This window comes from Myotis nattereri (assembly GCF_964212035.1).
Source record: "Myotis nattereri genome assembly, chromosome: 6".
Taxonomy (NCBI): Eukaryota; Metazoa; Chordata; class Mammalia; order Chiroptera; family Vespertilionidae; genus Myotis; species Myotis nattereri.
In genome coordinates this window covers 96722736-96865163 of record NC_138081.1, presented here as the reverse complement: position 1 = coordinate 96865163, position 142428 = coordinate 96722736, and the positions used below count along the sequence as shown (strand labels likewise).

The 142428-nt window shown below is 53.5% G+C and overlaps 2 protein-coding genes across 2 annotated transcripts; one reads left to right on the top strand and one right to left on the bottom strand.

Moving 5' to 3' along the window:
• Positions 1 to 31166: 31166 nt before the first annotated feature.
• On the top strand, positions 31167 to 74439 carry PLG (plasminogen; the record flags this gene model as incomplete). Its single annotated transcript, XM_081094584.1, has 19 exons — positions 31167 to 31215; positions 35696 to 35831; positions 40132 to 40238; positions 43120 to 43234; positions 45525 to 45664; positions 47157 to 47277; positions 48698 to 48816; positions 49906 to 50068; positions 50953 to 51098; positions 53015 to 53174; positions 55625 to 55812; positions 58241 to 58389; positions 59937 to 60030; positions 63784 to 63904; positions 65252 to 65326; positions 66390 to 66530; positions 68540 to 68646; positions 73214 to 73359; positions 74278 to 74439. 19 exons carry the CDS (start codon positions 31167 to 31169, stop codon positions 74437 to 74439), a joined length of 2439 nt encoding a protein of 812 aa, XP_080950710.1.
• Positions 74440 to 75765: 1326 nt separating this feature from the next.
• On the bottom strand, positions 75766 to 140342 carry SLC22A3 (solute carrier family 22 member 3). The gene is made up of 11 exons (XM_081093899.1): positions 139841 to 140342; positions 116379 to 116482; positions 114344 to 114498; positions 112361 to 112529; positions 110753 to 110870; positions 90193 to 90290; positions 89860 to 90074; positions 84782 to 84890; positions 83942 to 84054; positions 81992 to 82091; positions 75766 to 77107 (listed from the first exon to the last, which is right to left on the bottom strand). Exons 1-11 carry the CDS (start codon positions 140276 to 140278, stop codon positions 77047 to 77049), a joined length of 1680 nt encoding a protein of 559 aa, XP_080950025.1. The 5' UTR covers positions 140279 to 140342; the 3' UTR covers positions 75766 to 77046.
• Between the last annotated feature and the right edge of the window lie 2086 nt (positions 140343 to 142428).

Below are 142428 nucleotides of genomic sequence, written 5' to 3'. Positions count from 1 at the left end.
ATAAAAGGCTCGCGCATTATTCTTTAAAGTAAGAGAATGGTGGTGGATGAATATTGAAACGGAGGTTAAAACACTGATTTTTACTGAGAGATGACTCTGATAGACATCAGAAATAGTTGGAGCCAAAGGATTCGTAACCGAGGGCCAGAAATAAGCCCTGAAGGGCTGAAAGGCCAGCCGCTGAGGCATGCATTTTCGGTTTTGCTGCCTGGCCTCCTTGAGTTGGGAGCATCCTGTGACGCTGCCTAATCTGCCCATCTCCTCAGAGCTGGTTTTTCATCTGCACCCACCGCAAAAGTGCCCGAGGCTTGAATTCCTCAGTTCCATGGAGCACTATTCCATGCTTTGACAACCCTTATTCTTAGGAAGTTAATATTTATCATTCCAAACCCACCTCCCTAAGACATCTACCCAATGTTCTATCTATGGCTCCATAGAATAAGTCTATTTATCATTTGAAAACAACTATTTTGTGGCTCTCCCTCAAAATGGCAACAAAAAACCTTTGAAAATTCTTCCCAGATTAGTCATCCTCTTCCCCCCACTTCTTCCAGACGCGGTGGGATAGGCTGGAGAGAACGCCAATGCAGAGATTTCTTACAAGGGCTTACTTGATCATTCCAATTTGACAAGTAGTTTTGGTTAAACAGAAGATTTGAAATCCTTACTTCGGAACATTTTTAGTTCAAATACATTTCAAACTATAATTAGAGGATATTTAAGGAAGAATGTTGAATGGTGCCCTAGCTGGTTTGGCTCAGTGGGTAGAGCATTGGCCTGGGGACTGAAGGGTTCCGGGTCCGATTCTGGTCAAGGGCATGTACCTCAGTTGCAGGCTCCTCCCCCCATCGGGCCCTGGTCAGACTCGTCCAGGAGGCAACCAATCAATGTGTTTCTCTCCCATCGATATTTCTCTCTGTCTTTCCCTCTCTCTTCCACTCTCTCTAAAAATCAATGGAAAAAATATCTTCAGGTGGGGATTAAAAAAAAAAAAAGAATGTTGAATTTTTCTATTTAAACAAAGGACATTATGTGTTCACAGCAACCAGGATCACTCACCAGTATCCAAGGTAAATCTTTGCTATTAAGACCACTGCTTTTCAGAATCTGAAGTGTATATCCATTCCCCGGAGACCTCGTAAAACTGCACACACCCCAGTCAGGAGGCTGAGGGTGAAACCGGAGAGTCTGCATTGCTGACCAGCTCCCAAGTACTGTGGGTGCTGCCCGAGGGTGGGCCACACGGACTAGAGAGGGTGTCCTAGATCTATATCCTGCGTCGCTGCTGGGGTAGATAACAGAAAATGATCTGCTACAGACGATGATCAAGAGAAAAGGCGAGGTGTTCACTCCAAGCAAAGAGAGCGGAGCCCCTGGCCCAGTGCAGCCAGCATGTGTGTGGGGACCCTGCTGTGTGCCCCTCAGAAAGAACCGCTGCGGTCCTCACCCAGGTGCCCGGGAATGTGGCCTTCTTTGGCAATGGGATCTTCGAAGCTGTGGCTCAGATATAAATTAAGATGAGGTCATGCCAGAGTAAGGTTGACTCTTCATTCGATGCAAGTGGCATCCTCCTGAGAAGAGTAGAAAAGACGCAAAGACAGACATGCCCAGGGGGCGGGGGGGCGGGGGGGCGAAGTGAAGAGACTCAGGGAGAAGCCATGTGACAACGGAGGCAGCGGTGAGGGGTGCATCCACCAGCCGAGGATACCACCACCAGCAGAAGCTGCGAGGAGGCAGGGAGGGTCCTCCCGGAGCCTTCCGAGAGAGCAGGGCCTGCCAACAGCTGGATTCGGGCCTCTGGCCTCCAGCACTGGGAGAGCATGAGAGGCTGTTGTTTGAAGCCACTGGGTTAGTGGGACTGGGTTATGCAGCCCTGGGCAGCGAGCACACCTGACTTCACACGGTGGCAGGAGGGCCACAGCCACTCCAGGAAATCACTGGGGGAGCGGCAGGAAGCGTGGTGGCCGTCTCGGGAGAAGTGCCCAGTGGGTGTGGGAGGACCAGCGTGGCAGTAGCCATGAAACAAAACGCCCCCAGCTCGGCAGGTGCACGGGACCCACACTGTGGCGGAGGAGTGCTGGGAGAGGCCTGCTGAGGTAAGAAGTCTGCTCCCGTGGTTTTGCTAGGAGCAGGGCTGCTCACAGGCTCAGAGGCTGGTTTGAAAAGCCAGACAGAGATCAACGGGCCTCCCCCTTGGCTGCAGGACAGAGTGGCCGGGAGGCTGTAAGAATCATCAGTGCCTGGGTCTTGCCTCTCTCCTACGTTTGACTGATGGGTCTGGGATGGGGCCCCAGCGCCCACAGGCTGAGAAAATCCCTCGGGCTCGGGCGATCCCAATGACCGCTGTTACAGACCCAACCTCCCCCTGCAGGTGGGCCTAGGGAACAGGGCCCATGCACACCCCTCAGCGCCTCACTTAGGGCCTCACCCGAACAGCGCTGGGGAGGCCAGAGCTGGAAATGCAGGGGCTGAGCTGACCAGCCGCCGGCCGCCACGGAGAGTACCGTCCAGGGACCCAGACACTGTGCACGGCACGTCCCAGCTCAGCCCTGACTCGCTGCTACCCATTTGTTTGTCTGCCCCCCGCCCCATCGTAGCCTGTGCTACCACTTGCCCACCATCTGCAGCGGTCGTTGGGTATATCTTGTCCAATTTCCTAGTTGCTTGTCATGAGCAGGAGTACCAGCATCCCAGGGCCACCACAGCAAACTGCCACCAACCGGCGGCTTACTGCACCAGCCGTGCGGGAATCCATTCTCCCCCGGTTCTGGGTTCTGATGACAAGGGGGACGGTTCTGAGTTCTGATGTCCAGGGGGATGCGTCAGGTTCCAGCAGGGCTGGCTCCGCCCCTCCCTCCCAGGCTCCCGTGGCCAGCGCTCCTCGCCTTCCTTGGCCTGCAGCAGCAGCACTCCAGTCCCCGTGTCCGTCCTCACGTGGGCCTCTTCTCTCTGTCTGTGCACTTTTCTTACAGATGCCAGTATACATGTGAGGACACCAGGATTAAGAGGCCAGTCTCCTCCTGTGGGACCTCCTCTTAAGTAACTACATTTGCAGTAGCCCCATGTTCAGATACGGCCCCACCCCGAGTGCCAGGAAGGGCATGCACTGTCGGGTGACACTACTCAGCCCAGTGCAGTGGCGGCTCAGTGTGGTCCCAGTTCCTCCAAAACACCCCCAAATGGCAGTTCCCACTTGAACAGACTCCTTGCCAGAGGCGTGGTTCTCGGGTCCTTCTCTGCCTTTCGCATGCTCCACGCTAGTGAAACTCGCCTTCTGAAATGAATGAAAGTCGCAGACCAAGAAATAGCCCGGGATTCTGGCAGTGCAGGTTCCAGGGCCCAGCCAGGCCCTGCTAGTCGGAGTCTCTGGGGACGCAGACTGGGCACCTGCAGTTCCAAGGGCCCTGGTGTCCCCGTGGTGCGGGTCCCATCTCATCCTGTGCGCTGAAGACTCTGCCGTGGGCTGACGGCACCCACTCTGCAGTGAGGAGCCCAGTTCACGTTCTCATGGGGGTGTGTGCATCAGGGCTCTCAGGGAAACAGCCCATGTGTGATCTCCTCAATAGGAGACAGAGAGGTAGGAAGATAGATGATAGACAGGTGATAGGTAGGTAGATGATAGGTGACAGGTAGGTAGATAGATGATAGGTAGATAGATGATAGATGATAGAATGATGATAGATAAATGATAGATGATAGATAGATAGATGATAGATAGATAGACAGATAGATAGATGATAGGTAGATAGATGATTGATAGATAGATAGATAGATAGATAGATAGATAGATGATAGGTAGATAGATGATAGATGATAGATAGATGATAGATAGATAGATGATAGATAGATAGATAGATTTTTTGAGACAGATTTTAAAAAGAATTGGCTCATAAGCTAACATAGGCTGATAAGTCCGAAGTCTACAAAGCAGGCGGCAGGCTGGAGACCCAGGAGAGCCCAGTGTTGAGGTGAAGCCCCAGGGCTGTCTGCTGGTAGAACTCTCTCTTGCTCAGGGGCGGCCAGGCTCTCATTCCACGCAGGCCTTCACCTGATTGGACAAGGCTCACCCACAGATGGAGGGCAACCTGCCTTAACTCAAAGGCCACCGAGTTTAGTGTTAATCTCAGCGCCAAATGCCCTCACAGAAATAGCCAGAATAACGTTTGACTACGTATCTGAGCACCATGGCCCAGCCACGTTGACACATAAAAGTAACCATCACACGGGGTCTCCCTGAGTCCAGCACTGAGAGGGGAATGACAAGAGGGGAGGGAGGGCTGGGGAGCAGGCTGGCCATCCCAGGTTTGTGGTTCTCCAAGCAGGAGCCTCACGCCACCAGCATCGGGGGTCTATGTGGAAATGCAAACCACCAATCCCACCCAGGAATCAGTGGATCAGAGCCCTGGGGCAGGACCCAGGCACCTGTGTTTTAAACAAAGTCCCCAGATTACGTTGATAAACATTATATAAAATAGACTCTATATAGGATGTCCCAACAAATGTCTACACACTTTAACAGCTGGTAACTCACTTAATTTTGAAAATGAAATGTATTTTAAATAAATACTGACTTTACAATCATTCACAGTGTGTCTACATTTTGGGGGACACCCTGTACCTATTATATATATAGACTATATCTCTATTATAAAATTAATGCCCACATGTAAATATAACATGAGCTTATTGTATAAATATTATGTACTAATATTTCTATACTAGAGACCCAGTGCACAAATTTGTGCACCAGTGGGGTCCCTCAGCCTGACCTGCGGGATCAGGCCAAAACCAGCTCTCCGATGTCCCCCGAGGGGTCCTGGATTGCAAGAGGGTACAGGCCAGATCAAGGGACCCACCAGTGCACCATCAGGTCGGGTAGGGATGTGGGAGTTTGGCAAGCCAGGGAGGGACCATGGGAGGGCTCCAGGGCGTGTCCGGCCCATCTCGCTCAGTCCCTATCAGCCAGACCCCAGCAGCAAGCTAACCTACTGGTCGGAGTGTCTGCTCCCTGGTGTTTAGTGCACGTCATAGCAAGTGGTTGAGCGGCCTTAGCATATCATTAGCATATTACGCTTTGATTGGTTGAACGCCGGCCGGACAACTGAGCACTTAGCATATTAGGCTTTTATTATATAGGATCAGAAATCCTAAAATCAGCGTGGGAGCCAGAGACAGCTGTCACGTTACGTCTTTGGATTTTTCGTATCTTTGCTCTGACCGGGCACCTGGTGCAGCAAAGCGGGTTAGAGACCCCGATGGACGAGCGGTCGGCAGAGCTGGAGTTGTCAGTGTCGTCTCCCACGCGAGGCATACAGCACACCCGTGGGCCTTTCTGGAGGGAGGCGGAGGGCAGCACTGGATGGGGCCTGAGACCCCCATGGCTGTCCCAGGTGGGGGGTGGGGGCATCCGAGGGGAGGGAAGGACAGAGAGCCAGGTTTCTACGGGGCTTGGGGACAGACCAGTGCAGATGCCAGAGGTCAGGGTGGGCCTTGGGTGGGGGGAATGGCCGGCTGGGGCCGTGACCTCTCTCACCGGCCGTCTTTGGGGCGATGCACTCCCAGCAGGTCCCGGGCGATCGTGGAGCGGTGTGCGGCGGGGCCCAAGTGCGAGTGTGGGCACATCAGTTAACTCAGGCCACACCGGTCCTGGCCGCGCGCTGCCCGGTGAGACGCTGCTGTCATCGCTGGTCCCTGCCCCTGCCGCGGCCACAGAGGCGGCCGTTTTGGAGAGAGTGCTGGTGACCTGCTCTGGGTTCTGGCTCCCCTTCCGCTTTGGAAACCACTAAGATGACGGAGCTGACCATTAGGAGACCCGAGCAACTGGTTAAGATGAAAACGCAGGGCTAAGCTGGCCCTGCCCCCCAGGCAGGGGCGCCCAGCAGCCGGTCCCTCCCGCACCTCTCCACTCCCGGTCTCAGAGGAGGAGGAGGAGGAGGAGGAGGAGGAGGAGGAGGAGGAGGAGGAGGAGGAGGAGGAAGAGGGAGCACCGGGAGTCCCGTCCCCGCCTACGCGCGGCTCCAATTAACACACGCACACGCCTGACAGCTGCGGTCCAGCCCACTGCCCACAGCCAGCGGCTCCGATCACTGACCGCATCTCCTCATCATTAAAAACACACCGAGGCCCCAGCCAGCTCCGCCAGGCCGCCTTGCAAACCCCTCTCCCCGCAGGAGTGGCCCCTGGGCACTTAGATGGGGTTGGTGTCTAAGAAAAACACTCTTAAGAGAACCGTCAGCCTGGAGCATAAAGCAGACAGCCGCTTAAGGAGGAGAACTCTCTGGTTCTAGGGTGACTCTGCTTGTTCAAATGTTCAGAGGAAAATGACAGAGATTTCAAAAAGGTTTTCCAAAAGCGGTCTCCTTGCCGACTTCAGCAATTCCAACGCCTGCAGACTACCCTCCGCCTCTATTTCCCAGCGCCTTGCCTTCGCGACAATTGCATTCCGGGGAGCTGAGTGCTCCGGGCCTGCTGGGCATGGGGCACCGCCACCCTCCCGGGCGTGTGCACCTGGGTGCGACATGTTTAGGTAACCACCTCTGCCAGGGTGTGTCTGCTGCGCTCTCGCCCACCCTGCTGGGTCCAGCCCAAGCCCCACCTCCTCCAGGCCGGTCCTCAGCGTCCAGGTGGCCTGGTGCTCCCGCCCTGGGCTCCAGTAGCCACTGCCCACTCAGCCACTTCCTGGAGCAAACAGAGCCCTGGCTTTTGACTTGGTTACCTCGTGTGTGCTCCTTTGTGCCGAGCTGGATGGAGGGCTGGGGAGGGGGTGCAAAGTTGCAGGAGCACAAGGAAAGGACTCAATCACCAGTCGAGTGGTCAAGCCAGGGCTGGGCTTCCGGGGGCACCAGGCCGGAACTGCCAGCTCGCTGGCATCTCAGGGAGGATGACCCAGAAGCGACTGCCACCACAGCTGCGGTCCCGGGGTCCCTTATGGGCAGAGGTTATCCGTTTTCACGTGGAGGCCGACTCTCGCCTGTGCCCGGAGCCCGTCTCTGACCAGCAATCAAGGCACCTCGGTCCTGTCAGGCTCTGAGTCCTGCAAACGCAGGTCCACGTCTCCAGGCTCCTGGGTCAGGAGAAAACCTTTGGAAATGAAAACAACTGTTTTTATTTAGTTCAAATGAGCAAAGTTGCATGATTTCAACATGCAATCGACAGGTAGTAGAGGCTAATGAGACAGTTTCCTCTTTCTCAGAGAGCCCTGCCCTCCAGCACACCTCCCTCTGCACGAGCCACCTCCGACGCAGCCACGGCCACGCGTGACTCCCGGTGACCATGCTGGACAGCACAGCTCTCGCCGGCTAATTAGAACTGGGAGCAACAATGGCATAAACTGTTGTTTCTTTTTATTGCCCCGGTTGCCAGGAAACCCCAAGCTAAATTTGGTGAGCCATAACAGAAATGGTCTCACCGCGACTCCTCCGGCGTTCCTCTGCAATGTATTTCTCTTCCTTCTCAATGGGTTCGAGTATCTTTGTTGTGTATGTCTTTCTAGAGAAGTAAGTTAATACTAACAACACCCATCACGGCAACTGCCTCTTGTTGTGAAGAATAGTAATGACAATAATAACGGTGCTAACGTAGCCGTTACCCACTGAGTACCAGACCGAGTGCCCCAGGATTCACGAGCATCACACAGCAAGACGACGGCAGGACTGAGGCCAGAGCCGAGGTCTGATTCCACAGCCTTCGCGCCCAACCCGTTAGCTCCTAGAGTGCCAGCAATGAGGACTCGGGCCACTGCCCGGAGGCTGACACACACGCGCCCCTGGGAGCCTTAGAAGAGGCCTGCGGGGCAGCGCCCTCGCTCCCACTGCACAGGCTGGGGCTGGGGCTGGGCTGGGGCTGGGGCTGGGGCTGGGGCTGGGCTGGGGCTGGGGCTGGGGCTGGGGCTGAGCTGGGGCTGGGGCTGGGGCTGGGGCTGGGGCTGGGGCTGGGGCTGGGGCTGAGCTGGGGCTGGGGCTGGGGCTGGGGCTGGGGCTGGGGCTGGGGCTGGGGCTGCACTGGGGCTGGGGCTGAGCTGGGGCTGGGGCTGGGCTGGGGCTGGGGCTGGGGCTGGGGCTGAGCTGGGGCTGAGCTGGGGCTGCACTGGGGCTGGGGCTGGGGCTGGGGCTGGGGCTGGGCTGGGGCTGGGCTGGGGCTGGGGCTGGGGCTGAGCTGGGGCTGGGCTGGGGCTGGGGCTGGGGCTGGGCTGGGGCGCGGAGGCCAGGCCCCTCGGGGAGGTGCAGCTAATAAGCATCGGGTCCAGCAGGTGAGCTCGGGGTGAGTGCACGCACCTCCTCCGTGCTCCCTGCGTCAGGTGCGTAAAGCCCATTACAAGGGTCACATCTCTGCTGGACAGCACTCATCAGGAAGTCACTGAGTCAGTAGCAGCTGTACTTCCGGCTCCTTCTATGAGCCAGTGACAGTCCCCGCCCCTCCCCGCCCACCGTGCTGGGAATTCACAAGCGGAAAAGACAGAAATCTCTGCCCGTCGCAACGGAAGGAACGCAAAGTCAAGAAAAATATCACAAACAGTCATCGAACATTCTCCACGGGGTCTTGTACAGCAGGTGCCGAAGAAACACATCCCGCTGAGACTCGTTGGATCTAAGAAGTTAGAGAAAGTGGGTCGAAGCACTTAGAACTCTGAGTGGGCCCACGAATGTGTCCATGCTGACCGCCCCGGCCCATGTCCACGCGCCCTTTGCAGGCATCACGCGTGTCCCTGGAGCTGTGCAGAAGGCATGGTGCCCACGAGAAGGCCCGGGCCAGTCTCTCTGCCTCAGCATGCACCGACACTCAGCCATCAGCTGAGAGGCGCTGGCGGCTTCCAGAGTCGCAGGAAGCGAGTGCGCAGCGGCTGTCCCCTGCTCGGCAGGGGCTGTCGCCGCGTCTTATCGAGCTGGACACACGGCTGTGAGCCCGCATGCGGGGCGAGGCCACTGCTGTGTTTGGTGCTGTTCTTTCACTTTCCCCCCAACACCTGGAATGACACAGACTTTGATGGTGAAGTAATGAGACTCGTCGCCATGGAGGCCACCATGCCTCACTCAGGCAGCGTCCTCAGCCCACCAGGTTTTTGTGGTTTTTTTTTTTCACAGTCGCCACCTTTATTATTTGTTTGTTAGTTTATTTGTGAATCCTCACCAGAGGATATTTTTTCCATTGATTTTTAGCATGAGTGGAAGGGAGGGGGAGAGACAGAGAGAGAAACATTGATGTGGGAGAAACACATCAACTGGTTGTGCCCCGACCCGGGGTTAGGGATTGAAGCTGCAACTGAGGTACGTGCCCTTGACTGGAATCGAACCCATGACCCTTCAGTCCAGGGGCCGGCGCGCTAACCATTGAGATAAACCAGCTAGGGCTCGCCCAGGTTCTTGATACCCCTCCTGTGACCACAGGCAGGCAAGTGGAGACATGACTGGAGGTCACTGATCAGGAGCCAGTGTGGGAGGAGGCTTGGCACTCTAACGCCCTAGTCATTATGTGAGATTATATCTAATTCTATAAATATCCCAGCGTTAAGCCTAACCTTTAAATGACACCTCACTTTCCATGCTACCGTGTCCTTCACGATCCCCCCAAAGCCAATGATTTGAAGGGGTTCCTTCCCAGGAGACGGGCATGAGCCAGTCCAGTTTGCATGGAGGATCCCAGGTTTCTGTGAGCCTGGGGCAGGCCGTTTTCTCCCCATCTCTCCGGCTGCGGAACAGGAGCAGCCCTCTCTCAGCAGCTCCGGGAGGGGCTTCGCACAGTCAGAGAGCAAGGATCCGGGCCCTGCCGTACAGGAGGCACAGGGACCGGTGCCCGGCTCCTCGCAGCTGTGCCCCTCCTTGCTGCCCTGCACCGTCCCCCTGGCCGGCTTCCTCCAGGCAGCATCACCTTGTCTCTCCTATGGCCTCAGGTTTCTCGGCTCTGACTCTCATTCAGGGCATCCTTGGGGCTGCTGCCCCAGCGCTCCCCAATTCCCACTGTTCCGGTCCAGCGCTTCACGGGCTACGCCACTGGCCACCTATGGGTTTGCTTTTTTGGGTCACAAGCCCAGCCCCGGTGCCATCGGTTCTGGCTTTGGAAGGTGGGGTGGGATGAGGCTGCACCAAACTTGTCTGGCAGGTCGGCAGTTTTCCCGAGAGGCGCCGGGATGACACACAGGTCTGCCCCGCCCAGCAGAGACAAATTACATAACCTGCCAATCAACTGAGAAACATCTAGGAATCATGTCTGAAGTGGAGAAAGAAGGCGAATAAAGAAAACAAACAAACCCAGCTGGATTAAGAGCTGAAAGTAACAGGTATTAGATACTTCACACTACGCACTGTACAGGGTGGGGCAAAAGTAGGCTTACAGCTGTTCTTATAGACAATAGGCAATAATTAATGGATAATAAGAATAAACTCTGTTTCGTGTCCTCATCACGGCAAACCTATTTTTGCCCCGCTCTCTGTGGGTATTTTATTTTATTTTTATTTATCTATTTTTTAAATGTATTTTATTGATTTTTTACAGAGAGGAAAGGAAAGGGTTAGAGCGTTAGAAACGTTGATAAGAGAGTAACATTGATCAGCTGCCTCCTGCACATGCCCCACTGGGGATGTGCCCGCAACCAAGGTGCATGCCCTTGACCAGAATTGAACCTGGGACCTTTGCATCTGCAGGCTGATGCTCTATCCACTGAGCCAAACCGGTTAGGGCTGTGTAGGCATTGTACATGCATTACTTCATCCAGGCCTTCCAAATACAGTGTCCTGAGCATAAGTGTCACCAACCATTTTCATTTGTAGGAACTGAGACTCGGGGACATGTCTCTATATGACTCAAGGTCACCACGCCAGGAAGAGGTGGAGCCAGGGTTTGAACCCGGATACATCCTGGACTCCCAAATTCCTTCCCCTATAAAACACACCGGAACAGAGGTAAGTGCTAACAGCATCCTCACCTACCGGCTGGAAAGTGACCAAGCCCAGCTGTCCCTTGCAGACCTCTCCTTAGGGCCGGACCTTACCCACATTGATATGGGTGAGCAAAGCTCAGACATGACTGGCAGCATGATAGAATCATTAAAATAAGTCACTGGGATTGTAACAATGTGAGCACGTATTACTTGGTAAAGGACCAACCCTGAACATAATTTGTTTTCATACACCATTTAAATGACTCCTGCCAATGCCAACAACATTCAGCCTGCTAACTGGCCAACCCAGTCAGCGACTGGAATTCCTCTTCCAATTGTCTGACCAGCTGAGCTCAAGGAAATAAAAGTATGGGCCCAACTGCAACTTGTTCCAAAAGTGTTCTCACAAGCTTATGTCTTTATTTCCTTACTAGAGGCTCAGTGCACAAAATTCTTGCATTTGGGGGAGGGCTCCCTCAGCCCCGCCTGCACCCTCTCGCAGTCTGGGAGCCCTTGGGGGATGTCTGACTAATGGTTTAGAGCCGTGGTCGGCAAACTGCAGCTCGAGAGCCACATGCGGTTCTTTGGCCCCTTGAGTGTGGCTCTTCCACAAAATACCACATGCGGGCACATGTACAGTGTGATTGAAACTTCGTGGCCCATGCGCAGAAGTTGGTTTTCAGCCTGGGCGAGTCTATTTTGAAGAAGTACTGTTGATATTTGGCTCTGTTGACTAATGAGTTTGCCGACCACTGGCTTAGACCCACTCCCCACAGGGAGCAGGCCTAGGCTGTAGTTGGACATCCTTAGCACTGCCGTGGAGGCAGAAGAGGCTCCTGCCACCGCCTCTGCATCCGCAGCTATCAGCCCGGCTTGTGGTTGAGCAGAGCTCCCCCTGTGGGAGTGCACTGACCACCAGGGGGCAGCTCTAGTGTTGAGCATCTGCCCCTGGTGGTCAATGTGCATCATAGCAACCGGTCGTTCTGCTGTTAGGGTCAATTTGCATATTACCCTTTTATTATATAGGATGATGCACATATCAGTTTAAATAATCATGTCAATAAGACACCTTGTTAAGCTCTGAAAGAAAGAAAATATTTTTAAGACTCAGACCCCATCCTTAAGGATTTAGGACAAAGTGGGTATGGGCGAAGCACGATTCCCAGTGTGGACCTGAGGTGCAGTCCACCAGGAGCACAAACGTTTTCTTGGGTAGAGATGGGTGGGAAAACACGGCTGCTGATTACTATTTTTATCCTGCTAAAAATGGGCCCTGTTGGATCAAGGTAGAAATGCATTGCTTTTGGCCCAATACCTTCTCAAGGTTAAAAAAGCGAGAGCAGATACAAAATGACCTTTAAAGTAAACATCAAACATTAAGCAGAAGAACAGATAGCACGTTAGAAATGTCATCATCTTAAGAATCATCACCTCTAACATCATCATGTTATTTTACCTTCACTGTTCTAAGAGTTTCAGGTTTCAGCTTGGAAATGGCTGGAGATGGAACAACAATGAAAGCTAATTCTGATTTAAGTAGAAAAGGATTTTTTTCCCTTTGATTTTTAGAGAGTGTGGAAGGGCTGGGGAGAGACAGAGAGAGAAACATTGATGGACTGGGGCCAGAGCCAGAGCCTGCAACCGAGGTGTGTGTCCTTGACTGGAATCGAACCCGGGACCTCTCAGTCTGAGGGCTGACACTCTGTCCACGGAACCAACCGGTCAGGGCTTGACCTTTACTCTTTCAAACCCCTACCCATTGCATCAACCCAACCGAGGAGAGTAGGCCTGCCCTGTGCACATCACAATAGGCACGAATTCCTGGAGTCTAGTTGGCATCCCAGAAATGAGAGAATTCGTAGGACAGACTGAACAGAGGTTAGTGCAGTCGGCTGGCCGCTCTCCAGCCCTGAAATTGTAAAAACAACACAGCTGGGTCGGAAGACAAGCACTCCCTTTCTCCTCTGCTCGGCCATCTCCGAGGACTAAGCTTTGCTTTGTCAGACGCGGGTGGGAATTAGTAATTGCGAGGCCTACTCACATGACTCGGAGCAAAAGCATGTGCTAGAGTCATGCCTGACCATCTGCTCGGGCAGCACCTCGCTGGAGGGTTCTCGGCTGGGCTGCCCATGCATGCAGTGCGTGGCAGCGTGACCTGAGTCTGAGGCTGGTTTTAGGACGGGCTTGGTGGCACCCTCGCTGGAAGGATGGCCTCCTGCCGTCACGGCAGCGCGGAGGCCAGGGAGGCCAGCAGCTCAGGGTGTTTTTGGAAACAAGCAGGTAGATTAAATGCTGCATTTAAGCTGGAGCTTTAATATTCTTAAGTGTCCCCGTGAAAGTTTGAATCTGGACTAACTGTCACAACAAGCCATGTCCATGGGTACAGACGAGGATTTAATTTATCTGTATGACCAGCTATGACAGGCATGTGTGGCTGTCACATGTAATTGGTAGTGATCACCTTCATGACCAGCTATCACATGTAAGGCCTAGTTATCACACAGGTCTGTGACACAGCACCTAGGGGCTGTAAGATGCCGGTATTCCTGCTTAGCATGTTAAATAGGTTCTGAACACGAACAAAGCATAGGTAATGGGTGATACAAAAACCAACTGTAGCCTGGCTGGCGTAGCTCAGTGGTTGAGCATCGACCTATGAACCAGAAGGTCAGGGTTCAATTCCTGGTCAAGGCATATGTCCCGGTGGCGGGCTCCATCCCTAGTGTGGGGTGTGCAGGAGGCAGCTGATTGATCAATGATCCTCTCTCATCATTGAAGTTTCTAACTCTCTCTTCCTCTCCCTTCCTCACTAAAATCAATAAAAATATATTTAAGAAAATAAATAAAGTCTTTAAAAAAATAAAATATAAGCCAACTTTCTATTGCCCTGGACACCTTCTCACATGTCACCGCAGCTACATTTCTCGGCAGAAGCACAGGCCCCTCAGGCCCACGTCCCTCTCTGCTTCCGTGGGACAATGAAGTGCCCTGGGGTTGGGGGAGGAGAGGGCGGCAAAGAAGGAAATCTTTGACGATTATAAGACTGATCAAGGCACGCTTTCCTACCTAGAAAACAGAACTTGGAGAACAGAGCTATCAAAAGTCCCCTCCTCTTCCCCCTTTAAGGAGCAGAGGCCCGAAGACTTGCACACCTGTTACTGGGTCAGCGACGCTGCTTCCTTGTGGGGGTCTCCTTGGTCACACCCCATGAGTCACCAAGCCTTGTAGATTTCTGGAGCGTGTTGAGGACCTGGACAACCTCAAACCCACTTCCAATCTTTCAGCAAAATCTTCCAGGCAAACACACAGCAGCAGGCCTAGTGCTGAAGCACAGACATTGGAGGTGACGGTGCAGCTCAAGCCAATCCTATATAATAAAAGGCTAATACGCAAATTATTAGCGAACGACCAGTCGCTATGACATGCACTGACTCCAGGGGGCAGACACTCAACGCAGGAGCTGCCCCCTGGTGGTCAGTGTGCTCCCACAGGGGGAGCGCCGCTCAGCCAGAAGCCGGGCTCAAGGCTGGCGAGCACAGCGGTGGTGGCGGGAGCGGGCCTAAGCCGTCAGTTGGACATCCCCCGAGGGCTCCTGGACTGCGAAAGGGCGCAGGCCGGGCTGGGCAAAGGGGCGTCACACACAGCAGGATGAGACCAGCAGTGAATAGAATGGAAAACAAACATTATAAACAGCTCTGCTTAAATCAAAGACGTTTGGGAATGAAAAAGTGACCTTAGTGAGTGACAGCGAATCCAGAAAAGGGTTGCCAGACGGCAAGGTGAGAAACGGAGTCCTAGGAAGAATGCTCAAAAGAGGAGGGTTTTGTTTTCCTGAGAACCGGAAGGGCCGCAGATGGGGTGGTCGATGTGGGTGAGTGTGATGTGACTGCCATTGTCAAATGTTTGACAGCATGTGTGGAAAAGCCTGTCTCTGTGTTCTTATTTTAAGTACATTTTTATTGATTTCAGAGAGGAAGGAAAGGGAGGAGAGATAGAAACATCGTTGATGAGATAGAATTATTGATCGGCTGCCTCCTGCACACCTCACACTGGGGATGAAGCCCGCAACTCGGATATGTGCCCTGACCGGGACTCGAATCGTGACCTCCTGGTTCACAGGTCGATGCTCAATCGCTGAACCATGAAGGCCAGGCCTGTCTCTGTGTTCTTGAGGCCAACCCTCGAGCCAGTGGCAGGAATCTGCCCGTAGGAGGCACTCCCCACGCATTCCATCTGCTTCTCCGCCTCCCCAGGCCCTACAACCTCAAACCCACTTCCAATCTTTCAGCACAATCTTCAGTTTGACCTGCAAGATGTACCCAGAATGGAACTCACGGCCCAGCAGGGTCTGTGGCAAGATCTCTCCGACTCCCCCGTCTCCCTGCAGTCAGCTCAACACAGCGTAGATGTTCACTCCTCTCCTCAACACACCCCCAGCTCAGGAGTCATGGCAAAGTCCTAAGACAGCCTCGAAAGTTAGCCGAGGCCCGCCTCCACAGCTCTCTCTGTTCCCCTCCTCCCCCTCTCCCCCACCTCCTCTCTGAGCTCCAGCCACTCTGGCCTCCTTGTCAGGCTCCCAATAGCCCCGCAGGGTCCTGCCTCAGGGCCTTTGCATCGCTGCTACCTCTCTTGCAACACCCTGCAGAAATCTACAAGGCTTGCTTCAGTCTCTGCCCAAACATGACCTTCTTAGGGAGGCCTCACCTGATTCCTGATGTCAAAGAGCCGTCCCAGCTCCAAACACCTCGGGCTGCTTCACTTTTCTGGACAGTAGGGTCCCTGCTGGGCACACTGCATGTCCACTTGCCCTTTGTTAACCCCTTCCCTCCTCCCCCTCCACCTGAATGCACGTTCCGTGAGGACGGAGACCTTGCTGTGTTCCCAGGCCTGGCACAGTGCCTGGCCGATAACAAGCAGCTGCACATCCATTGCATAAACACATGAGGCCATACGTGGTCAACAGCCCTTCCCTGCAGGGCTTACCTGGTCGCCACCGGCAAGTTATGTGGCAGCTGGGAGGGCTGACCTGCTTATCTCACAGGGCGACGGGGAGGCGATGCTCTGCGCGAGCTGCTGTGCAGATGCCAGTGGTGCAGCGGGGGCGGAGGGAGGTGCTGCTCTCCAGGCAGCGGAGGGGACCTGCCCTTCCTGAGGTCTGGTCTTAAGAGCCGTGGGCTGCGGGGCTCTGGTGCCGGGCGGTCTGCAGGGGGCCCCGGAAGCTGGAGCGTGGGGGCCCAGGGCCTCCAGCCAGGAGTCAGTGGGCTCGCTTGCTTGCTCGGTCATGGGGACAAGTCCTACTTCCCTGGGACAGCCGAGGCAGCCTCCAGGACGGCTCCATAGAATAACAAAGCTCATGGGCATTCCGTCGATGGAGCAGTCACCCCTGTGGCTGGTGCCCTGTATGCGTCACCCCCAAGCCTTCCGGCAACCACAGGTGCCCATGAGCACCTTTTCCTGAGGCAGACACGGAGGGCCCTGGTCCCAGCTCACTTTCTACACCCTCCTCTGCCTCCCTCAGGTGAGGTCTTGTCCTCACAACTCTTCTTATTTTTTTAAACTTTTTTTTTTATTGATTTCAGAGAGGAAGGGAGAGGGAGAGAGAGATAGAAACATCAGTGATGAGAGAGAATCATTGATCAGCTGCCTCCGGCACGCTCCACACTGGGGATGGAGCCCACAACCTGGGCATGTGCCCTGATCGGGAATTGAACCGTGACCTCCTTGTTTGTAGGTCGATGCTCCACCATTGAGCCACGCTGGCTGGGCTCATCCTCGCAACTCTTCACGCTATAAAGAATGTCCTTTTTGGCCGGATACAGACAATTGTCTAAAATGTGTACATTGATAGACCCTGCCCTTGCCATAGACGTATAACCGACATAGAAAAGAAACACTTAACTCCATTTAGATTATGTACTAGTAGGAAAGCACCCAATTAAGTCACTCATTCATTCCTTCAACAAATATTCCATTCATTCCTTCATTAATTCAACAATTATTTAGAGCTTTTACTGTGTGCTAGGCACTGGAAATAGAGCAACTAACAGCACAGAAAAGAAAAAGATCCTGACTTCATTTAGCTTCCATTCTAGTGATGAGGACCTTAAACATAATCAATAATCAATCAATCAATCTGGTACGTGGGAAGGTGGTACAGGCCAGAAATAAGCAGGGGGGGAGGAGGTGTGCAGGGGGGGCTGCACAGTGTGATTTTAGGTTGAGAGGCCAAGGTCAGTCTCACTGAGCTGGTGAGAGTCGAGAAAAATCTTGAAGGAGAGAAGGTCGCGGCCTCGAGGTGTTTGCCAGTTACACACAGGCACCCGCGAAGAAGGGGCTGCGTCTGGTGAACATCCCCCAAGTTCAAAGAATGTGCCTTCAGACTTCATCCGGACAAAGATGGCCTGAGCTCGCATTCTTTTCCATGGAGCATGATGATGCTTTGCAAGGAGAGGGAACTGGTTAGAAGCCGAACCAATGCAGGCTCCTTAGGGACGGAGGGACCTGGCCATGGCCGGACGGAGGGCAGCTCCCGGAGCCCCCTGGGGAGTCGGCCCAGGCTCAGCACGAGGGGCACTGACGTCCCTTGAGCCATCTCCCCTTCCTGGCAAGTGCTCCAGCCTGAGACGGAGGACCCCCGCCACGGCTCAGGGACGCCCAGCGCCCTCTCAGGTGGGTTCACTCTTCCTCAGAGCGCAGCGCCTTCTCCACCGAGCACACCACCTCCCACACGCGCCCTTCCCTCCACTGTGGTTGGCAGGTGCTCACCCTCTTTGACTCAGTTCAGGCCCCTCCCTTAGGAAACCTGGCTGCCCTCCCTCACGGCGCTGAGTTAGGAGGCTCCTGAGACCTCATGCCACCGGGGTGCACTGAGCTACAGGTCCACCTTGAATCACGATCCTGGTCTGAGGCTCCAGGGCTCTCTGGCCTGTGCCCTCAGGGAGGCCTGGGATGCCTCACTCACTGTGCACGCCCGCTCCCAGCACAGCTCTGACACGCGACGGGCACCACTGCGTGTGCTCAGTGAGAGGACGGTCATCACAGACAGTCCGCGTGGGTAACGCTCAGCCCATCGATGGAGAATGACGTTATCCCACGTGGAAGGAAAACAACGGAACAATAGATTGCAGCTTCCTGAGGGGACGGTGTGGGCTCGACAGATAACAGCACCTAACATTGCCTCTGAGCTCAGATCCCCTGGTTCCCACTGTGCCATTCATTACTGAAGAGACGCAAGACCCATCCCCGCTCTGCGAACTATGTTAAGTGCCGCACAATCGACGGCCCAGCCCGAGTCGGAGCCCAGCTTGTCGGCAGAAGAGCCGGAGATGAGACGCGGGTGGGAGACTGGGCCCTGGCCAGGTCCCAGGAAGGACACCCCGCTGGTGAGTCACCCTTCAGAAGAGTCGATGACCAAAATGACATGCGTTCACCTGCACATGTCGTAACAGGAGCTCCTCTCTCCCAGTAGGTCTGCCTCCCTTCAGAATTAGCTACCATTTTATAAACACTCCCGGGAAAGCCAAGGAGGGTTTGCAAGGAGAGAAACCTCAAGAAGTGTTTGGCTAGAAAGCAGGGGCGAGCCAGGTTTTAAAATGTGACCTGAGAGCGCCAACTACCTGTGGATCACCTACAACATTTACAAATGCAAATCAACTCCCCCAGCCCATGCAAGTTACAAGCTGTGTGCTCACGGTGTAGAAGTTTGTGAGGTTACTGGGGGGGTGGGGGTAGGAAAGCAAGCCTTTCGTCATGAAAACTACTAGCTATCCTTGTAACGCAAACACATACACCCCTTCTCTTGTTGTTGTTGTTGTTAATCCTTACCCGAGGATATTTTTCCATTGATTTTTAGGGCGAGTGGAAGAGAGAAGGAAAGATAGAGAGAAACACTGATATGAGAGAAACACATCGACTGGTTGCCTCCTGCACGAGCCCTGACCAGAGCCTGGGCCGGGGAGGAGCCTGCAACCGAGGTACGTGCCCTTGACCGGAATCAAACCCCGGACCCTTTGGTCCTCAGGCCGATGCTCTATCCACTGAGCCACACTGGCCGGGCTACACCACTTCTCTTAACGGGACACACAGGCTTCAGCCTCGGCACAGGTTGTTCATGTTTATTTATAACTAGAGGCCTGTTGTGCGAAGAGATTCGTGCAATAGGCCTTCCTTTCTCCTGGCTGCTGGCACTGGTTTGCCTCTGGCATCCGGGGCCCAGGCCTTCGCTCTGGCCGAGTTCTGGCCAGAGCCAGGCCCGGAAACATCAGGCCTCGCTGCTCCGCTGGCCCCGGGGCCGTGAGGCTTCACTCCACCGCTTGGAGCCTATGTATGCAAATTAACCACCAACAAAGATGGGGGTTAATGTGCATATCACGCCGATTAGCCAATAGGAGGCGTAGCGAAGGTACGGTCAATTACCATGTTTGTCTATTATTAGATAGGATATGGGTGTAGGATGAAATATCACATCGCAACACATTCTATACTTCCAGCCCTCCTTTCTGCCCAGAGCTAGTTCTACTTCCTTCTTAAACCCCGATTTTAAAAGTGTGTCTTGTCAGATTGTGATGAATTGTTGCCTGAAGGGCAAAGCAGCAAAGCACTTGCTAATTAGAAGTACTTCAGCGTCTCTAAGGACATCCTTTATGTAACAGATTGGATCTGCTCTTTGTCCTTGCTGTAACCTTGAGGGGGAAAAAAGCAGGGAAGGGGCTCGGCCACACTGGCTTGGGCCCAGGAAGGCTCAGATATATGATAAAAAACATTTGTAAATGAGATACCGCTCTTCAGCTTAAAAAGCAAAACAGTAGAGTCTAGTGCGGAGTTCATCTGTAACTAGGTCTTCGGTGGGAAAGCTCTCTGCCCACGACACTAAGGCGTGTGCTTGTGTGTGTGTTCGTGTGTTTGTGCCCTTGCCCACCCGTGCCTGTGTGTTGCACCACATGGTTGGAAAATGGTAACTTTGACTAAAAAATTAAAAAAAAAACTTGACAAGAAGCCTTTGATGAACTTCAACAAAAACTAGAAAAGCTAAATGTTTGTTGAAATGCTTTCAAAAATGGTGCTCATAATAGATATTGGTTTTGTGTCATGGATGCAAAACCTCCAAAAGTATATGTAATTAAGCAATGTGAGTCTGACCTTATGTGTCTAGAATAAAAGCATTTTAAAATGTCCTGTGACACCTCAGTATGCTTCTGAGTTTCTGATCATCTTGTGCTCTGTTGAGTCTCACTCTATGCTTCTAGATCTTTCCTTGCTGTTGTGTTTCTGCCTGGCTGGGGCTTCACTCTGTGGTGGGCGGGCCTTTTGCTTTAGGGGAAAGGAGGGAAAACCCAGGTACGTGTATGTGTTTTAGTAGTGGGATGAGATGAATGGGAGAAGAGGTATTTTCAGTATCATTTGAGCTTTAATGAGCTTATTTGTTGGTTAATTTGCCTAAGATCATTAAATGGCAAAAAAAATGTTTTATATTTATGTGATTTTTGTTAGTATTTTTCTTCCAAAAAAACAACAACAACAAAACAACAACCCAAAAAACAATAAACCCAAAAATAGCTAAAGGGCATAAAATTATCCCACACGTTTAATGTAATGAGAACAAAGGAAAATGTAAACCGACACACCCGATTGCCAGTTTTCCCATGTATTCCTCAAAAGAACGTCCACGGAAAACCTCTCCCTACTGGCGTCTCCTAGTCAGAGTCAGACAAAACCTCTCCCTACTGGCGTCTCCTAGTCAGAGTCAGACAATTTGCTGTCCTCAATTTTCTTCCCGAAATAGGGAAGGCCAACTTATTGTCGATTGCATTCTGAAGTCTTTATTTAGTAGCAAAACCTCCTTTTAATGAGACAGGGGAAGAGGAAATGTGCCCAAATAGAGGCAGTCCAAAAATATCGACAAAGAACAGGAGCCAGTTCTGAGCGCACCCTGAAAGAACATCCTGACGGAATGGCTGCGGAAAGCCGCCTGGAGAAGCAGCCGGCGAGGATAGAGGCATCGTAAATCGTATCTAAATAGTGACTCACCCTGGAACAGCTCAAGGTGTTTTGATAAAAGAAAAATAAAGCCAAAAAGCTAGGGTGTTCTGGGCGTGGGGGTGGGTAGGGACAAAGCAATCACTCAGATAAGTTTAAAGAAAACAAGTGGGGAGATTTCCTAAAGAAGGAACAGGAAATGGAGAGATGCACTGCTGTAATTGTTACATCTTCTCGTTCTAAGGGGCATTTTCTGAAGCTCTGCTGCAGAGAGGAGGTCACCAGAGATGAAGAGGAGGCTGAGGGGAGTGAGGATGACCGGGAAAAGGGGGTTTAGCAAGATCTGGGTCAGCCCCTCAAAACTCCTCTCTGACATGGTTAAGGGCAGAGTGCCGGTTACTACACACAATAAGACAAATAATTTTAGAAATACGTTAGATCCCAAATCAAAGAGAAACAAGCAAAAAAAGGTAGATGAAAATGAGGGTGCGCACCCACCCAGTGCGCTGACCAAGTTTAGGTCCTTTTTCCGTTTTAAGAGATGGCTATAAAACAGTTAACTGGTGCAGGGTTGGTCCAATTCAGATGATATCATTTCATGGTTTTTCTAACAGAATTGCTACCAGAAATCCTTGGTGACAGGCTTGAGACATTCACCCCAAAGTGCCCGATGCTTTCAGTCCTGTGACCCATGGCGACCGAGTCCCATCGACCATCACACAGGACGCCCCGCCCCCCCCCCCCCCAAGCTGGCTCATGCCCACAAAAGCCACCCAACAAAACTTGTCCCTAAAGAAAGAAAATGTAAACACATGGAACTTCTAGTTCATCAAACTAAAAAGTTTTTGCACAGCAAAAGAACCCCAAACCCAACATTAACAAAACAAAAAGACAACTGTGAAAGGAAGAAGATATTCACCAATGACATACCTGATAAGGGGTTACAATCCAAAACATGTACGAAACTCATACAATTTTTAAAAAATATTTTCTTTATTGATTTCAGAGAGGAAGGGAGAAGGAGAGAGAAACAGAAACATCAATGATGAGAGAGAATCATTGATCGGCTGCCTCCTGCACACCCCCTCCTGGGGATGGAGCCTGCAACCCAGGCCGTTGACCAGAATCGATCCCAGGACCCTTCAGTCTGCAGACTGACACTCTAATCACTGAGCTAAACCAGCTAGGGCAAGAAACTCATACAATTTAACACCAAAAAAAAAAAATAAATAATCTGATTAAATAATGGACAGAAGACCCAAATAGACATGTCTCCAAAAAAGGTATACAGGTGGCCAATAGACATATGAAAAGATGCTCAAGGTCACCAATCATCAGGGAGATGCAAATGAAAACCACAATGAGCTATCACCTCACCCCTGTCAGAATGGCTATCATTAACAAATCAACAAACAACAAGTGCTGGCGAGGACGTGGAAAAAAGGGAACCCTCACGCACTGTCGGTAGGAATGCAGACTGGTGCAGCCACTGTGGCACACAAAATTAAAAATAGAACTACCATATGATTCCACTTTGGGGTATTTATCTGAAGAAACCCAAAAGAGTACTTCAAAAAAATATATGCACCCTTATGTTCATTGCAGCATTACTTGCAATAGCCAAGATATGAAGCAACTTAAGTGTCCATTGCTAGATGAACGAATAAGGAAGCAGCACATATAGTCAATGGAATATTACTTGGCCATAAAAAAGAATGGAATCTTGCCATTTGAGACACCATGGATGGACGTGGAGAATATTAGGCTAAGTGACATAAGTCAGACAGAGAAAAACAAATACCATATGATTTCACTTATATGTGGAATCTAAACATCAAAATAAATGAACAAACAAAACAGAAACAAACTCATGGATACAGAAAACAAATTGATGGTTGCCAAATGGGAGGGGGAGGGGTGAAAAGGTGAAGGATTGAGAAGTACTCATTGGTAGTCACAAAATAGTCCTGGGTGTGCAGTACAGCCTAGGGATATAGTCAACAATATTGTATACCTATATACGTTGCCAGGCGGGTACTAACTAGCCAGGATGATCCCCTCATAAGTTATATAGATGCTGAATCACTGTGCTGTACACCTGAAACTAATACAATAATATTGTATGTCAACTATAATTGAAAAATAAAAAATTTTTTCCTAGCTGGTTTGGCTCATTGGATAGAGCATCGGCCTGCAGACTGAAGGGTCCCAGGTTCGATTCCGGTCAAGGGCATGTACCTTGGTTGCGGGCACATCCCCACTAGGAGGTGTGCAGGAGGCAGCTGGTCAATGTTTCTCTCACATCGACGTTTCTAACTCCCTGTCCCTCTCCCTTCCTCTCTGCAAAAAAATCCATAAAATTTATTTAAAAAAAAGAAAAAGAAAAAATTAAAAAAAAATAATTCAAAAAATGTGTTCCTTAAGGAGCTGTGCTGGGGAGTCCCCCCACCCTTGTTGAGGTAAGCCAGATGTCAGCATGGATGGCAGCTTCCAGGTTTTCTGTGTGTGCTTACGTAACCACAAAAACACGCACTATTTTTGTTCTTGTTTATTTCACACATGACATCATCCATCTTTTAATTAAAAAGGGTCCTAGTGATGCCGGGTAAAAGTATCAGCTCGGTACGATGTGTCCCACAGCCTTTCCTTCTGGAGAGACCTCTCTCCGTGGATGCAGACGCTCAGACAGCTATGGCCCGCGTACCAGGCGGATACCACTCGGAACTGGGGTGCTTCCCAGTGAGTAAGCATCTCGGCTTGCTGGAGAGTATTAATTTCATTCTACTCACTGCATTAATTCACTGAAGCTGAACTCCAGAAGAGCGGAGGATAAATATTAATCTCATCTAAGTGAAACATTTCCTCTGTAAATGAGGGGAGAGGGATTTAAAAGGAAATGAGGAACTCCTCCCCCATGTAACTATGCAGTAACCAGCTCACAGTTCTCAAAACCAGTGGAAAGACCATCTCCTCTGTGTTTCTATGTCACGTGAAGCAGACGGAGCATATGAATATCCATATTTGAGAACAGATAAAGCCCTTTACGGGGATCGATGATTCCTATGCTAAGCTACTTTTTGGTTTTAAATCAGATCCAGTAAACAAATACTGTTTTGCTCAGCTTTCTAGGGACACGGCTGCCACATAAAATGAGGCAACCCAGAGGAAGGGAGGCGACAGTGTCAGATGGGCATGTGACAGAGGCAGAGCCTGTTACATTGGCTTTCCCGTGTCTGATTTCTCCGGTAAAAACACCAGCACTAGCAGCCTGCCATCTCTTCCTGACTGACCCTGTCCCAGTCTCCACAGCCTCCATCCCAAAGGTGTGAAGACAGGAAAAGGACCCGACCAGCGCGGCTCAGTGGTTGAGCGTCAACCTATGAACCAGGAGGTCACGGTTAGATTCCTGGTCAGGGCACAAGCCGGGGTTGCGGGCTTGATCCCCAGCAGGGGGGCCTGCAGGAGGCACCAATCAATGATTCTCTCTCATCATTGATGCTCCTGTCTCTCTCTCTCCCTCTCCCTTCCTCTCTCAAATCAATAAAAATATATATTTAAAACAAAAACAAAAAACAAAACAGAAAAAGGCAGAGCGCCGCCTTCATACAAACATCTGCTACCCTGCCAGGTCCGGGGCGTACACGTGCAAAGTAAAAATCCTACTTCTCCCTTTTTAGGGATTGTCAACCCCACCACGGATTGGGGTCACACACACTGAGCCCGCTGCTGGATCAAGGTGGGGGTAGGGGGTTGCACGAGAAACCCCAGCCCAGCAGCCAGGTGGGAGGTCTCCTACCTTCCCCGCGGGCCAGCACATCCTTCCCCCAGGACCAGGGCCCCCAGGACCAGGTTGCCTCCGCTGCCTGCGACTGGGCCGGAACGCGGGGGGCCTTGGCCTGCACCTCCATCCTTCTAGAGACCCCCCCCCGCCTCCCCATCAGAAGCTTGAATTGTCTACAGGCTTTGGCCACGTGCGCGCCCAGCTCTCCTGCTGCCTTGGAACCCTTCCCTTCTCAGCCCTCCTCCCCTCGCCCCTGTACCCACAGTCCGCAGCCTCAGAGCGGGGTGAACGCATCTGCTGGGAAGTCACTGGGGAGGAACCTGGACGGTTTGGGGGACCTGAAACTCACACCAGGAGAGGGCGGCGGACGGCGGAGGAGGCGGAGGCGCAGGCGCGGGCCCTGCTCAGTCCCGCTGCGCGAAGGGCGGGCGTGCTGCCCCCTGCCGGCTCCGGTCGGTACCGCTCTCGTTGGACCGGTGTCAGAACCTTCCAGAGAGAAGCGCGCTCCAAAGTCACGGAGAAAGAGGTTGTCCAGCCGCCCCCGTGGCCCCAGGGAAGCCTTCAATGCGCCAGAGCTTTCTCCAGGCGCGGGGGTCCCCCGGGAGGCGGCTCCCGCAGCCTCCGCAGCCTCCGGGCTCCGGGGTGAAGCCGGCCTTCGCACGGGGCGTGGGGCACCAGCAGCCTCTGCAAAGCCGGGCTCGCAAGGGCAGCGCTTAGGATGCCGCCGCTGGCTGCTGGCTGCAGAGCGCAGGGATGTCCTGAAAGGCGAGTACAGGGGGCGACCGAGGCCGGGCCCAGGGGCGGCTGCGTTCCATGGCACCGGGAGCGCCGACCTCCCTGCAGGTGGGGACGGAAGCTGCAGAGTCAGTGTGTCCGGGAGCTAACTTCTGCGAGGCCACGTTCATCCTGAAGACAAGAAGCCCCCAGAACTCCGCCCAATCCAGGGGCGCGTCCCGGACGAGGCCGGGAAATGGGCAAAGCCCGGCCGGGCCCAGGCTGCCGTGGAGGCCCTGGGTTCCTGTTCGCAGCCTGCGCTGGGTGCCGCCCCAGGGCTAGGGCGTCCGGGATGATCCCAGAGCTCGCTGATGCCGTGGGTGCTCAGTGAGTGCTGTTCTGGGTGCTGCCGTTGCTGACTGCCGGTGCCGGGGAGCCGGGCGAGGCCAGGACCGGGCTCTGTGTCCAGTGCCCCCGCTCACCGGCCTCCCGAGCTGTGCGACACTGGGCAGGGACCGAGCCTCTCCTGGTTCTTCATCAGTAAATTACGAGGGTGATACTAGCACCTTCTTCTCCGGCCTAGCCTGCGGGAGACCCAAATATCCAATCACCTTCTAGAAATTTCCACTTGGGCGTTCACAGGTTCCCACGCTTAACATGTCCCCCAACAAACCCGTTCCCTCCTCTGTGCTCCACTGTCCACTGGGTGTCCACCAGCAAATGCGGCACCTTCCCGGACTCCATCCCCAAATTCAGGGCTTGCCTCCGGGACTGGGGGCATTCAGTCCTGCTGGGATGTGCTTCTGCTTCTCATCCTTCCTGCTGGTCTCGTCTCCGCCCATGTCAGCGTGGAGTCCCTCTGCGCACCCCGCCACCACCTGGCCTGCGAGTTCCCAGCCCACCCGAGCCCGCACTGCCCACGCCCGCGGGTAGAAAGCTCCCTGAGGATGGACGCGGTCGTGCCCCCTCTGCGGGCCCAGCACTCAGCAGGTGGGAAGGCCCGAGCGCTCAGCCATGCTCGCTTCCTGTCCTCCACCCCACACTTCACTTGGGCCCTCCACAACTGAGCCAGGACTTGGGGTCCAGGGGCGATGCGGGGCCTCTGTTGGTTGGTGCTGTATCCGTGTGCAGAGAGGGGGGTCTCCCCTGAGCGTCCAGGAGGCCGCAAGGGCCTGGCCCCTCCAGCCTCTGACCAGGTCACGCACAGGAGCCCCTATCAGGGCTGAAGACCGTAGGCTGAGAGGAGGCGGCCGGCCTCCCCACGCTCTCCCCTGGCTGTCCCCGCTGGCTGAACCCGCCAAGGCCGTACCGCTCCCGACCTGGACATGCTGCAGGGTCAGACTCTCCCCGGCAGGTTGCTGTCCTGGGGGTTCTCTTTATGTCATGGAAGCACTTACAGCATCCTGGCTCCCCCTGAGGATGTGCGCACAGATCCAAATATATGGCGCACAGATCCAAGTCCATAAACATACCAAATGTACGCATATGCACCCAGACATATACACATCTATCCCAATATATACACACCTGTCCAAATATACACATGCATCCAAGTATATACGTGTAGAGCCAAATATATATCCAAATATATATATCCAAATATATACACATATATCAAAATATATCCACACATATCCAAATATATACATTTATAGCCAAATATATACATATGTAGCCCAATAGACACAGGGTGGGGCAAAAATACATTTACAGTTGTTTGTATGAAAAATAATGCAATAATTAATGGATACTAATACCAGAATAAACTCTGCTCTGCATACTCACAACTGTGAACCTTCCTTCGCCCCGCCCTGTCCACATTGCCATGTATACAAGCACACATCCAAATACAAACACACATATCCAAATATATACGTATATCCAAATGTACGCAGACATGGACACATACGGTTTTACTTTTCAACTTGGGATGATTATAAGCTCACAGGAAGTGACAACATAGCACTGAGAAGTCCCCATCCCTGGTGAGTGAGGCCAGGAGCCAGCCCCCCAGCCCAAAGGAGCATCGCAGTGAGCTTAACGTTCTCTGTCAGCACCAGAGAGCGGCCATTGGGACGACGCGACCACCTGGTCCGCAGGCCTTGCTGAGGACACCCCCTCCCACCCCCCTGCCCCCCGTTTTCCGTGCACTCACTCTTCCTTCTTAGAAGACTGCAGTGCTCTCTGCCCATCTTGCCTCTCCCAGGGCCGGCAGGGAAGGCATTTGTCCTAATCAGGTGGAGAAGGACAATGCCGGGGTGGGGGACGGTGTGGCTCCTCCGTGGGGTTTATGCACAGAGGGTCGGACCTCAGCCCGGATCTCTGGCGAGTCCCAGTGCCGACTCAGGAGTTCAGCTTCTCTCCTAATATTTTCCTGAAGCTTAGGACACGCCTGATGAGGAGACGTCCAATGAAGACTGCCTGTTTTTCAAAAACGAATGTCCCTATTTTCGCAAGCAACACTCGGTTAAGAAAATGACCCCCCCTGCTGAGCAGCGACCTCATCACCCGTCACCCCGTCTGACTGAGCGGCCGGGCTATGGGCGAGGGCTTTAGGGAGCTGAGGGCTGATAAGCATGTCATCCCAGGGCCCAGAGCCTGTGAAACAAAGGCCAGCAAACCGAGGGGAAGGTGGAGGGAAGGGAAAGCCGCCTTCAGGGTAACGAGACCGTATTTCCCTGGTGATGCTCTAATAGCGAACACAGTGAAGGCCGCCTGCAGAGGGCCCCACGGGCAAAGGGAGCCCTGCCAGGACCCTGAGCAGCGAAGCAGACTCTGTTTGCGCCCCGGACAGGTAACTCTTCGCTGCTTTCGTTTCCCAATGACGTGGTCTCGTTGGACAGATCCAGAAACGTTCACGCTCAAGAATGAGCCAGAGAATGGTGGTTCCCAGGCGGCAGACCCTGGGGTGGGAGGAAGGTGCCAGGGCGGTGGGGCGGGGATGGTGGCAGGTCCAGGTGCCAGGCGGGCAGCACAGTCCACGCCCTGTGAGAGCAGCTTCCACGTCAGGGCGCAGGAGCCTGAAGGGGGCACTGCACCTCACGCTCCGGAGACCTGGATCTCTCCTTGGGTGCATGACTTTCCCATGTTATAGGGACTTGCAAGGAGCTCCCCACGTAATGCTGGAGGGGAGGGAAAGAAAACCTGAGTGGATCTTGGGTGCAGGCCCCTTGCTGGGCAGAGTGAAGGAAATTAGATTCGTCTTCCATCTCATTGCGCTGTCCCCGGCCACAGTCTCCGCAATCCTCCGTACAACCCCCCCGGAGGCCGGGGAGGGCAGAGACTGGGAGGTGCACCTGTTATATAATCCCACTGGGTGGCCAATTCACGCTTAATGAATTGAACTCAGAAAGAATACCCATCTCAGCATTTATTCAGCCTGTTGTCTATACAGAGGTGATCTCTTTCTTCAGTTTCCGCCATTCTTCCCAGTAGAAAATAACGTATTTTGAGTTAATCGTCTTTACAGCCTTGGACAAAACCACTACCCATCACCCCCAAGAGTGCCCACGTAGGGCCCGGGCGGCGTGGCTGAGTGATTGAGTGTCGACAGTCAGGGCACAGGCCCAGGTTGTAGGCCCGATCCCCAGCATGGGGCGTGCAAGAGGCAGCCGATCCATGATTCTCTCTCATCATTGATGTTTCCATCTCTCTCCCTCTCCCTTTCTCTCTGAAATCAATAAAAATAAAAAAATAAAAAAGAGTGCCCACATAGGGTCCCTATGCACCATCCAGAATGGTTCATTGCTCTGTGCGTACCCTGCACCCACCTGGTCTCTGCCGGAGGGACCCCCCTCTTCGCCCGCCTCCCCGCACCCTGCAGACCTGGCTGGCACCGTGCAAACTCTGCTCCGTGTGCCTGAGCTCTCATGACCGATCTCTGAGGAAGATGACGAAGTCGCCACAGGAGGGCAGCCTCATTTACACAAACGACGTCTGTAGAATCAAGTGTATTCTAGAAGCTTCCGGGAGGCAAGGGGGCAAAAGGCACACCACCACCACCCACATGAAAAGACAAGGGCATTTGTGTGGGTGTCGAATTCCGATGACATTGTTCCGACCTGCCTTCTCCACGAGGCGGTACTGAAACAGTTCAAATGGAAATAAATGTTTCCCCCCCAAGTACTTTCTCAAACACACCAACGGAGCCCCCGAAGGACACTGCGGATGTTCTAAGGATGAAGTTGGTCCCGCCCTGACTTTGCAGCTCGCTTCGCCTGCGGCCCTTTAATAAATGGGGCCCCAGGGGAAGGAGGGGGAGTTGGAGGAGAGAAGAAAGGCTGGGGTGGAGCAGAAAATCAGGAAGCTCCCTCAGGTCACCCAGCCCCTCACAGCCGTCACCTCCTGGCTCCCAGCATGTTTTATTCCTGCAACGAGTACCCCATGAGGTGCAGATGTGGGGCCTTGGTACAGCCCTCTCAATCCAGGATCCCATGTCTGCACATCCTGGGGTAATTTACAGAGAGGAATTGTGTCGCCCGGAGAAAGCAGTTCTTGTTCTTACTCCACATTTAAAATGGGGTCAATTGAGCTGATTTTGGGGGCACTGACATAGGAATTTTAAAGCATGTTCTTCCTTACTCATGCTAGCCCTAAGCTGGGGAACTCACAATTAAAATGAATACAGGCTTTTCTTAAAACAAGAAATTGTTATTGATTTCAGGGAGGAAGGGAGAGGGAGAGAGAGATAGAAACATCCATGATGAGAGAGAATCATTGATCGGCTGCCTCCTGCATGCCCCCGACTGGGGATCGAGCCTGCAACCCAGGCATGTGCCCTGACCAGGAATTGAACCGTGACCTCCTGGCTCCTAGGGCGGTGCTCAACCACTGAACCAGCCGGCTGGGCAAGACAGACTCTTAAACATAACTTTGGTTTATTTCTTGAGGATAGAATCTAATGCAGAGGTTCTCAGCCTGTGGGTCGCAACCCCTTTGGCAGTCAAACGACCCTTTCACAGAGGTCGCCTAAGACCATCCTGCATGTCAGATATTTACATGACGATTCATAACAGTAGCAACATTACAGTTATGAAGTAGCAACGAAAATAATTTTACTGTTGGGTCACAACATGAGGAGCTGTATTTAAAGGGCCAGAAGGTTGAGAACCACTGATCTAATGCATTGCGACTTCATTTGGAGAAAAGATCGCTATTTTCCTAACATCATTTCTAATGCTGGAGGACACGTGAGTCTACTGGGCCCACAGGAATATTAATAATAAAACACCTTACCTGGCAGTCTCTCCACCAGGAGGATGCTGAGGAGCACGCCGAGGCACGGCCACAATCTGAGGCCTAAGAAGCCGTGTCTGAGAGCCTCACCCCTGTGAGCCGGTCCCCCTGGGGAAGTGCAAGCCCCTGAGCCTGACCGAGTGGGGAGGGGACGATGCCGCCAGCTTGGAGGTGAGTGGAACTGCGCCCGCACCACTCCCCAGAGGGCCTGGCGGGACGCTCTCACACGTCCACTGTGACAGTGATTTACCGTTTTACACCAAAGAAAGAGAATGGAAGGAGAGGGAAGGAAACAGGCCGAGGGAGAGAGGATGGACGGGGCGGGCGGGGCCCGGGGAGCAGAGGCGCTGTGGGGCGGGGCCGCTTGCGCCATTTCCCAGCACCTATTGCAGGTTCACACATGTTGTAAGACCCTCCGTCCAGGTCATGTTTGAACCCTCAGAGCGCAGGGGCCACGGGCCTGGGAGGTAATGAGTAACTACCTGCGGTTGCCTTGTTGGTGGGGGCACTTCCGGTCCTGGAAGTCAATAACCCCTTGGGCTGGGGCCGCCCGGCTGTGCTGTCCGGACTCCGCTGGCCAGTCCCAACATGGGCCGCCAGGAGCTGCTGCTTCTGCTTCTCTTGTTCCTGAGACCAGGTAAGACGGAAAGACTTTTCTCAGTAAATCACTGTTTGTTTCTTCCTGGCAACGTCCTAAAAGCAGAGAGAGGATGGCTTCGTGAGCCCCTAGCTTAATTCCGCTTTTGATTTCTGAGATTCCCAGTTTAAAATCTAAACGGCTTAAGGCATGCTCTAAGATTGAGGCATTTGTCTAAGACTGAGGCATTTGTCAAGAAAAAGTGTAATTTCCCAATAAATCCTGGGACAAAGGGGCAGAGAATAAATGAGTGATTTCTCTTATACAGTGGGGCCTGACTTACGAGTTTAATTCGTTCCGTGACGGACCTCATAACTCAAATTACTCGTATGTCAAGTCACTGTGACGTTCGCTGCGCCAACTAGCAGTGGGGTATCTGAAGCTGGCTCATAACCCGAATTTTTTGAGCTTGCAACTCAAAGCAAAAAATCGGTCGAGAGATGGCTCGTAGCTCAAAAAACTCGTTAGTCGGGACACTCGTAAGTCAAGGCCCCACTGTATATAAAAGGTTGAGCTCAAATAATAGTTATTTTAGTTGAAAAAAAAATAGCCCATATACATAGAGCTAACAGCCCCCCAAATTGTTAGTCTTTTGCCTGGCTCTCAGTGTGGTTAATTTAGCTCATGTGCATGAGAGGTCAGACTCTCCTCACTCTCCAATGTAAACAGTGAACTGCCCCCCCCCCCCCCACTGCATTCGTTGACCAGCCCGTAGTTGTATTTACTAGTTGCCTGTTTGCTGTGGTTTGAGTAAGGATTTTCCTACACAGACATTTGCTTTTATGTCTGGAGGAATCACAGGCACTGATTTACCAAATGGTGTGTGCAGATAGCAACACACACTCAGGGCTGGAGGGAGGCCAGGCCCCCCATTTTTACACATACATACATACATGTGCGTGTGTGCATCTCTGTGTGCGTATGTGTGCGTATGTGTGCGTGCGCGCGCACGTGTGTGCATTTGTGTGAGTGCACGTGTGTGCATGAGTGCGCGCACACGTGTGTGTGTGGGTGTGTGGGTGTGTGTGTGAGCGTGAGTGTGTGTGTGTGTGCCCGTTAGCTGGTGCAGTAGGTAGGGTAGTAGATCCTTCCCTGCCCCCCCCCACCCCCCCGCCCGTTGCATAGACGGCTTAATCCATCCTTGCCTATTGACCGAACCCCCACACCCAGGAAGTACAGAAAGCGGGATTTGGACCAGGGCGCTCCAAGAAGGAACCTTGGTGCCCTACGCACGCCTTCAACCTGGTTTAAACTTCCTGTAAAATACCCTGAGCGTGTCCTTAGAGCGCTTTATTCCTCCACCGCTTTATTGCGATACGATTCACACACAACGCAATCCGTGCTTTAAAGCATCCAGTCCAATGGTTCCCTCTCCTGGAGCGGTGCACCCATCGCCACAGTGTTAGAGCATTTTCATTATCCCCCCAAAACAACCTTCCTTAGCTGTCACCCCAACATTTCCCTCCCCCCTCCCCCCTCCTCCCTCCTCCCTCCCCCTCCCCCTCCCCCTCCGCCTCCCCCCTCCCCCCTCCCCCTCCTCCTCCCCCCTCCCCCCTCCCCCCTCCTCCCACTTCCATCCCCACCAACCCCTGGCAATCACTCATCTGCTTTCTGCCTCTGATTTGCCTATTTTGGACAGTCCATACAAATGGAATGATACATCATGCAAGTACTTCTTCATGTAAACAGTGTGTAAATTTATAAATTGCCAGATGAAATGCTACAGGTTGCGCTTTAGAGTCAAGTGCGTTTGAACTGGGTGGAGCCATTCAGAGAAATCCCGAGGCCACAGAGCAGAGAGGGGACCGAGGTGTCGGGGAGACGCTGTGCGGGGCGTGCAGTCTCCATCCCCTCTCCCGGCAAGGCAGGCAGGGCGGGGGACACCCAAGCGTTAGAGCCGACTTCTCTGTGACAGGATTGGCATCTGTCCTCACCCCCTGGGAAAGGCTTCCGCAGGCCCCTTTTCAAGGAAGGCATGGCGCCCTCTTTCTGAGAAGGGCCTTGTTTCCAGTGCACTGGGTAAGGAGTTTGCATGTCACAGCCACTCGGCCGTGTCTCCCAAACACACAGCCACGGGTACACATGCACGTCACAGTGAGGGACAAGCAGACAGGCCCACGGTATCAGTAAAATACACTGCTTGACAGCAACATACAGCCACACTGGCCCTAGAATATAGAACTGTTTTTAAAGTGCATCAGACCCCATTGCCACATGAGCCCTCGAGTTAAAATAAAAAATTGGGGAGAAATTTTTTGAACAAAACAGAAAACAAATGTATTTTGGGATAGCTCTTCGGGACATTTGTTCCTTAGGCGAATCTGAGCAGCTCTGTGCTATGAAACATAATAGCATAACACAATTCAAGGCACCTTAATCAAAGGGTGATATAAACAGAAAGTTTCTTGTTTGGATATCACTTTCTGTTTTTTAATTTTTTTTTTTTTTATTGATTTTCAAAGAGAGGAAAGGAGAGGGAGAGATAGAAGCATCAATGATGAGAGAGAATCATGGATCGGCTGCCTCCTGCACGCCCCACCCTGGCGATCAAGCCTACAACCCGGGCCTGTGCCCTGACGGGGAATCGAACTGTGACCCCCTGGTTCATAGGTCCACGCTCAACCCCTGAGCCACGCTGGCCGGGCTGGACAGCACTTTCTAAGAACTCTTACAACAGTTTAACCCTTTCTAGGATATGCTTTATAGAGTTAACTTTAAAAAGAATCACACGCCAATCTACAGAGTTCACCAAAGACCAACTCTCAGAAAAGAGAGCTCAGAGTGGGGGGAAATGCCCGACGATGACATGGACCCCGGCCTACAATCCTGCTTCTCCATGACCTTCTCGTCGTTCTCACGTGCTTTGCGTGTCACACTGAAATCACGCCAGCCCCTTCCTGTCCAGGGTCCTCCTTGCAGCCTGGAGTGCCCTGAGCTGGGGAAGGGTGGGGGGTGGGGGTTGGAGGACGGGGCGGGGGCTCTGACTCCTGCATTGAGTGCCTCACTGTGCTGTGCGTGCGTTCAGGGTCTGGGGTGCTGGGGGGGGGGGGCGGGGTGGTGGGGTGCGTGGAGCGGGGCTTGCTGAGGGGTCTGCCTCCTGCTGACCTTCCGGTGGAGTTTCCATCAGCACCGCGCCTGCTCCGAACGGCTCCTCTTTGGAAAGTTTCGTGACTGCTCCGCCCTCCACAAACCCTCCTTCTAACCGAGCTCCTGAAAAGACTCGCAGGTCCCTCCGCAGTCCCTCCGCCTGGCTTAGGTCCCCGCCCCCCTCTTCCCCAAAGCGGCCAAGGTCCCACGTTGCCCAATCCCATTTAGACAAACTTTAGGAAACTCTGCTCTCTGTATTTTATTAACCTCTTTGGCCTCTCGCCCTGTGAACATCGCTAGTGCTCCATCCCCAAAGGACGGAGGCCATCTCCCGCTGGAACAGAGCTGCTAAGGCAGGCCAGGCGGGAGCAGGGACCCTCTGCAGCCGGGCTCAGGCACCCTCGGCCGCAGTCACAAAGGGCAGAGCAACCTCCAGACAGCTTCTTCGCCTTAGATTTCATCTCACAGAAAATTCAGGACCAGTATTTGTCTGCTTTTTTACAATTCCCTGCAGAAGGCCAGGTACCTGTCATCATCATGGAAGAACTTATTCCTCTTTCATTGAAAGTGGGTGTCCCTGGACTGAGCCCAGCGTGAAAATGACCTCGATTGCAGGGCAGGTCCTATTCCTGCTCAACATCAGCAAGTCACCAGGAATGCACCTCGCGGCGGAGCCACTCAGGGAGTGCCTGCCGCGTCCGTGTAAGGGACGGTGTGACCACCAGGGCTCAGACGGTCGGAGACCAAGTCACCGCTCCGCGCTCTTCCCGGACCCGGAGTGAACGGGCCACCGGTGGTCGCTAGTGTTCTGTCGCGTCACGGCCATCCACAGCAAGCAGACCAAGTTCATTCCTATTTAAGGCTTCACACCCACTAACGTAGCAACTCAGGAGTTGTTAACTAGTTCTAATACATGAACCTACCCATCCAACTGATCTCTGAACAGAGTGCGGTCTGTGAATGGCACTGTTTTCCTGACTAAACATTGTTCTTCGTGGCCGTCTGTTCTGCTTCCGATAAAACAGCACGTTTTATTTGGTGGAGGCAGAGCAGATAGATTATACAAAGTCACCATCATCAAACAGTGGTGTCGATTCATTTTTGTTGTTGTTAATCCTCACCCGAGGATATTTTCCCCCATTGATTTATAGAGAGAGTGGAAGGGAGCGGGAGAGACAGGAAGAGAAACATCGATGTGAGAGAGACATATTGACTGGTTGCCTCCCGCGTGAGCCCTGACTGGGGCTGGGGATTGAGCCTGCAACTGAGGTACATGCCCTTGACCAGAATCAAACCCGTGACCCTTCAGTCCAAGGGCCGATCCTCTAACCACTGAGCGACCGGCTAGGCTGGTGTTCATTAACTCGATCCTGCTTTTCCCTCCCACGTGTAGGTCACGGAGACCCCCTGGACAGCTACGTAAACACGCAGGGGGCCTCGCTGATTACTTTCACCAGGAAGCAGCTGGCCGCAGGGAGCATCGCCGAATGTGCCGTGAAATGCGAGGAAGAAACCACATTCATTTGCAGGTATTTTTGGTGTCCTGGCACCTGGGCAGACATCTTGCCATTTGAGAGACTCTTATTTTGACATCAGGAACTCTGCTCATGGACGCGACAAGGACAGGATGTAAGAGGGGTTTCATGGGATCGGAGTTTGGAACCTGTATTTGCTCCCTGTACCGGAATCCACACAATAGTGTCTTGATACACTTATTAGCGTCCCTTTTAGAAAAATGTCCCCAGAGGACCTTATTTATTTGTACATGTGACACGAGCAGCTACCATTAAAGCTCTGTGTTTAACACCGTTATCACTAAGCATTTACTGAGGATCACGTGTGGAGGAGGTGGTGTTCGGGACCCCAAGGAGCAGAGAAGCATTGAGGGCGTGACCAGCGTCTGAGCGATACAGCACTGTGTGTGCTAGGTCTTTGTGTGGGTACACGCTCCAGCCCTGCCTTTTGTGGCTCTGGTGTGGTGCAGTCACAGAAACTGGATATAATGCAAATTTAAATTAAAAAAAATACAGCCTAGGTGAGGAATTGGTAAGTGACGCAATCAATATGTGCTCTATATTCAGAGGAGAGATCAGTTCCTAAGGGCTGATCAGCTGGGCAGGCCTCAGGGAGGAGGTGTGAGCTGAGCTGGGCTTTGAGGGGTAAGTGGGAGCTGGGGAAATACTGATGAGGCCTGAGGCCTTCTAGGCAGAGGGCGTGGCCTGGCCTGGCCCCTGGGAGACGGACCAAAGGCTCGTGCAGGAGATGGGGCTGGACAGGTAGCTGGGGAGGCTTTGAACGCCAGGTCAAGGGGGAGAGAATACAGAGGTGTAGGTCAAGGGGAATCACAGTGCTGGGGTCCAACCCCAGCGGGTCCAGGGGTCCCCAAAGGTGTGGACGGAGTCGGCAAAGAAGGAAGGACACGGAGGCAGCGTTCAGTTGATCAGCATGGTTGGGTTCTCTTGCCTGGTTCTATTGCCAGGTTCTGTAGGTTCTCCAGCCAGGTTCTGTAGGTTCTCCAGCCAGGTTCTGTAGGTTCTCCAGCCAGGTTCTGTCCAGGTTCTATTGCCAGGTTCTGTAGGTTCTCCAGCCAGGTTCTGTAGCCAGGTTCTGTCCAAGATCTTTTGCCATGTTCTCTCGCTAGGTTCTGTCTCTAGGTTCTGTGGCCAGTTTCTGTCCAGGATCTTTTGCCATGTTCTCTCCAGTGAAGTTCTTCTATCTCTAGGTTCTGTGTCTAGGTTCTGTGTCTAGGTTCTGTGTCCTGTTGTCTTGTTACATCTGTATTTATACCAGGTGATTCCAATCCTATCAATCTCTATTCCAAAGGTTAGGGCGTTTCTTATCTCCATTCCAGGGAGTAAAGATTATGTAGTTTAAGCATGATTGTTAATAGTTAAAGTGATTAATTACCCGCCTGGCACTTAGTTAAGGGGTTTTATTCCCTCCCTAACTTCAGGGGAAAATCCCTACCTGGGGAAACAACCTTTCTCAGAGAGGTGACCTTGGTTAAAACACATAGTGCCAAGAAGGTGAGCAAACATATTAAGAACAGTATGCCATATATGCCAGGTCCCTTGAAACAGCAAGGATGGACCGGCTCCCGGCATCACAGGAGTCATGTAGACCATTTTGGAAATAAATTCAAGGCCACCAGAATCACTTCTTTCCAACACAAAAGCAAATATTCTGGGACTTCATTAAGAACATGAGTGAGGAAAAGTAGAGCGGTCACCACAGAAAGAGACGATGTGGAGGACCAGGAGGGAGGAGGGAGGGAGAGAGGATGTGGAGGACCAGGAGGGAGGAGGGAGGGAGAGAGGATGTGGAGGACCAGGAGGGAGGAGGGAGGAGGGAGGGAGAGAGGATGTGGAGGGCCAGGAGGGAGGAGGGAGGGAGAGAGGATGTGGAGGGCCAGGAGGGAGGAGGGAGGGAGAGAGGATGTGGAGGACCAGGAGGGAGGAGGGAGGGAGAGGCGATGTGGAGGACCAGGAGGGAGGAGGGAGGGAGAGAGGATGTGGAGGGCCAGGAGGGAGGAGGGAGGGAGAAAGGATGTGGAGGGCCAGGAGGGAGGAGGGAGGGAGAGAGGATGTGGAGGACCAGGAGGGAGGAGGGAGGGAGAGAGGATGTGGAGGACCAGGAGGGAGGAGGGAGGGAGAGGCGATGTGGAGGACCAGGAGGGAGGAGGGAGGGAGAGGCGAGGTGGAGGACCAGGAGGGAGGAGGGAGGGAGAGAGGATGTGGAGGACCAGGAGGGAGGAGGGAGGGAGAGGCGATGTGGAGGACCAGGAGGGAGGAGGGAGGGAGAGAGGATGTGGAGGGCCAGGAGGGAGGAGGGAGGGAGAGGCGATGTGGAGGACCAGGAGGGAGGAGGGAGGGAGAGAGGATGTGGAGGACCAGGAGGGAGGAGGGAGGGAGAGGCGATGTGGAGGACCAGGAGGGAGGAGGGAGGGAGAGAGGATGTGGAGGGCCAGGAGGGAGGAGGGAGGGAGAGGCGATGTGGAGGACCAGGAGGGAGGAGGGAGGGAGAGAGGATGTGGAGGGCCAGGAGGGAGGAGGGAGGGAGAGGCGATGTGGAGGACCAGGAGGGAGGAGGGAGGGAGAGAGGATGTGGAGGACCAGGAGGGAGGAGGGAGGGAGAGAGGATGTGGAGGACCAGGAGGGAGGAGGGAGGGAGAGGCGAGGTGGAGGACCAGGAGGGAGGAGGGAGGGAGACAGGATGTGGAGGACCAGGAGGGAGGAGGGAGGGAGAGAGGATGTGGAGGACCAGGAGGGAGGAGGGAGGGAGACAGGATGTGGAGGACCAGGAGGGAGGAGGGAGGGAGAGAGGATGTGGAGGGCCAGGAGGGAGGAGGGAGGGAGAGAGGATGTGGAGGACCAGGAGGGAGGAGGGAGGGAGAGAGGATGTGGAGGACCAGGAGGGAGGAGGGAGGGAGAGGCGAGGTGGAGGACCAGGAGGGAGGAGGGAGGGAGACAGGATGTGGAGGACCAGGAGGGAGGAGGGAGGGAGAGAGGATGTGGAGGACCAGGAGGGAGGAGGGAGGGAGAGGCGATGTGGAGGACCAGGAGGGAGGAGGGAGGGAGAGAGGATGTGGAGGACCAGGAGGGAGGAGGGAGGGAGAGAGGATGTGGAGGACCAGGAGGGAGGAGGGAGGGAGAGGCGAGGTGGAGGACCAGGAGGGAGGAGGGAGGGAGAGAGGATGTGGAGGACCAGGAGGGAGGAGGGAGGGAGAGAGGATGTGGAGGACCAGGAGGGAGGAGGGAGGGAGAGAGGATGTGGAGGACCAGGAGGGAGGAGGGAGGGAGAGAGGATGTGGAGGACCAGGAGGGAGGAGGGAGGGAGAGAGGATGTGGAGGACCAGGAGGGAGGAGGGAGGGAGAGGCGATGTGGAGGACCAGGAGGGAGGAGGGAGGGAGAGAGCGATGTGGAGGACCAGGAGGGAGGAGGGAGGGAGAGACGAGGTGGAGGACCAGGAGGGAGGAGGGAGGGAGAGAGGATGTGGAGGGACCAGGAGGGAGGAGGGAGGGAGAGAGGATGTGGAGGACCAGGAGGGAGGAGGGAGGGAGAGACGATGTGGAGGGCCAGGAGGGAGGAGGGAGGGAGAGAGGATGTGGAGGACCAGGAGGGAGGAGGGAGGGAGAGAGGATGTGGAGGGCCAGGAGGGAGGAGGGAGGGAGAGGCGAGGTGGAGGGCCAGGAGGGAGGAGGGAGGGAGAGGATGTGGAGGGCCAGGAGGGAGGAGGGAGGGAGAGAGGATGTGGAGGACCAGGAGGGAGGAGGGAGGGAGAGAGGATGTGGAGGGCCAGGAGGGAGGAGGGAGGGAGAGGCGAGGTGGAGGGCCAGGAGGGAGGAGGGAGGGAGAGGCGAGGTGGAGGGCCCGGAGGGAGGAGGGAGGGAGAGAGGATGTGGAGGGCCAGGAGGGAGGAGGGAGGGAGAGAGGATGTGGAGGGCCAGGAGGGAGGAGGGAGGGAGAGAGGATGTGGAGGACCAGGAGGGAGGAGGGAGGGAGAGACGAGGTGGAGGACCAGGAGGGAGGAGGGAGGGAGAGAGGATGTGGAGGGCCAGGAGGGAGGAGGGAGGGAGAGAGGATGTGGAGGACCAGGAGGGAGGAGGGAGGGAGAGGCGAGGTGGAGGGCCAGGAGGGAGAAGGGAGGGAGAAGGATGCGATCACCATGGCAGAGTCATGGACACTGGGCCACACGGAATTGAAAAGAACAGCTCAGAGCTCCTGGAGCCACCAAGGGACACGCTTACCTTTAGAGTCTCCTACTTACCAGCGAAAGACGGCTCTCCTCCACTGACCCGCCCTTCTGCTGTGTCCGATTCTCTCCCGCAGGTCCTTCCAGTATCACAGCAAAGAGCAGCACTGCGTGGTCATGGGGGACAACAGCAAGACCGCCCCGGTCCTTCGGATGAGAGACGTGGTTTTATATGAAAAGAGAAGTGCGCACCATGCTTTCTTTTCCTCCTTCTCCTGTTCGTCTACTTCTTCCCCTCCCCCGTCTCGCCCCTCCCCCTCCTTCCCTTCCCTTTCCTGCCCCTCCATCCTGCCCCTCCCCCCTCCTTCCCTTCCCCTCCTGCCCCTCTTTCCTGTTTTCCATTGCATTCTAGGAAGAGTAGAAGGGAGGAATGAGGGCGGGGGGGGGGGGGGTGGGGGGGGAGAGAGAGATTAATTGGTTGCCTTCCATATGCACCCCAAATGGGGATCGAACTCACAACCTAGGCATGTGCCCTGACCAGGAATAGAACCTGCAACCTTTCTGGTGCCCAGGACGATGCTCCAACCACTGAGCCACCTGGCCGCGGCAGTTTCTCTTTAATTCTTGAGATTCAAGTGCAGATGAGATCTACAATTTATCTGGTGAAGTTAGTAGTTTTTATAAATATTGAGCCAAGGATGAGACACACAGCATTCCCTACTATCCACCAGATTAAAGAAAGGGGGGCCTGGTGAGTGTCCCCCCTGCAAAACGCTGCCGTGTGCACATCCCTGTAAATGGTTAACCAGAGGGGACCTGGGGCGACCGCCGCCTGAGTGCGCATCGCTGCGGTTGCCTGTTTTCCAGGCGATGGCAGGAGCCAAAGGTTAGACAAACGCTGGCAGGTACAGACAAACAAGGAGAGGCGAAAGGTCAAAAGTCAGTCCTTCCCGGTGCTTGTCTCTTTACTGTGCAATATCGACCTGGGCTGAATCACCCCCTGGCGCTTTTCTGGGAAGAGCTGCTGTCACCCTTCCATCTGCCGCTTGCCGCCATGGCCGCTGCCACCACTTGGGTCTAAGCCGCCGTCATCACTGGCTGGGCCACTGGGCGGGCTGGGCGGTGACATCCCTGCTTCAAGGCCGTTGTGCCCCTCGAACAACATCCAAATGCCCCCGAGGGCTCCAGGGCCCCGCGTCATTGAAGCCCACCCTGCCGGCCGGGCTCGAACGCGTGCCCCTGCGCCTGCACCATGCGGGCACACCCCTGCCGCCCACCCTCTCCGTCCCGCCCTGGCCAGTCCCTTCTCATCTCCCAGGTCTCAGCTCAAGCCCCACCTCCTTTCAAAGCCTCTCCTTGACCTCGGGGCCTCTGAAGGGCCTTGTGTTTACACTTAAAAAATATTATTTTATTGATTTCAGAGAGGAAGGGAGAGGGAGAAAGAGAATAGAAACATCAGTGATGAGAGAGAATCACGAATCGGCTGCCTCCTGCACACCCCACACTGGGCTTGTGCCCACAGCCCGGGATGTGCCCTGACCGGGAATCGAACCTTGACCTCCTGGTTCATAGGTTGACACTCAACCACTGGGCCACGCCGGCCGGGCGCATGTACACTTTTGATAAGTCTACTGTAGGTAGATGTCTCCGTGAAGACCTACGTGTAATCTGTATACAGACAGTTGGGTTAAATCACTCGTCTGCGATAGGTGTGTGAGAAATACTTCCCACAGACAGCCAGTCAATTAGCTTTAAAGCTGGTTTACAAGGGGGAATCATGAGAGATGACACAAAGGGATTGAAGACACACGATTTCACGGGCACGTTTTGGGTGGAGGCTCTTTGTCCTGGAACATGGGCCAGCGATAGGGGTGACCCGGCGTGTTTCTGGCATAAATGACTCTCTAAGGCAGCGGTTCTCAACCTGTAGGTTGCGACCCCTTTGGGGGTCGAACGACCCTTTCACAGGGGTCACCTAAGACCATTGGAAAACACATATATAATTACATATTGTTTTTGTGAATAATCACTATGCTTTATGTTCAATTTGTAACAATGAAATTGGGGGTCACCACAACATGAGGAACTGTATGAAAGGGTCGCAGCATTAGGAAGGTTGAGAACCGCTGCTCTAAGGGCCTTGTCTACCATAACCAGCTTCCTTCTCTTTGAAGCAGAGCTGGGTCCGGGGCATCCACTCATCAGTCTGACTGTCGGACACCTTTGTATCGTTATGATCTCCCCCCACACATATAGTCACCGTATGCGTGGGTTGCACTCAGTGGATTTGATAGCAATTTTGAAAACGATTCAACTCTCTCAAGTCCTTAAAAGCATTCAGCTTCGTTAAAGAGAAGCCTTTTTTTTCTCACTCATTTCTCAGTTTAGAAGATTGTAATGCCTATGTATGGTGCCGGCCAGTTTAGATAACCTTTGATCAAATACAGCTGCATTAAAAGTTTTGACAATACAGACATTGGACTCTCGGAAAGCATATAACCCAACTGGTGGGACCAGAAGGGGGCAGACACACTGGAAAGTGGCCTGCCAGCCACGGGTGCCCACCCGGAGCCACGAGGGACACGGGTGGGCACCTGGCGGTGTGCTTAACAACAGGATGGAGCCCTGCCCTGGGAGTCGGGGAGGTGGTGGCCGTGGCAACCCTTTAAAGTAGACCCCACTTTCTAACGTGTTAGAAACTTTTCATATTTAAACTGCCGGGAGCCTCAGGACAGTCAGGGCGCTCTCCAGGCCCCTGAAAAGCGCACTGCCCCCCCAGCCTGGAAGCCCTCTTCCCGTCCCCCTCTCGCGCTCACACGCTGTTTATTGTCTGTCATACCGGTCACCAAGGGCTGCGTCCTTGATCGCTTGCTGTTGCGGCGCCCTGACTCCACTGTTCCCCACTCCGTGTGCCCCCAGCACCCAGCATGGCGCCTGGCACACAGACGGGCTGTCGCTTTGAATAAACCTGTGGAAGCACCAAACAGCTTTGCTAGCGGCACCTCTCCCAGAGCCATGAAAGGTGACCTTGGGTGGCAGGACCACCGTGTCCTTTCGCTGCACGGGACGCAGGGCTCGGCGTGACCTCCCTTGCGAAGGGACTGACCGCCGTGCGGTCTTCTCAGTCTATCTTTCAGAGTGCAAGACCGGGAACGGAAGGCGCTACCGGGGGACGGTGTCCCAGACGAGAAACGGGGTTGCCTGTCAGAAGTGGCGCGACAGCTCTCCACACGTCCCCATGTAAGGCTGTCTCTCTCCGCTGTGCTCACCTGCTGCACTTAGAGCGACGGCATTCCCTCCAAGCCCCCAGGATAGGTGCCCGCACAGGCACAGAGGACCTACTGATCTGAGGCAGATGGTTCCACTAGTGATAGCCCCCCCAGGGCATGCTTGTGCCCCATCCACTCCGCACACATGCTTTTCTGGAAGCCCTAGCTCACAGAAGGATGCCTGGTAAGAACAGAACTACCAAACCACGGGTTCTAGGCTGAGTCTGAGAGACCAGAGATGGCCACGATTAGGATGCAATTAGCTGAAAACTAACGTATCAAATTAGAACTCTCACCTCAGCATTGTGGAGTGAAAGAGGAAATGAAATATAAACGAGCAATGGATTCTCCCACAAGTCGCCTATTTCGTTTAGTGTCATTCTCACTGTACATTTCCCAGGGAACATCAGGCGGCACGAAGTTCTTGGTGACAAAGCTCATCCAGTCGGAGCTGGTGTCTATGGCCCCACCCCGTTCCCAACAAATTGCCTTGACTGCCTCCCGTGAGATGAGCAGACCTCATATTCCTGGGACATGAAGGCTTATGGGGGAAAAGCAATGGAACCAAATGGCTAAATCATAGGCTGTCAGGGGCCTTGGAGCTAGTCTAGGCCCATGGTCGGCAAACTGCGGCTTGCTAGCCACATGTGGCTCTTTGGCCCCTTGAGTGTGGCTCTTCCACAAAATACCATGTGCGGGCGTGCACGTACAGTGCGATTGAAACTTCGTGGCCCATGCGCCGAAGTCGGTATTTTGTGGAAGAGCCACACTCAAGGGGCCAAAGAGTTGCATGTGGCTCGCGAGCCACGGCTTGCCAACCACTGGTCTAGGCCAAGCATGTCAAACTCAAAGGCTAACACAGGCCAAATAAACAAGGTTTAAGTTTATGTGGGCCTCAAACAAACACAAGCTTCAATTTTCATAGAAATGTAGGTTTCTTTCAAAAGGTATAGTATAAAATAGAACAAGAGCAATGATAAAATTCATGTTTTCTTCCATACCGTTATATTGGCTGGGCCGCAAAAATATTTGTTGTGGGCCACATGCGGCCCATGGGCCACATGCCTCATTTATTGGGCCCGTGTTTGCCTTTGCGTTTGACATGCTTGGTCTAGGCCAGTGGTCGGCAAACTCATTAGTCAACAGAGTCAAATATCAACAGTACAACGATTGAAATTTCTTTTGAGAGCCAAAGTTTTTAAACTTAAACTATATAGGTAGGGACATTGTTATTAACTTAATTAGGGTACAGTGGGGCCTTGCCTTACGAGTGTCCCGACTAACAAGTTTTTTGAGATACCAGCTGTCTCTCCGTCGATTTTTTGCATTGAGTTGATAGAGTAATTTGAGTTAACGAGCTCCTGAACAAGTTCGGTTTCGGAATGAATTAAACTCGTAAGTCAAGGCCCCACTGTACTCCTAAGGCTTAGGAAGAGCCACATTCAAGGGGCCAAAGAGCCGCATGTGGCTCGCGAGCCGCAGTTGGCCGACCAGGGGTCTCGGCCATCTCTCCTCTGGGAGATGAGGAAACAGGCTCGGCCTGCCAAAAGCAGGCGCGTAGGAGGGTCCCAAACAAAGCCTGACTTTTAGGCCCCAGGTCTCAGGCTTTGGATAACCTGTTATCTCCGCACGGCAACTCATCTCGAGTTGAAAGTTAGCTCCACTCCCCGACGCCCCACTCCCCCTAAATCTGGCTGCATTTCAGAGAGAACCCGGCCTGGGGGGTCTGACGGATCTGACTTAATTCTCGAGATGCTCCTCATTAACTGTTCCGACTAAGGCAAGGTCTGTTTGGTTTTCACTGCTGCGTCTCAGTCGTCTCATGTGTCAGTAGGGCTAACATCACCATCCTGGTGGGGTTTTCATTAGGGCTACACGAGAGGATGTAGACAGAGTGTAGTGTCACCCGGAGCCTGGTGTTCACTACCATCGTTTTCACAGAGAGAGGCACTGACAGAAGCAGGCATTTGGGATGCACGAGAAGCCGGCAGGCTGGAGGCCTTGCTCCCGCCACCTGTGCAGACAAACAGTGTGGTCCTCCTGAGACGTGACTGTGCAAGTAGGAATAACGGGAATGTTAGCGCCTGGGCAGAAACAGCCCAGCAACAGAGACGGTGGCAATCGGACACCACAGACCCTTGGGCTCTGGGATGGCAGGGCCTTGACCTCCGGATGGGAACCGGAGGCTCCTCAGTCTGCGTGGCTGGTCACGTGCTGACGTTTAGGAGGCAATCAGAGTGATTCCTTCCCGTCCCGCCCAGGTACTCACCCATGAGCCACCCGTTGGAGGGGCTGGAGGAAAACTACTGCCGGAACCCCGACAACGACCCGGAGGGGCCCTGGTGTTACACCACCGACCTGGCCACCAGATACGACTACTGCACCATCCCTGAATGTGAAGGTCAGGAGCTGCCGCAGACACCCTCCCGTCTGCCTTCCCCGCACGGCAATGTGCTGTAAAGCGATTTCCCACAGGGAGCATGTGACCGACCCCTTAGCGCCGTGTTTGACACGGCTGAGTCATGCAGGAATCTCATGGAAAGGGTCAACATTTGCTCAGACCCCCTAGTATTGACCTGAATTATTTTTATTAAAATGTTCCTTCAATGTGTACAAATATTTAAAAAAAAAAACTAGATGTAAACTCTAGACACAAACTTCCTATGCTTAAAGCTCAGCACACAGTAGAAAGACAAAAACAGATTTGGGGTAACATAGTTGGAATAAAACCGCAAAATCAATACAATTCAAAGAAATGGTAGTAATGTGGAGGCTTTGTTGTTGCACTGAAGCTAAGCTAAGAACCATTTTTAAACCAGCGAATCGTTATTTTAATGAACCAACCAATTGGACAGCACGTCCCAGCAGTCAATGCTAAAAATTACAAACATCCTACTGAAAAACAGTTCTTCATTTCACATTTCCTGCTCCACTGAGTGGTGCGAGGGGGATAGGGGACAGGGGATTGCGCAGCCACCTGGCGGTGTTCCCACCTGTGGCGGCTCAGGTCCCCATCACTTTACCCACCTCCACTCTGGGGACTCTTTATTTGTACACGGTGCTATGAGGTCATTTGTCCCTTAGTTGACATGAACACATCATTTTTCTATCAGGTCTGACTCTTTTTTTTCCTTATTACTCCATAAAACTTAAAGTCACATTGACCCTGCTGGGCCATGTCATTTCAAGAATTCTAAATCAAAGCTCCTGTTTGTAAACAATGTGAGAAAGCGGAGAACAGACAGGCGTGCTTCTCACGCGTACAGAAAGAGAGCTGCTGTGGCTGGCGGTGAGCACTGCCCCCAGCGAGTCAGGAGCTCGACAGACCCCAGCGCTCGGATCCTGGGAGGATCCGTCTCCCAGCAATCGGGTAATGACACAGACGCGTTTAAAGATCCTCCTGGAAAAGGAGACCCCACTTTTAAAAGTCCCAGCAGAGAACTGACAGGCTCCGAGAATCTGTGTCCCCCCCCACCCAAGGGCCACTGCATCCCAGCTCGAGGACATGCCTTCATGGAATTTCTGAAATTGGTCGTGACTATAATAGTCGAGGGGGTCTTGACCAAAATATGCTCATTTTACCATTTGAAAGAAAGAGTGGCATTTTAGGTTGTATTAGAAAATTGAGTCTTTGGTGCCGATTTTATTACCAAGTGACTATCGGATAGCACATAGGAACAAGGGGCTAGTGACTGTGGGACAGCACGGATGAGCAGGGGTTAGTGACGGTGGGACAGCACGGATGAGCAGGGGTTAGTGACTGTGGGACAGCACGGATGAGCAGGGGTTAGTGACCATTAGACAGCACGTATGAGCAGGGGGCGAGCGGTGTTCAAGGCGTTCCTGGTGGGGCGCTGGTTCTCACTTCTCCTTCCTCCCTGCCCGCCGCCCAGAGGAGTGCATGCACTGCAGCGGGGAAAACTACGAGGGCACGATCTCCAGGACCAAGTCAGGGCTCCAGTGCCAGGCCTGGGACTCGCAGACGCCGCACGCGCACGGCTACATCCCCGCCAAGTAAGTCCCCGGAGGCAGACGGGGTGCTCGCGGCTCCGCAGCTCCAGTGTTTACTGCTGATGAGGTGTTCATGTCCCTCCAGCAGCGAAGGAACCTGACGTTTCTGCGTCTCCCTTTGCCACTTCCCACGCGCCTACAGAGCAGCTCCCGCTCCCGCCCTGGTGGGTGCAGGGAGCAGAGGCCCACGGCTGTCGGACGCGCAGGGTCTCAGGCCCAAGGCCGTCTCTGCCGGAACCGGTCCTGGCCGATGCGTGAGCGCATGGAGAGCTGCGAAGCCCAGATCTGCGGGCTGGGGTGTCCCCCGCTCTCCCTTCTTCTCTCCACTCCCCGCTCCTTCGTTCCAGTGGAACTCCAGGCTCCCTGACCCACGACCTGAGGATGGGGGTTATGAGCCCTCAGTGTGTTTCTCTCAGTGCGCTGTTTCCGGGCAAGGACCCTAACTTTCACTAGACTCCCCAAGGGGCCAGGGATGTGCAACAGGAAGGGAGTCCCTGGCCTAGCAATCCTCCCCCACTTCCCACGGATTGTTCCGGAAACACCCCCCTTCCGTAGCTGCTTCTGATCTTTCTCTTCATTCCATGATGATGGTGGGACCTACTGCGACTTAAGAAAACTTAGAAAAAATGAGACTGAGCCCAGAGTTCCCTGTGGGAACCGTTGTACCTCCCATTCCAAACGGTTCGCGTCCAGGAAATAGAAGAAGATTCCCGAAGCCACTGCTGTTGGCTCAGTCGACCTGACCTAGCACCGGGAGCCTCAGACAGGGACGTGAGCCAAGCCAGAGGGCCCAGGCACGGCTCGCCTCGGGGTCTCAGCCCAGGGCCCACTGAGGGCTCCCTGCCTGCACCTGGGGCCAGGCGCTCATGGGATCACAACGCGCCCCTTTCCGCTGCTCTAAGCTCAAAGGCTGGCGGGACCCCAGCCTGGCAGACCAGCGGGTCGACTCTTCAAGCTCCGAAGATGGCAACTAGCAAGTTCCTTGTGTTTTAAAAATTGCTCTTATTTGAAACTGCGTAACTGGAGTTTGCTGACATCAGCTTTCCAGGAGGCCCACATGCCAACGTCACTAACCCTGTCCTATGGCTTACACATGTGTAAACTGCCGGGAAAATAGCCCTCCGGCCCCTGAGCGCATCTTCCTCGTGAGACCGCCATCTCCTCGAGGCCGGCCTGCTCCCTGTCGCCTTCCAGGGTGCTTGGCGGGGCCTGCAGGTGCTCCCTACCTGCCCATTTAAAGTGATTCTTAGCTGGACATGTTCCAGGCTATTTTTTATTTTATTTTTAAAAACATGGAATGCTCCACGAATTTGCGTGTCATCCCTGCGCAGGGCCCAGGCCAATCCCTGGGCCGCTCCGGTTTTAGTGTGTGCTGCCGGAGCGAGCGCTGTTCGTGCCATTAAACTCCTCCTCGCCCATCCAGGTTCCCAAGCAAGAACCTGAAGATGAATTACTGCCGTAACCCTGACGGGGAGCCCAGCCCCTGGTGTTTCACCACGAACCCCAACAAACGCTGGGAACTCTGTGACATCCCGCGCTGCAGTGAGTATGGCCCCACCCCGTCCACGGACCCTCGGCCATTCTGCCCTGGGAACCAAGAGAAAAGCAGGGCCCCATGATGCTGTGGGGTTTGGCTGCCCTTGTCAAACGGTCTCCTGGCTCCTCCAGGGAACTGTGTGAGCATCCATTGCTCACGGGTTCTGTGGGTTTTCCTGTCAAAGACCGGCATGTGGGCTCGGAAGGCAGCTCTGTGGCCTTCGCGGGGACATCAGACCCGTGCTTCCTGTCCACGCGTCTCATTCGCACCCAGAGTTCTCTCTGGCTGCTGCTCTGTAACAGGTGTTGCCTCTGAGGTCTGTCTCAGAAGGGCCGCCTGGGAGTGGGCAGTGGGAGAGGGAAGCCCAGGGCGGAGGGTGAACCGGCTCGCTTAGCAGGAAAGACCCAGAAGAAACACTTTTGTGAGCCTTTCCCTCGATGAGAGTGGGAAGAAGGGACTGGAGGTTCAGACAAGGGCGGCCATCAGGAGTTAGGGGGGCTCGCAGCCCGGGGGGCTTCTGCCCTTGGGCCTGACAGCCTTCCGTCCAGCGGGCACGGAGTCCCCCGGGCACTCCCCTTCTTCCTGATGTCACTCTCTCTTTTTGTCATCTTTTTTTTCTTCTTCTCTCAAGAATTTTGTGATTCTGGAAGTGCATGCTCTTTCTTGGAGACACATTTTGGCTTCTTTCCATGGCCTCTCTGTCGGCTTCCTGGGATGTTGGGCGGCATCTAGCTGTGTTCACTCGGGGAATCATTTATTCTTCGCAAAGGAGGTTGTGTCGCTGGTGTATGTGGAGATCTGGGGTGAGGGTGGCATGTCGATCCCTACATTTATGACAAACTGAGAAAGAAGACAGACAGCAGCAGCACTCCAAGGGCCTCGCTCCTGGAGGCGTTCCTCGTGAGGTGGTCTCGTAGGCATGACTCTACCAAGTCAAATTCTCCTAAAAACGATAAACCACTTTCCAGTTCCAAAGCGGGGGAGCAGCCAGCGGCCGGACTGACGCTCCCAGATCCAACTCCCCACCCCAGCCCTGCCGCCTGTGCCTTCCCCATTTCAGAACCACTCACGGCCATTTACTGTCCCTATTCAAGCAACCCCCCCGCCGTCCTCCGGCCCCACATACCAGTGTCTGAAGGGCAGAGGGGAAAGCTACGTCGGGAAGGTGGCCGTCACTCTCTCCGGGCACACGTGTCAGCGCTGGAGCGAGCAGACCCCTCACAAGCACAACAGGACCCCGGAAAACTTCCCCTGCAAGTAAGTCCGGCCCGGCTCCAGCCCTGCAGCCGAGCCAGGCGTGAAAGCCCACTGACCTGGCTCGAGCTTGAGCCACTCCAGGTGAAGTCCCTGCACTGACCACGGGCCAGTGCTGTGCACGGGGATAGTGAGTCAGCCCTGACTCCCGTGACGCGGGTTCTCCACTCCAGCAGCGGATGCTGTTAGAAATGCAAGATTCTGGGCCCTCCCCCAGGTCCGCTCAGTCAGATCGCAGAGCAGCGGGTGTGGAGAACACGGAAATCCCAGGGCTACGCTGGAGGGACTTGTTGTTGTTGCTAATCCGCACCAGAGGGTATTCTTCCCATTGATTTAAGAGAGAGTAAAAGGGAGGGGGGAGGAAGAGAGAGAGAGAGAGAGAGAGAGAGAGAGAGAGAGAGAGAGAGATGTGAGAGAGAGACATCGATTGGTTGCCTCCCTCACACACCCAGACCGAGGCCAGGGATTGAACCTGAAACCCATGTACATGACCTTGACCAGGAATTGAACCTGCGACCCTCTGGTCCAGGGGCCAATGGTCTAACCTCTGAGCCACACCGGCCAGGGCTGGATATGCTGTTTGAGGCAGGAACTCTGTGGGAAATCCCCATATGCTTTAGCATCCAGCACCATGCCCAACAGACAGCAGAGCTATTTTGCTTGGTGATCCCCAGTCGAGGAATACATTTTAACCATTGACCCCAGAGAAGCATTGGCGCCGTAATTCTCTGGGGTCCTAAAGAGCCCTTCCTCCGCTCACGTGCCCACCTACCCTTCAGGAGGATTAGCTGGCCAAGCGTCCAATATCCCTATGAACCAGCCTGCGCGCTCCTTGTCATGTCATGGAGCCCATGTGGAGGGTGGAACTCACACCGCGTCTTTTCCAGAAACCTGGAGGAAAACTACTGCCGCAACCCTGACGGAGAGTCGGCTCCGTGGTGCTTTACAACCAACAGCGAAGTGCGGTGGGAGCACTGCAAGATCCCGTCCTGCGACTCCTCCCAGGTGTCACCGGAGCAGACGGAGGCCACAGGTAGCAGAGGGGCTGAGCGTGGAGGCTGACCTGGGGGCCCCCGCTCCCGCGCTTTGTCTAGGGTTGCGTTCTGCTCTGCTCAGAGAGCGTGCTCCGGGGTGTCACTTACGTTAAACCTGTGGAGGCAGTTTCCTGGTGGAAGGAGGGCCTTCTTGGTGAGCGTGTCCTGTGCTCTTAAGAAGGAGGAGGCTTCAGCTGTTGGTGGAGAGGGTTCCATAAAGGCAGCAGGTCAAGTTGATTAGCACTGGTTTGCACTTCTCAGTCCTCACTGATCTTCTTCTTTAAAAAAAAATAAATAAATAAATAAAAATATATATATATATAATTATATATACATACTAGAGGCCCGGTGCACAAAAATTTGTGCACTCGGGGGGGGGGGCGGTCCCTCAGCCCAGCCTGTGCCCTCTCGCAGTCTGGGACCCCTCAGGGGATGACCACCTGTTGGCTTAGGCCCGCTCCCCGGGGGATTGGGCCTAAGATGGCAATCAGACATCCCTCTGGCAGCCCGGCAGCCCTCGGGGCATGTCCACTTGCCAGTGGGGAGCAGGCCTAACCTGCAGTCGGACATCCTTAGTGCTGCTGAGGAGGCGGGATTGGCTCCTGCCACCACCAATGTGCTGGCAGCCAACAGCCTGGCTTGTGACTGAGCAGAGCTTCTCCCATGTGAGAGCGCCCTGACCACCAGAGGGCAGCTCCTGCATTGAGCATCTGCCCCCTGGTGGTCAGTGTGTGTCATAGTGACCAGTCATTCCCAGTCCTTCTGCTGTTAGGGTCAGTTTGCATATTACCCTTTTACTATATAGGATAGAGGCCTGATGCACGGGTGGGGGCCGGCTGGTTTGCCCTGAATGGTGTCTCGGATCAGGGTGGGGGTCCCGCTTGGGTGCCTGGCCAGCCTGGATGAGGGGATGATGGCTGTTTGCAGCTGGTCGCACCCCCTTCAGGGTGGGGTCCCCACTGGGGTGCCTGGCCAGTCTGGGTGAGGGGCTGAGGGCCGTTTTCAGGCTGGCGGGTGACTGAAGCTCCCAACCTCTCCTTTTTTTCCTTTTTTTTTTTTATTCTGGGATTTATTTACCTTCTATGGCTGTCACTGGAGCTGAGAGCCGGCTTTAGCTCTGAGGCTCAGCTCCAGCTCTGAGGCCTCAGCTGCTTAAAGCAGGGATCTGGGTTTGTTTGGCTTCTATAATTGAAACACTGTTGCAGCTACAGCTCTGAGGCCCGGCTGGGTGAAAGCAGGTTTCTGGGGTTTGTTTAGCTTCTATAATTGCAACATTGTTTCTTAGAGTGCAAGCTCAGAGCCCAGCAGCGGCAGGTGGGGAACCTTGGCTTCCTCCTTCACTGGAGCAAGCAAGCTTCCTGTTCGCTTCAGCTGCCTGGCTGCCGGCTGCCATCTTGGTTGGCAGTTAATTTGCATATCGCCCTGATTAGCCAATGGGAAGCGTGTCGGAGGTATGGTTAATTACCATGTTTGTCTATTATTAGATAGGATATTTTTAATATATTTTTATTGATTTCAGAGAGGAAAGGAGAGGGAGAGATAGAAACATCATAATGAGAGAGAATCATGGATCGGCTGCCTTCTGCACACCCTCTACTGGGGATCGAGCCCACAACCCAGGCCTGTGCCATGACCAGGAATCGAACCATGACCTCCTGGTTCATAGGTTGATGCTCAACCACTGAGCCAAGCCAGCTGGGCTTCCCCAAGTTTTACATTAAATATTTACCTAAAAACCGAGGTCGTTAAAATTCTGGAATGTTACGGATCCGCTATTTCCTTTGCGTGCCCATCTGCCTGCTGACCAGGAGCAGTGTGAACGTACATACAGAGGCTGCTGTTCTGGGACTGTCACTGCTTCACACATCTCTCCGTCCTCGTCATTATTCACTGACTTCTTCCACTTCCTTTTCAGTCCCACCCGAGCAGACCCCCGTGGTCCAGGAGTGCTACCACGGCAACGGGCAGAGCTACCGCGGCACCTCCTCCACCACCATCACGGGGCGCAAATGCCAGTCCTGGTCATCTATGACCCCACACCGGCACTTGATAACCCCAGACAAAGTCCCCAACGCGTATGTCTTTGCTTTTCAACGGTCAGAGAAGCCACGGCTCACTTGGGCTAGTTAGAAGGGACTTGTTTACGCTAACTTCTTAGACCCAAACTTCTCTCGGCTCCAGAATGCAAGGCACAGTATCTCGGGTGCCTTGTTTTTGAGCAAAAATTCCCCAAGAAGAGAAGTTGGAGGAGGGCTGTCTTTCCTGAGCAGTTTTGTAGAAGCCGGGGGGTTGGGACGTATGGAGGGGTCATGATTACATGAGTGGAAAGTTCAGGAAGACACATGACCTGATGATTAGCAACGGAACCACCCACAACACCTGCTTCCACCAAGGCTGCCGTTCAGTTGTGGCATTGGGTTATAGCCACAGACATGACGTCTGTGTGGGCCCCTGGGTGGCGGTGTCTACAGCCTGACCTGTTCAGACCCATCGGGTCCTGAGTGTTATGGTCTGAGGGGACCTGAGGTGCCAGGACACAGAGAGGGAAAGCAGGAAGGCAGATGAGTCAGGGCGTAGACAGGTACTGGTAGGAAAGGCAGGGAAGTGACCGAAGACCAGGGCTGAGCAGACAGCCTTTTTGCCACGAATGGATAAGCCTTTGAACACCTCCAACTGCTCAGCCACCTCTGGCTGGCTTCCTTGAATCGTGGGCCCCAGCCACGTGTCTGAGGTATCTACAGGCATGGCCTCGGATTCCCACATTGCCTCATTGTTTCCGGCAGCCCCAGGTCATGGGTCTAGGCTGGAGAGGGGAGTCCACGGCTGAGAATCCCGCGAGGCTAGGGCAGTGTTCCGGGGAGGCCCTGGGGGACCAAACCACCAGCATCCCAGGTTCCTCACCTGCTGTTTCTTACCCAGCATTTCCCGACTCCTCCGTAAGCCCTCAGCTCCCTCAGCTCCCTGGTCTACCCGTATGTCTCCCTTCGCCCCTCTGTCCCGCAGTTCTTCAGCCTCATCCCATTCCCAGGCCTGGGTGGCTGCAGCGAGGGAGGTGGGACAGGTGGGGGGAGTGAGGACAGTGCGGGGCGCCTCCTGTCCCCCCAGAACGCACCCCATGGAAACGATGTCGGGCCTGGGAGCTAGTTTCCAGAAGTCCCTCCAGCCCGGAACCTGCTCGATCCACCAGATGGAGTATTTGCAGTTACATTGTGCTCATGGCTTCCCACTGGGAATGCATAGCATTTAACCACAGCAGGAATGAACGGACTGGGAAGGCTGCCAGGCGTGCCATCATTTTCACTGTCATTTCTTCCTCAGGGAGATACATTCAGTTCCAGCTTTCACAGCCCAATGTGGCCATATATAGAGACACAGACACAGATACAGAAGTATGCGTGTGTGCATAGAAAAAAATCTAAAACACACACTTCAAAATCCATGTTGGTTATCCCTGGGAAACATAGTTAGCATTCCCAGGGGAAGGAGATATTCTGACACTTTCTTTACACATTTATATGCCATCTTAGCTTTTACATGGAGCATATATTAACTTTTATTTGTTAAATAAAAATTGTGATCTACTAGAGGCCTGGTGCACGCATTCGTGCACGGGTGGGGTCCCTTGGCTTGGCCTGTGGGGATTGGGCGGAAACTGGCAGTCCAACATCTCCCGAGGGGTCCTGGAGTGTGAGAGGGTGCAGGCCAGGCCGAGGGACACCACCAGTACATGAATCCGTGCACTGGGCCTCTAGTATGCATATAAGATCTTTGGTTAATCTCTTCCTGCTCTCCTGCTCTCCCTCCTTCCCTCTGAGATTCATCAGTCTGTTCCATGTTTCCATGCCTGTGCATTGAACGTCTGCCCCCTGGTGGTCAGTGCCTGTCATAGCTACTGGTCGGTCAGCCAGTTGCTTAGGCTTTTATATATATAGATTTAAAAGTTGTTTTGACATTGAGGACCTGTGCTTGTGGCACTGTAATAATTAGCACCTTTCATATCTTTAGTGGAAATATTGCAAAGTCACTTAAGACTTTGTTAAGGCTCTCTCTCTCTCTCTCTCTTTCTCTCGCTCTCCCCCCTCCCCCCACCATTCCCCATTCTAAGCTCCCATGGCCCTTCTTTGCCTCTGGAACTTGTTTCCTGAGCCCATTTCTTCTACCGCTCACTTCGACCACTGCGACTTTCTAAGTAAACCTCCTCTTATTAAAACTAAGACTTTGGCTCTAGCTGGTTTGGCTCAGTGAATAGAGCATTGGCCTGTGGACTAAAGGGTCCCAGGTTCGATTCTGGCCAAGGGCACATGCCCATGTTGCAGGCTCAATCCCCACCCACCCACCCCCCAGTAGGGGGCATGCAAGAGGCAGCCAATCAATGATTCTCTCTCATCATTGATGTTTCTATCTCTCTCCCTTCCTCTCTGAAATCAATTTTAAAAAAAGACTTTGTTAACACAACACTCAGAGGGTGCGGGGTGCCCCTGCGGACTCTCCCCCCCACTCACGCCCTCTCGTGTGGCATTCGCAGCGGCCTGACCATGAACTACTGCAGGAATCCCGACGGCGACAAGGGCCCTTGGTGCTACACCACCGACCCCAGCGTCCGCTGGGAGTTCTGCAACCTGAAGAAATGCTCCGAGACACAGGGGGCTGTCGTGAACGCCCCGTCCGAGGACCAGCCTGTCGGTTCCCAGGGCTCTTCGGAAGCAGAAGCAGGTGAGACGTGGTGGCCAGACTGTGCGCTTGGGCCCTGGGACGAAAGCCCGGGGAAGCGGATGGATGCAAAAGCTGGTTGCTATGGGAACCTGAATACATGTGGAAGGAAGCCTCTCCTGTCACGGGGGGGTGGGGGGGGGGTGGGGCCGAGCTGCTGCTGCTGGTGGACAGGGGGTGAGCCCTGGGGACCAACTGGCTGTGGTGGAGGATGGCATAGTGAGCCGGGGGGTGGGAGGTTGGTAATGCCGGCATTAGCTGAAATAGGACATTCTATTTTTAAATTAAAAAAAATATGTTTATTGATTTCAGAGAGGAAGGGAGAGAGAGAGAGAGAAACATCAATGATGGGAGAGAATCATTGATCAGCTGCCTCCTGCACGCCCCCTACCGGGGAATGAGCCTGCAACCCGGGCATGTACCTTGACCAGGAATCGACCCTGACCTCCTGGTTCATAGGTCAAGGCTCAACCACCGAGCAACCCCAGCTGGGCTGAAATAGAGCATTCTAGAAAAGCACGTCCCTGCCTCCTCCATAGAGGAATAGAAAGGGTTAATTTGGTTGGGAACACGCTGAATTAGGGGAGCTAGGCAGGCGCATGAGGCTCCCGACAAACACTGCGGAAGTGGCTGTGCGGCCGCAGGGTCACCGGCCTCAACGTCAGAAGGGGCTGTCCCCTGACGCGGAGCCGGAAGTGGTCCCATCCCCCTGCTCCCTAAGCACCTGGTCCTGTGGTTGCCGGGCAGCAGCGAGGCCTCTGCACCTTCGAGGGGTGGGAATACCCAGGGGCTCCCTCTCCCCGCCCACGTGCATGTTGGGTAATGTGTTCGTCGGGTAATGTGTTAGACAGGTAACGTGTTAGACCCCCAATATGTTAGACCGGTAACGTGTTAGACAGGTAACGTGTTAGACCGGTAATGTGTTAGACCGGTAATGTGTTAGGGGTCGCACAGCTCATCTGGCCACTTTCGGGTCTTCAACGCCTCCAGACGGTGGTGCTGAGAAGGACCAGGTTGGAAGTCGAGAGCCTCTCTTCCCTGAGGTGGGCTCGGCTCCCCCACAATGTGGGGGCCTCGCCTGCTCCCCCCGGGACCGGTGAGCCATCTCTCCTTGCGCAGAGTCCCGCCTGGGTCCCTCCTGGATAAACCCGGGGGGACCTCCACGGTTCTCCCATGTGTCGGTGCCACAGTTAGTGCATGGGTAACCCACATGCCCCAGTCCTGGCAAATGTTGGGGTGCAGACTGCCCAGCAAGGCCCCTTCCTCACTCTTTGGATTTTCCAAGTGGCCATCAGGGCGCTGGTGCACCGCCCCCCACCCCCACATGGGTCCCACATCCAATTCTCAGAGGGGTCCCGGGGAACCCCCTCCCTAGGTTTGAGATGCGGGACAAGCTTGGGGAAGGCATCCATCACCCTGTTACCCTTTTCACCCCAGAGGGTAGGGACACAAAGCACAGCTCCAGCCAAATAAGATTTTCTAGAAGAGCCTCTATGTGTGCACCCCTTTACCCCCCTCCCCCCCATGAGAGTGAGGTGCTCCAGAGCTGCCCCGCAAATTCTCCTGGGCGCCGGCCACCACTCGGTGGGGTCAAACCAATGAGCTCAGTGTCCTGGCCCAATTTCCATTCCAGCCCCTGCTCCACGCACAGCTGTTTCCAAGCCCACGTGCATGTTGGGTAACGTGTTAGTGGATAACGTGTTAGATGGGTAACGTGTTAGACTGGTAACGTGTTAGACAGGTAATGTGTTAGACAGGTAATGTGTTAGACCGGTAACGTGTTAGTTGGGTAACGTGTTAGTTGGGTAACATGTTAGACGGGTAACGTGTTAGTTGGGTAAAGTGTTAGATGGGTAACGTGTTAGACCGGTAATGTTTAGACGGGTAACGTGTTAGACCAGTAGTGTGTTAGATGGGTAACATGTTAGTTGGGTAATGTGTTAGATGGGTAACGTGTTAGACGGGTAACGTGTTATACCAGTATTGTGTTAGATGGGTAACGTGTTAGACGGGTAACGTGTTAGACCAGTAATGTGTTAGATGGGCAACGTGTTAGTTGGGTAACGTGTTAGATGGGTAACGTTTTAGATGGGTAACGTGTTAGACCGGTAATGTGTTAGGTGGGTAACGTGGTAGTTGGGTAATGTGTTAGACGGGTAACGTGTTAGATGGGTAACATGTTACACCGGTAATGTGTTCGATGGGTAACATGTTAGACCGTAACATGTTAGACTGGTAATGTGTTAGACAGGCAACGTGTTAGACGGGTAACATGTTAGACGGGTAACGTGTTAGACAGCGCCCACCACCCCAGCCTCCTGGGCTCTGCACGGTGCACCCACAGGGCCCGACATTGGAGAACCTGCCGCTGCCGTGCTTAAGCCTCCTCCCCGGGTCCGTGGGGCCTGACCTGCGCCCTCTCTCCCCGCAGACTGCATGCTGGGCAACGGGAAGGGGTACCGGGGCAAGAAGGCCACCACCGTGGCCGGCACCGCCTGCCAGGCCTGGGCCGCCCAGGAGCCCCACAGACACAGCATCTTCACGCCGGAGACGAACCCACGGGCCGGGCTGGAGAAAAACGTAAGCCGCTCTCCGCCTTTTGCTGGCTGACCTTAGCAAACAGAATCGGTTCTGCCGCGGTGAGGCAGCCTGGACTGATCTTCGGGGTGTGTGGGGGGACCATGCGGGGTTTCGGGGGCCGAGCCTGCAGCAGGAGCAGCACCGGTACCGTCAGCACAGGAGCAGCCCGGCCTCCCCGCCGCAGGCCTCCCTCCCCATGCTCTTCCCTCCGCGCTGTTTCTAGTTTCCAGTGTCCACCCTCTACCAGCGGTCCTCAGCCTTCCTCACGCCGCGACCCTTTAATGCAGGTCCCCATGTTGTGACCCAACCATAAAATTATTTTCGTGGCTACTTCATCACTGTAATGTTGCTACTGTTATGAATCGTAATGTAAATATCTGATATGCAGGATGTATTTTCATTGTTCGCGACCCACAGGTTGAGGATCTAGAGCAGCTGTGGGCAAACTACGGCCCGCGGGCCAGATCCGGCCCGTTTGAAATGAATAAAACTAAAAAAAAAAAAAAAAAGACCGTACCCTTTCATGTAATGATGTTTACTTTGAATGTATATTAGTTCACACAAACACTCCATCCATGCTTTTGTTCCGGCCCTCCGGTCCAGTTTAAGAACCCATTGTGGCCCTCGAGTCAAAAAGTTTGCCCACCCCTGATCTAGAGTCTAGTTCCTGGTGATCAATGTGATTCGTGACCTTATGGTCAGACTTTTCTAGGAAAAACATTTGGGTGGGCCATTGGGACTCCCCACAGTAGGATTTCCCAGTCTCTCACACTTCTTTTTCTTTCTTTAAAAATTTTTTTAAAAAGACATATATATATATATATATATATATATATATACACACACACACACACACACACACATATATATATATATATATATATATTTAATTGATTTCAGAGAGGAAGGAAGAAGAAAGAGAGAAACATCAATGATGAGAGAGAATCATAAATCAGTTGCCTCCCGCATGCCCTGCACTGGGGATGGCGCCCACAACCCGGGCATGTGCCCCAATTGAACCATGACCTCCTGGTTCATAAATCGATGCCAACCACTGAGCCGCGCCAGGCTGCTCACACTCCAGCTTACTTCAGAGCATGCATAGGAAGGACCAGGAGACACAGTCTCTCGTGGCTTGACCCACGGACGGTGCCCAGCCCAGGGCATCTGCATGTCTGAGCCACCAGCAAGCAGGTTCTGTGGTGACCCAGGCACAGGATGAGTCAATCATGCCCTGTGGTCCTATTGGGCACCTCTACCGCCTCCACCCACAGGAGTTCCCTTTTACAGTCTCCACATTAAGTCCCCTGAGAGGCTCCACCCTCCCTCTGGGGCGTGGCCTCAAGGCTGGAGCTCCTTTGGGATAAGGAGACATGACCAATGGGCTGAAATGAGTCAGAAGCATCCTAAAGTTTACACCCCCCGGCCCCCCACAAAGGAGCGCTTACCTTTCCTCTTCTGAGGGCAGCGTGACTGCCCATGCCCAGGCCCCCCACTCCCGCCCCGTGCACGCCGTCCCCCATCCCTGAGCAGCACCTCTCTTCCAGTACTGCCGGAACCCTGATGGTGACGTCAACGGGCCCTGGTGCTACACGACGGACCCCAAGAAGCTGTTTGACTACTGCGACGTCCCGCAGTGCGGTAAGCTGGCTTCATTTCTGAAAGGAACCGACTTCTCGGACACATGCAGCCTCGCATCCTTCATGCGGGTCTGAGAGAGAAGGGCTTGCAAGCTGGGCTTTCCACTGGGCTGCCCTTCCTCCCCCCGCCCACCCTTCAGCCTCCTCCCTGAGCCCTCTCTCTTCATCATTGAAGATGCCCACCTCAAACATAAGTTATTCTATCTAATAATAGACAAACATGGTAATTAACCGTACCTCCGACATGCTTCCCATTGGCTAATGAGGGTGATATGCAAATTAACTGCCAACCAAGATGGCAGCCGGCAGCCAGGGAGCTGAAGTGAACAGGAAGCTTGCTTGCTCCAGTGAAGGAGGAAGCCAAGGTTCCCCGCCTGCCGCTGCTGGGCTCTGAGCTTGCACTCTAAGAAACAATGTTGCAATTATAGAAGCTAAACAAACCCCAGAAACCTGCTTTCACCCAGCCGGGCCTCAGAGCTGGAGCTGCAACAGTGTTTCAATTATAGAAGCCAAACAAACCCAGATACTTGCTTTCAGCAGCCGAGGTCTCAGAGCTGGAGCCAAGCCTCAGAGCTAAAGCCAGCTCTCAGCTCCAGTGACAGCTATAGAAGGTAAATAAATCCCAGAATAAAAACAAAGAAAAAAAGGAGAGGTTGGGAGCTTCAGTCACCCACCAGCCTGAAAACGCCCCTCAGTCCCTCACTCAGGCTGACCAGGCACCCCAGTGGGGGTTGTGACCAGCTGCAAACAGCCATCATCCCCTCATCCAGGCTGGCCAGGCACCCAAGCGGGACCCCCACCCTGATCCGGGACACTCTTCAGGGCAAACCAGCCGGCCCCCACCCATGCATCAGGCCTCTATCCTATATAGTAAAAGGGTAATATGCAACTCACCCTAACAGCAGAAGGACTGGGAATGACTGGTCACTATGACACACACTGACCACCAGGGGGCAGATGCTCAATGTAGGAGCTGCCCTCTGGTGGTCAGGGCGCTCTCACATGGGAGAAGCTCTGCTCAGCCACAGCCAGGCTGATGGCTGCCAGTACAGCGGTGGTGGTGGGAGCCTCTCCTGCCTCCTCAGCAGCGCTAAGGATGTCCGACTGCAGGTTAGGCCTGCTCCCCACTGGCAAGTGGACATGCCCCGAGGGCTGCCGGGCTGCCAGAGGGATGTCTGATTGCCATCCTAGGCCCAATCCCCCGGAGAGTGGGCCTAAGCCAGCAGGTGGTCATCCCCTGAGGGGTCCCAGATTGCCAGAGGGCACAGGCCGGGCTGAGGGACCCCCCTCCCCCCCCCCCCCCCCGAATGCACAAATTTTTGTGCACCTGGCCTCTAGTTTACTTATATTCACTTACTTTAAATTATGTATTTGTTGGTTGAATGATTTTAATAATGCATTTCAATTCCACCACCACGTTCAGTTCAGATAAGAAATAAGTAAAAATAAAGAGAAACTTTCGATTCTGTTCTGAATGGAAAACCGGACAGCAGTGCTCTCTGTAGCTACCCTTTCTTAGTGCATCTGTGATGCCTGTTCTGTCCGAGGCTCAAGGACAGGAACTAAGCTCAGCACCAGAGTAGCATGTCATAATGTTGCGTGTTTCCTGTTTTAAAAGATTTTTCTATGTGTATGCGCAGCACAGGCTGTGACAAAGGGAAAGTTATTTGGAAAATTCAGGCTCCAGGTTTGAGAGAGGGTAGAGCCTCTGGTGGGATGGAAAGAAACCCCCCGCAGTGTCGTTATGAACAATGACTTACGCTCACGTTGCTGAGGGTCTGTAGGGCGCCAGGCAACAGGAGAGCATTTGTTGATCCTGAACTGTCCTGGGCACGAGCAGGTGCCACCAAGGATGGACACTGACTTTTCCTCCTGGACCCTGTGCCCAGCGGAGGGGAGCAGGTGGGAGGGAAGCGGTGCAGGCAGTGATGTGTTATCTCTGGGCCCTTGGTGAGTCTGGGAGGCTGCTGGGAGGGTGGTCTGGAGCCTGGCTGGGAGAGGTAATAGTTCAGGTTAGGGAAGATTATCCTTGCTACTTACAATCACATACACACATCTCTATATATAAAAGCCTAATATGCTAAGTGTCCGACTGATCGGTCGACCATTCAGTCAACTGCTTGACCAGTCACTATGACACACACTGACCACCAGGGGGCAGATGCTCTGACTGGTAGGTGAGCTTGCTGCTGGGGTCCGGCTGATTGGGACTGGGTGAGACAGGCCAGACATGCCCTGGAGCCCTCCCATGGTCCCTCCCTGGCCGGTCAACCTCCCACGGTCCCTCCCTGGTTGGCTGGCTCCTATTGGCTCCAATGGGGACTGGGCAAGACAGGCCAGACACGCCCTGGAGCCAACCTTCCACGGTCCTGCCCCGGCCTCTAAAATATTTCTTCTAATTAATTTCCTTTCAATGTGCACAAATTTGTGCACCAGGCCTCTAGTATGTACATATGTGCACACAGAGACTCCCATTTAAAAATACCCTATTACCAAGTTTTATATATAGCCCTGATGTGAAATTTATACACAATTCACCACAGTCATTTTTTTTTTATAACAGCTATTTCTCTTGAGTTAATGGTTGCACACAACATTATATTTTCTTACTAGGATTATAGAAGTCTTCATATATGCACACGTTTGCTTTATTTATCAGAAAGTGTGCTTTTAGGTTAGTTTACTGAAAAATATATGGATATGTGTTTTTACAAATTTTGATTGATTTGAATAATGTACTGAACAAGATCATTATGGAAAGATTTGGTGTTCATTTAATAAATGTAGAGCTTAAAAATATACCCTATTGCCTTTCAGCAGGGATGGCACTGTGGTTATCAGAGAGTTGTCTATGGTTCGGTGGAGGTGGTGGTGGTGACAGTGATACGTGGCTAAAGTTATGGGTCAGATTAACAAGGTGTGTCGGTCAAGGTTGTCTAGGCCAGTGGTCAGCAAACCATGGCTCATGAGCCACATGCGGCTCTTTGGCCTCTTGAGTGTGGCTCTTCCACAAAATACAAACTTCTGCACATGGGCCACGAAGTTTCAACCACACTGTGCATATGCACCCACACGTGGTTATTTTGTGGAAGAGCCACACTCAAGGGGCCAAAGAGCCGCATGTGGCTTGGGAGCCGTGGTTTGCCGACCACGGGTCTAGGAGAAGCCGTCATTCTCATGCCTAACTACACCAATTTACTTCATCGCTTCCCCCCGATAATAGAAAGTGCTTCCATCTTCTTGAATGGAGAAAGTTCTGTGTTGCCTTCTACTACTTTTCAAACTTAGAGAAAGATATTCCACAACATGCTTATGGGGTGTGTTTTTTTGTTTGCTTGTTTATTTCACTTTTGAAATTGTTTAAGAGCTTTCTTTACTTTTCTCTTTTCTTTCTTTCTTTTTTATATTGAGTTTATTGGGGTGACATTGGTTCACAAAACCATACAGGTTTCCAGTGAACAACTCAAAAAACCGTCTGTACATTGCACCGCCTTCCCTGGCCATCACCACCCTGCTCTCTGTGCCTACGTGTAATGTATATACTTGTTGATTTATCCCTTCACCTTCTTCCGTCCAGTCCCCAAGCCCCTCCCCTCTGACAGCTGGCGGTCTGTTCCACGCGTCCAGGCCTCTCGCTAATAGTCTGGGCTTTGAGGTGTCAAACCCTCAGTGCTTTGACGCCTCACGTGCCGTGAGCTGTGTGACAGCACGGTCACCTCTCACTTCAGATGCGACTCTCTTTCCTGTGCCGCAGCGTCCTCGTCCTTTGACTGTGGGAAGCCCAAGGTGGAGCCGAAGAAGTGCCCCGGAAGGGTCGTAGGTGGGTGCGTGGCCAACCCACACTCCTGGCCGTGGCAGGTCAGCCTTCGAACAAGGTAACGGCACTTCTAGAAACGATGCGTCCATCCTTCTGTGTCAGCCCGCAAACCCGTCTGCATCCACACTCAGCCCCAGCTCAGGCTCAGCGCCGGCCCCTGCATTCTCCTCGGGAGGAAGGGAAGCTAGGACGTAAAGGATTTGCTTTTTCTAGGGTCTCTGCTTTGAAAATAGCCAGAACTGGGGTCTTTTCCTTGATCCGGGCAGCTACCATTAAGGTGTGTAGAGGCCACAATTGCCAAGAGCCAGTATTGCCGGGAAAGTCTTGAAGATTCCTTGTAAGATGAAGAGCAAAAGCTAACTAGAGGCATGTGACAGCTGGCGGGGCACCAAGACCCAATTCCCTGTGGTCCATCACAGACGCAGATTTCAGTGACTTCATTCCGAGGGGCGCACCCGGCCGCGCACACACCTCCTTTCGCGTGGGGCGGCTCCCGCTCCCCACAGGCGAGCAGTGACCAGCTCTGCCCCCACAGAACCCTGGGCAGTCTGGGTCATCATGCCAGTGGCCTCTGCCGTCAGTGGGCTCAGGCCGCCTGGTGACTGTGAAAGCGCACAGGTGACAGGGCTGCTTCCCGTCTCCTTTCTGTGCCCGGGCACCTGCACCCAGGTGCGGGAAGCCTCCCCTGCGAGCCTTCCGCCGGGCTCGCCCGGTGCCGCCGCCCAACGCGAGTCCGTGGTTCACGGTGTTGCGCGGCGTTTCTGTCCTTGGCCTCATCCCTTAGTAACCGCGCTCCGCACAGCCTCCGCCCGTCACGCTTCCCGTCCGTCTTCCCACACTGCGCGGTCTCCTCCTGACATCAGCGGGCCGCCCCCCTCACTGTGCTCCCTTCCTTCCCGCTCTTTCCATGAGCTACCACGTGCCTAGAAGTCCTGGGACGTAAACGATTAGTAGCCATCTCCCCCTGGAGAGGGAATTCTCTCGGGTAAAATCAGCAAGTCCCGGAACCAGGCTACTCAGAGTCACCTCGGGCCGCCTGAGAAGGACTCGCCAGGTCTCGCATGGATCTTGCCAAAGGGAAAGGAAAGAAATGAAAGGGGTGGTTTTGCTGGGTCCCTTCTGTTCAAGTCCAGGGCTGCCCAGTCAGAGCCAAGGGCTCGGGCTTCATGTTGGAGCCCCGTGGGTTTGCTCGTCTGGGGACAGCTGTCCCCGAGCCTCCCCAGCCACCGTAAAGAGTGCTGCCTGCTGTGGATGGAACCTTCTGGAACTCAGCCCCTACCGTCCTGGTGACGGCCGGTGGCCTTTCCTTTGGGAACATCACACTAACAGAAGTAACTGGGCACTGCTTTCGGCTCCTGTAGACAGAGCATGAGATCTGAACTGCACTCTCGGCCTGTCCCCCCAGATTCCGGATGCACTTCTGCGGAGGCACGCTGCTGTCCCCGGATTGGGTGCTGACCGCCGCCCACTGCCTGGAGAGGTAGGTGCGGGACGGCTGGCGCCAGGACTCGGCTGGCAGACTTCCCGCCTGTGTCCTTCCCTGTCCCCTCCCGCCCTTCCTCCGATGGCCATGACACTGGGCACCGGGGAGTGGGTGTGGAGAGCCTGAGGCAGAGCTGTCAGGGCCATCAGATGGGAGAGGACGGGAGCGTTTCCAGGGGGAAACGAAGGAGAAAGACCAGTTCGGGGGGGTAGGCAGGAGAGAGCCGTGCGTGGCACGGGCACAGGTGCCCGAGTGACCACTGACACGGGGCCTGCCCTTGTGCTGACTCTAGTGTTGGTCCCATCTACCAGAAGCATCGCCGAGAACATTCCTTAACAGCGAGGCTCGGTCAATGGTGACCTTTCTTTTTTGAAAAAAAAAAAAAATTTTTTTTAATTGATTTCAGAGAGGAAGGGAGAGGAAGAGAGAGATAGAAACAGCAATGATGAGAGAGAATCATTGATTGGCTGCCTCCTGTATGCCCCCTACTGGGGATTGAGCCTGCAACCAGGGAATGTGCCCTTGACTGGAATCAAACCTGAGACCCTTGAGTCCACAGGTCGACGCTCTATCCACTGAGCCAAGCCAGCTAGGGCCTTTCTTTCCTTTTATTTGTTACTAGAGCCCCAATGCACGAAATCCATGCAAGGGGCTCAGGGGCTCGGCCCTTGCAGTTCCGGCTTCGTCCAGAAGGTTGTCCGGAAGGTTGTTTGGCTGTCCAGTCTAATTAGCATATTACGCTTTTATTATTATAGATTATTTCTTTTGTTAATCCTCACCTGTGGATGTTTTCCATTGATTTTTAGAGAGAGTGGAAGGGAGGGGGAGAGACACACAGAGAGAGAAACATTGATGTGAGAAAGACACATTGGTTGCCTCCCGCACGCACTCCGACCAGGGCTGGGGATCGAGCCTGTAACTGAGGTATGTGCCCTGGACTGGAATGGAACCCCCACAGGCTGATGCTCAGAGGAAACTGGGGAGCCGAGTGTCTGGCTCAGAAGGGCGCCCGGTGAAGAGGCTGCCCACCCTTCGCTGCTCACGGCACCGCCTTTTCCAGGTCCTCACGGCCTTCGTCGTACAAGGTCATCCTGGGAGCGCACCGCGAGAAGATCCTGGAGGAGGACGTGCAGGAGAGGGACGTGTCCAAGCTGGTGCTGGAGCCCACGCGGGCCGACATAGCACTGCTGAAGCTGAGCAGGTGCCCGCCCCACGCACGTGTCCGGGAGGCGTGGGCATTGCCGCTCCTGCCCGGGTTCCTGGCGGAACAGGCGGGGAGGAGGGAGGGGGTGCACGGGGGGGTGGGGGGGTGCTGCAGGGCCACGAAAGGCACAGGCCTTCAGGGAAGAACATTGACCTTCAGGTGAGACCCGGGCTCGACCCCATTCTGCTCCGTCCTGGCTGTGGTCTTGGCAAAGGCGCCAGGACTGTTTCCTCGCGTGAAAAAGAGTTGAAACACGAGGTGCAGGTGACCCCTAAACTCTCACTGGAGGGTTGCGGTCAGCCAACAGACATCCAGAGAATTCCTCCAGTGTCTGGCGGGCCGCCTCCTCTCAGCGTGGCGATGTGTGTGGGGGACTCAGAGGAGACTGATATCCCAGAACATTAAGAACCCGGCAGGACCTCTCACCCCCGCACAGACGCAAGGCCTCCCTCCGAGCGCTGGCCTCGCGTTTCCTGCGGAAACGGTGCAGGGACATCAGCCTGGACGCCGGCGGCTGCCTGTGCCGCTGCGTGAGCAGGACTTGGAAGCAGGTCCCAGGGAGGCAGCTGAGGCGGCAGACGGCGCTTTTGAGAACAGACATGATGGGGACAGTCACCAAGGCCCTCACACGTCAGCGTGGGACGGGCTCCCGGGACAGGGGGACCTGCCGATAGTGAGGACAGGCCAGGGCTCACGAGGCCGGCGCCCGCTGGTCTGGGCAGGAACACCTCTGGGTATTCGGGGCAGTGCCCTGAGGCCTGACCCTTGGGGGCGCGTGGACGCTCCAGAGGGGGAAGAAAGGGCTGCTGGCTTAGCCTGAACAGGAACTCATCTCCTCCTTTCCCATGGTCCTTCGAGGGCACCCAGAGGACCCCCGGCTCGAATATGGGGTTCTGGGAGTGTTCTCTGTAGATTGGAATGTTTGAGCTTCAGACTCATCCACTCCATGCCCTCCACTCCAAGTGTCTGAGGCAGTGGTTCTCAACCTTCTCGCCCTTTAAATACAGTTCCTCATGTTGTGACCCAACCATAACATTATTTTCGTTGCTACTTCATACCTGTCATGTTGCTACTGTGATGAATCGTCATGTAAATATCTGATATGCAGGATGGTCTTAGGCGACCCCTCTGAAAGGGTCGTTCCACCGCCAAAGGGGTCACGACCCACAGGTTGAGAACCGCTGGTCTAAGGCATAGAAGGGAACCTCTAGAGTGACATCTGCGGGGTCACCCCATGTGAGAGGCTGGGTCTATGCTGGTGACCCCGAGAGGGAGTGTCTGCTTCCAGGTTGGCGGCCATGGTGATTCTTAATTGGATTCGGGCGTCTCTCATCTCCCTTCTGTTTTCCTCGTGAACAGAAGGGAATCCAGCCTGGACGTGGGGTTCTGGGGGTGAAGATGCCCTGGAACCCTACGACCTGTGAAGGCTCTTGGGAAACAACGCCCTTTTGCTTATGCGGGTGTTTCCGGGCCTCCTTCACTTGGTGCCTAGTTATTGTTTTCCCGCCATCATGGTGTGGGGACTCGTAGAGGAAACAGAGACCCCAAAAGGTGGGCGACTCGCTCACGGTCACATGATGCATTGGCTCTAATGGACGCCGTGTGTTAGCACCTCAGTGGGACGTGTACCTGCTGCCGGAGCCTGTGAAGTGGATATAGAAGCAGGTCCTTGGTCCAGGGTGCAGTGCACAGAATGGGCATGAGAGGGGTCTTTGTCACCCCCACTCCCACCGCTGGGAACTCAGCAATGAAGTGTCACTATGGATTCTTGTCCGTAACGGGTGCCTTTGTAACAAAACGTTCTGTTTGTTCCGCCCATAAGCTCCTATAGGCAAAGGTGAGGGTGGAAGCTGTTCTCCAGGCTGGCCTGTGCCAAGGCATCAAGGAGATGCCAGCTTGGAGGGTCTGGGGCTTCGGGCAGGTGGCGTCTGGTTGTGGGTGACCACTGGTGAGCAGCAGGAGTCTCAGGCAGGGCAGTCAAATGTCGCGTCTGTGCTTCCTTTCAGCCCTGCCATCATCACTGACAAGGTGATCCCAGCGTGCCTGCCCTCCGCCGACTACGTGGTCGCTGACCGGACGGTCTGTTACATCACTGGCTGGGGAGAAACCCAAGGTGAGGTCAATTCTGTGACTCGCGTAATGAACTCCTTTCGGCCTACAGCCTCCGTGAGAAAAGGAGCATTTGCACAAACTCCTATGAGTCGGCGAGGTCCACCGCCTCCTGACTTAGTCTGGGCCCTGCCCACGTCTCCATTCTCAGCATCCAAGGCCACGGCCAGGGAGCGGGAGAGTTTCTCTGAGTCTCTGTCTTAGCCCATAAATTCAACATTGATACTGCGTCCCAGGTAAGCAGGGCCTTGATACAAGCCTATAACTGCAGGGTGTGAGGGTATTTCTCATGTGAAGTTAGCCACCCTGAGTTCCCTAGCAGGTGCAAAACAACTAAAATCATAGTTCAACTAGAGGCCTGATGCAGGAAAATTCATGCACTGGAGGCAGCGGGGGGGTGGGGGGGGCGGGGGTCCCTCAGCCCGGCCAGTCCCCTCTCACAGTCCAGGAGCCCTCAGGGGCAGGAGGTGACCCGGTGATCAGGGGAAGGTGAAGCCCCCATCACACCTCTGCTGCTGCCACTGCCAGCAGCGCAAGCCTCGGCCGGACCTGGTTACCTGTGCTTTGGGTGGCCCTGGGTGGCTGGGCAGCTGGCATCGGGTGCCTCGGACGTCAGCTGGGCAGCTGATATCTGAGGTTTGTCTGCACCTTGGGCTGGCCCTGGGTGTCTGGGGCCTGAGGGCGGATCCAGCCACACCGCGCACTTGCCACCCCGCCACCCCCTGGCAGGGCTGAAAGGACTGGGGACTCCAGCAGGGCTGAGGGGACTGGGCACCACCATCTTTGTGATGATGTGATGGTCAATTTGCATATTTCCTCTTTATTAGATAGGATTAGTCTCCCCAGATACCCGACATGTCTGGTGTATGTGTGGGGAGACAATGGGGGTGGGGCAGACTGACAGCTGGGTGGGGGTGGGGCAGACATACAGCTTGGGGAAAGTAAGAAAGGCTCCCGTTTTAGTAGGGACTTGCTATTGGCTTACAGGGTGAGGGTGAGAAAGGAAATGTTTGTGCAGGTCCTGTCCTGGCCTAGGGGACTCTGTCCTCACTCTGCAGTGCGCCCCGGTAATAATGACACCCCTGACTCGGGCCTAGGAACATGTGAGAACATCCGAGGTCTCTGCCTCGCTTTCTCAGAAGCGGTGGTGAGTCAGGAGTCCTGGAAATTGTCCTGGCTCTGCCCTCGCTGGCAAGCTGGACAGTCCCCTTACCTCTGGTCCACTTGGCGTCTCACCTCATCTGCAAGATGAGTTGCCAAGCAGTGCTATCCACGTTAGCTTTTTGCATGAGCTCTTGCTTGAAGAAAGGTTTTGTGGCTTTAAAACAGGTTGAAAATGCCTGGTCCAAATCCTTTCAAACTTACCTTCCTATTTCTGCACTTTCCCTGCTGTCTGAGACCTGCCTCCGGGGTGTCCCATGGCCCCCTGTCTGCTTTCAGAGGCGGCGGACATTGAGGAGTAAAGGGAAACTTGCAAAGGAAGCATCACGGGTGTGCCACACTGGTTCAGTCTTTGGTTTTAAAAAATTTAAAGGCCACAAATCCTGTGCGTCCGGCATGTCCGTTCTGATTTTGCAAAGGAAGGATCCGAGGCTGAGAAGGCACAGGGGTTGTGGGTGGTTGAGGAGGCAGACAGACCCAAGGCAGGACCCCGATTCCCACTGGTCAGCTGCTGGGACTCAGAAAAGCCACAGACTCTTTTTGGACTTGTTTCCTCGGCTGGAAAATGGGCTTCAGGGCGAGTGTGGGGGAAGCGATGAGAGGAGCCGATAAGGCACCGAGCAGCTGAGTCACGTTAATGACGGGGAGTGCTGTGTTCCCATGTGACTCTCTAGCAAGTGGCGAAAATCCAATGCAAACTGCATTCATCCGAAAAAGGGACTTCTTAGTGAGCCACAAACCTGCTGGCTGATGAAAGCATGGACTCAAGATCGTATAGATCCGGATGTGAGTTCTGTCCCATCTACCTCCATGTGACATCAGGAAGTTATTTAATCTCTCTGAGCCTCGGTTTCCTCATCTGTACCACCTTAAAGAGTCAATGTGAGCATTAAGATGCTGCATATGGAATTCCCAGTGATTTGGAGATGGTATTCCAGCAGCTCCTGTGCTTAGACAACCAACATCACCACCACCACCATCATCATCATCACTATCCTCACCCCCATAATCACCATCATCACCACCACAACCATCATCAACATCACTATCATCCTCCTCATCATCACCATTATCATCAAGCTCCAACCCTCCCCATCATCACCATAATTATCACCATCACCACCACCATGACCATCACCACCACCACCTTCATTACCATCATCAATATCACCATCATCACCATTATCATCAAGCTCCAACCCTCCCCATCACCACCTTCATCATCATAATCACCACCATCACAATAACCATCAAGGAGCCTGTGTGTAGCTGAGCCCTGATGGAACCGGCCTGCCTGACCCGCAGGCCCATTCGCTGTTCCTGTCCCCCCACCACCCACACTCTTCTGCACCCCCTCCTGCCCTGGGCGCCCGTCTCTCGGGCCTCACTCACATGTCTGCTGGGAAGTGACTCTCATAGACTCGCTGCACCAGGAGGAGCCAGGGTGTTGACCTTTTTCCTACATGTCCACAGTGACTTCCGATCAATCCGTGTTGCCTCGGCCTCTCGGTGTGGGGTCAGAATTCTCCCCTCTCCCGGCAGCCCCCAGATGTTCCCTGGCTTCGCTGCTCCCAAGCAAGGTAGACCCGTGTTCAGGCCGAGGGGCCGTTCCGGCCAGCCCTCATCAGCAATCCCAGAGGCCCTCAGGGATCCTGCTTCCCCTCGCCCCGCCCCAGCAGGGCATCTGGTCCCAAAGTCACTTCCAGCCCCAGAGATGCAATTCCCACCGTGGCCACCGGATGGCAGCGCGTCCGCACAGACCACATCCCCCTTACACAGTGGGTGTGGCACCAGCACCCGCAGGTCTGTCCCGCTCAGAAAGCAGGTGCGGGAGCAGGACACTCGAGTGACCTGGTTCCACACCTCGACTCCAACAGTGCTGCCCAGCGCTGCGGGCCAGGCCTTCCTCGCCGGCCCCTCCACAGGGCTGTCCTCCCTGCTGTCCACCCCAGACCCGCGTGTGCTCGCTGACCCCGAGACAACTTTCCGTTACTCAAGGTCTTTGGAGACGAGAGCACCTCATCTCTTGGCCGCTCCGCGCTCGCAAAGCAAAGATTTTTGCAAAACTAGTGAAAGCTGGGCTTGCAACATCGGAAATCTGGGTGATTGGTGAGGCGCACCTGGGCGTGTCCGTTTGGAAAAAAACCACTTTTTCTCTGGCCCGGTCGCCAGGGCTCTATTTCAATTTTCCAAAGTAAAACAAAAGGCAGTTTTTCACCAGAAAAGAATACAATGAGTACAGCAAGCATACAGGAGAACGTTTACTTTCCCTCATTGTAAAAGAAATGTACATTAGGAAATGAATTAGGATCATTTCCACCTATTATATCACCAAATCTTTTTAAAATGTTAAATGCCCACGAGGGTGTGGGGGAGTGACCTTTTTCTAGTGAAAAATAATTTGGCGATATTTTGGAAGCCATAAATATGTCTACAACATTGCTGGGAACTTGGACTTAAAAATATTAAGGAATATTAATAAACCGTATGAACAAACATGCAGAACATGGAAGGAACGTTGCCCAGCGAGCATGGTAGTCGGGAATTTGGGCAACAACGTCACAAAACCAGGTTCAAATCCCAGCTTCACTAGCTCCTCGCCGGGAAATGTGGGGCAAAACCCACTCTCGCTAAACCTGAGTTCCCTTCACGGCACAACGGGACTGACCAGCGTGCCCCTCCCGGGGGACTATGGGAAGGTTCAGGGGCATCCATCACAGCCCGAGCTTGGGCCTGGAAAGGTTAATTCTCGGGGAATGACAGCTACTCTTCTCTTTGGAAATGCTGTGGTAAAACACATGTAACAAAATCTACTATCTTAACATATCCAGCGCGATTCACTGGCATTTAGCACATTTACAATGTTGTGCAACCGGCACCACCATTTCCAGAAAACTTTCCTCACCCCGAAGAGGAACTCCATACCCATTAAGCAGTCACTTCCCATTAAAATAACAATTATGAAGATTGCAACATTGTAACCAAGTCCGTATTATATAATGCGGAAAAAAATGAGGTATACAACTGCGATATCAGTAGTAAAAGAAGCATATAAAAAGCCCGAAGGGGAATAGACAAAAATAGCAGCAGCTGTGATGTGTTTCTCAATCTCTCTTTACAAAATACAAAATCATTTCTTTATCGTGAAAAAGGGAGAGAGAAAAGAAACCAAAGATGACAAGGCAGCCCCCCCTCCCCACACACACACACACAAAACCCAGAAGCCGGAGCACGCAATCCAGGCCCTGGGACCGGGAACGCTTACATCATGTTCACACGCCCAAGAGTCAAACAGACACAGGAGCCAGGGGGTCAGGAGCTGACTCGTACCTACCATCGCCGCCCGGTGGTTCTGGAACTTTCCTTGTGAGCACGTGCGGGACGCAGTAACCGGTCTTCCATCTGAACAGGCACCTTCGGCGCCGGCCTCCTCAAGGAGGCGCAGCTGCCTGTGATCGAGAACAAGGTGTGCAACCGCTACGAGTACCTGAACGGCAGGGTCAAGTCCACGGAGCTCTGCGCCGGGCTCTTGGCCGGGGGCGCCGACAGCTGCCAGGTAAGAGGGCAGAGGTGGTCACTCCCTCGGTGGCCTGTCTTGGCCCCTTAGACCCTGTGGCCCCAAAGCTGCAACGTTGGGGAGGACCTGCCTCCGACAGGCCGCGTGTGGGGTCTGAAGGTCGCCCAGCAGCCCTGCAGGCCTGGCCCCGATGTTGAGTCAGATCACCTAGGACAGTGGTTCTCAACCTGTGGGTCGCGACCCCTTTGTGGGTCAAATGACCCTTTCACAGGGGTCGTCTAAGACCATCGGAAAACACAGATATAATTACATATTGTTTTTGTGATGAATCACTATGCTTTAATTATGTTCCATTTGTAACAATGAAAATACACCCTGCATATCAGATATTTACATGACGATTCATAACAGTAGCAACATTACAGTTAGGAAGTAGCAACGAAAATAATTTTATGGTTGGGGGTCACCACAACATGAGGAGCTGTATTAAAAGGTCACGGCCTTAGGAAGGTTGAGAACCACTGACCTAGGGTGACTGACCGTGGGGACCTGAGCTCCAGCCGGGTGTAGGGAGTGTGAGGGACCGGCACTGCCCCAGCTCACACACCTTCCGGGATCCCATGGGCGGGACTCGGGTGGCCGTCCAGGCAGGAGACCGGGAGAGGGACATCGGCCCCGGCTTCTCCTCGGCGGCTCCTGGGGTGACTGCACAAGAGAACCCCGAGGCAGGAGGGAGGAGGACAGCCATCTGCTCCCCAGCAGACGGCACTCGGTGGGGTCTGTTGAACAGACTCTGCCAGGCACAGCGATGCCCACACAGCAGGTTAGGACCTGCCTCTCTGGCTGCCAAGGGGTGTTGAGATACCAAGAAAAGTCCCACTTGGGAAAAGGAGGGTGACCCCCCAAATACAAGGCTGCCGGTGGGTCCTCACCGGGCTCCTCGCTCCCTCTGTGCAGGGCGACAGCGGCGGGCCGCTGGTCTGCTTCGAGAAGGACAAGTACATTTTACAAGGAGTGACTTCTTGGGGTCTCGGCTGTGCTCGCCCCAACAAGCCTGGCGTCTATGTCCGCGTCTCAAGGTTTGTCAAGTGGATCGAGGAGACCATGAGAAACAATTAGTGGGCTGGGAGGCGGGGGCGTGTGGCGATGCAGGCGCCGGGACGTGGTAGGGGACCCGCGGCCGGGAGGCGCTGACGGTGATCACACGGAGGGAGACGCCGCGCTCAGCGCCCCACCGCCACCTCGGCCGCTTCAGCGTCGCTGCGGAGAAGCTGGACTCTAACAACATCGCGGGGGCATTTGCTGAAAATAAACTCGGCACTTACTTGGATTTGGTGTTTTGGGTTTTCACTGTCTTCACGTTCTTTGTTCATCCCACCAATTTTATTTTATTTTATTTTTTTTAAATATTTGTATTGATTTTAGAGAGGAAGGGAGAGGGATAGACAGACAGAAACATCAATGAAGAGAATCACTGATTGGCTGCCTCCTGCATGACCCCTACTGGGGATCGAGTCTGCAACCCAGGCATGTGCCCTTGGCCGCAACTGAACCTGGGACCCTTCAGTCCGCAGGCCGACGCTCTATCCACTGAGCCACACCGGCTAGGTCCATCCCACCAATTTTAAATAGCGTGACACTAACAGACAAGTGATCTCGCTCCCTCCCGTAAGGAAGAGTTCCATGTAGGACGGGAACCTGTGGGATCCTAGAGAAGTCCTCCTAAGTCACCCGACTTTACCTTGTCGGCGAAAGACAGCTTGGCGCGCGTCTGCCACGTCTTTCTCTCTGGCCCGGAGATGCCCGTTTTCGAACTCTGTCCTTGGCAGTGAACTCTGCTACGAGAGCCCGACCGGGGACCCAGCTCTGGGCACCGTGGGTAGAGGTGTGTGCCGTGAAGTTAACGGGCAGCGGAAGGAGACACAGACCAGCGAGGAGTCTGCATGTCCTGGGTCACCTGTGCGTTAGGGAGGTGCCCAGGCCAGTACCAGGAACAACAAGCATGTATGGAGGCGGCTCCCTGATTTCCATCACTGCCTGGCTCCCCGGGGGGCGCACACGCGGTCACAGGGGAATAGCTTCAGGGGCCTCAGCTCAAAGGGGAGAGAAGGGGCGGCCCTGGCCCGTGTGGCTCCGTTGGCTGGAGCATCATCCCATACACGGAAAGGTTGTGGGTTCGATTCCCAGTCAGGGCACATTCCTAGGTTTCAGGTTCAATTCCTGGTCAGGGCATGTGCAGAAGGCAACCAATCCATGTTCTCTCTCACGTTGATCTCTCTCTCTCTGTTTCTCTCTCTCTGTTTCTCTCTCTCTCTCTCTCTCTCTCTCTCCCCCTTTTCCTCCCTCTAAAATCAATAAGCATATCCTCAGGTGAGAACCAAAATAAATAAATAAATGAAAGAAAACAAAACAAAGGGAAGTGAAAGGCAAACATTGATTTTTCTTGACAATTTAAAATATTTTATTGTTATCAGAACCAAAGTATCAACTCAAAGTACAATTCAAAGGTGACGGTGCCCGGGAGCCACAGGCACCCCGCAGCAGGGAAATGCGAGAAGGCAGGCGAAGGGGTGAGTGCGCTGGCGTCCCGGGAGACGGACATTCCAGCCGCTCTGAGGGGCCCTCGGGCTCAGGGAGCTTCTGGTGCGATCAGCACACCCGCACACACCGTGCACACCGTGCACACACCGTGCACTCCGACCGGTGCACAGAGGCGCCGTCTTCCCTTCCCTCTGGTGCCACGCGCCTGCCCACACAGAGAACTCATCAAAAAGTCCTGCAGAAAGGCAGGCGCTGGCTCGGAAAACGCACCAGATGAGCATGTAAAGCAGGGCAGGAAAAGCTGGCAGGTTTGTATTCAACTCGTTTGAAAAGTCGCGGTAACAAAAGAGAAAGATCCAATCCCTGTTAGTAGCTCTAAAGTGCTCACCCGTCCTTGCAAATTCTTCTGAGCACGGAGATCACTGACCAGCCCTTTCCGTTAAAATGTGAGCTACTTCCCAAAACAAGTGCAACACGTCCAGACAGAACGAGAACTGTCCACGTGTCTCACTCCTGACCGTGGGCGCCACCGCAGACCTGAACTCACAGATATAAGATGAATAGCCCTTGTGGTTCCAACCTACGACCCAGGACACCCTAGCCCACGGGCCTGGTTCAGTAACGGACACAGGGCTCTAGTGTCGAGTCATCGCAGGACCAGCCAGATGTCATAGGAAATAGCCGGGTCCCCAGGCCTCACAGATTCGTGCTGATCTGTGGGGCGAGGCCCGAGCAACCCCAGCGGGGCTCGCAGATCCAGGCGAGGAGAGAAAGCGCAGGCTCCGTCCGGATGTCCCGTGTCTTCATTGCAGGCTCCCCGGATTGTCATCCTCCCAGGAATCCTCAGGACACACGTTCCTGAGCCTCGGTTCCTGATGACCCAAGTTCTGTCCATGTTCCCCAGGTCCCTGGTTGCTCACCCCGTTCCCGATGGAGCCGCTGTGAACACTGGGTGGGGCTTCTTGTCCCTGTCACCCACGGGTCGGAGACGTGTCCAGCATCAGGACAAACCTCCTCCAGCATCTCGGAACGATGCTCGGGGTCGTGTGTATGTCTTTGTAAAGAGTTAAAAGCAGGTGGGCGGCCTGGCGCAACGGGCTGACACGGGCTGACACGGGCACCGGTGTCTGCGGGGCTCGTCGCTCCGGCCTCGGCCTGCGCCGCTCCGTGGTCCCGGCAGGCGCCTCACAGGGGAGCACCAGGAACCGGGGCCTTCTGCTTCCTGCCGCACTTGTAGGAGGGCGGGCTGACAAACAAAGGAGAGAAGAGAGAGGCCTTACCAAAGGCTGAACGGCCAGCAGCAGGAGGCCTGCTGGGACTCACTCAGCATCCTGGCTGGTTTCACACACACACACACACACACACACACACACACACGGCTTCTCCTGAACACCCGGCTCAGAGCAACGGCAGCCCCTCTGCAGGCCCCGTCCCGCCCGCCTCCAGACCCTCAAACGGCACGTGCATCCTTCATGCATGTCCACGAGTGACGCGTGGTTTGGGAAGGAGCTGATATGTGAGCCAAAGAGCAGCATGAATGGCCTGAGGCTTCCCTCCTGTTCGAGGGAAACGCCATCAGGTTTCAGTAAGTCGGTGCAAAGCGGCTGTTTTCCAGGGTAAACAGCTGTGGGACGCAGTGACAGTGCCTTCCTTATGAAACTGCAAGTCACACTTTGATGACATTTTTTTCAAGGGGAGAGACAAGGCATCCTATCTAATAAAGGGGAATATGCTAATTGACCCTCACGCCATCACAAAGATGGGGGCACCCACAGCCAATAAGGAGGGAACATGCTAATTGACTGCCCCGCCCTCAAAGATGGTGGTGCCCAGTCCCCTCAGCCCCGCTGAGGCGGCAGGCACGCGGCAAGGCTGGGCCCACCCCCAGGGGGGCCTGGCTGCTCCGTGTGCCTGCCTCCAGAGACCCCCAGTCCCCTCAGCCCCCCAGCCGCTCAGGGCCGGCCTGAGGCTCAGGTAACCAGGGCCAGCCGAGGCTTGTGCTGCTGGCAGTGGCAGCAGCAGAGGTGTGATGGGGCGTCGCCTTCCCTGATCAACGGTTGCCTCCTGCCTCGAGGGCTCTCAGACTGTGAGAGGGGGCAGGCCAGGCTGGGGGACCCCCCTCCAGTGCATGAATTTCCATGCACCGGGCCTCTAGTAATTAATAATTTATCGAAATTTTTGTTATGAAAAGTTCCAAACATAGAAAAAATGTGTGAGTTGAATTCCTGTTGCTCCACTTCTTCCCGTTCTTCTAGTGCTTGGAGGCTCATTTTCCCGGCACCCCACCCTGATGCCCTGTGCTCCCCAGAACCCCGCTTCTCCTGCTGGCTTCACGGTGAGGTAAGAGAAGAGAGAGGCCTTACCAAAGGCTGAACAGCCAGCAGCAGGAGGCCTGCTGGGACTCACTCAGCATCCTGAGGCGAGTCCTGACCCCAAATGCCTGCACCCTCCGCTTTACCCTGAGGAGTTTGAGAATCTGACCCCTGATGGGCGAGTCTTGAGGTCAGGAAATCGCCTACCAAGTTAGTGATTAGAGTGAAGCCACTGGGAGAGGTGGAACTTCGGGGAGCAGAGGGCATGGGATGGGGTGCAGGGAAAACGAGCATCCAAACACTATAGGAACAGGAAGAACTGGAGCAGAAAAAGGAGCAGAATCAACCAGAAGAACACTGTGCCTTCGGATCATTGGCACCGAGGGGTCATGGGGGAGGAACCGCACCCAGACTGGGTGGGGGTCCAGGAGCCCCCACATGCAGCCCATGCCGCCAGCACTAACTGCTGCCTCTGACCCTAGGATCCGTCTGGGGTGCTCTCCTGGGTACCCCAGCCCAGCAGCCCTTCAGGCACATCAGCTCACGAGAGCTACCCCTCACGTCTGAGCTTCTCACTGTAAAGACGGTCCTAGCTCCATCCCCACCGTGTCCCCTGCTTCATGGAAGCTTCCTGAATATTCTCCTTCCTCCCAATCTGCTAGCACTGGTGTGACTGGGGGACAGGACTCGGCACCCACAACCCTGACCTGGCCCCGTACCCCGGTGGGAACCAAGAAATGGTCCGTGATGACTGAATTAGCAGAACTGTGTTTCTACTTCCTGTTGAAGCAAGACCTTCCCATGCGAGTGTGACGCTCCGGAGGGCCTCCCACGGTTTTTACACCTTTTAAGTTTCTCTTCCTAATTTTCGTTTACGACATGGCAGGGCTTGAGGGGACTCTGCCCCCGCCCCCAAACCCCACCCTGTAGCATCGTCCCAGGTGACATGCAAGCAGAGCGGTGGGTGAGGAATAAGCCAGTGCCCGTCACTCCAGACAAGCGTAAGCCTCTGTTTGGGCTACTTCAGGGGACAAGCGCGACAGCCCTCTGATCGTGCAGTCCCGTCGACAGCCCTGCGGCCAGGGCTGGGGCCGCAGTTCGGGAAGCCTTTCTGAGGCTCTGGGAAGCTCGGGCAACCTGAGTTTTCAAAACGGCATCCAGAAACAGGACGTAAGCCCGGCTGGCGGAGCTCAGTGGTTAAGCGTCGGCCTGTGAACCAGGAGGTCACAGTTAGATTCCTGGTCGGGGCACAGCCCAGGGTGCGGGCTTGATCTCCAGTAGGAGGTGAGCAGGAGGCAGGTGACCAGTGATTCTCTCTCATCATTGACGTTTCTCTCTCTTTCCTTCTCCCTTCCTCTCTGAAATCAATAAAAAAATATATATATATATATTTTTTTAAAAAAAATATATATTTTTATTGATTTTTTACAGAGAGGAAGGGATAGAGATAGAGAGTTAGAAACATCGATGAGAGAGAAACATCGATCAGCTGCCTCTTGTACATCTCCTACTGGGGATGTGCCCGCAACCCAGGTACATGCCCTTGACTGGAATCGAACCTGGGACCCTTCAGTCCGCAGGCCGACGCTCTATCCACTGAGCCAAACCGGTTTTGGCATGAAATCAATAAAAATATATTTTTTTTAAAAAAGAAGAAGAAACAGGACAATGAAATCACCGCATACATTTCCCGGGTCTAGTGAAGTTCTCATGAGACACGTAGCACGGGTGTCTACCTCGGGGGAGGAGGGAGACCTCATTAAAAGGGAGTGTAAAGGGATACATTCCAGTTCTACCCTGGGGACTCCCGTTATTTAAAATTCATAATGAAGGAGGAGACAGCACGAAATAATAAACCTGCACAGAACAGCGGGCGACCCTGAGCCAAGGAGGGCACGACCCAGTCCCGGCCCGCAGAACCCACTCTGAGCATCGACTGCCTTGTCCACAGGAAAGTGAGGGTGGTTTTGCCCTAATCGTTGGGTTTTAAATAAAATGATCGCATTGGCACCTAAAAATGGGCACCTATTCTCTTCCCAATGTACAAGTGAAAAAAACTCCCATGAGGTGACTAACATTTCAGTATTTTGTTAAATATTTTTGATACATTTGTTTAAAATTAAGAGACCCAAACCCTTAATTTCCAGGTCATTCTTTAGAAGAAGAGTGATTTTTATTTTTAAAAATAGCTGCTAAGTTACCTTTAAAAATTACACAAGTAATACAAGACAACGCGCTGTAATTTATTTTTTTTAATCCAACAATAGGGAAGTCTATAGAGTATAAGAGGAATGTCTTCCCTCCTGCATCCCTCTTCCCAGCCCGTCTCTGTCGCCACGGGGTATATAATATTATTTTAGATGTTTTCCTACACCCTGTCATAGTCATAACCTCCCTTTCTTTTTATTCTGAAAGATTTCAAATGGAGAAAGTTAAATTTGTGTAACGCAGTGGTTCTCAACCTTCCTAATGCCGCGACCCTTTAATATAGTTCCTCATGTTGTGGTGACCCCGAACCATAAAATTATTTTCGTTGCTACTTCATAACTGTAATTTTGCTACTGTTATGAATTGTAATGTAAATATCTGATATGCAGGATGTATTTAGGCGACCCCTGTGAAAGGGTCGTTCGACCCCCAAAGGGGTCGCGACCCACAGGTTGAGAACCGCTGATAATGTGAATTTTTGTTAGTATAACACAAATATATTTCACATTGATACATGGGGTGGATAATTACTCTCCCTGTACACCATTTAGACGTACTTCTCCAAAGCTAAATTGTTCTCTCTCATTCCCTTATTTATTTTTTAAAATTTTTATTTGTCAACCACACTTTGCATTCAATGTTATTTCGTATTAGTTTTAGATGTTCAGCATAATGGTTAGATAACCATATACCGATATTTCTAGTGTTTCCCCTGATATTTCTAGTACCCCTACTTCTATCTGTCCTCCTGTCTTTATCATCAATCATCTATCTGTCTATCTATTATCTATTATCTACCTATCGATCATCTATCTATCACCTATCTACCTATCAATGATCTATCTATCTATCTATCATCTCTATCATCTATCTTCCCACCACGCTACAGATAGAAATTTCTATTGGTTTTATCTTTAATAAACACTCTAACACATTGTTTGGTGACTTTTCATTTTGTAGTCAGTCTTGAAAATCTCCCCAAGCCATTGCATGTAGATCTACCTTAATCCTTTTTTTTTATATGTATTTTTAAATATATTTTATTGATATTTTTACAGAGAGGAAGGGAGAGTCATAGAGAGTTAGAAACATCGATCAGCTGCCTCTTGCACAACCCCTACTAGGGATGTGCCCGCAACCAAGGTACATGCCCTTGACTGGAATCGAACCTGGGACCTTTGAGTCCACAGGTCAACGCTCTATCCACTGAGCCAAACTGGTCAGGGCGGTCCTTTTAATCTCTGTCTAGTAACGCATACTGTGAAGATATTATTTTTATAGCCATTTGTCTACTGTTGCACAGTTATGTTATTTCTACTTTGTCAAATCATCACTCCCTCTCCTTTAGATTGCTTCTGAATTTTAACACCTTCCTTGGAAATATCTCCCTCTTCATAGCCACCTTTTAAAAAGAATAAATATTTTTCCAAAGCTTGGGTTGTTTGTTGCTGTTTTTTACATTTACCTTTGACAACTACTTCTCACTTCTGCTTAGGCTGTGAGGCAGGGATTATGTTATTTTCCCCGGGTACTCAGTTGTCTCAGTACCTCCTTCCCCTGGTGGCCTGAACGCCGCTGGGACTGAGGAGGCGCTGAAGGCCATACGATACCTGCCCAGCTTCTCGACATCGTCCACCGTCTCCGGCAAGGCGATGCCCTTGGTCTCAGGCAGAAGCATCACGAGGCCGCCGCACACGGAGGCCAGGACACCTGTGGGCAGGGAAAGGCGTCACCACCAGGTCGCACGCCGCCCCGCGCCCCTCGGCGAGGCCACCGGGAAGCAGCGAGCTCACCGCCTCCACTGGCCCCGGCTGCGGCCCCCGGTGACCCTCACCAGCTCTGCCACTCTCCTCTGCCATGATTTCCTTACCCCGCGCCCTGTGCAGTCCCCGCGCCCCTGCTCTTGGTGGGCATCCTTCACTCACCCACTGAACAGTTACTTATTGAGCACCTATTAAGTGCCAAGGCCTCAGAGAAGCCTCATCTGCTCCTTCCGGGGAAAACAGAAGCCAACAGAGAGGAGTCCCTCAGGCCCTGTTCCCGACACCAGAGCGTCACGGTTTCCTGCCCGCTTTCCTCCTCCCGCCAGGGGCCACTGCAGGCCTGTCCCCTTGCCCCAGGCCCGCCTCCTGGCGTCTTTCCCAGGCTCCTCACTGTAGTGGTCAATCCTCCCCCAGCACCTTGCGCCCAGTGGCAGCAGCAGGAAACATACTCAAATCTTTCCTCGTTCAGGATCCTCCTGACAACCTCACATTATCCCATGTACCAGCCTCCCTTGTTCGGATCTTCAGAGTTGAAGTTTCTGAAACACTGTCCTCTCCTATTTTCTGCACATCTTATCCTCGCGGGGAGCTGGCGAGTGTCTGCCAGCCGGCTCCCCGGAAACAAAGCCCTGATTTATAGCGGCTGCCAATTTCCGCGGCGTAAATACTCCCCACGGACAGTGCGCACTACCGATGCCACCTCGCTGAGTGAGGCACGCGGACGAGGTGTGCAGTAGCACACGGCTCTATAGGTTTCTGCCACAAAGAGACAAAAACACAAAAAGCCTCAGGAACGCAGAGAATGCAGCAAACGCAAATGAGTTGGGAGCCGATGACGTGCATTTGTTGCCTGCCTTTTGTATATCGCAGACACTGTCATTATTAATCCTGCCTGTGTTTGACAGCTGGCTCTCCCTGCGAAGGCACGGCCTGCGCTCCAGCGCCAGTGCCCGGCTCCCCCAGCGCCCCCTGCAGGCCAGGCCACTGCCCGGATGCTGGGCTCCGAGACCACTCATCTTGGTTGAACCATGGCCCTCTTGTTGCTCTTCCGTGCTGGCTACAGCCTCGACTGAGCTCGAGGACCCGATCCCATGGAATATTGGAAACATTCCTCTCCTGATTTCACTGGCATCAAGTGGTTAGAGGCTGACTCCACAGTCCCTGACGCCGCTGGGGGTTCCTTTACCCAGCATGTGTCCGCAGGGACCCAGCCTTTTCAGGGTAATTGAAACTGTTGGGCAAAAGGAAGGGGAGGTGGGGGAAAGCTGGACGAGGGTCCTCTCTTGCTGGGGGCGGGGGGGAGAGGCCCCAGAGAAGAGGCGGAACAGCACTGGAGAAGCCCTGGGGTGAATGACCCCAGGTCCCCCCCAGTCTGTGATTCTGTCCCCTCAGGGTTCTACGGAGATGGGGGGCAGGAAGGAGGCCATGATCCTGGGGGCCATCAGAGAGGGTATGCTAGATGCGCGAGGGACCTGGGTCCTCCGCTCTTTCAGCATCGCATGCTCAGCAGCCGAGCAGATGAAGTCCGAGAGCGACAGGTACAGAACCTTTAATAATGTAATTGGTTTGGGGTGTCTTTGAAACAGACCGTGGGTCCAATTTGGTCTCATGAAAATGATTGGCCTTTAGTTATTCCCAAGACCATAAAGGAGTTTTACTGTATTTGATTTTAACTCAGAACCTAAACAAAGAAAGGGTTGCAGATGGGCTCCCCAAACCGCAACGCTCGGTCGTCCTGAAAATGTCAAGCGCCCGTCCTTGCAGACAGCCCGCCATCTCCGACGGGCAGCGTCTCACCGAAGATGATGAGCGGCAGCTCCAGCCAGAGGGCGGCCAGGCGGAAGAGCAGGAAGGGCGCGACGATGCCCCCGAAGTCGCACAGCCCGGAGCAGAGCGACACCCCGAAGTTCCTGCGGATGAAGCAGTTTCACATGAAAAACAAACGCTGAGCTAAACTCAAGAGGAGCAAAATAGACAGATACGTAGCTAAGAAATTGTGACAGGATTTTGCTTTTCTACGGCTCTGAACTTTGAAAACGACTGCTCTCTACACTCCAGGCAAACCCTTCCCATTCGGACCACTCCCCAGCTGGTGAGTGCGGCATGCGGGGGTGGGGTGGGGGGGGGTGGGGGGTGGGGGAGGGAGCCTTAGGGGCTGGGGGCAGCATCCTCCGCCAGCAGCCCCCCACCGCCCGCCACCCACTGGACAGCGAGCTGTGCCGGGCACACCCCCGGGGAAGGAGCCATCCGCACGAGCGACTGCACACGTGGCTGCTCCCGACACGAGCCGTGGAACGGGGTCAGAGGGAGGCGGCAGCCTTTAAACAGGTGAGGCTGGTGACGGCAGAGCAACCCCCATCGAAACACGTGTGCTAACAAGGTTTTTCCGATTCCAGCCTGGTGCCTTTCCACGAACCGCGGCCGCGTGTGAAGATACGGGGTGAGAAATACTATCACAGAACATGGAGGAAGGCAATGCAGAAAGCAGCTCCAGCTCAGAGCGGCCACGCTGACGGCTGAGGGGGGCCACGTGCATACAGCATCGAGCTGAGGGAACGATTTCATGGCTTTGAAGTCACTTCCAAGCACTCGGCCGCAGAGCGACTCAGGAGAAGCCGGGACAGGTGCTGGGGTTACCGTAGTGTCGTCGGGTACAGCTCCGAGTTGACCAGGTAGACGATCTCGAAGGCCATGGTGATGCCCAGTCTCCCCAGCGTGGCCACCGTGGTCCTCAGCCAGGGTGTTCCTGGGGACACGGGGCCGGGAGGCAGGGTGAGGGCCGGGCTCTCAGGGCAGGTTTACAAACCACGGGAGGCATTCGCTTACTGTCCTCACAGCCCCAAGCCTTTGCTAATTCTCAGCACAGGTGATCGACACCTTCTAGCGCTGTAGCCGAATTTCAACAGCGATCACCACCCCTAGGACGTGGGCTGCTCTTTTAGTGCCGCCTGCCTTTCTGGGAACACGGTGTGAGAGTCACTTGTTGAGCGGCCACTACGCTGAGAACGATGCTCCGAGCGGCGTCTGCCTGGGAGGACCCCGCACTCGGCCTCTGGTCCGGAGGCGGCCCTCACGTGCGCCTGGAAAACCAGCTGCGCCCTTTTCTGCTCAGACCCCTCGGCAATGACAACAGGCCGGTGACCCCGCACCAGATGCCCCTGGTTCCGGGAGACCAGCAAGGCCGTGAGGGCTGGGCTGGGTCTTGGGAAAGGGGCGTCTACACAGTGCCGCGCTGGGTCACTGGGTTTGTCACCCATTGTCTTCCTCATCCCCAGTCTGGCTACTTTCCCCGAGAAATTATCCAGAGGACCCAGCTTCCCAAGTACTAGTTGGTTCGTTCACTGACAAACACAGCGCACGATTCTAGCCGGTTTGGCTCAGTGGATAGGGCGTCGACCCATAGACTGAAGGGTCCTGGGTTCGCTTCTGGTCACGGGCCCGGGTTGCGGGCTCGATCCACAGTGGGGGGTGTGCAGGGGGCAGCTGATCAATGATTCCCTATCATTATTGATGTTTCTATCTCTCCCTCTCCCTTCTTTTCTGAAATCAATAAAAACATATTTTTTTTAAAAAAAGCTAACCCCACTAAATAAAGCAGCTGTCTAGAGGCACGCAGAGGAAAGGATGGCCAGGAGCCCAGGCCATGGCCGGGCGGCCGGGTGCACTGGGTGTAGATGGCGCCCTAGCCGGGCAGCTGGGTGCACTGGGTGTAGATGGCGCCCTGGCCGGGCGGCCGGGTGCACTGGTGCTTCCCTGGGCGGGCGGCACCTGGAGCTCTCGCACTGAGGCCCTCAGTGTCCTGCTGCCGTGCTGGCTGCTCTGCTCCGGCCAGAGCAGCTGGGAACATGCGTTTATGCAGGCTCTGCCTTTCCACGAGAGCCCGGGGGCCTGGGGAGGGCATTCCGCCCCTTCCCTCGCTGAGCGGGTGGGGCGCAGCCAGGTCCCGGGAACGGAATGTGGGAGCCGCTGCCCAGACTCCCTGGGCTCCCGCCCGGCCGGGCAGCCGCCCACTGCTCTCGGGCTGCGGAGAAGAATGTGCCCGCGGACGCGGAAATAACCCGATTATCCGAGTTAGGCTCTTAACTATAGGCGCTTTCTACTGAATCAAGATCGCGCTATAAATGAGTTCCATTGACAACTTCAATGCAAATTAGGTTTACAACTGAGGCTAGGACCGTTTGCTGGAAAGATTCAGACAACATCAAATTAAAGCACGTGCATGCATGCCCATGCACACACATGTGCGCGCGCGCACACACACACACACACACAACACACACCGTGAAAAACATCTAGTCAGTTCAGAAAATCATTCAGAAAACGCTGTAAAGTTGACGCCCTTGAGGAGACATGGTTGACCTTAATCTGAAAGACCCTCAACTCATTCCAAGCGCAGAGGCCAGCATTTAGCGGCCCCTACACAGGGACGGAGATGTTGTTGAAATGCGTTACGGAAGTCCCAGAGGCACTATGCTGTTGGTCAACTAAAGAATAAAATGAAAACAATGAACTAGGAAGTGTAGTTGGTGTGTGAATATTATACAAATCTCGTGATCATCCCAGTAATGTGCTAAGCTCATGATGAAGTGGCTATAGATATCTTTTGATAACAATGACCAAAGAACCACAAGACAATTTGAAAATGAGCACTGAAGCAGAAACTACCTTCTATAGAGTCAGGGGAACCCAGGAAAAGGGTCCCTCTGGATGTGGATTTATTTGGTCAAACTTCTAGAGGTTACTGGGAATGTATCAATTTTTGAACCAAAAAAAAAAGCAGGAGGATCTTAAATAAACACAATTTTGCATCTCTTCTGAATGTACCATCTGTGCCGAGTTTTGAAATAAAATGTAGTGAAAATGCCCAATATGTGAATTAAGATATATGAGCCTACTTTTCACTGAAAGAGAAACAGAAGTAAAAGACAGACTCGAAGTGCTGGGTTTGCGGCCATCCTAAATAAACTCAAATGCAAGAGATGAGGGCGGACAGAGAAAGCTCTTTGTTTTTCAGAAATTTGGGCCTAAAGCAGCGAGGCTCAGAGGAGATACGTACAGCCAGAAAGACCAGCTCTTTGTCCAGTTTCATGCTGCAGACCCTGACTGGTGTACGCAGTGGAGGGAAAGCTGGCGAAGCTGTTTTCTGTGGGGTCCTCTTGGCGCTGGTTCCTCTGAAAGGCTGGCCAGCATCTCCTGGGGCCACCATCCTGCTGGCGACTCGAGAGTGACCGAGGGACAGTCCTGCTAAGGCAGCAGTTCTCAACCTGTGGGTCGCGACCCCTTTGGCGGTCGAACGACCCTTTCACAGGGGTCGCTTAAGACCATCCTGCATATCAGATATTTACATGACGATTCATCACAGTAGCAACATGACAGTGATGAAGTAGTGACGAAAATAATTTTATGGTTGGGTCACAACATGAGGAGCTGTATTTAAAGGGCCAGAAGGTTGAGAACCACTATTCTAAGGGGATGGAAAAGCCCAGTCACCAAGTCCAATAGCTCTGTGCGTGGACATGGGGACTGTCCCCTCCTGGGAGGAACATGACTACCTGGTGCTCACGTGGAACATTAGGGACCTGAAACTTATTCTTGTCCATCCTGACCAGCATGTGACCACACAACAGCTGGATCTGCAGAACATGGACATAAAATGTCTCAAATAGCAGCCGTTAGTTTCCGACATCGCTAAGAGCAACCCTAATGCTTAAAATGGGAAGTTATGTCTCCAAACTAACACAGATCAGACTGAACAAACAGGACGACTCTTTGTCTCACATTTTCCCATAGAGGAACGTGTGCTCTACACAATGGCTGAGCCCACCCCCGGGTGACGTGGGCGCTGGTTTGGACTCGTCCTCGCCTGCTCTCTGGGTCGTGCGTTCCGAGGGCTGCGCCTGGAAACCATCCCAGGCAGCCCCGGGCCGGGAGCTCTTTCTGGGCAAAGTGTGCATCCCGGGCTGATGGGCCTGGCTCCATCCATCCTCCTCCCTAACTTCACGCGCAGCGAACACTTAATTCCGATTCCGTGGGCGATGGGAACGGCAGGCTCGTCTTAGGAAACTCCATTCTTAAATTAAACCCAAAACCCTGCAGGGCCAAACTCAAAACAGACTGAAAGGAGGAGTTTCCGACATTCCCGATCCGTCCCCCCTTGCACGCCACCTGCACTTGCCCCCCGAGGCCAGGGTACGTCTATCTGGTTCCCGGTTCTCCTTTAGCGACGACAATGGATACTAAATAGACACGTTTTGGCCGATAGCTCATAGAGACGCCCACCTCTTAGAAAGAGGCCCAGCTCAGTGCAGTGGGGTGAATAGTGTTCCCCGAAATTCCTGTCCGCCCCAAACCTCAGAATGGGACCTTGTTTGGAAACAGGGCCTTTGCAGATGTAACAGTTAAGACAGACGCAGACGCGAGTGAAGGCCATGTGAAGATGGAGGCAGAGACGGGCCGATGTCAGGCGACGCTGGCCAGCGCCTGAGCCGGGAGAGAGGAGGGGACCAGGCTCCCTGGGAACCTCCGGTGGAAGGGACCGCCTGCAGCACCGGAGCTGGAGGAGGTGGGAGGGCCCTCACCTGGAGCCTCGGGAGCCCGACCCCACCCCCCTCCATCCAGCCTGGCCCCGCCCCCCTCTGTCCAGGCTCCAGGACGTGAGAACCCATGTCTGCTGTTTCAAGCCGCCTGGTTGTGGGAGTTACTGCAACCCTGGGAACTCATGCGCTCAGGGAGGGTGAGGGAAATGCGCCAGGCACTCCTGTGGATCGCCGGCCAGCCCGGTACGACGCAGGACCTCACATCTCTTCGTCCTTCTGCTCTGAACGAGGCGGCTCCGTAACTGTACTTAGGTAGCGCCTGTCTGCTGCCTGGGGACTGCGTGCACCTCCACGCAGTTACTAACCTCCTCGATATTGTCCAGTCTCTCCCGGTCCTCAGGGACACGAAGGACTGCCCGAGAGTCCAGCTCCGTCACCCACACCCGCACCCCCAAACACAGACATGACAGGCTTGCTCACACTCCCGAGTGTGACGGCTCCTCTGTCCAGCGCCTGAGGGCTCCAGGCAGAGGTCACCTGGGTGTGTGGAGACACCTGCAACCTCTATACCCGTCATCAACTCCCCGAAGGTTTAACCCTGAACCGTCTCTGAGGTCACCTCTCCATCCAGGCCCGACTGCCACCCCCTTAATCCATGCTCACATCTCCCTCATGTCGTTGTCCAAACTGCTGCAGCTACAGGAGGCCACCCCTCTTCTCCCAAAGCCCACAGGACCAGACACAGGCTTGTCAGACAAAGGTAATCAAAGGTAAACTACAGCCCTGGCTGGTGTGCTTAGTGGTTAGAGCACCGGCCTTCACACCAAAGGGTCACAGGTTTGATTCCCAGTCAAGGGCATCTAGTTGGGGTGTGTGTGGAAGGCAACCAATCAATGTGTCTCACATCAATGGCTCTCGCTCTCCCCCCTGCTCCCTCCCTCCCTTCTACTCTCTCTAAAAATCAACAAGAAAAATATCCTCAGGTGAGGATTAACCAAAAGAAAAAAAAAAAGTAACTGAGAAGAAAAAAGTGACTAAGCAGAAAGTCAGTGACATCACTGAAGTGCACCTGGTACCAAGACTCCAATGCAGTGGACAAGAGCGTCTCTATTCCGGATGATTTCTGACTTAAGATCATTTCCACGTCCTTGGCTGCCAGACGGACCTGGAGACACTTACCTTCTGGTAAGAACGCCGTGACCAGGCACGCCACTCCGGCTAGGATGTTGCTTGCTGCGAAGGGGAGACGGCGTCCGAGACGCTCGATGGTCAGGAGGATGAGGAGGGCGGCTGGCAGCTCCACGACTCCGGAGATGAAGAAGTTCATGTAGAGGTTGCCGCCCACGATGCCCAGGCGCATGACCAGCCCTTGGTACACCAAAGCACTGGTGAACCTGCGGACATCGGACCGACGGCCGGGGAGAGAGCGGGTGAGGGCGACGCCCACCCGACGGAGGGAGGGGTGCGTGTGAATTTGACACAGGCTTTGAATCCATCACAACTCAAACTTACCAAGCAAACATAAGAATAAGGGTGCACTTCCTCATTTGGGGAGTTCTCACCAGATCTAAAAAGGACGGATTACTAACTTCCTCATCGGTGACAGTGATCTGCACAAGAGAAGCAGAGTTCAGTGGCAACAGAGAGCAAGACACCCCTGCATATCACAGACCTGTCATTGACCAGGGTCACAGCTACCCACCGATGAGCTCCCAGGATGACCCGGCCTGGCACTATCACATCCTAAACCCGAGGCCCTCTAGGTAAACTCACAGAGACATGGTTGCTATGCTGAGAATGCAATCTTAGCTGATATCAGCAGTGCTGTAAGCTAAGATGCTTTGAGCAGTGGTGCCCGTGAGTCAAATACAGTAGTGCGTTTATTAACATTAATTGGAGAAAATGAGCATAAAAGTGGTCAAAGCAGGTGGGAACCAAACAAGCGATTCTTCATCTATTAAAGCCTAACACTTTATGTTGAAAAGTAAGATAGAGTAACGTCAAGTTCAAGGGTGAGCGTGGCACCACAGGTGCCATTTTGTTTCTGTCTGTCTAGCATCTTTCTGATCCAGAACAATTCAGCTCATCCCTTATTTGGCCACCCAAGAAGTTGGTCTTTTCTTTAATCCAGTGAAACCAAGATTGCTGTTTGACTCCGATGAGTAAGGTGCGTAAAGCAAAGCCCAACAGCAAAGCCTCCAGAACCGCAGCTGCTTCTGAAGAAGCCATCGCCCAACCCCTCCCCCCCCACCCCCTCCCCGCCACCCAGTGACCCGGTTTCACATGTCCACAAGCTTGCACATTCTGCAACCTCTGCTCTGAGCGCCCTCAGACCTCCCGGTCCCAGTGTCCCCTCCACGGGGAGGCCTGTCCTAGCCGCAGGAAGGACCAAGGACTCCAACCTGTGCCCTACGCACCAGACCTCTGACCTTGTACCTACCACCACATGCTCTGCTGGGCCAGGTCTCTCTCTCCCTCCATGAGCCCAGCGCCTGGTGTTCAACCATGTTCAGGTGATGACTGAGTGTTGAAACAACAGGACGAGTGTCCTGGCCATGGCTGGACCCTACTGTCTGTTCAACTCAACTCCAGCTCTGGCCCAGATTGAGTGGAAAACAGGGCAAATCTCCCCCCAGTCTTTGAGCCCAAAGTCCCTCTACCAGCAGTCACGGGAATTTGAGTGAATTCACACTGAGAGTAAGTGGTCTGTTCTAAATATCATGCTCAACGAACGGTCAACCAAAGGTTAATACCTCCTGCCTGTGCTCGCTCCAGAGAAGGGCAAACACACACAAAAGAAGCCCGCAAACAAATGCCTTCAGATCATGTTGCTTTCCCAAGTCTTTCCAAATGTTGTACTTGTCCTATACCAAGACACACACTTTTCACATCTTAACATCTCTTAAGTTGGGTCATGTCTTCAACTGAGCTGATAAGAAAGCAATGTATCATCGTTTAAATAGCATGTTTTTTCTTATTTATATAACTAGAGGCCTGGTGCACAAATTTATGCACTGGTGGGGTCCCTCGGCCTGGCCTGTGGGATCTGGCCAAAACCGGCTCTCCGACATCCCCCAAGGGGTCCCGGATTGTGAGAGGGCACAGGCCAGGCTGAGGGACCCCGCTGGTGCACAATCAGGGCTGTGGAGGGAAGCGGGAGGTTGGCCAGCCGGGGAGCGACCGCGGGAGGGACCCAGGGCATTTCTGGCCCGTCGCACTCAGTCCCCATCGGCTGGACCCCAGCAGCAAGCTCACCTACCTGTTGGAGCGTCTGCCTCCTGGTGGTCAGTGCACGTCATAGTGAGCAGTTAAGCGGCCTTAGCATATCATTAGCATATTATGCTTTGATTGGTTGAACGGCCGACAGGTCGACCAGACACTTAGCCTATTAGGCTTTTATTAGATAGGATGATGACATGTCTTAAAATCAAGAGTGTCTTAGAGTCAACGAAACAGTAACAGCTTCCATGACCTGTCGGGAAAGACTGCCAGTTGACTCTACCATCCATTCTTCTCTTCTCCCTTTTGAAAACAGAAGCCCCTGGATTTTAGCTGGGCGCAGGGCTGCCCACCTGCTAGCCTCTCCTTCACTGGGGGTGGCCCTGTGACCAGGATCTCAGCACTGAGGTGGAAGCCATGGGCACAAGTTCTGGGTCCCATGCTTTAAAAAGGAAAGGGCTCACCCCTCACTCTCTGTCTTCCCCTTCCTGAGGGATGGAAGAAGAAGATGCTGGTGGGCCCACTTCAGCCATGAGCCCTATCACAGGCGCTGGTGAAACAAGACAAATGGCCCCTGGGTCCCCAAAGGTCTCACCGAACATGGCCGCCCTCCAGAGCCGGGCTCCTCGCTCTGGGAGCGCACGTTCGAGAGAAAGACACTTTTCTCTCTTTTGTCACTATGTTTTCTGGGTCTCTGTTTCAGCTGCAACGTGACCTGTACCTTACCTGACACAGTGCCTACTAAGATGCTCAGGGAATTAGTGAGGACGTGGTGGGCTCAGCTACATCTTAGCAGCCACCCTCCACCCAGGAGAGAACCAGTATAACGACGAAGACGCCTGTCAGCAGAGTCGCGAGGAGAAAACCATGGCTTGAGACAGTTAAGACCGTGTCTGGCCGACGCAGAGCCCTCCTGTAACACGAGAGTTCTGGATACATGACCAGGAAATGTGCTTACTGTCAAAGTCTGATTCAGTTGGTTTCTGCCACGTGTTGTCAAAAGCAGAACTACCTGGAGAACTTAGTCCAGAACCATGCTTTAATCACCAAATATGTTAGGCAAAATAATTTTGTATTGGATAAAATAATTGCTTCGGGACTCTCGTTCATTCCGTAAAAATATTTGTGATTGGCCTTCATTTCAAACTTTGGAGATTTAAGAGGACGCAGTCACATGGTCACTGCTCTTCCCTTGAAGCACAGGTCAGATGCCTAAGGTATCCTCCCCCAATAGAATGTGAAGAGCCGATGAACCTGAAGGTCACCGAGACCGTAAAACCAGGCTTGCCTGTGCGGTGAACGCGAGGATTAACAGTCCTGCCAAGCAAGGGAGAACTTGGCCAGTTGATGAACAAATCCAGCTGGTCTTCGATTCACCAGCATGTTCTCCGCAGTGACGCACACACCCTGAAACACGACCCACTTTCTGGGCGTCCCAGGACCTCGGAAGCCAAAAGCTGCATCTCGCGTGGCATCAGGCCAGGAACGACTTGGCAGCTCCAGTGCCGGCGGCCGCGGCTGAGAACCCCTCGCCACTTCCAGCTCGACATTCTGAGTGGAACTGTGCTTCTTTTCTGTCGCCAAAGGGTTGGCGAATTTCACCTAGTCTAAGTCACACACAAAAAATAGAAATGCTACCTCGAGTTATTAGATGTCCTTTTAAATCCACTTTATCGCGACACAGTTTACATGCAATAGAATTCAGCAATTGTAAGTGTTCACTTGAATGAGTTTGGCAAATGTTAGAGTTGTGTAACCCCCCGCCAGCCTTGTGACATGGACCATTTCCAGAACCCTAAAAAGTCTCCACTGGCTCTTTGCAGGCGACCCCTCCTCTGCTTTCTGTCATGGCAGCCTGGCTTTTCTAGAATGCCACACAAAGGCAGCCATACAGTACGCGATGCCTTGGCTCCGGGCCTGGCATTGCATTTCGTCACACATTTACGCCACCTGAGTGGTGCGTGCCCACTTTAATTTGGAGCAAAGGGGGATGGGGAATGCTCTCGGTAGTATTTGTGTGTTTGGAGGCTGGTTGCCTAGCAACGCCCCTCGCACAACAAGGCCTTGCCCCGGGCTCCACGGCACACGCTGGTTCCCTTTTACTGATTCACGGAACTGATTTCTGTTTGCTCTGCCCGTCTCTTCACGGTCTTGATTCTGCCAAGACTTTTGTCTTATGTCAACAGTGATGTTCCCCATGCTAAACGAGCACTTCACTCGTCTCCCCTTGATTAATGCCGCTGTTTACAGGTCTTCCCAGTGCCGTTCTGAGGCATTTCTCCACGCTGACATTTTAATTTAAGTTGCCAAGGAGGAGAAAGACGTGATAAACGCGATCTGGCACCGCGCTGGTGCTCCTGAGGGGGCAGGTTTCTGGTGACAAAAGACAACCCACTGAGGTCAGGCCAGAGACATGCTGTTTCACTCAGAACATTTCTTTTCTTCTTTTTTTTTTACTTTAAAAAATATTTTATTGAATTTATTGGGGTGACATTGGTTAATAAAGTTATATAGCCATCAAGTATACGATTCTATGGCACATCATCTGTGTATTGTATTGTGTGTTCACTCCCTAAGCCCGAAGTCAAGTCTCCTCCCATCAGCGCTTACCCTCTCTGTATGCTCTCCTGCCTGCCCCATCCCCTTTCCGCTGGGAATCGCCACATTGCAGTGTGTGTCTTTGAGTTTGGGGGTTCTTTTGGTTAATCCCCTCACCTTCTCCACCCCGCCTCCCCTCCCCCTGCGACAGCTGTCAGTCTGTTCTCTGTATCTGTGAGTCCGTTTCTTACCTCTATGAGCCTCTGTTCACTCCCTGCAGTGACTTTGGGCGATTACCAGATGCTAAGAGGGAAGAATCGGCGGGCAGCGCGAGGACGGGCATGGGCTGCACGGCCGGCCTCGCAGCTTCCTCGGGTTGTTCTCAGCACGCGGGTTTCCCATCCGTCCCACGTTTCCCAGGAAAAGGTGAAGGCTGCTGAGGGGGGCTTTGTCTGTTCTCGGTCTCACCGGGTGGTCTAGTTCGTTCCCCACTTCCCCCGCAGCCTCTGCTCCCTAGAAGTTTTGCATCTCTGAGCATGCTGAGGAAATAACATGTCACTCGGGACTTGGGGCCCACGGGCTTGGAGGAGCAGAGCTCCCTGAGGTCAGACTACCAGGGTCTTTCATACACGCGTGGGGGGTGGAGACGGGCAGGGCCGGGAGTGCACCGACTGTGGTGCACCGTGTCCCCACTTCCTCCTCCTGGTCAGTCAGGCAGGAGCCAGCACCTGCGGGCTCAGCAGCGGGCACTGGGCACCGCCGCGCTCTGGCCTGCTTCTGGGTGGCAATAGTGCCACCTGTCACCCAGAAAAGAGAATTCGCCAAGTTACTCATGGTGCTTTGGGAACCTCTTTATACTTTAACACAAGAATAGATATAATATTTATCATTTAAGAGCTCACATGATAAAGAAGCAGCCACATCAAAATGACCACGAGTGTTCGCTGCTTAGTAAGTAGCTAAGAGTCAGGCCTGGCTCCTAGGTTAGTGCTGTCCAAGCAAAACATAACGTGAGCCACTCACATGTCTTCAATTTTCCAGAATTTAAAAAATAGGTTAAAAAACGTGCAAAATTCATTTTAGTATGTTCCACTTAATCCAACCTATCCAAAATATCATCATGTCAGCATGTGGTCCACATGGCATTATTGCCACAATGGGTTCCATGCTCACGTCACATGGAGCCTTTGAAACCTATGTGGTTGACACAGCTCAGCTCCCAGGAGCCACAGCTCAGGGCTGCGGGGTGGCCCGCAGCTGCTGCATTGGACAGAGCAGGTGGCACGACCTCGGGCCCAGCCAGCTCCTTCGTTAGGAGAGATCTCTGCAGAGAGGACTTGTACTCCATCCCTGGGAGCTGGCCTGTGGGCGCCCTTGCCCCGACCCCCTCCCCACCGGGCACATTGCCCAGAGCAGCACAAGGGCCTTCATCCGGGTCCCAGGAGGGAACCAAGTGCAGCCTCAATACTAGCAAAGGTCAGCGGGTGGCAGCTGGGGGTCACGTGTTGGAACATTTATTTCTTAAAAACAAATCTGAAAGGGTTTGGGGAGAGGTTAACATAGAAGAAAGAAGAAGAACACGAGCTGTGAGCTCTGAAACTCTCAGCCTAGCCCGCCCAGTGTGGCTCAGTGGTTGAGCATCAACCTATGAACCAGGAGGTCAAGGTTTGATTCCCGGTCAAGGGCACATGCCCAGGTTGCAGGCTCCATCCCGAGTAGGGGGCGTGCAGGAGGCAGCCGATCAATGATTCTCTCGTTGTTGATGTTTCCCTCTCTCTCTCGCCCTCTCCCTTCTTCTCTGAAATCAACAAAAATATATTTTTTAAAAACCAACAAAATAAAATAAAATTCTCAGCCTACAGCCTCAGAACTTGGGGGAAACATGAAAATTTGCTGAATGGATTGGAGTCGGCACAGCCCCGAACTCCCGGGAGCGCTGAGCGGCTCATCGGCGACGCGGAGACGCTCTAGCCAGCCAACCCGAGGGGACCGCAGGCCTCAGACACAGAGACAAGGTCCACCCACAGCCTGGGGGCTGTGAGCAGAGCGCAGACCTCATTCGTGAGACGGGACTGTGTGAAGAGGGAGCAAAGCAGCGCGAGTGAGTGGCAGCCGGTGCTCCGACCCATCGCAATAGACACCCAAACCGCCCACAGACAGGCCCGCGTTTCGGAAGCAGCTGCGCCCACCTGGCTCCTAAGACCCACATCAGCACCTGGTTAGTGAACCTAAGGAAATCCAAAGAGGATTTTCACTTTTATGAGAAAAGGTAAAAACAGCGTTCGGTGTGATTTGCACGAGTCATTACAGAGGCAGCAGCACCCGCAGTGCGAGAGGGGGGGCCCCCCGCTCCTTCCCGGGACCTCGCTCGGCACCTCAGCCTCGTCCTCCGGAGCTCGGCTGGGTGAGCACCTGCGCTGTGTGCACCGTTAGCAAGGCGTGGCCCAACGTAACTGCTTCTTCCTACGCCCTTCCGGTCGAAGAAAGGTCTCAGGGCTTTGGTCAGTGCTCAGAGAGGGGGGAAAGCTGTCCCCACACAGCCAGCCCTTCGCACCACTCGCTGCAGCCTCCTGAGGCTTCGGAAACTGTCTTACAAGACACAGTCTTTAACACGATGAGGAACACACACACACACACACACACACGCACACACACGCACACACACGCACACCCCCCCCGCAGGCCTTTCTCCTCGGGGCGGGAATGTTTGCCTCCAGGTCTGCCAGCTCCGCCTCTTCCAGGCAGCCAGGTGCCCGCAGGATTCCAGTAACAGGGCAACTGACTTCCCTAGGGACACCCGGCAGTGCCTTTCCGCCCGGCCCGGCAGGGTTGGCAGCCCTTTCTGCACAGGCCAAGGACAGCCAGGGGCAGCCCAGGCCTCCCACCCAGGTGCCAGGGCCACGCGAGGGCGAGTCCAGGGCAGCACCACCTAGAGCGAGCGGGCGGGGCCGCGGCCTGCTGTGTTCCTGCCCGTCTTTTTCTCAGGAGACGGGCCTCTTCTCCTTCCCTTCAGCAAGTGGCCATGGTCCCTGCACAGCCCGTGGCCTCCTCATCGCTGGGCCCACAGGCATCGATCTTCTCGGAGGGCTTGTCTAAACCCCTGCCCTGCGCTGGCCCCAGACGCTGGCCGCGCCGCGGAAAGGCTGGACTGCCCTGCGGGTGCTCGTGTCCACGGCCCGCCAGCTCTGTCCCCGCACCGTCTTCCTTCTGCTCCCAGCGCCCCGAGGTGTGACCTCTGACTGGGAAACGGGTCTTCATTTATTTTTCCATATGAACTTTAAATTGTTTATGCTTTGATCAAAGTACTATTTGTTTTTAACCAGGTATAAAGGCGAAACTTCTCTTTTGCAATCATCATTTGAATTGAAACGCATTTATCTTCCTAAGTCAGGGTTTTGAAAACGGAAACTTGTATTCTTAATAATCTTTTTCTTTTAAAGGACATCTGTAATGGGACTCATTAGCACTGTTTACCAAATAGTTTTGGTTCCCACCCCGTTCCCGGGGTGCGATAGGATTGTACTTCTTGGCCCCTGGTGACTGGGTGGGGCCACCGCCCCGAATCAGCCAAGAGGTTGTGAGCATTTAGTTGCTGCAGCAAGACCCTCGGGCTCTGCCTGTTCGGCGGGGTCCGGGCAGTGGGGGTGCAGACAGTCCCCGCTACAGTGAGGAGCCCACCCCGGCCATGTGGCCCCGATAGGCATCAATTGCTTCTTGTTTTGAGCGAACAAGAGTTTGGTGATGTTTGGTACACACACGCCCAGCTTCTCCTGAGTGAGAAAAACTGTCAATTTCTCAGGTTTATTTTAAAACCCTGTGGTCCACACCTGTTTCTTGATAGGAATGTATTATGCTGAGTACAAAGGTTCTCTTTTGAAGTAATTGAACTAAGACTGCTGGACTTAAATTTGGGAAAATGGCAATTTTTGTGATTTTTGTCTGTTTCTTAGAATTAGTAAGTCCTTGGGATGAGATTACACCAGTAAAACTAAAAGAAAATGAGGGCTATTTCTACTGCATTTAAAGTGAATTAAAGTGAATTATAATGAATAGGCACTAGCACTTAATCACAGGCATGAACCAGAAAGAAGACCGGCTGAAGCTTGGAGCTGAGAGGTATGCTGGGCCACGGAATGAAAAAGTTAACAAAGCCAATTTCAGCCCCCATGTCGGATCTCATGAAGGTACAGGAGGATCTAAAATCATGGTCTCTTTTCACATTATGACGTGCGCTCAAACACATCACCTCCATTTGAGAGGTACGGAGGGCAGGCTTTTGTCTCAGAGATAAATTCTCATTTTTTTTTAAAGAAACACTTGATTATTAGGGGAACATTCAGGCTTTTAATATATAATCAGTTTAAATTGATTCGAGAGAGAAAAGAAGAGGGAGAGATAGAAACATCAATGATGAGAAAGAATCATTGATCATCCACCTCCTGCACACCCCCTACTGGGGACCAGCCTGCCACCTGGGCATGTGCCCTGACCGGGAATCAACCGTGACCTCCTGGTTTGACCACTGAGCCACATCAGCTGAGCCTGATGTTCAGGCTTTGAATAGCACTTCCATTTTATTTCAGAGATGACCAGTTAGAGAACAAAGTCCAGAACTAGGAGTGTGCTTTAGAGGCTAAGGGTATGGGGTGCTTCCTAACAAAAATATAGTCCTCTTTTAGGGCAAGAGCGTGAAGATGCCTGGCTAGTGGTTGTATATGAATCTGAGCTCCGAAGGCTCCAGGTGGCTTAGCACCTGTTTCTGCGGCCACGAGGGCGGCACAGGTGAGCTGCCTTCACCTGTAACACGGGCCACTTGTCCCTCATCACAGCCCAGAGGCTGTGTTTCAGCTACTGATGGTTGGGTTCCTTAAAGGCAGTCCACAGGTCCTAGGCGGTGAACTAATTTAGACTCAGAAGTGTGAACTCGATACGTGATGAGTCTGTTTATTAGATGGTGCTCAGAAACTGACTCAGGAGTGAGATGAATAAAGGTGGGTCCCTCCCTCACGCTCAGAACGGAGCGCACTCCAGCGGGACTAGTGAGTGAACTCTGCACTCCAGGAAAGACGACGGGGACCAAAACGAGTCCTGAGCGTGCCAGTCAGAGCCCTAAGCTCATAGCAGAGAATCTGTGGTCTTTGGGCGCAGGAGGTCACTAAACACCCATAAAACAGTCAACAGGCAACAATCCACACTGATTTGACCTTATCAAATCAGTTTAAGGATTTGGGGCTAATTAAAAAAAAAAATAGGCAACATTAATGGGTAGTTACCATTGGAGGGAGGATGCTTGCCACGTCTGAAACCAACAAGGGGATGTGTGGATACCAGAGGAGATCCTATACCTGGGAGGGGGCAAAGCTAATTTGATAAACCCACGTCCAGGAAACCCCATACGCACGGGCGAGGGCACGGGTGGCCACCCACGAGGAAGAACCCAAATAGCACAGTCACAGGCGCCAAGACGTGCTGACTCGCACCAGGAACACGCAGGGGGCTGGGCAAAATCAGACGCTGCCAAGTGCCCGGTGTGGATGTGGGCAAAGGGGACATGCAGTGATGCAGGCAGAGCCGCGTGGCCTTGCTGAGGGCACTGAGCCAGCGGGCATCTGGGCCCAGCAGCCCCACCTGTGGGCATCGTCCTCCAGGGGACCTCAGAACCGTTCCGCTGGGACATGTGTGAAACCAGACACAGATTCGTTCCCATGATTAACAGGCGACTGACCGATATCCAATTAGAATATCTTTCTACTTCTTTCCATTAGAATATCCTGATAATCAAACACAATCAAAATGAAAACACACCGAAATGATTTCCAAGCACGACACCTAAGATTTGAGCTCTTCTTCAACTTCCCATGCGAGGAAAATGTATATTTACTTCTATGAAGCGTACCTACGTGGTGAAAGTGAGCAGCAGAGTAGGGGAGGCACTGTCAGCAACTGGGAGACGGAACAGCGCGGAGAGAACAAGGAGAGCTGCCGCGGAGAGCCTGGGGAAACACGGCACGTGGACTGCGTGTGGGGCGACTGCGTGGAGGTGACTATTATTCAGAGGTTGTTTAAAAAGTAGGTCTTTTGAACACAGTGCTCAGTAGCTATTTGCTGAATAAAAACACGCACAAATGACGATAAATTCCTGCTGCCTTGTATGGACCCACACAGCTCTGCTTCTGGGACCGCCTCTCCTCAGTGACACGTAAGCGGTTTTTCCAAACACGCGGGGCCCAGAGGAAATACCCAGTAATTCCGTTTGCAGTGGGAAAGGCACGCTCCCCGCAGCGATTGCTAACCGGCTTGCTGAACTGAGGAGCTGGTTGGTCTCAGAAAACAGTGTGCCGACGGCCGAACTGTGGCGAGAAAGGCGACTGTGAGAAACGCCGCGTGAACTGGTTCCGATGTTTCACCCGATTGCCAAGTAGAAGTCTGTCCTGGCTGATGTCAGAGGAGCTGTGCGTGTGCAGCATGTAAAGGTTACAGCTAGCAGAGGGGGTCTGGACTAGTCTTTAGCGACGTGAGCCCAAGTGAGGTCTGAAGGGAAGTGTGGTGGCCGGATGACTCCACATGACCAGCGCGCGAGGGCAAGTCCTTGAACTCATTACACTCTGTGCGTGAAAATGAGCGTGCTGAGCACCCGCCCAACAGGCCCCCACCGCCCGCCCGCCTTCCTCAAGCTGTCCGTGGTGTGTTGGCTCTGAAACGTAAGCAGGAAAGAAACCGGATTTGCCCTTGAGAGACAGTGAGGCGCGTGTACACCGTGTGGCTCAACTCCTCCTGCTTGACGTGCGGAACTCGTCCTGAAGGTCGGTGAGAGGGCAGAACGTCATGGACGTGAGTGCATTTTATTGAATCAAACAGAATGAATGAATCTCGGAAGTTGTTGTCAAGAATCCTGTGTATGTCAAGACTCTCAGGGGCCCCTGAGACCATCACATGACCTCAACTCCGAGCTCAGGCAACAGCTGTCCAGCAGATGGTCGAGTCCAAGCTTATTTGTGCTTGTAAATCCGTGACTCTTGTCCGCTTGGAGCAGTAGGACTTCTGGTTGATGTCAAAGAATTTAATGGTTGCCCACGTGATAGGAATTGCGCGTTCAACTTCTGTTCATGGAGGCCACATGATGACACAGATTTACTATGAACTTAACCCCTTTCAACTCATTAGTCATTACTAAGCACAACTGCATCTACCTTCATCTGAAAAGCGCAGTACATATTTTGCCGTGGCTGATGTGGCTCAGTTGGCTGGAGTATCACCCCAAGCACCGAAAGGTCGTGGGTTTGATTCCTGGTCAGGGTGCGCACTGGAGGCAACTGATGGATGCATCTCTCCCACATCAATGTTTCTCTCTCTCTCTCTCCCTAGCCCTCTCTATAAAAAGCCATGAACATGGTCCTCGGGTGAAGATTTAAAAAAACCAAAAAGCAGCACATGCTTATCCAAGACGTAAGCCTGGGATGCAAATGGCTTCTGCACTTTTGCAATGACTCCCTGGTCCCCAGGGGCCACTGGGACAGACTGCCACATGACTCCTCCTTCAACTCTGGGGCTGAGGTTACAGCTGCTGTGACAGCGTGTGTTACCGATAACATGACAGTCTGCTCCCCAGGGTTCCCCCGGCCACCCTCCATGCCCGGTGCGAGGGATGATGACAAACGTAGCTTTTATGTAAACGCCTCCTCCAGCAGAAGGAGTGTCCGAGGTGCAGGCCAGTGTTGGTTTCCCTCAACTTCCCCAACTTCCCCTGAAGGGGAGGAGACTTCTCCGGCCTGGGAGGCTGGCTTCACTCAGCCGCCGTAGGAGAGGTACACTCACTATTCGGAGGAGAAAGGTCTCCTCCTCCCTCCCCCCCCCCCCGCCCCCGTCAGGACCCTTTGCTGTGCATTAAACCCCACTTCCTTCCCCCAATGGCCCCAGATTCAAAGAGAAGAGAAGTCAGTGCAGGTTCCAAACCTACTAATCCAGCCATGACTGGGTCGGTCCCAGAGGCCTGCTCCTGTTTGTTTCTGTCCACGAAGCAGCGTTGCTATGGTAGCATCACCTGGATGCTCCTCACCCAGCCTCTGCCAGATATACCAGTAGCTGCACTTTAATTTTTCTAAATATGTTTGTATGGATTTCAGGAGGAAGAGAGAGGGAAAGAGACAGAAACATCAATGGTGAGAGCGAATCATGGATCGCCTGCCTGCCGCACGCCCCCCACTAGGGATTGAGCCCACACCCCGGCATGTGCCCTGTCCGGGAAGCAAACCCTGACCTCCTGGTTCATAGGTTGACGCTCAACCACTGAGCCCGACGGCCGGGCTGCATTTTATTTTTTCTAGGGAAGGAGGATCGCCCCTCCTGCCGTTCACACCATCTTCCTGGGTGGGACCTCGGAGCTGAAACAAGCGGATCTGGGCGCGTTACCTCAAGCGGATCTCGGCGTGTTTCCTCTCTTACTATTTAGCAGTTTCCTCCTGTTCTAGCGACAGGAGCACATCTGTGTCCACCTGGGGAGCGCGCATGCTTCCCCTGCTCCCAGCCCGCGTCTCCCAGTGAGATGATTTCGTGAAGAAAGGCCATTTCCTGGCGGGCGGGGGACCCAGGCGGCAGTGTTGTCATGGTAACAGCCGCCCTGGACCAGGAGGAATGCCCGCGAGCTGGACACACAGGCTCTGGGAGCCGGTCCCTCGTCGCCTCCAGAGCGGGGACGGCTCCCACAAAGAGCTCCGATGCTCTCATTCAGTCAAAAGAGCGGTGTTTCCTCATTCACGCACCGCAGGGAAGCGCAGTAATTTGGACGGCACAAGCCGGTTTTGCCAAAAGCCAGGCGGGGAGGGAAGGCAAGAACAAAACACTTTCTCGCACACACTGAGCAGGCCGGCGGTGCTCTCCGCAAAGGCTCAGGAAGCAAAGGCAAAGGTCAGGTACAGTTCACGCAGAATTACAGCCATCGAGGCAGGCGTTCGCCACGCCCCCGCAGGGCGCCCCCAAGGGCAGCGTGACGGCCGTTTGTGGGGCTTCTTCCTCTGGTTTTAGCTTTTCACTGGACTCTGTCTGTGTGATGCCCCCGGGACTCGGGCCAGGCAGGGGGCAGGAAGGCCCCGGCCCTGCAGGGCAAGGGTCAGCCTTTAAGAAGGAAAGAGGGGAGCCCATGACCCCGGTTATGTAACCAATTAAACAAGAATGAAGTGACCCTGAATGTCACTAGGTAGGGCCTGGAGCTCGGCCCTGTGTCATAACCCACAGCCTTGGGGTTGGCGGAGTCTCGGGTCTCAGGGCAGGGAACTCAGGGCGCACAGTGGGTGGGGGGTGAGGGGTGGTGGGGGGTGAGGGGTGGTGGGGGGAAGATGGGAGGAGGGATTTTGGCTCTGCCCAGCCCAGAACTGACCTGTTCCCCCAGGGGGAAGGCCGGTGCGGGGGAGGGGACACCCCCGTCTTCTCTGGGCTGGCCCTGCCCTCTATGGCCCGGAACCCCCTGGAGAATGGCACCCTCATCAAGAAAGAGGGCGCAGCACTGAGCTTGGGGGCAAGGGATGTGAGAAGACACAAGCCTGGGGTCCTACTTGGGGGAGAAAGGACAGACAGAAGGCGGGCGGGGCCAGGCCCCAGTCAAACAGGCCCAAGTTGAGAGCCAGAGTGAGGACTCAGTGGGAGGGGGTCTGAGCGAGCTGTGTATGTTAAATACGCACAGGTCCCCATAGGCCTGGCACACAGCAGTAAAGTGGCTGAAAAAGTGAAATATCACTTTAAATAAAGGCTGTAAAAGTGTGGGAGAAAGGGAGGGAGGGAGGGAGGGAGGCAGAAAAGTAGGAGCTGAGGGAGAAAGAGGGAGCTTGGAGGCCCCTGGGCTCCAGCCTGCATCCAACCCTGGGAAATGCTGGGTCCCACCTGGGGCAGCCTGGCACCTTCTCCTGGGTGAGGCTGGTGACACGGCAGGAGCTGATCTTTGGCACCTTCCTCCGAGCACAGCCAGGAAGGTGAGCCCTGACCTACTCACTGAGGTGAGGGCGACCCCTTGTCTCAATGTGCCCGCGACTCTCGGGTGAGCACCGAAACTCCCACATGCCAGGACCCCGATCCTGGGCAACGGGGGGCAGTGGCCGCCCACTCGCCACCACCTGAGCCCTCCAGTTGTCCTGGGGGCTGTAGCTCCAGCCCCTCATTAGTGACGGTCACGCACGGAGCTCACAGTCACACACGCTCTCGGCCCTCAGCTCCCGTGGGTGCGCTCCTGGAAGTTAAGCTTCTGACGAAGGTCTAGCCCAGTGATGTCAACAGGCTTTGGAAGGGGAGGCTGAAGGGGGAGGGGGAGAGGCTGTCCCTCCAGGGGTCCTCCCTCTAAGTGCTCCCCTGGGCGGGCGAGGCCCTGCTTGGCCCCGCCAGGCTGCAATCTCGCTCTTTAAGGGACACGCCACTGGGTTTCCACCTGGTGCTCTGGAACACGCCCCTCACTACCTGTCCGGGCCAAGGGGGAGTCCGCTGGCCTGGAGGTGTTCCATTGAACGTCCTCCCGCGGAACGAACTTCTAACCAGCCGCTCGGAAGGACCCGCTCTCTGGGTGACCAGCCCCGCTGGCCTGTTCCCGTGGCTTCCTTTTTTATCTCAGCGGAAGAAGCTGTCCCTTTTCCTGACGTTCGCATGCATTCCCGAGTGGTCTCCATGGCAGTGGCATGTGCATGACAGCGGTCACTGCCATGTGTCACTTTAAGGCTTTGCTGGCAGAATCGGCAGCCACTGTGTAGAGTCCAGGAGCAAAGAACGCCCCCTGTTAGGGGAAAGCACTGCGTGAGCTCCCAGTGGCTTCCTGTCTCGTGTCTTCGAGCATTTTCCTGACGGACACCGTTCCCCTCTCGACACGGGTCTACACTGGTGCCGTCTGGTACTCCTGGGGCCTAACTTACTTTCTCTGGACCATTTTAAAAAGTATATGTATTCTTATTGATTTCAGAGAGGAAGAAAGTGGGAGAGAGAGAGAGAAACATCAATGATGAAAGAGAAGCATTGATTGGCTGCCTTCTGCACACCCCACACTGGGGGTTAAGCCCACAACCCAGGCATGTGCCTGACCGGGAATTGAACCATGACCTCCTAGTTCATAGGTCGATGCTCAACCACTGAGCCAGCCGGCCAGGCTCTCTGGACCTTTTGAAATAAATTCTATAAAGACAGTTTTCAAGTCCCAAGACTGAGATGATAATGCACACAACATCCACAGAGACAGCACAGTACATTGTGAGACCAACATACCACACAGCCTTCCCGGGCTTCTGAAAGCCAGGATCGTGGTGTGGTTCCTCTTTCGGAAGAACAGAAACTATGTTTATCAAAATCCCCCTTTTTTCAGAAACAGACATTCCACGCTGGAAAGTCCCGCACTGTATCAATGTTGTTATTTGTGTGATAATTCATTAACTATAGACAACATGGCCACCATTAAGAGTTGACGGTCTCCGTGGTAACTAAGGAAATCTAAAACTTTGCCTGGCATTTTCTAATGAGGTTTGAATCTTTTCTGTTTTGGAACAATATCAAAGATATTTACATTGATGATGATCCCTTCAGGATCAGAAAGCTCATATTTCAGTTATTTTTTTTAATCGTCACCTGATGATATTGAATTTTTTAGAGAGAGAGGAAGGGAGAGAGAGAGAGAAACATCAATGTGAGACAGAAACATGGATTGGTTGCCTCTCTTACCTGCCCCGACCAGGGATTGAACCCTCAACTTAGGTATGTGTACTGACCGGGAATGGAACCCATAACATTTTCATGTAAGGGACAACGCTCCAACCAATTGAGCCACCAAGACAGGGCTCAAATGTCAGTTTATGATGTCACCTAAACATGTCGCCATGGGAACTGCCTGTGAGCATGTTTATGTATGAACTAGAGGCCCCGTGCACGAAATTTGTGTACTGGGGGTGGGGAGTTGTCCCTCAGCCCAGCCTGTGCCCTCTCACAATCCGGGACCCCTCGGGGGATGTTGAACTGCCGGTTTAGGCCCCCAAGGGGTCCTGGACTGCAAGAGGGATGTAGCAGTGCGCTAAGCGGGAGGCGGCCTGGGAGGAGCTAAAACTGGGACGGGGCGCCGCTCGCAATCACCCTGGCCTGCTGTGCCTGCTGCCGCAGCTCGGTAATGCTGCTGCAGAGTCCGGAGAGGCTCCCACTGCCGCAGCTACGCTGGCCAGCCGTGAGCCCGGCTTCTGGCTGAGCGCACTGGCCACCATGGGGAAGCTCCTGTGTTGAACATCTGCCTCCTGGTGGTCAGTACACATCATAGTGACTGGTCGACTGGTTGTTCCGGTTGTTCCATCATAACAGTCGCTTAGGCTTTTATATATATAGATGAGAACCAATGTAACATCTGGTACAAATATTCCTCTACTTATTACTGATTTAAGATTTTTTGACTATGAGGATGCAAAAGTGATACACACAGTAAGTTATAACATATTCAACACTTTATTATAAAACAGGTTTTGTGTCAAATGATTTTGCCCAAGTGTAGGGCAATGTAAGTGTTCTGAGCACATTTTGGTAGGCCAGGCTAAGCGGTAATGTTCAGTAGGTTAGGTATTTTAAATGCATTTTGACTAACGATATTTTCAACCTATGATGGGTTTATCAAGACATGGCCCTATTGTAAGTTGAGCAGCATCTGTACTTACGTTTTAAGAATCTGTAAATTAGCTATGAACAACGAACTGTATTGGAATATCATAAACATAAGGAAATTACAGTCATGCTTTATTACTTTTGGGGGTCAACAGAGCACAACAATATCATTAATAAATATGGATAGACTCAGGTCTGTAGTATTAGAGGCTCTCTGTTAGCTAGAGTTGTAATATACAATTTTCCACTAGCACATTCCATACAAAGACAAGAGGTGGAGGAATGTAGGGGAGAGATGGGGATCTTTAAAATAAGAGCCTTTAAAATCCTTTTTTAAAAATGAAAACAAAGCAGCTGCTAAGTTACTCGCACAGCTAGTACTCTAGTTGTGTAATCCAGGTCAACGGCTGTTTGGTCAATGTACTGGTTGACTATTGATAAATAATGCTGCATAACAAACATCAACCTTAGCAGCATAGGATAATGAGCATTCCTTAGCCCACACGTTTGTGGGTTGGTTGGGAGACTGCTAGCCTAGGTTTGGGGGAGCTTTGCTGGAGCAGCTCTGCTCCAAATATCCCTCGGCCTCCTCTGGGGCCAGTGAGAGAGCTGGGAATGTTCTTCTCACAGCGACGGCTGCAGTGCAGAGGTCAAACCCAAACACACGAGCCCATTTCAAGACTCCTGCGTCACATCTGATGACCTACCATTGGCCAAAGCAACCACATGACCACGCCCAAGGTCAACGGGCAGGACATTCGCTCCATCCACCGTGAGAACGAAGCAAATTCCATTGCCATGCCCAACGTCAAAGGAGCCAGGGAATATTCTCACCCAATGGAAAGGAGGGGATGTGAATATTTAAAACAATAACATAAGCCAGCACAACCCAAGGTCATCCCGAGAACCAGAAACGTGGTGAATCACTAAGACAGCTGAACCAGGTGTCTAAGCGAATTCTCCTTCCGCCCTGGGCAGCTATCTAGCATTTCACATTCCACCCTCCTTTGGTTCTTTCCCGTTTTTCTATTGAACTTCCTATGAGCTCAACCCACTTGCCTTGTTTGCATTGTTTTTTTAGAAAGAGGAAGGGAGAGGGGTAGAGAGAAACATCAACATTAGAGAGAATCATTAATCAGCTGCCTCCTGCACACCCCTTACTGGGGATCAAGCCCGCAACCCAGGCATGTGCCCTGACCGGGAATCGAACTGGTGACCTCTTGGTTCATGGATCAATGCTCAACCACTGAGCCACACCCGCTGGGCTGCACTGGTTTTTGATTTGAGGCTTTTCTTTGCTGTGAATCACAGCTGCACTATTGGTATATCCAGAGAGCCTGACCTTCTGATCACCTGGATGTCTACTGGCTGGCTGTCTCTTCACCAGTCAGAGGCCAGCCAGGAACTTCGGCACATGAAAGCCGAGGAGTCAGTGAGCCAGAGAGCCAGCGGGGATTCCCCAAGAAAGGAGTGAGGCCAGGTGAAACACAACAGGTATGATCTGCAGACCGGCCACCTCTCAGAATGATCTACCTGGCTGAATGCTGGATCGAACCCCACATTGTCCCAATTCCTTCTGCTAAAATGAAAGGCAAAGATCAGCCTTGAAAACCCCTGAGCAGATAAAACCAGTTTCTCATACAAACAAAGCTTTGCTTAGATGATTCTGCAAGGCTGACTTGACCTGAGTCATTTCTTGCTTATCCTTCTGGAAATTATAAGCAAAACGTGAACTGTTTCCTAAGGTTGATATGTCATAACTATTGACCGATTCCCTATCATTTTTAGAAAATGTAATATTCTAACCCATCTCTGCAAAGCACAGGCATGGACATGGCAGCACAAACTGAGAGGCCTTCCCACTGTCTAAGCTGTTTTATAACAATGTACCCCGAGCCTCATTTCACGTTGATTTGAGGGCTCCCTTTTGCAGCTGCCTCTCTGGTGTTTGACAATAACCTTTTAGTCATTACTGCCTTCGATTAGCTAGTCATTGGTGATTACTAAAGAGGCATCAACTTTTCTTTGGTTACTTCTGAACTCTCCACATTTCCCACATCTTCCTTCCCTTCACTGAAGCCCAGTGGGTCAGTAGCCCCAGTGTGTAGTGAATTTAGGGTGTCTTCTGTAGTATGGCACAACCAGGACCTCTGGTGCCAGCGATGGAACAGGCTGGGCGGGGAGGTCGGCAAGGCTCCTGTGACCGGGGAACATGGAGCGGCCACTCTCTGGGCTGGCTCTGCACCAGCCGCGCTGATGTCTATGGTGCACATGGATTCGAAGCAGGCAGGTGGGTCCACGGGAGTGGCCTGAACTGGACACTCACAGGATGTGTTACGGCAACTGCCCAGGGAACCGCCCTCTGGCCTCTTAGTAATTCTCATGATAACACGGGACATGCCCTGGTAATGTGTATTTTCAAAACCTTGATTTAGCGCTTACATGGGCTTAGCTTTGGGACGACACGTGCAATGTCTTCACGGTACTGCTGAAAGGAGAGCAAAAATACTCATTTGACTCATAGATTGAGTACAAATGATCACACATTGGGGCCAGCTGTGAAGACGGCCAGCTAGTGTGCTGAGAGAAGCTGAGCTTAACTGTGCTCCAAGAGCAACAGGGATCGACTGATCTCAGTGGCTAACACAGGCGATGTCTTGTCTTTACCGTGTACTGTATGATCTGTGAGCCTCATGGCCCATCATTAATCTGCTTCCAACAGGACAAGTGGTCACTGGAACCCTCGTAAACAGAGTCCGCTGCTTGCAGCCTAATGTGAGGGCGAGAGGAGTCGGCAGAAACCCAGATACTATATCTGAGCAAGCTCCGGGGGCCGGAGAGGCGGCGCTAAAACCAACAGAACCTCGAGTTTCACCAGAACGCTTCTATCAAAACAAACTGGATGCTACGGAGAAAGCAATGTTAGCAACCTCATGTTCTTAAAGGGTTGCGTCCAAGATTCATATTTGCCCCAAATTCTTCTCTAAGACCCCTTTCATAATAACCCTCCTGTTATTCTGCATTCACTTTCGTCTGTGCAGCACAGCATGGTCACCTATTTTATATGCTGTCCCCTAATTATTCAGGGGTGCTCCAAACACATGTGTGTGTCTTCAACTGCACATCAGACCTTCCTGAGGACAAGTAATGAGCTTTTAATCCCCCAATTTCTCTTAGAGCAGCAATACAGCGGTACCCAAAAGCCTTAGCTGGAGGAAGTAAAGAAGAAAGAAGGAAGGAAGAGAGAGATGGAGGGAGGGAGGAAGCAGGAGGGGGTAAGGCAGGGAAGCCAGCATATGTACTTCTGAAGGCCGAAGTATTACGTTCTTGTTCAAGCTCTGGTTCAAACACACAGCACTTCCGAGACTAAAGGCAAAGACACATCTTTAGACTAAACTGAACGTCCAGCAAAGATTTATAGTTTGTTCAATGACGACGAATGAATGATTCAATGCAATGGCACCTGTACAGTAGGCCGAGTATAGCAATTCAAGTAGCCTGGCGCATCTCTGGGCGTGTGGACTAAATGACCAGTGAACCTCAACACAATGCTACAAAACTTCACCGACATTTCTGCTTTAACGCACCTCCTGATTCTCGCCAGGGTTTTCTTTCTTATAGCCAATCTAAACATGACTGAGAGGTTTGGTAGCACGCGCCCCAGTGACGAGCTCCCCACTTTCACCATAGCTGTCTGAGTGACAGGTACCAGTACCTCCGAGAAGCTGGGCGAGAGGTACTTCCCGTTGCACTTGGCAATGCTCCGCAGGATCTTCAGGGCCTCGTCTCCTTTCTTCCGAGTCACCAGCCAGCGGGGAGACTCGGGAACCGCCCTGAAGGAGAAAGCATTTCTGAGTTACGAGTGGGAATTCCAAAACCTAGACTTTTATGACTCGAGTTTCTCTATCAAAATGGGTCTTTCCATTCGATGCAAATGTAGGAGAATCTTCCAGTTTAGGAGATTCGCAAACACACAGGTGATCTCTGCAGGTTTACTGTGGAAGGAAAAGACGCCCACTCGATAGTGGGATCGTTGCCCTTGACAAACACAGTGATGTATTACATCGCTCTCGCAAGGCCAGGCGCCCCTGGAACCCAGTGTCCCCGTTACGCATGGAAAGAGCTGGGATTTAGTGAGCATTCAGGACACTGCTAAAAACTCAAATTATGGAAACAGATGTGACCATGGGTCAAAGTGAGAGGAATGATTAACACTAGATTGCCCAAGGAAGTCATTTTGACTGCTTTTTAATTTCAATTAGAAAAACAATTATGTATATAAGGACACAATGTCTTAGAATTTTGTGACTTTTTGTACAACATATAAATGCGTTTATTAATAATTGTAGTTACCTCCCCCTCCTTCATTTCTGGTATATATATATGTGCTATACCTATATTGCCCAAAAGCAGTCATTTTGACTGCTTGGGCCGGGGGGGGGGGGGGGATTATGACTCTTATTATTGAATTGAGTAAATTTCTTATATGACCAGTTTGGCTCTATATTGAAATAACAGTTTTCATTTTTTTTCGATTACCGTCACATGATAACATACAAGTACATGATAAACTGTCGATACTTGATAAGTTGCAGTTGCTCAATAAGCTAAACTAGTACTTGTTATTCGAATCTTATTCAGTGATACTTGTTCTAATAAGTTGTTTATTTTATTTCTTTTGCGCCCTAAATTCATGAAAGAAATGTCAAATAGAAGTGAGTTATTGGAAAAGCTAAGGAACATAAGTGAAGAGTGCTCCGATATTATTCTTTCACAATGCAGTCATTTTGACTGCTTTTGGGCAATATAGGTACATACTAAATTTCAGTCTTTTTAGTGTTAAAACAGGTTCACTCCACTCAGAGTCAAATGCATAGACCTGCAGCTTTCTGGTGATGTTTCTCATGCTCTTAACATTTCCTTATTCCTCAGAGAGTTTCTGAGCAACATTAATTTGCTTCATAGAATATACAGGGAAGCAAATCAATTTCATTGCATTTATTTTGTGTTGAAATACTTACTGGCAGATATGTGTTTGTTTCTTTGTTTTTGCCTTCTAGTTTTCATGAAGATATTACAAAATGAAATATAATTTGTGTTCTGCTATTTCATTAATTTAGTTTAGCAACAACTACTAGTCAAGTAATCAATGAATAATCTCTATAGATTTTCAAGTTCTCTAGAAATTCTCGACGCCCGTCGCCATTCTGGAGATGTCAGGCACAATCCCCAAATGGTTTCCACATTCACGCTGCCCTAGAAGCGTAGCGTCTACATGGCCATGGATCAAGCATAAACTCAGGAATGAGGAAAGCCCCGTTACCAGTAGTAGAGGAGGAAGAGGAAGTTGGGCAGCGTGATGGCCAGCTGGATGCCCTGCCAGTTGGGGATGAAGTAGGCAATTCCCGGGAGGAGGATGATTCCCAGAGTGAAGAACATCTGAATCACGATTCCCACAATCCTCCTTTGCTTCGAACCCACGATTTCTGTCACTGAAGGGAAACAAACAGAGGTCTGGGAACCTCAAGATCGGCTCCAAAGCAAATAAGCAGAGGCTGCACCTGCTGCATCATCCGCATTGCTTGCGGGCCACAGGGCTCGCCCAGCCCAGCCTCCCCAGCTGCTGTGAGGGAGCTGTGCTTCCCAGACAGCCAGACAGGGGGCTACGCTCTCCACCCCCCCACCCCCCCCACCCCCCCCACCCCGCCCCCGTCACCCGCTACCCACAGCGTCCCTGCCCCTCTCGCACCCGCCCGCACTCTTCTGGGAACACACAGAGGGTAAGTGCTGGTTTTAGGGAAGTTTCCATGATGACTGTTTTGGGAAGTCATTGCAATTAGGAAAACATCAACATAATAAACATAATAAACTGGCCAGATTTCATCACTGCTCTCTAAAAATATGCATAGCCTAGTCTCTTTAGGAGACCCGTTAGGAATATTAGACTCTACACATTTATTCCCTATCACAGGTAGTTTCTCTCAAATGGTAATTCTCTCCACAGTGCTGGACATTCCACGTGGTGATATTTCTTTAAAAATCACTGGGGATGGGGAGTGGTGGGTCCTGGCCAGTTTGCTCAGTGGTGAGAGCGTCGGCCCGCAGACTGAAGGGTCGCAGTTCAATTCGGGTCAAGGACACATGTACCTCGGTTGCAGCTTTTATCCCCAGCCCCAGTCGGGGCACATGAGGGATGCAATCAATCTGTATGTCTCTTCCCTCGCACATCAATGTTTCTCTCTGTGTCTCTCTCCTTCCCTTCCACTCTCTCGAAAAATCAATGAAGAAAATATCCTTGGGTGAAGATTGACACACACACAAAAATCACTGGGGATTTTTGTGGCTGGCATCTTACCCCCCCGCTCCCCACCCCTGCCCCCTTCCCAATCGATCTCTATCTGTGGCCAAGTCTATTCTGATCATCCCAGGCTACACTTCCTCCTTCTTGCCCTAACACCACAACTTTGAACATTCACTAGACTTGGGTTTCCTTAAAAATGCTTCATATTTCAAAGTTATCCCTTCCGCCCCAGGCAGCAACAGTCAACTCTCCGAACACTCTCTCCTTTCTCGTCCATTGAAAGACCTTCAGGGGCCTCCAAAGGGGCGCTGCTTGGGGATGAACTGCCTAGCATAGCAGGAGGGAGCGGGATCATCAGATCTCCCTGGTCACACACCCACTGTGACCGCAGAGAAGGGCACCCATCCAGACACCACCGGAAACAGCCAAAGGCAGCGGCCAGGACTTTCCCAGTAACATGAGCAAAGAGCGAGGGAAGGCGCCCTCTCTCTCAATCCCAGAAGGTCACACTCTCTAGTTCGGGAAGATAGCAAAGGTCCCCTAACTAGAAGGCTCCTCGCGTTCAGGCCACACTCCGGGGCGTGCCGCCACACTCTCCACTTACGCGGAAGGAACAGAACACGGAGTGTCATCTCGAACTCTACCACAGAGACACACAGAGCATTCTTCAGAAATGTTTCAAGGAACGACTGAAATTTTAATAAAAATTAATCTCTAATAAAGCAAAGCAAAAAACATCCCGTGATAACAGTATGGGGATGAAGTAGGCAATTCCCGGGAGAATTATGATTCAGAAAGCGGTCACCCCAGTATTGCGTGGCATTCCATATTTGGTCCCCAAAGTCAGGTGGCATTGCAGTTCCTAGAGAGGCAGCGTCTCGCCCTGCAGCCTGCTGCTTGCGGGAACAATGGCCTGCGGCACAGGGCCACCAGGAAGGCCGACTAGCCCCGCAGGGCTCGCCACCCAGCCCTCTTCCCAGGCAGGCGGGGCGCGGCATGACTTACCGATCACATAGCAGGTCATCCATGTCCCCTTTGCAAACACGCCTTGTAGGAAGCGGAAGACCACAAACACAGGGAAGTTTGGTGCGAACGCCACCACCACGCCGGTGATGCCAACACCGAAACAGGATATTAGGTAAACGACGATTCGGCCATACCTGTTTGCGGAGAGAGAGAGGACGGGATCACCTTAGACCTCTGCTCCGCGATGGAGGGCGGCCAGGGTATGTGCCGCTGAAAGAGGCGGGGACAGGGTCTGGGGTAAGTTTCCTCAGTGCGCCAAGACTCGGTTTGCTGGCTTCTGTGTTTTTGTTAGTTTGTTTTACTTTTCTACAGTGAAAGTTCTTTATAAAGTTCAAACCAATGTGAGGTGACTTTCGTATTTTATTTTCACCATCTACACAATATGATTATGTAGTTTAGGAAAAGGGAACAGGGTATTGTGTACCCAAAAACCTGCCAGTCTGATGCTGAATGGTTCCGTGGAGTTGTGCTGAATTATCGGCTGGGAAAATTTGTCGCCGGTGACTTTAAGAGATTTGACCTGATAACATTTTCCCTGGCACTTCCCACCAAGTTCACAGGTAGAGCATCTTGCTTCAGTCAGCGGAGCAGAGGCAGAAGTAGCCTCGTTTTTAAATTCACTCTCCGCCCCTCCTGCAGTGGTGTGGCCTGTTATCTTGTTTCGTATCATTTCCTTCAAGGCTACAAAGAGGAGGAGGAGCTGAAAGCTGGTTGGCCGTGTGGTGAGGCAGAAGTATTCATGGGTCTGTCGTCTCCCCAGGACCAAAACGCATGTCTCCTCCTAACACCGACCATCCCCAGTTCCTTCAGTGTGAAGACATGTTTATGGATGGTGCCAGAAAAACACGCAGAAGTAAAAGCCAATGTTTAGCTTCAGAAGAGCAGCAACACAATTAAAGCAATGCATACGAAAAGATGTCACTCAATCCCAAATCGCAGGCAGCCAGGAGAGAAAGCGCTACCTGGGGAGATTGAAAAGGGAAAGATGGATTGAAAGGGCAAGAAGTAGAAACAGTAGAAAAAGACACGTAAAACCCGGGAAAGAGCCCCAGACACAGAGGACCAAGGAGAGAGTCGTGGGCAGAAGTGGGTCATGGGGGACAGCAAGAGGAGCCTCAGAGCGGACGAAGGGCAAGGACAAGACCAAAGCGCTACCGTTCTGCAGGCCTGGGCTGCTCACACTCAGGTCGACACTGACGACAGGCTGTGGGGTGCTTTGTTGTCTTGAGTTAGCGCATTCGTTGCTGTGGGCAGGTCTCTGGGGGTACCCTTAGCACCGCCCACTGCGAACATGGTCACAAGGTCCCACCCAGGCCAGGCTGGAGTGCCCGGAGCAATGGAAAGCCATATAAGTCAAGGGCCCTATAATCCCTGTGCTGACGGGTCTAGAGAGTGAGATTAAATTGTTACAAGCATTTCCGTAGTCAGAACTGGAATAAAGGAATAGCCAGACATGAACACAACAGCCAACACCCACAGTGTGGCACACAGAAGTATCTGAAGGGAAAGCGTGACCATCGTAGACACGTGCACGCACTGCGCCTGCCGCTACCTGGGCCACTCGCGGATGCTAAACGGCAGATACAACTCCCGGAGGAGTTTTGAAAACCTTCTCTCTGCAGAGCGTGGAATCTGTAGACTAAAATGCAGGTCTTCTTTTTAATTAAATGAAACAAACCTGGAGGGGCTGACCTACGACTACATGAATCCAACGCCAGGGAGTTGGGGAAGCCAGACTCGGCTCCGCGACGGCAGCAGCGCCCGCCAGCCCGCGTGCAGCCGCTGCCTCGCTGGGCCGGGCCCACCGGACGCTCCCGCCCACGGAGCAGCCCCCCGCCGGGCAGCGCGAGGAGAAAGGACACGCGGCTTAAGAAGAAAAGCTGTCGTGAGGAGAGGAATGAACATGGCCTCTGCACTTAGGAAGAATGCTTTTCTAACAGCTGACATTTCGTCCCACACCCCCCCCCCCCCCCGGGACACAGTGACGTGAAGTGGCTGTCGCCCTGCGGCCTACCTGTCCGCTGCGTAGCCCAAGGTGAAGGCTCCGGCCAGGAAGCCCAGGTTCAGGATGGCTTGTGTGAGGTCCAGCATCCAAGCATTGGCACACACCAGGTCAAACTGGAGAACAAGGAAACACACAGAAGACGGTGGCTACGCTTAGCCTCAAAACCCGACCTCATCTTGCCATAGGCCCGTGATCTTCAAATACGTGTGCTCATATGCCCCTTAAATAAAATTTAAACATTGATCACATGCAACTTTTACATTGATTTATAAATACGTTCTGTCAGTCGCAATAACTGCCAAGGGTGTAATTTCTTTTTAAATATATAGTTTTTGTTGATAGTATTACAGATATCTCCCCTCCCCCCCTTTACCCCCTCCTCCCAATTCCTACTCCCCCCTCCCCAGCTCAGGGGTGAGGGGCCACAGGCTCTGGAACGCGGTGGCCGGTGGAGCCGCTGTGAGAGCTGCCCTTCCTGTCCTCCCCTCCTTGCTCTCTAGCCCTTCCAAACGCTGCAGCGCAAACCCTTCTGTTAAATCCCCTCCTGCTCAGACACCTAGCCTGGCTTCTGGTTTCGTGGCTGGGAGCCAGCCATCTCTTCAGAGTACGACACTAACTTACGTACCGGTGAGGGAAAGCACACACGTGCGCACGCACACACGCACACACTCACACACGTGTCCAGAGGGAGCCAGCCCTGCAGTCACAGGACTCAGGCGTGTGTGTGACTCTCGCGGGGCCGGTGCTCCTACCCGCTCTGGGCTCACTGCCTGCTGTCGCCACAGCTCCGGGTCGGCAGCGTCTTTGCTGCTCACGGAGGGGCCAGCAGACCCCGAAGCCAATGAGCACCCTTGGCTCAGGCCCTTTTCCTGAAAGGAAGCGCGAGGAACCTGTAGTTCCCAGGGAGACCGAGGACACCTCTTGTCAGATGTCCCCACGTCTGAGTCAAAGCCACAAATGCCGTGTCTTTTCCCTGAGGCGATCTCTCTAGAACAAGCGAGGCATCTTTTCCCCAGGGTACACATGCCAGGATTTCAAGTTATTTTTAACTGCGCATAAACCCAGGCGCACCCATGCTGGTCTTCATTGCCCCCCTGTACACACAGCCAACCACTCCCCGTGGCATGAGCAGAAAGCCAATCGATCAAACCCTCCGACGACGGTGTCTGTCACGCTGGAGGGATCACATGGCTCGTCGTGCAGAAAGCATGGCTCTAGCCAATCAGACACTTCAGAGGGGTTTGCAACCAAGGGCTTTCCTTAGCGCGTCCTGGCTGTTAGAATCCAAAAGGGCAGAACGTGAATTTGAGTCGTAACGATAAATGCCAGGGCCACGTCCTCTTAGACATGCCTTACAGTTTGGGTTCCACACGAGCCTTTACACCGGGGCAGCGGAATGTCTTCCCTATGCACAGATCAGGGGAGTCAATAAGGTGGGAAAGTACAGGTATTCGAAAGACTTGGACACTCAGGAGGGGGCTTGTCTGCTCCTGAAACCCGGGAAAAGGGCCCTGAGGCCTGGCAGCTGCCTTTGCACGTCGTCTGGTTTCGCCTTTTGAATGAATGCACGTCAGAGCTTCTGAGCTTAGAACATCACCGTGTTGCTCCGCCGCGGCCGGGAGAAGTCCCACTCAGCGCTGTTTGTACTGTTGAGGGAGAAGGGAAGACTCCGACACGATCTATGTGCCTGAGTTGTGATTTTCTAAGGATGAGTTGTAAACGCAACCATTTCTAATCAGCTCTTAGGTCAAAATCAGCAGCCATTACACTCTCCATCAGTGTTAACAGCATCCCTTACGCCTTCAGCTTGACCCTGGGGTGCGGGGTGCCCCGGCTACATTGGTCACTGGCCAAAACAATGTCCTGTTGGCCTCCACGGGCAGGTTCAAATCAACAAGAAGACACCATAACGGAGCCTAATAACGGTTAAAAACGATTATAACCCTAGAGAAAATGATCTGGGCTGGGTCTCCATGAGAGGAAAGGGTGTCATTACGGGATCCAGGCATAATAAAAGCATCTTTACCGTGATCTGAGGGGATGATTTGGGTGACTTAATACCAACAATGAGTGCTTTGAGGGTAGGCAAGAAGCATCTGATGAGCTGCAGGCACAGAAGCGCATCTTCAGGTATTTCCAGGGGTTCCCACTGGCGTGGTTGGCATGGCGATGCAGACAAGGCTGGGAATGCCAGTGAGTGTGTGCCTGGTTTCCACCTCCCTGAGGAGCTGATCCATGGTCAAGTGAGTCGAGGTCAACTGATATGAAGCGAGGGAAGAGCCATCGAGATCTAAAGTGAATGGGATTGGCTGCAAATACAAGAGGACTTCAGAGGAAGAAATGGCTTGGGTGCCCAGCCAGTCAGATGCACGAGGAAGGTGGGGCATAAACAGACCCGTCCACAGTGAGCTGGGTTTAGAGGGGAAATTAAAGGGAAAAGAAGGGTATTTGAGTAGGTGACAGCAGCCCAGACACACGGACAGGAGCATGAATGCCACCGAGGTGCAGATCTGCCTGCAACGTGTGGGGTGCCCAGCTCAGAGTTTAAGCTGAGGAACCACCTGTCTCCCCACCACCCAATGGGGAAGGGAGTGAGGCCCAGGGGGCAGGACAGGAAGTTTCTTACTCAGGAAACCAGAGGCATCATAAAAGCTCGGGCTAGAGGGAGGAGGAGCTTCTAAAGAAGAGAGGAAAAATCTGGAAGGTTGAGCGTGGAAAGGCCCAGAGCAGATGGCCTGGCTCCAGGACAGAACAAGATTCCAGGGAGATGAGAGAGACAGAGAGGAAGCCTGAGTCTGCAGATCACCTAGAACAGGGTGACCTCACCGGCATAAAGAGGCCCCTGAGTGATAAAGGGCTCACAGAGCCCCCGTCCTCCAGCTGCCCTCCCGGATCGATAATAGCGGAGCTTTACCGTACGGTCAAGCAAGTAAACTTCAAAAGGTGATGGAGAGGTGTCCTCTAACTAGATGCCTTTTGGTCTGAGCTTGTGAAGTTGGGAGAAATGAAAAAACTCAGTCGACTTTAGTAATAACACTTTGTGGTTTACTAACTTAGGCTCTTCACGACGTTCAGGCCACTTTGCTTCTTTGTAGTGAAGACGTGCAGTTACTCTTCTTAAAATGTTTCTGCTTTCTCTCACTAACCGAGGGTGTCTAAAGACCAGGGGCCTCTGGGAGTGGAGAAAGACGCGGCTGGAGTGGCAGGTGGCAGGTGGCAGAGGAGAGCCGAGGTCCCTCCTGCTGCAAGCACCCGCACGGCCCCCGCACCTCTAAGGTGAGAGCCTGTTTCTTTTTGTTGCTCCTCCCCAAATACACCATTCTCCCAGGCACCACCCTCCCCACACCCCTGCTGCCCTGGCTTGGGATTCAGCTTTCTCTGCTGAGTAACTGAAAGTCAGCTCTTGGTCTATATTCATTGATGTGGAAAGAAACCACATTTTGGTTGATTTAAAAATCAGGTTATAAAATGAGGCAGATGATTCCATAGATGCAAACAAATCTGCATTTCAGCACAGGCGTGTGAATATCAGGGAAAAGGGCTCCTGGTAAGACAACTGAAACGCTGCGAGTGGCTGGATGGCAGGTGATTTTGTTTTCATCCCTTTTTTGTGTCTTCTCCGCATGGAGTGTGTGTTATTTTTATGTATCTTAGAACAATGTACAACTACACCCACTTTGGAAAAACAAAGAAATTCTATACTGAATATTAGAAAGGTGGGGAAGAGTTCCACGGAGGGAATTAAGGTGAGGAGAAGGCAGGAAGGGGTCTTCAGGGTTCCATACCCTATCCATCAAAAGGTGGAATGGGGTGGACGGAGTGGGCGCTTTTGCTGACAATTATGTTTGAAACAAATTTGTGCATGGGTGGGGTCACTCAGCCTGGCCAGTGATCAAGGCCAATGGGGGCCGGCTGGTGGGGTCCGAGGGAGGTTGGCCGGCTGGGGGAGGGCCTGCAGGAGGTTGGCCGGCCACAAGAGGTTGGCTGTGGGAGTGCACTGACCACCAGAGGGCAGCTCCTGTGTAGAGTGTCTGCCCCCTGGTGGTCAGTGTGACATCATAGTGACTGGCCAACCAGTTGTTTGGTCATTCGGTCACTTAGGCTTTTATATATATAGATAATTGGTAGTGGGGAATCAGAGATGAGTGAGGGCGGGGGTGGAGTTTATCTTCTTAGAAGTCTTTCAATGGTATTTAGTTTCACACGAACTTCAGGAAGTAAGTAAAAATGTAAAAAAACACAAATCAGTGGAATCTAATGAACAAAATAAATTGAAGAACAAAATAGATCCAGAGACATAGAAGCATAGAACAGTCTGTCCAACCTCAGAGGGATTGCAGGGAAGGGAGGGTGGATGGAAATAGATCAACCACAGAACTTGTGTGCATATATGCATAACCCATGGACACAGACAACAGGGTGAATATGCCTGGGGTGAGGGGCAGGGGCAGGCTAGAGGAGGTCAATGGGGGAAAAGAGGGACATATGTAATATTTTCAACAATAAAGATTTTAAAAAATAAAAACCCAAATCAAGAACTGTGCACTAGATAGAGTGAAACCCTTCAGACTCACTCCTGGCAGATTGCAGCTCTGACATGTTGCCATCCCTCCCTGACCACAAGCGGCTACACAGGCAGAACTGGGGTTCTGCATGCTGGCCCCCTAAGGTGGTCCTTCAGGTGTCCCGGGCGCTGTTTGTCTACACCTTTTTTCTTTCTCAGGACTGGGTCATTTCTATGGGTCTACCTTCAAGTTCACTTACTCTTCCTCCTGTCATTTCCAATCTGCTATTGAGCCCATTTAGTAAATTTGTCATCTCAGTTTAATATAGTTTTCAGTTTTAGAATTTCCATTTTTAAGTTTCTATTTCTCTGTTGAGATTCTCTATTATTCATTAAGACCATTTTTTCCTTTAATTCTTTGAACATAGTTTAATTGGTTGAATGCATTTATAGCTGTTTTAAAGTCGTTGGCTACTAAATCCAACACCTAAGACCATTAGCGTCAGCCCCTTTTGGCCACTTTTGCCACTCTGCTCCCCCCCACCCCCACCTCCTCCCATGATCACATTTCCTGTTCTTTGTCTTATTGGCTTGAGCTGTCAAAGGGCGGGGCTTATCGCTGGCAGATAACAGTCACGTAGGCCTCTCTGATTCCTGTCCTAATGATTGTAGGCTTTTGTTCCGGTGGGAAGTTAACTTATCTGGACTCACACTGCAAACTTGGACAGCCTGTGATATAGCAGTCGGTAACTTAGCTCAATTTTATGGCTTCTTGGCAGTGGCCTTGTACAGCCTGGCCCTCTGGTGGTCACCTCTGGGATTTGGAGGGAGGTTACATTCAGACTCTGGGATTTGTGCTCTCTGTGGCTCTCCTACTTCTGGGGAATCGCCCCCCCTAACTTCCAGCTGGTCTACCAGTGGGAGGCTGTGCTCTCACGTCCCAGCAGGGATGGCTTGCGCTTTCTGCCACCCAAGCTGTTCATGGGCTGTGAAATACAATCAATTAATATGTGAAGTGAAAGAGAATTTTTATGTCATTTTTTAACACAAATTTAGTTAGATAAAATTGGAAATTAGCACATTTTGGTTCTAATAACATAATACCTACATTATCATATTTAATTTCTACATTTAAAATCACATGAAATTAGCTTTCAGACTATAAAATGATTCTAAAGTGAATGTCTTAATTTCATTCAGAAGATTAACTAGCTCATCTATAATAATAAAAGCGTAATATGCAAATCAACTGAACGACCAAACAGCAGAATGACCATCTGGATGACCTTCCGGACGACCACGCTATGACACGAACTGGCGCTAGGCCAGCCAAGGCGGGTGCGATGTGATTAGTCGGGGGGCCCCGCCATCACCCCACGATCGCCCCGAAGAGAGAGGCCCAGGCCACCAGCAGGTGGGACGATCAATCAGGGGGGTGATGGGGGAGTGAACTCCGCAATCACCCCAAAGAGGGAGACCCAGGCCACCCTCTGCACAGTGATGGATTGTAGGCAGGGCCTCCCTTTGCTGGGCGATCTATTTCGGGGCTCCAAAGAGTGAGGCCCAGGCTACCCGGCTGGCGATGCTGTGGCAGGTGTGTGGGGCTGGCCAGCAATTGCCCCGCAGAGGGAGGCCCAGGCCAGCCAAGCAATTGTAGCCCACGCCTATCACCCACAGAGGGAGGCAACTGGTTGTGGGGGAGGAGGGGCAGTGCCACACAGATGGCAAGCTGTGGCAGCAGTGGGGGCGGGGCCAGCTGCCGGCAGCCGGGGAAGGAAAGCCCCGATAGGCCCTGATCACTGGACAGGCCTAGGGACCCTACCGGAGGGGTCCTGGATTGTGAGAGGGTGCAGGCCGGGCTGAGGGACACCTCCCTCCCCCACCCCACCGCCCCGTGGACAAATTTCATGCACTGGGCCTCTAGTACTGAAATAAATGGGTCCTTCAGAATTTCCTAGCTAAGTTTTTTTCTCTATTCCACTGAACTATTGGGGATATAATTGAATGAAGTGTTAGTGTCATGATGTGGGAGGTTGGAATCTCAGACGTAAAGCATTTCTGATGTTCTCTTTGCCCCTGCCCGCTCCACATTACATTAGCTCCCTTCCTGGCTCAGCTTTCTAGATCGATAGAAAGATGATGGCTGGAATAGACGTGACAATAATGTCTTTGCTAACAAGGGGTCCCTATCATGATATCATTGCTCTTACTAGTTGCACAGATATAATTTAAGAAAATGAGATAAACAAATTTCCTACTTCTTTCTTAAGCTTAACTAAATGTCTGTCTTAATGTACATGCTAAACCTTGAAGACGCTGCTGGATAATTTAACTGTTAGTGTTTAGAACAACGCACTCATCCACCTTCCTGCTGAAGCAGAGTTCCTGCAGAGCTACGCACAGATCTGACTCACTCTGTGCCCGAGTTCTCAGCCCCGAGGCCCGGGCCAGCCTGCGTGCCGGCAAGGAGCTGGTGCTGCGGAAGCTGCTGCGTGATGCACACGCCAACACCTGACACCCGGAATTCAAGCCTCGCAGGGGACACTTCCTGCCCAGAATGGGTCTGCTGAGCAGCTGTCTCTATTACTCAAGTAGTAATCTACCTCAGAATAACAACAGGTCCTACATAGGGTCTTAGAAAGAATGTTTTTAAAAAATTTTTCCTCAGGAAAAAGGAAACAAAAATAAATAAATAAACAAACAAACACACACATGGATTACATCAAACTAAAAAGTTCCTGCACAGCAAAGGAAACCATCAATAAAACAAATGTAGACCCATTGAATGGAAGAAGATATTCATCAATAATACAACCAAGAAGGGGTTAATATCCAAAATGTATAAAGAACTCAGACAACTCAACACCACAGAAACCAACAACCCAATTAAAAAACGGGCAAAGGACCGGAATAGACACGTCTCCAAAGAGGACACACAGACGGCCAACAGACATATGAAAAAGTGCTCAAAGTCACTGATCACCCGAGAGATGCAAATCAAAACAATGAGGTTTCACCTGACACCTGTCAGAATGGCTACCATCAATAAGTCAACAAACAACAAATGCTGGCGAGGATGTGGAGAAAAGGGGACCCTCATGCACTGTTGGGGGGAATGCAGACCGGTGTGACCACTATTGGAAAACAGCATGGAGTTTCCTCAGAAATTTAAAAATGGAACTGCCTTATGACGCAGTGATTCTACTTCTGGTTATACATCTGAAAAAAACCAAAACACTAATTCAAAAGAATATATGCCACCCTATGTTCACTGCAGCATTATTTACAATAGCCAAGATATGGGAGAAACCCAAGTGTTCACCAATAGATGACTGGGTTAAAAAGCAGTGACATGTACAGTGGAATATTACTCAGCCATAAAAAGAATAAAATCTTACCATTTGTGACAGTATGGATGGACCTAGAGGGTATTACGCTAAGTAAATTAAGTCAGAAAAAGACAAATACCGTGTGATTTCACTTATATCTGGGTCTGAAGAACAATATAAACAAACAAAACAGAAGCAGACACATAAATACAGGGAACACACTGAGGGTTGTCAGATGGGAGGGGGTTGAGGTCTGGATGAAGAAAACGGAGGGATTACGAAGTACAAATTGGTAGTTACAAAACAGTCATGGGCACGTCAGGTGCGGCATAAGGAACACAGTCAATCACACTGGGCACTGGAAATGCCAGGATATATCCGTTACCACACTGTAAGGCTTAAAACTCATCATGATCATACACGTTCAGATGCCTTTTCTGATTCTTTGGTTTGGGAAAACGAAGGTACCAAATGAACTATCATAAAACGAGAGACGCGGGACCTTTACTGGCACGAAAATTAGTTCTATCACATTTGCTTGGCATTTTGAAAACAGTACCAGGGATACAAGGGGGAATTTTTCTCAAACATAAAGTGGTATTGGCAGCGTGTGGGCTGTAAGACCCAGGGGAAGAGCAGGAAGAATGCCATGAGCCATCTATTGCAGGTTGGGGGAAACAGATACAGGAAAACTAGTAAAAACTGGTAATAACAACAGCAGCAGCAACACCTGGAATGAGCTTCATCGTCCCGTTTGAGGACAGTAAACACACGACCGTCTCTATCTGTTCTTTGGAAAGAAAGACACCACCTGCTCGCACCCCCGCAGCCCCGCCTCCCAAGCGAGGGGTGAGGCTGGGCCCTGTTAACTCCGGGGGGCCCTTCCCCAACACCCAGCCTCCAGCCCCTCTAGAATCTGTGTCGAGGACTCCTGGATGCGGTACTGCCCCTGCGCCCCCTAACGAGGAACCTGAGGATGGAGAACACCAGGACATTTTACTAGATTTTAGCTCCTGCCTTTCCGTATTCCTGGCAACACTGTTCCCCACTTGGAAACCACAGCTGCCAAAGGTTTTCATAATCCAGTCAGAACAGGGAGCAACGCGCACACCTTTCAAACTCTGCCAAAGCCCGTTTCTAATGGGATGCGCTCTGACGACACCGCCCGCCACGCTGGCGACACAGAAGCAGGAGGCCATGTGAGACGCCCTCTCCAGCCCGAGAGGAGCCTGCAGAACCCAGCCCTGGTCCCTCCCCAGCGTAACACGTCTTTTTAAATGTCTAACAAAATCACCGACTTGGATAGGAATAGTCAGAAGTCAGATTCGAACCTTTCACTGCCTCTGGCTCAGACACATCCCCCCAGGACAGCGGTTCTCAACCTGTGGGTCGCGACCCCTTTGGGGGTCGAACGACCCTTTCACAGGGGTCACCTAAGACCATCGGAAAACACATATATAATTACATATTGTTTTTGTGATTAATCATATGCTTTAATTATGTTCCATTTGTAACAATGAAAATACATCCTGCATATCAGATATTTACATGACGATTCATAACAGTAGCAGCATTACAGTGATGAAGTAGCAACGAAAATAATTTTATGGTTGGGGGTCACCACAACATGAGGAACTGTATTAAAGGGTCGCGGCATCAGGAAGGTTGAGAACCGCTGCTCTAAGTAAAGAAACACCAGTAATGACACAGGCTTCACTAAAGGATCTCTCCTTGGTAAGTGAGCCGCCGCCACCCTCTCTTCTCCACGGAGCCCTGCCCGCGTTGCTCTAGAAGCACCTACGATGGTGTGAGGCGAAAAAGCCGGGACCGCAGCAGCGGTTTTCCTTCTCTCGAAGCCTCGCGCTCAGAGTCCCCGTCGCTCTCAGAACCGGTAGCCTGGGGGACGTTCCACACCATTAATACAGCCTGAGCCACGGTCTGCGTTCCTGTTGTCTAGCTTAGTCTGAGCCAAGAAAAAGACAAGCAGTCAAGGTGACACTGGATTCTAGAACCTTCTCTCCTTTGCAAAGCAAACAATTTTAAGACCAAGACGCATAATTCTTTTTTTATTTTTTTGACTTCGGGTAATTTTTTATTTTTCAATTACAGTTGACCTACAATATTATGTTTGTTTCAGGTGTACAACCCAGTGATTAGAGTTTACGTAACTTACTAAGCGATCGCTCGGATGAATCTCATACCCACCTGACAGCACACATGGTTATTACAATATTATCGCCTGCACCCCCTGTGCTGGCCTGGACACCCCGTGACGATTCTGCGACTACCAACTTGTGGTTCTTCACCCCTCACCCTTTTCACCCAGCCCCACCCCCCTTCCACCTGGCACCCACAAAGAGGTCCTCTGTGTCGATGAGTCTCTCTCTGTTCTGCTTATGCGTTTGCTGTGTGTTTTAGATCCCACGTAGACGTGAAATCATCTGGCGCGTGTCTCCCACTGTCTGACTTATTTCACTCAGCACAGTGCCCTCCAGGCCCTGCACGTTGCTGCAGAGGCAAGATGTGCACCTTCCTTATGGCTGAGTCAGGGCTGAGTCACGGTCCACGGGGTGCATGCGCCACGTCCCTGCATCCGCCCGCCTGCTGGTGGACACCGAGGACGGAGAGGAAGATGCTGTGAGGTGGCCCATGAGACTCACACCCAGGTCTCCTGGTGGCTCCTGTGCTGGCTCCCCACAGCGCATCCCCACCTGGTTTCCCTTCCGATGGAGGAGGAGAGACTTCCCAGGAGGTGGGCATGCGGCGCTGCAGCGGCCTCCTTGGGGTGGGGGTGGGGGAAAGGGCTGGAATGTGAACGCAATGTGGCCTCACGAGGAAGGTTACACAGGTAAACACCGGCACGCGGGCTCTGCGCCAACACGGCAGGCCGGAGGCTGTGCTGCTCGCAGAGGGCGTGTCCCTGGGAAGGTGACGAATGGCGCCCACCAGCCACCCAGAGGAATCTCCAAGGGTACCCCAGTCCCAAGCAGGCGCTGGGGGAGGGGGCAGTGGAGGTGATGCAACGCGTGATAGTTAACCCGCATTACTCGCGTGTCACCACAGGAATCAGTCCTGGTTCCCGGAAGTGCGTAGGCCCAGCAGACCAGGCCACCCCGCTGTGCCAGCTGCCCAGGTGCTCGCTCCAGCGGCCAGAGGGCACGGGAGGGCACGGGGGAGCCCAGCATGAGCAGAACAGTGCCCACAGCGTGAATCCCGCTCCGCCCCGAGCACAGGCACACGGTGGCGCTGTACACGAGACCAGGAACGAGAGGGGAGTGGACAGCTGGGGTGCTGGACCCTGGTGAGGCCAGGTCTGGGAGATGGTGGGGACGGAAGGCGTCACCCCTGGTGGAGGGGAAAGAGGAAGGTGAGAATGTGGACGGGAGGTAGGCGTCTTCAGCCCAGGGACCTGTGGGCATGGGGCAGTGTCCTACCGAGAAGATGCCCTTGAGCTTGTTCAAATGTGGTGGCAGCGAATGCCGGGGGGGGGGGGGGCAGGCCGTGGTGGTGGCTGGGAAGTAGGTGGGACCAAGCGCAGGGAGAGACTGACCTCCATGGGAGGGGCTGTCAGGACCCCCCTGAGACAACAGGAGGGGAGAGGACAGACAGCTCAGTTCTTGTCTTGGTGGAAGAATATTGAAACAGCTTCCTGCCCGGCCGGCGTGGCTCAGTGGTTGACTCATGAACCAGGAGGTCACAGTTCGATTCCCAGTCAAGGCACATGCCCAGGTTGTGGGCTTAATCCTCAGTGTGGGGCGTGCAGGAGGCAGCTGATCCATGATTCTCTCTCATCATAGATGTTCCTATCTCTCCTTCTCCCTTTCTCTCTAAAATCAATTAAAAAAATTTAAAAAATACATTGAAACAGACTGCAGCTATTAAAACCTGGGTCAGATTCAACTCTTAATTCCTCCCAAATGCCGAAATCGCCGTTCTGGTTATTCAGATCCAGAGAGGCAGTTCCGCTTTCATGGGTCTGGTTCACCGGCCCGGCCTCCTGAGCCCGTGCTGAGGGGAGGAACGCCGTGGTCACTGGTGACCGTTTCCAGAACCGGCTGCCCTGGACAGAGGCTCCCTCGGCCCTCCCTCCCGCTCCCTCCCCAGGAGGCCCCTCCGGCGAGGGCAGCCAGCCGCTGGGATCCCCTTGCAGGAGGTCACCAATGGCGCCATCACCAACTAGAGGCAGGAGACCATGTCGGTGAGCTCGGGAAGTGTCCCCGTGGTCACGCACGCTCTGCCCCTCAAGGCCTCCACCCGCAGTCCTGCTTCTCACCCACCGTTTCCCACGCGGGGACATTTCGACAGTGTTTTCTACACAGAGCTGGACCCTGGGTCCCAGGGCACCCGGAGGGAGCCCTGTGTTTATGCGGCCACCGTCCCTGCTATGACACACCCAAGTTGTTCACCACTTTTCATTACCATCCGTCTGTGAATCAGTTGTTCTACCGGAGCGCTGAGGGCGACCAGCTGTCCGGTTTGCCCGGGATTCTGCCGGGTTCGGTGCTGAAAGTCCTGTCACAGGAAACCCTCAGTGCCAGGCAAAGGGACAGCTGGTCACCCCGAGAGCCCCGGTGCCAGCCTAGAGGTAAGTGGGCGCTGGCATGCAGAACACAGCACGGTAAGGAGAAACTCCGCAGGCAGACCACGTGGGGGCTCGGGGCAACCCCTCTGCTCCCGGGCGGGGCCGGGGGGTCTGACGCCCGGTGGATGAGACCGAGGCAGGAGCCCGTGTGCAGCTGTTTGCACACAGAGGCAAACATGGTGAGCAAGGCCCCAAGGGTTCAAGACAGACTCTGCAGGAACCGATGGTCTATTGGTCCCTACGCCAACCCTCTGCCCCGCTCTGAGCATCTCGGCCTCGCCTGCCTCCTGACTCGGCTGGGGGAGCTCCAACCGCCACTCCAGCCCCTGGCCTCCCTCCGCAGGGCCTCCACCAGGTGCCCACTCCGGCACATGGACCGAGTGAGGCAGCTCATGCCTGGGGAGGAACTCGGTCCTGGGAGAAGGGGCCAATGGAGGATTCCTCCTCCTTCCTCCTCCCACTCTGTCCAGATTTACCGAAGAATTGTTGGTGCTTTCAAACGTGTGATGGAGAGCGCCTCCTGTTAGAATCTTCTGGTTTCTTTCCAAATCCCTTGCCCAGAAAGGGGCCGGAAGAAGGCAGGGTGCAGTGCAGGCACGCCTCTGAGAGTCGGGGACAGTAGCCTCTCGCAGGTCCAGGTGGCCCTGGCCAGGCGGCAGGTGCAGGCGGGGCCGGGCTGCCGTGCCGGCGGCCAGAGAAGCAGCACCTTCTGCTTCGGGGCCAGAGGGCGCCGTGTGCTCCGGCTGGGCTTCTGCGTGGCTGGAACCTGCTCCTGGAGTCACAGAGCCCAGCAGCTCCAACACCCTCCAGAGCAGATCGCCACTCGGAACGTTGTTCGTAAGAAATTAAAAGTCCACTCACACAGACGAACGCAACGAACTCCGCCAACAAAGGGCACGGCTGTCTACAAGGTGAGAGGCACTGGGGTCCTGTGTGCTTCGGGGAGAGGTCGGAGGCGTCCGGTCACCGCTCCCGCCCTGACGCAGCTTGTGACATAACGAAGGGGGAGTCAACCCAGACCTGGACCAGCAGGCCCGGCGTCGGAGCAGCGGGAAGAGCTCGAGCTCCGGAGAAAACGCTCGATGGACCTCGGTTCCGTCCGTTCCTCTCTCTGTGGTTTAACAAGTTGCACACCGGCTCTTTCTGTGCTTCGGCTGTTTCTCACGTCAAACGGATGTGATATTTACATGCTCTGCTGTGAGGGCGATGCTCCGTGATTGACAGGCCTGTAGTGAGCGCAGTGATGCAGGCTGCTGTGAGGGCGATGCTCCGTGATTGACAGGCCTGGAGTGAGCGCAGTGATGCAGGCTGCTGTGAGGGCGATGCTCCGTGATTGACAGGCCTGGAGTGAGCGCAGTGATGCAGGCTGCTGTGAGGGCGATGCTCCGTGATTGACAGGCCTGGAGTGAGCGCAGTGATGCAGGCTGCTGTGGGGGCGATGCTCTGTGATTGACAGGCCTGGAGTGAGCGCAGTGATGCAGGCTGCTGTGAGGATGATGCTCTGTGATTGACAGGCCTGGAGTGAGCGCAGTGATGCAGGCTGCTGTGAGGGCGATGCTCCGTGATTGACAGGCCTGGAGTGAGCGCAGTGATGCAGGCTGCTGTGAGGGCGATGCTCTGTGATAGACAGGTCTGGAGTGAGCGCAGTGATGCAGGCTGCTGTGAGGGCGATGCTCTGTGATTGACAGGCCTGGAGTGAGCGCAGTGATGCAGGCTGCTGTGAGGGCGATGCTCCGTGATTGACAGGCCTGAAGTGAGCGCAGTGATGCAGGCTGCTGTGGGGGCGATGCTCTGTGATTGACAGGCCTGGAGTGAGCGCAGTGATGCAGGCTGCTGTGGGGGCGATGCTCTGTGATTGACAGGCCTGGAGTGAGCGCAGTGATGCAGGCTGCTGTGGGGGCGATGCTCTGTGATTGACAGGCCTGGAGTGAGCGCAGTGATGCAGGCTGCTGTGGGGGCGATGCTCCGTGATTGACAGGCCTGGAGTGAGCGCAGTGATGCAGGCTGCTGTGGGGGCGATGCTCCGTGATTGACAGGCCTGAAGTGAGCGCAGTGATGCAGGCTGCTGTGAGGGCGATGCTCCGTGATTGACAGGCCTGAAGTGAGCGCAGTGATGCAGGCTGCTGTGGGGGCGATGCTCTGTGATTGACAGGCCTGGAGTGAGCGCAGTGATGCAGGCTGCTGTGGGGGCGATGCTCCGTGATTGACAGGCCTGGAGTGAGCGCAGTGATGCAGGCTGCTGTGGGGGCGATGCTCTGTGATTGACAGGCCTGGAGTGAGCGCAGTGATGCAGGCTGCTGTGGGGGCGATGCTCTGTGATTGACAGGCCTGGAGTGAGCGCAGTGATGCAGGCTGCTGTGAGGGCGATGCTCCGTGATTGACAGGCCTGGAGTGAGCGCAGTGATGCAGGCTGCTGTGAGGGCGATGCTCCGTGATTGACAGGCCTGGAGTGAGCGCAGTGATGCAGGCTGCTGTGAGGGCGATGCTCCGTGATTGACAGGCCTGAAGTGAGCGATCAGTGATGCAGGCTGCTGTGAGGACAGGGCAGGGCCTCGGACGCCGGAGGGTAGCTGCGGCCAGGCTGCAGGACCCGGGTGTAAGCCCGCTCCCTACCTGACCCCGCAGGCACCTGGGAGGCTTCATACAAGAAACGACCCCCTCACATCTGTCCTCCAGGAGCCTTTAACTGCTGGGCACGTGGGGCCACCCTTATCTCCAAAGGTGCTCCCTCCCCCCCCCTCCCCCCCCCCCCCCCCCGCAACCAGCACACCTTGTATCAGGAAAGCTGACCCTGTTCTCTCTTTTACGTGAAATGTGAGCAAACGCCCCTGTAGGTGCTGCCAGACCCCTGCCTGTGCCCTGCAGCTCTGGGGCTGTCTATTCCGCCTGGATTTCCCAGGTTCTGGAACGCCCGGGGCCCCACCCCACACCTCTCTGCTCTGCCTGCAGTCAGGGCACAGCGCAGGGTCTGAGCCAGCCCAGCCAGCCCAGATGAGACCAGACACCTGAGGACTCGGGGCCACATTTAGTGACAAGAAGCAAGAAGGCGGAACTGCGTGCAATTCGCTCTCATCATTGATGTTTCTCTCCCTCCCCCTCCCCCTCCCTCTGAATTATGCATGTGTACATGCGTGAAGAATCCTGTGGGGAAGGGTTTGGAACAGTGTCCTTGGCACTACGGAAACTCCGAAATGTGTTTCTTTATTTGACAGTTTAAAATCGATGCCAAATTAATTTCAATTAGTTTCGATTCAATTTTCTCACCTACCCTGGATATTAATATGTTCTCTCACCCCTGTGACTTCCCTCGGCGAGTTTGCTTTGAAACACGCGCTTGAGAACGATGAAAGGAAACTCATTTCCCACGCATGGCTGCGAAGCGTGGCTTTGAAAAAGTCCTCCCGGGAAACGCACACACGGCCTCTCCGCAGCCCCTTCCCCAGCAGCGGCTCAGCCTTCAGAACAGGGGAGTCTGGCGCTGGCCTCCTGTTTGTGTCTTAGTGGCAACGGCTCAGGTCCCTGCCCAAGAGCTGGGGACACGCGTGCTGTCTTCCAACTGGCGCCGTGGCCACAGGCGCTTCCAGTTGGCAGAGCCGCGTGAAACCAGAGCCACCCCGTGCGTACGCGGCGCATCAGCAGCAACGGAGATGGCATCTGAGCCGGGAGCCGCTGGCCAGCAGGGCGGCTGCGGAGCGAGCGCTGGACGAGGGGGCCGCTTCCCGGGGAGCCCTCCCCTGCCTGGTGTCAGCACCGTCCAGGCGATGGATGTCTGTCTCCTCTCCGGAGGGTGGGTGCAGTCACCTCAGGCCCCTGAGCTCGTGACATGTGGGCTACCACTCCAGACACCCCACTACACTAACGGCAGAGGCTTTCAAAGCCTTGGGACCGCATGGACACAGAACCGTCTCACGGGCCCCATTGCCTTGAGCAGCCGGGCTACCGCTCTGCCTCGGTTCCCTCCTCTGGCCAGCACGTCCCGAGGCGGCCTGGCCCATCCCTCTGACACGGGCCTCCCTGGGGGCTCTGACGCTGGACACCACAGGGCTGATGGCATTTCATAGAAAACCACTATCTTACCCAGGCTGCCTCCGTGTTGTCCAAACAATAATGAAACAGACTTCTAAAAATATAAAAGAAAGAAAGAAAGAAAGAAAGAAAGAAAGAAAGAAAGAAAGAAAGAAAGAAAGAAGAAAGAAAGAAAGAAAGAAAGAAAGAAAGAAGAAAGAAAGAGAGAAAGAGAGAAAGAAAGGAAGAAAGAGAGAGAAAGGGAGAAAGAAAGGAAGAAAGGAAGAAAAGAAAAGAAACAGACTTTAATCCCATACAAAGTAAAATTGCATTCCACAGTCATGGATGAATTCACACCTTGTCTGTGAAACTCCCATATTGGCATTAGAAGCCACAAAAAATGACACAATCCTATCTCAACGTACAACTGCTAACTCGGCAGACACCAACCAAGAAGAAAAGCTGAGGAGAGCGTGCCCACTGGCTCGCTGTCATTAGGCAAATGTATTCGCGATGCATTGTGCTATCAGAGGTCAGAGGTCAGCAAACCCCAGCTGCAGGATCCAGTCTGGCCCACCATGTACTCCCTCTCTCCCTTCCCCTCCTCCACTAGCTCAGGACTCTTTATGTGTTGACAGGAGCTGATGTTTTTGAGCATCACACGTGGCCAGGCACGAAGACACGCACTTTGCATCCCTGTCAGACCAATCTCTCAGGCAGGTGTTATTAAGCCCATTCTAGAGCTAAGGAAACTGAGGTTCAGGCAGCATCTGTGACTTGCCCTTGAAGTTGAAAGACAGAGGAGCTGGAGTGCAGGCCCAGAGCTATCTGGCCCTAAAGGACGTGTATGGACTTTCCACCATGCTAATCTGCCTTATGACAAGATTTTAACCCAGCGATTCTCAACCTGTGTGTCGCGACCCCTTTGGGGGTCGAATGACCCTTTCACAGGGGCCGCCTAAGACCATCGGAAAACACATATATAATTACATATTGTTTTTGTGATTAACCACTATGCTTTAATGATGTTCAATTTGTAACAATGAAATCGGGGGTCACCACAACATGAGGAACTGTATTAAAGGGTCGCGGCATTAGGAAGGTTGAGAGCCACTGCTTTAACCCAGACATCAAAAAGTAGACACATGTCCCATTTGGTGTGTCCCAAATGTCGTAGAGCCCATTGGGTTGTGTCCTGCCTTTGCCCGAGGCTCCCCTGCGAGCTTTGCTAAAATGCTGAGGGAGTGCAGCTCAGCTGTGGGTACCCTCCCCTAACCGCGTATAGGACGTTACTACCAGCTGACCATCTCTGGAGAGCCCCAAGCTTTCTGTAGAGAAACGCGGCATTTCATCCAATAACATCCGGGACTCCTGCCTCGAGGGAAAGGGGTGGTGCTTCCGCCCCCAGGTCTGCAGCGTGTGCTGGGGGAACTGGCTCAAGCTTCAACCACCCATAAGGCTGTTCCTCCCATGATGCTCTCGTCATGCTCCTACAGGAAAACTCCCAGCGTGTCCCCATGTGTGCTCCAGGGGCCACCTCCGTGGGCCTCACGTGCTTGTGAAAAGGAAGGTTATTGATCTTCTGAGTCCAAGTCTCCGTGGGTGGGTCACAGGAATGCACCCCCCCCACTGCCTCCAAGGGCATTTAATAAATGGCTACAGCCGAAACCGGTTTGGCTCAGTGGATAGAGCGTCGGCCTGCGGACTGAAAGGTCCCAGGTTCGATTCCGGTCAAGGGCATGTACCTGGGTTGCGAGCACATCTCCAGTAGCAGGAGGCAGCTGATCGATGTTTCTCTCTCATCGATGTTTCTAACTCTCTATCTCTCTCCCTTCCTCTCTGTAAAAAAATCAATAAAATATATTAAAAAAAAATAAATGGCTACAGAGGAAATGAGGGTGAAGACGAGGAGAACGGGGCATCCTTCTCCTCATCTGTTCCTCTTGGGCTCCTCCTTGTCCTCACAGGCTGAGGTCAAGGTCAGTGACAAGAAACTTGGAGAGGCTATATTAACACCAAAGTAGGCATTGAGATAATACATCATGGATTTAAATAGGGTCCTTATCCTATATAACAAAACCCGGCAGAATGACCAGTCGCTATGACACGCACTGACCATCAGGGAGCAGATGCTCGATGCAGGAGCTGCCCCCAACCCAAAAGCCCTGACCAGCAGCGGCAGGGGATGGGCCTGGTGAGCAGGTGGCACCAGGCCAGCCAAGGCAGGTGCGAGCAGGGGCCCTGATCACCCCACCGGTTGCCCCCCCCAGATCGGCTCTGATCGCCGGCCAGGCTTAGGGACCCTACCTGTGCACTAATTTCATGCATTGGGCCTCTAGTACGATAATAAAAGGTTCAATTCACTATATAGATTTAAAAATTCTAAACTTGGGGAGTTGGGTGGAGGGAAAGGGGAGAAAATGGGAGACTCTGTAATACTGTCAGCAATTAAAACAAATAAATCCTAAATTTGTTCATACATGCACCCAATCAAGTTGCCTCATGTGCACAACTTCTAACATCTCCTGGAAATATAGGGAGAAACTGACAAGCCCACCAACATAATGGCACATTTCAACACTCTTTAATTAGTCTCGATAGACTTAGCAGATGGAAAGCTGATTAAAATCTAGAATATTTCAACAATACCACTGCCAAGCTTCCAGCCTTGGGCATCTATAAGCCCTGTGCAAATACAGACTCCACCTTCATCTCATGCAGGTATGAAACCTTTATAAAAATTGACCTCCTAGACGGCCCCAAAGCAGGCTTCCATCAAATTCAAATGAGCAGCACCATACAGACCACATTTCCCGACCACAAAGTTATATTAGAAGCCAACAATGAAAAGATAGAAACATCGACACACGTTTGAAAATTCAAAATAAGCCTTAAAGTAAATCATGGGCTAAAGAAGAAATAATAACAGAAATTTAAAATCCTGCCGATTGAATAATAATAATAATTAAAATAATAATAATTGTGTTTTGAAACTTGCCGGGTGCCGTCAGAAAAGCACAGAGAAATAAATCTATAGCCTTAAAGGCTGAGGCCAGAAAAGCCTGGAAGTCCCTGGGCTGAGCCCCGAGGGAAGCTGGGAAAAGCACAGGGAGAGTAAATCCAAGAGGCAGAAGGAATAACCGCGGAGAAGTTAATGAGAGAGAAAGCGAAGCGTCACAGTTGGCTCTCTGAAGTCCTAACAAAACAGCGGTCCCCCTGCTGAGGCTGACGCAGCAAAGTCAGGGAAGACACAAATCGCGTCAGAAATAAAAACAGCACAAGAGTGAAGATCTTTCTAGAGAGCCCAGAGCCCACGAGAGACTCCGTCCAGACTAAGACGCAGGCTGAGTCCTGTGTCCAGGACCCGCACAGGGCACGTCCCTGTGTAACGGACAGTGAGGACAGAATGCCGGGGGCAGGGACGTGGGCGCCGGCCCACCCGCTGGCCTTTTGTCCTGGGTCCCAGGAGAGAGAAGCAGAGCAGGGACCCGTGGAGCACAGCACGCAGACAGCCCAGCCCAGAGATGAAGCAGCCGCTGCTCCCCAAATGGACTCTCCTTGATTGTGGGGGGAAACTGGGATTCGGGGGGAAACAAGGACGAGTCGGTCTATTTCTCAAGGCGCCCTGAAGCCCGGCTCCCACTGAGCGACTCAGAGGAGCTCCCGCCCTCCCTCCGTGTCCACGCAAGCACTTCAACATCCTGCCGTGAGTCCCAAAGACTCGCTCCTGGGCGATGATGACCTGACACCTTTGGGTGTTGGGCCCGGATTTCTCGGCATAGCACCCTGCTCTGGCCTGCCCATGTCTGGCAACCGGATAAGGGTGAGATGCGGGCATTAGGGAGGTCTGCCCGCAGGGTGTTAAGTGCAGATGAACTATCATGGCCCTGCCTCAAGAGGCAGGGACAAGGGGGAGGGGGTTGCAAGGGCAGGGCGCTTGGCAGCGACTTCTGCCTTAGCTCCTGGGCGCGGCGTCGCTGTGTAAGACACACAGAGGGCGGGGGAGGCTTAAATGCCCGTTTTGCAATGTTCGCATCGAGCGTCCAGCGCGCCCTTTCCAGGAAATCAAGGCTCAGCCTCCGGTCTGCTGCCCTGGGTGACTGTCGTCCTGACACCATGACACGAAGCACAGGGCACCTCAGCCAGGAGACCCCGTAGCAACAACGTGGGAGCCTCCAGGAGAGTCCCTGTGGGCTCTGAGGTGTTACTGACCGGGCGTCTTGCTGCCTGACTTGTTCCAAGGACAGAGGCTGCATGGAGGAGAGGGGACCCTCTTTCAACCAAGCCCCACGCCTGACCCAACTCGGCTGAGCTAGGTCTGGGCCTGGGTCTCCGCAGGTCCTGTCTCCTCTCCTGCGCAGGGACCTCCTCTGTAAGCCCAGGACAATGATGCCCCCCACATGGAGCTAGGATGACACAGCACAGTCATACGGAGACAGACTGGCGTCTGGCTGCCTCCGCCTTATATACTCCTCTCCGTGATGAGTATGTCCGACTGCAGGTCTCTGAGAGCACGTTGGGCACATGGTCTTAGCCAAAGACAGAACTGAAGCTCCTTTAACCATTCGGACAGAATATGGAGGGCCAAGGGCGAACTGGGTCGTGTTCTAAACCAAAGACAGCAAACCACTGGCCGCGCAGAACTGAGCGAGAATGAGCTGTTCCGGATGGCTGACTTCCCGACGAGGTGGGGGGGTTTCCTCTCCAGGATCAACAAACTCCAAACAAACCCGAAGCAAACAAGTCGGGACGTTTTAAACAATCTCTCTAATACACCTCAGCACTTGCCAGGGGCCTGAAGGAGTGCATTCCGAATGGTTTTACTTTTCCTTGAAGACTTTTTAAAATATATATTTTTATTGATTTCAGAGAGGAAGGTAGAGGGAGAGAGAGAGAGAAGCATCCACGATGAGAGAGAATCATGGATCGGCGGCCTCCTGCACACCCCACACCGGGGATCGAGCCTGCAACCCGGGCATGTGCCCCAACCGGGAATCGAACCCTGACCTCCTGGTTCATAGGTTGATGCTCACCCACTGAGCCCCGCCTGCCGGGCTTCCTTGAGGATTTTTGTCCTTGTTCTGAGCACAGCGAGCAGCCACCCAATGACGACCCTGACACCCTGACGGCATCTGCAGGGCTGCGAAGGGCTCAGCCCGACCCGTCATTTTACAGACGCGAACGCTAAGCCCTGAGAGGCTGGCTCACCCATGGCGCCCAGCTCCCTGCAGTCAGGGCCGGACCGGTCTCCTGCCCTCCCGCCTCCCCCACTGCCTTTTTGGAGCCACCGACCTTTAAAAGAGACCCCCCCCCCCACCCTCCTTGAAATAACCCCAGAAAGCTTACAACCACCCCGGCACCCCAGCATGTTGCTGGCGTGTCTGTCTGAGCTTAACTTGCACATTCTGTGTCTCCCTTCTCCGATGTTCATAAACCATGTGTGCTCCTGGAAATGCCACTCGAGTGTGCGTGCATTTTGCCTTTAACGTTCACTGTACTTTGTTTGAAATGTATGGACATGCCTTTAAAAGTCAGGTGTCTTCGCTCCCAGCCCTGTCTGCCGGCTGGCCTGGGAAGTCAGCGCTGAGCAGCCGCGCTGAGTGCAACAGAAGCCGCGGGCTAATACCGAGGCTGGATGCAGGCTCCTGCCCTGTCCACACCCCATCCACGTCACCCACTGCCCCTGAGAAGCCCCGGCAACAAGACCACTGCAGCTTATAAACTCCCCGTGGATGTAGTAGCAACGGCAGCACCTCAAACACAGGCGCACGCCCCTGCCCGGCTGGGCTGCTGCGGGGTTTCAGTTCCAGAGCCCTGAGCATGGGACCACTCCAGGGCGCTAACACCCACCCACGGCATCTCCCAGGCAGTCCTCAAAGACCCCCAGCCCAGCCCCAGCCCCAGAGAGACGAGGTCGGCAGACCAAAGAACACCACTACCAGCCGCTGAAGCCACAGTTTGACTCATTCAAGTAGGTGCTTAAAAGAAACTGTTAATGTCAATAAATAAAGACACCATTTTTTCTTCCCCAGCCTGCCTGAGCACATGCAATCGTGCGTTTTTGTTTTTTTTTTAATTAAATGGATCCGTGATTACAGACAAAGTTCAATAAAACAGCTCCTCCCTCTCCCAGGCTCCTGGGGGCTGTCCCTGTGTCTGCGGCTCCGGAAGGAGAACCAACCTGCAGGCTGCCCAGCGCAGGAGCAGGCCTGCCCCAGTGCCCTGCCTGCCCGCAGCACCGAAGGAAATGTGGGGACTGCGCCCGCCCTCCCCCTCCCTCCCCTCTCCCCGCCCCTCCCCCCACAGCCCCCACTAGCAAGCGGCGTGTCCACTTTATAGGGCAGGTAGCCTTTCCTGGCGTCCCTGTGATTTATTCGCAGAGAAAAAATTGAAATAGTTCAGAACCGCAGCTTTCCCAATGCCTCGCCTCGCGGAGGCTGCTCTTTGCCCCACAGCAGTTTGACCAAAACCATGTCCTGGGAGAGCCTGGACCTTTGTCCCCTTGCGGTTCAGATCATGGCTTTGGCAACTGGAGAAAGTGGCGCTGCCTTCAAAGGCTGTGTCTGCTTCCCTCTGCCCCGCCCCCGCCCCCACCACCACCCCCACCCCCACCAGGAGCCCATTGACCACTCAGCCTCAGCCTCGGCCAGGGAGGCTTTGGCTCTCCCCCGCCACTGCCCCCCAATTTCCATTAGTGCAAACGCTTCTCAGAGATAACGGACATCGCAGGGATGCTTAGACGCCTGGGGGGCGGGGGTGCGAAGTGTCCCCGAACCTGACTTCTCCGACTTTCCTCCCCACCGGAGTCCCAGCTTCTCTCCGTTCACTGGTGGAGGGAGACACATGAGGGCACTTCGCGGGCATTGAGGACGCAGCACTTGCAAGAGGGGGTGGCCCAGGTCGGTCCCCAAAGGTGACCCCAGGTGCCAGCGCGCAGGGACCTTCCCGGAGACCCGCTCGCCCCAGTGCCCGCGTGGGTGGGGGGGTGGGGGCGCAGCGCCCGTCCCCTCCCCTCCCCGCCCCTCCCCGCCGTCCCCGCGGCGGCGCTCACCTCGCTGACCACGGTGGAGTGGGCCTGGACGTAGCGCCAGCCGCCCCGACAGGGCACGAGCGGCGCCGAGCGGTTGGGGAAGGCGGCGAGCGGGTCGGCGCAGCTGAGCGCGGCGGCGGCGGTGGAGGCGTTGGCATTGGCGGTGGCGGTGGCGGTGGCATCGGCCGCCTCCAGCAGGAAGCGCTGGCAGCTGCCGGGCCCCGCGCGCTCGGGCGCCGTGCGGTTCCACTCCTCCTCGGCGCTCCAGCCGCAGCGCTCGGCCAGCGCGGCCGCGCCCGGCCCGCGGCACCAGAAGCGCTCGGGCCGGCTGCCCAGGAAGACCACGGCCACGAAGAGGAAGGCGAAGGTGACGCCCGTCAGGCACAGCAGCAGGAACACGCGCCGCTGGAAGCGCCCGAACTCGCCGGCCCGCTGCAGCGCCTCGTCGAAGGAGGGCATGGTGCGCGCCCGCCGCCCGGCCTCCGAGTGGCCGCGGGCCGCCGGCCGCCGCTTTACCCGCCGCCTCCCCGTCCCGCGCCCGCCCCTGGGCGCCGCGCCAGCCGCCCGGTCCGCCCGGCCCGCCGGCCCCCCACTCCCCCACCCCCCGCCGGCCCGGGGCGCAGCCCCCGCCTCCCTCCCCGGGGGCGTCCGCCGCTGCCCGGCCCCGCTCCCCAGGGGCGCCCCGCGGGGGCGGGTGGGCGCGGAGGGGCCGGGGCGCCCGGCCTGGCTGAGCGCCATGCGCGCCGGGACCGGCCCGGTCTGCGAGTGACAGGCACAGCCTCGGGCCTGGCGCGCGGCTCCATTCGGTCCCTGCCAGCAGCTGGCGGCTCCAGGGAGGAGAGTACCACGTCACCACTACTCCTGGCCCCTCGGACTTGGCCACTTGGCCTAGGGCGGTCCGAGTGCAGCCCAGGGACCTGGCAACGCGCACCCCGGGTCCGCGCCCGTGCCCTGAGTCGCTTCTCCAGCCCCCTCTCCACGGGCACAGAAGTGGCTCCACGCAGCCCTGGACCCGGCAGCCGGTTCCCAGGACCCTGAACCGATGGCACAGGCAGACCACGCGGGTTAGACTGTGAAGGTGTCAGCAAAGGGCCTGTGTTAACTGCTATCGCCCGCAGGCTCTCCCGGCCTCGTTCTAGACTTTAGTGCTAGACGGAGCTGTCTTCAGCGGCTTGGTAATGCCCGCCCCTCCCGACAGGGCATGCAGGGGAGACCCAGTTTCTGGATCTCAGTGCCAGCCTCCGCAGGGAGACGGCAGGCTGGGAGTGTTGCAGGCATCACGCAGATCCTGACTCACCTCTCACTCTGTGGGACTGAGAAACTGAATGGCGCATGCGTTGGAAACGATGCTGTGGAGACCCGGTGGTTGAGACGGAATAGCGCTCTCACAGCCCCGACGCCCGTGCTTCCGGCCTCTGGTGGAGGAGACAGGGGTCCGCTCCTCATCTCCTGCGGACCAATAGGTGGTCTTACTGGGCATGAACAGCTGCCTCTCAGGAGGCACAGCCACATCGGAAAAGGCCTGCACCCTGTTCCGGAAGCCGGGCCCAGCGGTCACACACCTGGATGTCGTGGGGACGTCAGTTCGATATAAAAGCTTCTTAATGCTGGTCACAGTTTCCGCACTTACCTGACGGCAGTCAGAGGACGGTTCACAGACCAGCCCTAACAGTGCGTCCTACGCACTCCCTTCTGTGTAAAGTAGCATACAGATGCCGCCATTAAAATTCTTTATTTTACCTGGGCCCTGGCCGGGGTTTCTCGGTGGTGAGAGCGTCAGCCTGAGGCCTGAGGGTCTTGGGTTTGATTCCCAGTCATGGGCATGTACTTGGGTTGCAGGTTCGATCCGCAGCCCGTAAACCAGTCGCTGTGTCATCTCTTTCACTGTAAAAGAACTATAAACATGCAATGAGTTTGAGGTCTATTTTCCTTAAAATGCAAAGACAAAATGTACAGTAATCCAGGTTATGTTAGTGCAGTGCACATGTTAACACACGTTTCCTAATGCCGGTGGTTGGAGGCCAGAAGATGAAATACTCAATTTTGCGAGAGTTAAAGCTATGCCTTCATGTGAAAAGGTGGAAGTTAGCTGAAAAATCCAAAACAACCCCTTTTTAAAATGTGGCCCAAAGGAAGAGGATGAGGAGAGCAAGACCCGCAGGAAATGTTGGTGTAAGTGGCAATGTTATCTGGCTGCTGGGGAGAAGTATATACAAATACACCTGTTCTGGTTTATTTTGTCTTTTTGTCAAATTAATTGTGGTCTAGATGGTTTTACCATTTACCTTGCGTATGGCGATTGGAGGGCTACGTGTGAGACGCCATCGCAAATACTACTCTGGGAGAAGGCCAGGCGCTGAGAGAGGCTTGTAGGTCAGGACCCGCCTGAGGGGCACGGGGGGGGGGGGGGGGGGGAGGTAACAGGCCTTGGCCGCATTCTCATTCTTAGCCTCTGGGGTTTAGGGTCTAAATTCTCATCCCAACCGTACAGGGAGATGAAAGGTATGTGGGACGTTCATTTTTCCCCAAAACAGGTTAGTGTCTCTGTATGACGCAGATCTGCCTCCGCCCGTGCAGAGCGTGCTGCACGTGGCTCTCTCCGCACAGAG

Coding starts and splice junctions, on each gene's coding strand:
- SLC22A3 (XM_081093899.1), bottom strand. CDS start 140,278: ATGCCCTCCTTCGACGAGGCGCTGCAGCGGGCCGGCGAGTTCGGGCGC. Junction 84,891..89,859: donor CACGGCGTTCTTACCAGAAG/GTAAGTGTCTCC, acceptor CCGTGTCCCCAG/GAACACCCTGGCTGAGGACC. Junction 77,108..81,991: donor GATGTCGAGAAGCTGGGCAG/GTATCGTATGGC, acceptor TTTGTTTGTCAG/CCCGCCCTCCTACAAGTGCG.